At 50.6% G+C, this 105520-nt stretch overlaps 1 protein-coding gene and 5 long non-coding RNA genes across 14 annotated transcripts; all 6 read left to right on the top strand.

Annotated features, from left to right (window-relative positions):
- The first annotated feature begins 15530 nt into the window (after positions 1 to 15530).
- Positions 15531 to 25803, top strand: LOC308239118. Its single transcript, XR_013959690.1, has 4 exons — positions 15531 to 15609; positions 16202 to 16334; positions 25010 to 25138; positions 25730 to 25803. It is a non-coding gene; the product is annotated as an uncharacterized lncRNA (long non-coding RNA).
- LOC308239120 lies at positions 17129 to 20354 on the top strand. Its single transcript, XR_013959692.1, has 3 exons — positions 17129 to 17204; positions 17787 to 17920; positions 20247 to 20354. It is a non-coding gene; the product is annotated as an uncharacterized lncRNA (long non-coding RNA).
- Positions 22562 to 24251, top strand: LOC308239117. Its single transcript, XR_013959689.1, has 3 exons — positions 22562 to 22689; positions 23419 to 23547; positions 24138 to 24251. It is a non-coding gene; the product is annotated as an uncharacterized lncRNA (long non-coding RNA).
- A 6314-nt stretch (positions 25804 to 32117) lies between the features above and the next one.
- Positions 32118 to 33801, top strand: LOC308239119. Its single transcript, XR_013959691.1, has 3 exons — positions 32118 to 32220; positions 32958 to 33086; positions 33677 to 33801. It is a non-coding gene; the product is annotated as an uncharacterized lncRNA (long non-coding RNA).
- A 1423-nt stretch (positions 33802 to 35224) lies between these two features.
- LOC308238936 lies at positions 35225 to 36937 on the top strand. Its single transcript, XR_013959662.1, has 3 exons — positions 35225 to 35358; positions 36090 to 36218; positions 36810 to 36937. It is a non-coding gene; the product is annotated as an uncharacterized lncRNA (long non-coding RNA).
- A 3958-nt stretch (positions 36938 to 40895) lies between these two features.
- On the top strand, positions 40896 to 72220 carry LOC308238940 (uncharacterized protein). Of its 9 annotated transcripts, XR_013959666.1 has the most exons (10): positions 42729 to 42856; positions 45102 to 45233; positions 45825 to 45959; positions 46704 to 46831; positions 48812 to 48943; positions 49533 to 49665; positions 50364 to 50492; positions 51085 to 51217; positions 53547 to 53675; positions 54267 to 54497. XR_013959666.1 is itself a non-coding variant. In XM_080651440.1 (9 exons), the coding sequence occupies exons 1-4, from the start codon at positions 52056 to 52058 to the stop codon at positions 54299 to 54301; spliced, it is 327 nt and encodes a 108-aa protein (XP_080507566.1). In that variant the 5' UTR covers positions 51956 to 52055; the 3' UTR covers positions 54302 to 54400; positions 54802 to 54926; positions 57783 to 57895; positions 58508 to 58787; positions 71660 to 71805; positions 72175 to 72220. The 9 variants fall into 9 exon arrangements, 8 of the variants coding, with proteins under 8 accessions (XP_080507562.1, XP_080507561.1, XP_080507563.1 ...); XM_080651440.1 differs by lacking the exons at positions 42729 to 42856; positions 45102 to 45233; positions 45825 to 45959; ... (3 more) ...; positions 50364 to 50492; positions 51085 to 51217 and adding exons at positions 51956 to 52084; positions 52672 to 52805; positions 54802 to 54926; ... (2 more) ...; positions 71660 to 71805; positions 72175 to 72220 and having other exon boundaries at positions 54267 to 54400; XM_080651441.1 differs by lacking the exons at positions 42729 to 42856; positions 45102 to 45233; positions 45825 to 45959; ... (3 more) ...; positions 50364 to 50492; positions 51085 to 51217 and adding exons at positions 51956 to 52084; positions 52672 to 52805; positions 54802 to 54926; ... (2 more) ...; positions 58508 to 58787; positions 72175 to 72220 and having other exon boundaries at positions 54267 to 54400.
- Positions 72221 to 105520: the final 33300 nt, after the last annotated feature.

Raw genomic sequence — 105520 nt, 5'->3', positions numbered from 1 at the left:
ATAAACACTATTTCACGGATTACCTCATTGAATACTTATAATAACCATGCTGAATACTTAAAATAACCATTATCCCTTTTTTTAAAAAAAAATAGAGGTTAAGTTTGAGGTTGAGTTTGATGATATACTTACTATAATGTCACGTCACAACTTACTACAATGTCACGTCACAACCTCTGGAAGATGATCATGAAAAACATCACTATTTTGCTAAATGGATGGCGCGAAACCATGCTTTGGGGAAACACGCACATTTCCGAGGTCGTGTTCATTCTCCCTTGGCCTTTAGGGTCAGACCCATGAGAATTCTCAAGTGCAGTCCCTCGGGCGAAGAGGTGTAAGTAATGAGATGTGGCGGGAACGGGAGAAAGACAGGAACAGGGCATTGATTTGTGGCAAATTTCGTGGCGTCAAACTACAAAGAACGAATGACCTCTAGAGCTGGGGGCGGGGGCAGTGCTTAGGAGATGGTCCGCTGGGTTCCTCAGGAGAACAGGCCATAGAGCCCTGGGTACCATGGGGACACAGGTCAAAGCCCGAGAGAAATGGCCAGTAAGAGGAGTATCACTAAATGGAAGACCACCAACTTCGGAATAGACAGGGTGACAGGCAACGCCAAGGCCAATGCTGCAGAGAGCGGTGGAGGGCGGGGGGAGCCGACCAGGATCTCCGAGTGAAGACGCAACCCCCACCCCACGACACCAACTTCAGTGTCATCATCTGTTGGAATATTTTTCCAATTGTGCTTGATGACCACACGGTCTGGATTCCCTACCCGCTTCGTGTAGGTTTCCCATAATTATTCATCCCCGCCCCCTTCCCCAGTTCTCTGTATTCATTCCAGCACTTTTCTGAACATAACACATTGTGTCTTGCAAGGACAACGAATGGGGACATCTGATCCGGCAGCTGAATCGGCCCAAATGATAACCAGAGGAATTAAGACGTAAGTTTCACCCGACGATGTCTCAGCAGGGGCTAACGTATCTTTAGACATTTGACTGGTTTATGAAAGTCAGGAAGGTGCTGTCACTAACTTCTTTTTATCTCCTGTTATTCTGAGGGACGTGGACGATAGGAGAAACTCAGTGTCTCACCTAGAGAAAGCCGAAGGAGGAAGAGAAGAACCAGAGAGAGCCGTCGTGATGGGTTTGGTTACGTCAGTCCAAGAGGAATGATGGGTGCCAAGCCGTGTGCCAGCTCTGGCTTTGAATTCGAAGCAATGGAGGAACGTTTGGACGCGATGATGAACCCCTTCAAGGATGAGGCAACTGATTCATGATGGTGAGATATTGATACTGTTGGTAAATGAACATATGAATAATGAATGGATAAGTAGGGTCAAAAGTCAAGTTCTTGACAACAGAAAACTAGTCAACACCAGGGCAGGATACTAACAATCAACCTTTGACGATAATCACAATAATTGCTTCCTCCAGGAACCATCCAAAGATGGAACACCTCTTTGTTTTTATTGATGGGAATGGAGAGGGAGAGAGAAACATAGATTGGCTGCCTCCTGCACGCCCCCTACTGGGGGTGGAGCCCAAAACCTCTTGGTTCATGGGTGACCTCTTGGCTCAACCAACTGAGCCACACCAGCCTGGCGGGACCTTCATTCTTTTTTTTTTTTTAAATATATTTTATTGATATTTTACAGAGAGGAAGGGAGAGGGATAGAGAGCTAGAAACATCAATGGGAGAGAAACATCGATCAGCTGCCTCCTGCACACCTCCTACTGCGGAATGTGCCTGCAACCAAGGTACATGCCCTTGACCGGAATCGAACCCGGGACCCTTCAGTCTGCAGGCTGATGCTCTATCCATTAAGGCAAACCAGCTAGGGCAATTATCTTATTTTCAAATTGAATTTATTGGATTGACATTAGTTTTTTGGATGTGGAAAATTATATGTTAAATTTATGAGACCTTTCTAAGGTCCTGAAGATTTTTAATGAAAACCACAAAGCCTTTCATTTTTTCCTTGAAATATAAAAGAAGTTCAATATTCCATATTGTGGTGGCCTCATAAAGATGAGTCACGTGTATCCATCCAGTAGAGAGACCATGACATTTCATAGGTTTACTCATTAATCATTATTTGTTGCTGACATTGCAACATCCATCAGTAAGAACACAAGTCTGTCTATTCCTTGGCCCTTTTATGCAGAAGGTTTTGTCACTGAGGCTTGGTTTTGAATATTTTAGGAACAGACAAACTCCGTTTTTCTCACCCGCGGCTACTTGACAATCTGGGTACCTTTCTCAACTGTTCATGGGATTTCTGTGCACATGCCAGGTGCAGTGGCCTCCCAACGCTCCCCACCAGCCGTGAACAGACCACTTTCCTTTTTTTTGATGACAGGAGGCATGCAAGAGTCCTGGAAGCCTTGTGTGTCCTGGGTGTGTCCCCTGCTGGTGGATCGCTGAGGAAGGTAAGCATTCCTCTCTCCCACAATCTGTCATTTGCTTGGGGAACGCGTCGACGTGCTAGAGGCAGCCTGTCCATGTGTCCACAGTGGCGTGTGGGGTTGAGCTTCAAGAGTGGACAAAGTGTCCCTCTTGCTTTCAGACCCTGAGGTCATTGGCTCACGAGATGAGCTACCTAGGCTGCTTCACCTAGATGTCTGGCTTCACAGAACGTGCTGGGATCGATGATGATTCCCTAAAAAAAAAAACCAAACCAACATTCCTTGGAAAAGCTGAACAAAATGAGTGAGAACTACACCCGTCGTCGTTCTCATCGGAAACTGAGGTCCAGCACGTTCAGAGCCCCAGGGACAGGAGGAGTGAGGGACAGCTTCCCTTGTCACACTCATGCACGCACCTTCGGGGCATAAGCGCAGCTGCCTACCTGCCCACCTCGTGGTGTCACACACGCCCATAATCACCCCTAAGGGATGGAGGGACTTGATAGACAGGTGCAGGCTGTACCTGGGGAAAGGTTGGCGTGGATCTAGTAACCTGAGAGCATGAATGAGTTTCTCAAATGTGCATGTGGTTTCTCTTCACCCTCCAGGTGGAGTCGTCATGAGAGGCCTGTTGTCCGCGTAGAAGAGACCACCTTTGCTCTCTACCTGAGGGTCGGACGTGGGCGAATCCTGGAAGAAGTGTTACCCCAGGGTCTGCCTCATGCCCCCGGGGCACTCGAGAAGGTAAGCCTTTCTCTGCCCAAAGGTCAGCCAATTGGCCACCATGTGTCTGAACCAAGGCTCTGTGTCCACAATGTGTTGGGATCGATGATGACTCCCTAAAAAAAAAAACCAAACCAACATTCCTTGGAAAAGCTGAACAAAATGAGTGAGAACTACACCCGTCGTCGTTCTCATCGGAAACTGAGGTCCAGCACGTTCAGAGCCCAGGGACAGGAGTGAGGGACAGCTTCCCTTGTCGCACTCATGCAAACACCTCCGAGGGCCTCAGCATTTCAGCCTGTTCTGTCTGAGGGTCAGAGGCTTCTCATACATGGTTGGGTGTCCATGAAGGAAGATTCTGGTTGATAATGTGCAGTCCTTGTAGGCATGGTGGCCATTGAGCCTTTCACGTGTAAGAGTTGGAGAGTGTGGCCTTGGCCCAGGGAGCTCATGGCATGGATCTGTGTTGGCCGTGTCTCCGCTGGTGTGGTGGCCCCTGCAGCTTTGTGGATTCGGAGTCATGGTGGGTGAACACCATGAACACCTTTCTGGTGTCATTTTGTCCTGCTTAGGGCATTTGGCCTAGTTTTTTTTTTTTTTTAATTTTTTAAAAATATTTTTTATTGATTTCAGAGAGGAAAAGAGAGGGAGGGAGAGAGAGAAACATCAAAGATGAGAGAATCATGGATCGGCTGCCTCTTGCACACACCCTACGGGGGATGGAGCCCGCAACCTAGGCATGTGCCCTTGACCAGAATCGAACCCGGAACCTTTCAGTCCGCAGGCCGACACTCTATCCACTGAGCCAAACTAGATAGGGCTGGCCTAGTTTTCATGAGTCATTTTCCCCTCGATATTGTTTCTTTTATTCTTTTGCCCCTTACATGAACTCGGGCCCTGTGTGGCTAGGCTAGTGTGTAATGATACCATTGGTGTCATATATAAATATATATATTTTGGTGGTCGTTGTGTTTACATAAAGTGCCATTCTCCTTGTCACTTTGCTGGGACAGTGTTCAAGGTGGCCTCACATCCACAGTCATTAGGAGCACGTAGGAAGATAGGGCATGCTGCTTCTGTTTATAGAGTGAGGGGATATTGAAGAGGGAGTCCTTGCCTTTCCTCAGGAGCCCTGGCAGGTTAATAAGTCACCATTTTTTCATGTTTTTGTACGAGATGGATCCTCCTTGGAAGCCAGGAAGGAATGGTGGATGGTGATCGGTGCTAGGGCTCGGTGTTCCCATGAGGAGGCTGCTGCCCACAACACAGGCCATGTATTCACAAACCCACCTACACGCATGATATCACGTTCCTTGAGTCTACACGTCAGGGACAGAAATGCCTTAGAGGAGGACATGGATTTTACGAGAGCAACTGGGTACATAACTCAAACGCACCTGTGATTTCTGTCCACTTCCCAGGTGGAGTTGCCTCCTCTCAAGGTTCTGCATTTTCCCAAAAGAGAAGACCGTTCTCTGCCTGGATGTCCTGAGGTTCCCGGGAGCCCCCGAGAATGGGTGACCCTAAGTGCACACCGCACCCAGGGACAGCTTAGGAAGGTACTCATTATCCTGCTCCAAGTTGACAAATTACCTTCCTGATTTTTAGAGCTGCTGGAGGTGGCTTGTTTGGGTGTCTGAATGGCACACGGGGTTTCCCTTCAACAGTGGGCTGAGTATTCCTCTTGCTCAGTAATGGGATCTGCATCCTGCAGGCCCCTGGAGGACTCTGAGGTCATTGCCTCACCCAATGAGCCGTAATACAAGCCTGGCTCAAATTGTAGAACATACTGGGATCAGTGACCCCAAAAATGCATTCCTTAGAGAGTTGAGCATGAATGAGGACTCATACTCTCGTCGTTCTCATTGGAAACTGAGGTCCAGCATGTTCAGAGCCCCAGGGACAGGAGGAGTGAGGGACAGCTTCCCTTGTCACACTCATGCAGGCACCACCTACAGTGTCATCACAGCTGCCTACCTGGATAAGCTCATGGTAACACACGTCCTCAAGCAACTTAAGGGATAGAGATACAAGATAGACCGGTGCAAGGCTCACCTGGGGGATTTGGTCTTGTTACCTGAGAACCTGGGTATGTTTCTCAAGTGTGCATGTGATTTCTCTACACTTCCCAGGTGGAGTGGCTATGTAGACATGAAGAAATCGCCTTCCTTTCCTTTGATGATGAGTGGCGTGCGGAGTACTAGAAGCCACGTGTCCCTGGGTGTGCACCCAGCCTGTGGGTCACTGAGGAAGGTAAACATTTACCTGCTCGAAGTACAGAAATTAATTCTCTGATTTGGGGAGCTGCTAGAGTCACAGGTTGGGGTGTCTGAATGGTACATGGGGTTTCCCTCCAACGGTGGACTGAGTATTGCTCTTGCTCAGTGTTGGGGTCTGCATCCTGCAGGCCCCTGGAGGACTCTGAGGTCATTGTCTCACCCAATGAGCCATAACACCAGCCTGGCTCAAATTTTAGAACGTGCTCGGATCGATGATGACCCCAAAAATTGCATTCCTTGGAAAGCTGAACAAAATGAGTGAGAACTCATACCGTCGTCGTTCTCATCGGAAACTGAGGTCCAGCACATTCAGAGCCCCAGGGACAGGAGGAGTGAGGGACAGCTTCCCTTGACACACTCAAGCAGGCACCACCTAGAGTGTTGGCACAGCTGCCTTCCTGTCTACCCTCATGGTACACATATACCTGTAGTCATTGGTCAGGGAGAGAGGTACCTGATAGACAGATCTTACCTAGGGAGAATGTAGGCCTGGATATGGTTACCTGGGTAGGTTTCTCAACTGTGCATGTGATTTCTCTACACTTCCCAGGTGGAGTGGCCGTGTTGACTCATCATCAGCCATGAAGAAACCTCCTTTCTTTCCTTTGATGATAGGCAGCATGCAGAGTCCTAGAACCTTTGTGTCCCTGGGTGTGCACCCTGCCTGTGGATTGCTGAGGAAGGTAAGTATTTTTCTCCTCCAAGTACAGAAATTAATTTTCTGATTTGGGGAGCTGCTAGAGTCACAGGTTTGGGTGTCGGAATGGCACATGGGGTTTCCCTCCAACAATGGACTGAGTATTCCTCTTGCTCAGTGTTGGGATCTGCATCCTGCAGGCCCTGGAGGACGTTGAGGTCATTGGCTCACCGTATTACCAGTAACACCAGCCTGGCTCAAATTTTAGAAAGTGCTCAGATCGATGATGACCCCAAAAATTGAATTCTTTGGAAAGCTGAAAAAAATGAGTGAGAACTCATACTGTTTCGTTCTCATCAAAAACTGGGATCCAGCACATTCAGAGACCCAGGGACAGGAGAGGAGAGGGACAGATTCCCTTGTCACACTCATGCACGCACCTCCCAGGGCGTAAGTGCAGCTGCCTATCTGCCCAAACCATAGTGTCTCATACGAGTGCACTCACACTGGTCAGGGATAGAGGTAATTGATAGACAGGTTTTACCTGGGGAAACGTTGGCCTGGATATTGCCACCTGGCTCCATTTCTCAAATGTTTATGTGATTTCTCTACACTTCTCAGGTGGAGTCATCATGACAGGCCTGTTGATCCTGTAGAAGAGACCTCTTTGCTATCTATCTGGGAGGTCCGATGTGGGCAGATCCTGGAAGAAGTGTTGCCCCAGGTCTACCTCATGCCACCAGGGCACTCGTGAAGGTAAGCCTTTCTCGTCCCAAGGTCAACCAATTGGCTACCATGTGTCTGAACCAAGGTTCTGTGTCCAAAACGTGTTGGGATCGATGATGACTCCCTAAAAAAAACACAAACCAACATTCCTTGGAAAAGCTGAACAAAATGAGTGAGAACTACAACCGTCGTCGTTCTCATCGGAAACTGAGGTCCAGCACGTTCCGTATCCTAGGGACAGGAGTGAGGGACAGCTTCCCCTTCTCACAACCAAGCAGGCACCTCCTGGTGATTCATCATCCCAGATAATGTTCTTGGTGTTGTTTTCCAGTTGTTCAAAAATATTTTTATTGATTTTTATAGAGGATGGGAGAGGGAGAATCATTGATTGGTTGCCTGCTCCACGCCCCCTACTGGGGACTGAGGCCGCAGCCTGGGCATGTACCCTGACTAACAATGGAACCATGACCTCCTGGTTGATTGGTTGACGATCAACCTCTGAGCCACACCACAGGGCTTCATTTTTCATATGAGGAGGTCTGTATCTACCACAGGCAACCATATTTGCAACCGACCTGCACACACAATGTCACACCTGCTCTCACTCATGACTCAGGGACAAGAGGAGGGAAAATCAGATTCAAGGCCTACGAAAGGGAAGAAGAGGACAGGACGTTACCTGAGGACCTGGGCACGTCACTCAAACACACCTGTGCTTTGTGTCCCCTTTTCAGGTGGAGCTGCAGCGCCAGGTTCTGCATCGGCCAAGAAGAGAAGACTGTTGTCTGCCTGGATCGCCCGAGTTCCCAAGAGTCCCCAAGACGGGTGGCCTGAGTGGCTCCAAGCCGGGATCCCTCAGAAAGGTAAGCGATGCTCTGCTCCTCGCTCAGCCATTAGCTTGGGGTATTGGAACTGTTCGAGGCAGCTTGTTTGGGTGTCCCAATGGGACACGGGTGTCCCTCCAATACTGGACTGAGTGTTCCCTGTCCAGTGGTGGGACCTGGGTCCTGCAGGTCCTGTAGGACTCTGAGGGCATTGCCCCACCCAATGACCCACAAGTCTGCTTGCTCCATTTTTTAGAACGTGCTGGGATCGATGATGATTCCCCCAAAAAAAACCAAACCAACATTCCTTGGAGCTGAACAAAATGAGTGAGAACTCATACCGTCGTCGTTCTCATCGGAAACTGAGGTCCAGCACGTTCAGAGCCCCAGGGAGAGGAGGAGTGAGGGACAGCTTGCCTTTTCACACTCATGCTCGCACCTCCAGGGCATAAGCGCAGCTGCCTGCCTGCCCACCTAATAGTGTCACATACGGCCATGATCACCCCTAAGGGATAGAGGGACTTGATAGACAGGGTCAGGCTATACCGGGCGAAAGGTTGGCGTAGATCTTGTGACCTGAGAGCGTGAATGAGTTTCTCAAATGTGCATGTGGTTTTTCCTCACTCTCCAGGTGGCGTCGTCATGAGAAGTCTGTTGTCCATGAAGAATAGACCACCTAGCTCTCTACTTTGGTGGTGGACATGGGCGGATCCTGGAAGAAGTGTTACCCCGGGTCTGCCTTATGCCCTCGGGGTGCTATAGAAGGTAAGCCTTTCCCTGCCCCAAATTCAGCCATTTGGCCAGCATGTGTCTGAACCAAGGCTCTGTGTCCACAACGTGTTGGGATCGATGATGACTCCCTAAAAAAAAAAACCAAACCAACATTCCTTGGAAAAGCTGAACAAAATGAGTGAGAACTACACCCGTCGTCGTTCTCATCGGAAACTGAGGTCCAGCACGTTCCGTGTCCTAGGGACAGGAGTGAGGGACAGCTTCCCCTTCTCACACGCAAGCAGGCACCTCCCAGTTTTTTAACATCCAAGTGAATTTTCTTTCTGTTGGTTGACGGTTGTAAAAACATTTTTTCTTATTTATCTCTGAGAGAGATGGAGAGGGAGAGAATCATCAATGGTGAGAGAGGGTCACTATTTGGTTGACTGCTGCACGCCCCCAACTGGCAGCGGAGGCTATAGCCTGGTTATGTGCACTGAATAAGAAAGGAACCATGACCTGCTGGTTCATTGGTTGACGCTCAACCACTGAGCCACACCAGCCTGCCCACAGGGCTTCATTTTTCACATGAGGAGGCCTGTAGCCACCGCAGGCATCCATATTTGCAACACACCTGCACACAGGAAGTCACACCTTCCCTCACATATGCCTTAGGGACAGGAGAAGGGACAGTCAGATGCAAAGCCTACAAAAGGGAAGGGCACGACAGGTATGATACCTGAGGACTTGGGCACATTACTCAAACGCACCTGTGCTTTGTGTCCACTTCTCAGGCGGAGCTGCAGCGCCAGGTTTTGCATCGGCCATGAAGAAAGACTGTTGTCGCCTGCATGGCACCAGTTCCTGAGAGTCCCCAACAGGGGTGGCCTAAGTGGCGCCTAGACGGGATCCCTCAGGAAGGTAAGTGATGCTCGGCTCCTCGCTCAGCCATTAGCATTTGGGGTTTTGGAGCTGCTGGAGGCGGCTTGTTTTGGTGTCCCGATGGGACACGGGTGTCCCTCCAACACTGGACTGAGTGTTCTCTGCTCAGTGGTGGGACCTGGGTCCTGCAGGTACTGTAGGACTCTGAAGCCATTGCCCCACCCAATGAGTCACAAGTCCGCTTGCTCCATTTTTTAGAACGTACTGGGATCGATGATGATTCCCCCCCAAAAAACCAAACCAACATTCCTTGGAGCTGAACAAAATGAGTGAGAACTCATACCGTCGTCGTTCTCATCGGAAACTGAGGTCCAGCACGTTTAGAGCCCCAGGGACAGGAGGAGTGAGGGACAGCTTCCTTTGTCACACTCATGCACGCACCTCCAGGGCATAAGCGCAGCTGCCTGCCTGCCCACCTCATGGTGTCACACACGGACATGATCACCCATAAGGGATAGAGGGACTTGATAGACAGTTTCAGGCTCTACTGGGTGATATTTGGTGTGGATCTTGTGACCTGAGACCATGAATGAGATTCTCAAATGTGCATGTGGTTTCTCCTGACTCTCCAGTTGGCGTTGTCATGAGAGGTCTGTTGTCCGCATAGAAGAGACATCCTCACTCTACTTTGGGGTTGGACGTGGACGGAAATTGGAAGAAGTATTACCCTGGGTCTGCAACATGCCCCCAGGGTGCTCGAAAAGGTAAGCCTTTCCCTGCCCCAAGGTAAGCCAGTTGGCCAGCATGTGTCTCAACCAAGTCTCTGTTTCCACAACGTGTTGGGATCGATGATGACTCCCTAAAATAAACACCAAACCAACATTCCTTGGAAAAGCTGAACAAAATGAGTGAGAACTACACCCGTCGTCGTTCTCATCGGAAACTGAGGTCCAGCACGTTCCGTGTCCTAGGAACAGGAGTGAGGGACAGTTTCACCTTCTCACAAGCAAGCAGGCACCTCCCACTGTTTTAGCAGCTGAGAGAATGTCCTTGGTGTTGATTGCCAATTTTTGAAAAATATTTTTTTGATTTTAGATAGGAAGGGAGAGAGAGAGAGAGAGAAACTTCAATGGTGAGAGAGAATCACTGATTGGTTGCCTGCTGCATGTCCCTAACTTGCAGACGAGACTGCAGCATGGGCATGTTCCCTGACTAAGAATAGAACCTTGACCTCCTGGTTCATGTGTTGACGCTAAACCCCTTAGCGTCACCCGCCTGCCCACAGGGCTTCATTTTTCACATGAGGAGGCCTGTAGCCACCACAGGCATCCATATTTGCAACACTCCTGCACACAGGAAGTCACAGCTTCCCTCACATATGCCTCAGGGACAGGAGAAGGGACTGTGAGATTCAGGGCCTACGAAAGGGAAGAAGAGGCCAGGGATGTTACATGAGGACCTGGGCACATTACTCAAACGCACCTGTGCTTTGTGTCCACTTCTTAGGTGGAGCTGCAGCGCCACGTTCTGCATGAGCCAAGAGGAGAAGACTGTTGTCTGCCTGCATGACACAAGTTCCCGCGAGTCCCCAACACGGGTGGCCTAAGTGGCGCCTAGATGGGATCCCTCAGGAAGGTAAGCGATGCAATCTTCCTCGCTCAGCCATTAGCATTTGGGGTTTTGGAGCTGCTGCAGGTGGCTTTTTTTGGTGTCGCGATGGGACACGGGTGTCCCTCCAATACTGGACCGAGTGTTCCGTGTCCAGTTGTGGGACCTGGGTCCTGCAGGTCCTGTAGGACTCTGAGGGCATTGCCCCACCCAATGACCCACAAGTCTGCTTGCTCCATTTTTTAGAACGTGCTGGGATCGATGATGATTCCCCCCAAAAAAACCAAACCAACATTCCTTGGAGCTGAACAAAATGAGTGAGAACTCATACCGTCGTCGTTCTCATCGGAAACTGAGGTCCAGCACGTTCAGAGCCCCAGGGAGAGGAGGAGTGAGTGAGGGACAGCTTGCCTTTTTACACTCATGCTCGCACCTCCAGGGCATAAGCGCAGCTGCCTGCCTGCCCACCTCATAGTGTCACATACGGCCATGATCACCCCTAAGGGATAGAGGGACTTGACAGACAGGGTCAGGCTCTACAGGGCGAAAGGTTGGCATGGATCTTGTGACCTGAGACCGTGAATGAGTTTCTCAAATGTGCATGTGGTTTCTCCTCACTCTCCAGGTGTCATCGTCATGAGAAGTCTGTTGTCCATGAAGAATAGACCACCTAGCTCTCTACTTTGGGGTTGGATGTGGCGGATCCTGGAAGAAGTGTAACCCCGGATCTGCCTTATAGCCTCGGGGCGCTAAAGAAGGTAAGCATTTTCCTGCCCCAAATTCAGTCATTTGGCCAGCATGTGTCTGAACCAAGGCTCTGTGTCCACAACGTGTTGGGATCGATGATGACTCCCTAAAAAAAAAACCAAACCAACATTCCTTGGAAAAGCTGAACAAAATGAGTGAGAACCACACCCGTCGTCGTTCTCATCGGAAACTGAGGTCCAGCACGTTCCGTGTCCTAGGGACAGGAGTGAGGGACAATTTCCCCTTCTCTCATGCGAGCAGGCACCTCCCAGTTTTTTAACATCCAAGTGAATTTCTTTTCTGTTGGTTGCCAGTTGTAAAAACATTTTTTCTTATTTATCTCTGAGAGAGATGGAGAGGGAGAGAATCATCAATGGGGAGAGAGGGTCACTGTTTGGTTGACTGCTGCACGCACCCAACTGGCAGCGGAGGCTGTAGCCTGGTCATGTGCCCTGACTAAGAATGGAACCATGACCTGCTGGTTCTTTGGTTGACGCTCAACCACTGAGCAACACCAGCCTGCCCACAGGGCTTCATTTTTCACATGAGGAGGCCTGTAGCCACCACAGGCATTCATATTTGCAACACACCTGCACACAGGAAGTCACACCTGCCCTCACTTATGCCTCAGGGACAGAAGAAGGGACAGTCAGATGCAAAGCCTACAAAAGGGAAGAGGACCACAGGTATGATACCTGAGGACTTGGGCACATTACTCAAACGCACCTGTGCTTGTGTCCACTTCTCAGGTGGAGCTACAGCACCAGGTTCTGCATTGGCTTAGAAGAGAAGACTGTTGTCTGCATGGATGGCACCAGTTCCCGCGAGTCCCCAAGACGGGTGTCCTAGGTGGCACCTAGACGGGATCCCTCAGGAAGGTAAGTGATGCTCTGCTCCTCGCTCAGCCATTAGCATTTGGGGTTTTAGAGCTGCTGGAGGCGGCTTGTTCGGGTGTCGCAATGGAACATGGGTGTCCCTCCAACACTGCACTGAGTGTTCTCTGCTCAGTTGTGTTACCTCGGTCCTGCAGGTCCTGTAGGACTCTGAGGACATTGCCAAACCCAGTGAGCCACAAGTCCACTTGCTCCATTTTTTACAACGTGCTGGGATCGATGATGATTCCCCCCAAAAAAACCAAACCAACATTCCTTGGAGCTGAACAAAATGAGTGAGAACTACAACCGTCGTCGTTCTCATCGGAAACTGAGGTCCAGCACGTTTAGAGCCCCAGGGAAGGAGGAGTGAGGGACAGCTTCCTTTGTCACACTCATGCACGCACCTCCAGTGCATAAGCACAGCTGCCTGCCTGCCCACCTCATGGTGTCACACACAGTCATGATCACCCTAAGGGATATAGAGACTTGATAGACAGGTTCAGGCTCTACCTGGGGGATATTGGGCGTGGATCTTGTGACCTGAGACCGTGAATGAGATTCTCAAATGTGCATGTGGTTTCTCCTCACTCTCCAGTTGGCGTTGTCATGAGAGGCCTGTTGTCCGCATAGAAGAGGCCACCCCACTCTCTACTTTGGGACTGGAAGTGAACGGATCCTGGAAGAAGTGTTACCCCGCATCTGTCTCATGCCCCCGGGATGCCCGAGAAGGTAAGCATTTTTCTGCCCTAAGGTCAGCCAGTTGGCCAGCATGTGTCTCAACCAAGGCTCTGTGTCCACAACGTGTTGGGATCGATGATGACTCCCTAAAAAAAAACCAAACCAACATTCCTTGGAAAAGCTGAACAAAATGAGTGAGAACCACACCTGTCGTCGTTCTCATCGGAAACTGAGGTCCAGCACGTTCCGTGTCCTAGGGACAGGAGTGAGGGACAGCTTCCCCTTCTCACACACAAGCAGGCACCTCCCAGTTTTTTAACATCCAAGTGAATTTTCTTTCTGTTGGTTGACGGTTGTAAAAACATTTTTTCTTATTTATCTCTGAGAGATGGAGAGGGAGAGAATCATCAATGGGGAGAGAGGGTCACTGTTTGGTTGACTGCTGCACGCACCCAACTGGCAGCGGAGGCTGTAGCCTGGTCATGTGCCCTGACTAAGAATGGTAACATGACCTGCTGGTTCTTTGGTTGACGCTCAACCACTGAGCAACACCAGCCTGCCCACAGGGCTTCATTTTTCACATGAGGAGGCCTGTAGCCACCACAGGCATTCATATTTGCAACACACCTGCACACAGGAAGTCACACCTGCCCTCACTTATGCCTCAGGGACAGAAGAAGGGACAGTCAGATGCAAAGCCTACAAAAGGGAAGAGGACCACAGGTATGATACCTGAGGACTTGGGCACATTACTCAAACGCACCTGTGCTTGTGTCCACTTCTCAGGTGGAGCTACAGCACCAGGTTCTGCATTGGCTTAGAAGAGAAGACTGTTGTCTGCATGGATGGCACCAGTTCCCGCGAGTCCCCAAGACGGGTGTCCTAGGTGGCACCTAGACGGGATCCCTCAGGAAGGTAAGTGATGCTCTGCTCCTCGCTCAGCCATTAGCATTTGGGGTTTTAGAGCTGCTGGAGGCGGCTTGTTCGGGTGTCGCAATGGAACATGGGTGTCCCTCCAACACTGCACTGAGTGTTCTCTGCTCAGTTGTGTTACCTCGGTCCTGCAGGTCCTGTAGGACTCTGAGGACATTGCCAAACCCAGTGAGCCACAAGTCCACTTGCTCCATTTTTTACAACGTGCTGGGATCGATGATGATTCCCCCCAAAAAAACCAAACCAACATTCCTTGGAGCTGAACAAAATGAGTGAGAACTACAACCGTCGTCGTTCTCATCGGAAACTGAGGTCCAGCACGTTTAGAGCCCCAGGGAAGGAGGAGTGAGGGACAGCTTCCTTTGTCACACTCATGCACGCACCTCCAGTGCATAAGCACAGCTGCCTGCCTGCCCACCTCATGGTGTCACACACAGTCATGATCACCCTAAGGGATATAGAGACTTGATAGACAGGTTCAGGCTCTACCTGGGGGATATTGGGCGTGGATCTTGTGACCTGAGACCGTGAATGAGATTCTCAAATGTGCATGTGGTTTCTCCTCACTCTCCAGTTGGCGTCGTCATTGGAGGTCTGTTGTCCGCGTAGAAGAGACCACCTCACTCTCTACTTTGGGACTGGAAGTGAACGGATCCTTGAAGAAGTGTTACCCCGCATCTGTCTCATGCCCCCGGGGTGCCCGAGAAGGTAAGCATTTTTCTGCCCTAAGGTCAGCCATTTGGCCAGCATGTGCCTCAACCAAGGCTCTTTATCTACAACGTGTTGGGATCGATGATGACTCCCTAAAAAAAAAACCAAACCAACATTCCTTGGAAAAGCTGAACAAAATGAGTGAGAACTACAACCGTCGTCGTTCTCATCGGAAACTGAGGTCCAGCACGTTCCGTATCCTAGGGACAGGAGTGAGGGACAACTTCCCCTTCTCACACGCAAGCAGGCACCTCCCAGAGTTTTAGCAGCTGAGAGGATGTCCTTGGTGTTGATTGCCACTTTTTAAAAAATATTTTTATTGATTTTAGAGAGGAATGGAGACAGATAGAGAAACATCAAAGATGAGAGAGAATCACTGATTGGTTGCCTGCTTCACACCCCCAAATGGCAGCCAATGCTGCAGCCTGGTCATGTGCCCTGACTAAGAATGGAACCATGACCTCCTGGTTCACTGGTCGACGCTCAACTGCTGAGCCAAACCAGCCTCCCCACAGGGCTTCATTTTCACGTGAGGAGACCTGTAGCCACAACATGCATCCAAATTTGCAACCCACCTGCACACACAAAATCACACCTGCCCTCACTCATGCCTCAGGGACAGGAGAAGGGACAGTCAGATTCAAGGCCTACGAAAGGGAAGAAGAGGACAGGGATGTTACCTGAGGGCCTGGGCACATTACTCAAACGCACCTGTGCTTTGTGTCCACTTCTCAGGTGGAGCTGCAGCGCCAGGTTCTGCATCGGTCAAGGAGAGAAGACTGTATACTGCTTGGAACGCCCGAGTTCCTGGGAGTCCCAAAGACAGGTGGTCTGAGTGGCGCCTAGCCAGGATCCCTGAGGAAGGTAAGCAATGCTCTGCTCGTCGCTCAGCCATTAGCTAGGGGTATTGGAACTGCTCGAGGCAGCTTGTTTGGGTGTCCCAATGGGACACGGGTGTCCCTCCAATACTGGACCGAGTGTTCCGTGTCCAGTGGTGGGACCTGGGTCCTGCAGGTCCTGTAGGACTCTGAGGGCATTGCCCCACCCAATGAGCCACAAGTCTGCTTACTCCATTTTTTAGAACATGCTGGGATCAATGATGATTCCCCCCAAAAAAACCAAACCAACATTCCTTGGAGCTGAACAAAATGAGTGAGAACTCATACCGTCGTCGTTCTCATCGGAAACTGAGGTCCAGCACGTTCAGAGCCCCAGGGAGAGGAGGAGTGAGGGACAGCTTGCCTTTTCACACTCATGCTCGCACCTCCAGGGCATAAGCGCAGCTGCCTGCCTGCCCACCTCATAGTGTCGCATACGGCCATGAACACCCCTAAGGGATAGAGGGACTTGACAGACAGGGTCAGGCTCTACAGGGCGAAAGGTTGGCATGGATCTTGTGACCTGAGACCGTGAATGAGTTTCTCAAATGTGCATGTGGTTTCTCCTCACTCTCCAGGTGGCATCGTCATGAGAAGTCTGTTGTCCATGAAGAATAGACCACCTAGCTCTCTACTTTGGGGTTGGACGTGGCGGATCCTGGAAGAAGTGTAACCCCGGATCTGCCATATGGCCTCGGGGCGCTAAAGAAGGTAAGCATTTCCCTGCCCCAAATTCAGCCATTTGGCCCGCATGTGTCTGAACCAAGGCTCTGTGTCCACAACGTGTTGGGATCGATGATGACTCCCTAAAAAAAAAACCAAACCAACATTCCTTGGAAAAGCTGAACAAAATGAGTGAGAACCACACCCGTCGTCGTTCTCATCGGAAACTGAGGTCCAGCACGTTCCGTGTCCTAGGGACAGGAGTGAGGGACAGCTTCCCCTTCTCTCATGCGAGCAGGCACCTCCCAGTGTTTTAACATCCAATTGAATTTCTTTCCTGTTGGTTGCCAGTTGTAAAAATATTTTTTCTTATTTATCTCTGAGAGAGATGGAGAGGGACAGAATCATCAATGGGGAGAGAGGGTCACTGTTTGGTTGACTGCTGCATGCACCCAACTGGCAGCGGAGGCTGTAGCCTGGTCATGTGCCCTGACTAAGAATGGAACCATGACCTGCTGGTTCTTTGGTTTTCGCTCAACCACTGAGCAACACCAGCCTGCCCACAGGACTTCATTTTTCACATGAGGAGGCCTGTAGCCACCACAGGCATTCATATTTGCAACACACAACTGCACACAGGAAGTCACACCTGCCCTCACTTATGCCTCAGGGACAGGAGAAGGGACAGTCAGATGCAAAGCCTTCAAAAGGGAAGAGGACCACAGGTATGATACCTGAGGACATGGGCACATTACTCAAACGCACCTGTGCTTTGTGTCCACTTCTCAGGTGGAGCTACAGCACCAGGTTCTGCATTGGCCAAGAAGAGAAGACTGTTGTCTGCCTGGATGGCACCAGTTCCCGCGAGTCCCCAAGACGGGTGTCCTAAGTGGCACCTAGACGGGATCCCTCAGGAAGGTAAGTGATGCTCAGCCATTAGCATTTGGGGTTTTAGAGCTGCTGGAGGCGGCTTGTTCGGGTGTCGCAATGAGACATGGGTGTCCCTCCAACACTGCACTGAGTGTTCTCTGCTCAGTGGTGCTACCTCGGTCCTGCAGGTCCTATAGGACTCTGAGGACATTGCCCAACCCAGTGAGCCACAAGTCCACTTGCTCCATTTTTTACAACGTGCTGGGATCGATGATGATTCCCCCCAAAAAAACCAAACCAACATTCCTTGGAGCTGAACAAAATGAGTGAGAACTCATACCGTCGTCGTTCTCATCGGAAACTGAGGTCCAGCACGTTAAGAGCCTCAGGGACAGGAGGAGTGAGGGACCGCTTGCCTTTTCACACTCATGCACGCACCTCCAGGGCATAAGCGCAGCTGCCTGCCTGCCCACCTAATAGTGTCACATACGGCCATGATCACCCCTAAGGGATAGAGGGACTTGACAGACAGGGTCAGGCTCTACAGGGCGAAAGGTTGGCGTTGATCTTGTGACCTGAGAGCGTGAATGAGATTCTCAAATGTGCATGTGGTTTCTCCTCACTCTCCAGTTGGCGTTGTCATGAGAGGCCTGTTGTCCGCATAGAAGAGGCCACCTCACTCTCTACTTTGGGACTGGAAGTGAACGGATCCTGGAAGAAGTGTTACCCCGCATCTGTCTCATGCCCCCGGGATGCCCGAGAAGGTAAGCATTTTTCTGCCCTAAGGTCAGCCAGTTGGCCAGCATGTGTCTCAACCAAGGCTCTGTGTCCACAACGTGTTGGGATCGATGATGACTCCCTAAAAAAAAACCAAACCAACATTCCTTGGAAAAGCTGAACAAAATGAGTGAGAACCACACCTGTCGTCGTTCTCATCGGAAACTGAGGTCCAGCACGTTCCGTGTCCTAGGGACAGGAGTGAGGGACAGCTTCCCCTTCTCACACACAAGCAGGCACCTCCCAGTTTTTTAACATCCAAGTGAATTTTCTTTCTGTTGGTTGACGGTTGTAAAAACATTTTTTCTTATTTATCTCTGAGAGATGGAGAGGGAGAGAATCATCAATGGTGAGAGAGGATCACTGTTTGGTTGACTGCTGCACGCCCCAACTGTCAGCGGAGACTATAGCCTGGTCATGTGCCCTGACTAAGAATGGAACCATGACCTCCTGGTTCATTGTTTGACGCTCAACCACTGAGCAACACCAGCCTACCCACAGGGCTTCATTTTTCACATGAGGAGGCCTGTAGCCACCACAGGCATCCATATTTGCAACACACCTGCACACAGGAAGTCACACCTGCCCTCACTTATGCCTCAGGGACAGGAGAAGGGACAGTCAGATGCAAAGCCTACAAAAGGGAAGAGCACGACAGGGATGTTACCTGAGGGCCTGGGCACATTACTCAAACGCACCTGTGCTTTGTGTTCACTTCTCAGGTGGAGCTGCAGTGCCAGGTTCTGCATTGGCCAAGAAGAGAAGACTGTTGTCTGCCTGGATGGCACCAGTTCCCGCGAGTCCCCAAGACGGGTGTCCTAAGTGGCACCTAGACGGGATCCCTCAGGAAGGTAAGTGATGCTCTGCTCCTCGCTCAGCCATTAGCATTTGGGGTTTTGGAGCTGCTGGAGGCGGCTTGTTCGGGTGTCGCAATGGGACATGGGTGTCCCTCCAACACTGCACTGAGTGTTCTCTGCTCGTGGTGGTACCTCGGTCCTGCAGGTCCTGTAGCACTCTGAGGACATTGCCCGACCCAGTGAGCCACAAGTCCACTTGCTCCATTTTTTAGAACGTGCTGGGATTGATGATGATTCCCCCCCAAAAAAACAAACCAACATTCCTTGGAGCTGAACAAAATGAGTGAGAACTACAACCATTGTCGTTCTCATCGGAAACTGAGGTCCAGCACGTTTAGAGCCCCAGGGAAGGAGGAGTGAGGGACAGCTTCCTTTGTCACACTCATGCACGCACCTCCAGTGCATAAGCACAGCTGCCTGCCTGCCCACCTCATGGTGTCACACACAGTCATGATCACCCTAAGGGTTAGAGGGACTTGATAGACAGGTTCAGGCTCTACCTGGGGGATATTGGGCGTGGATCTTGTGACCTGAGACCGTGAATGAGATTCTCAAATGTGCATGTGGTTTCTCCTCACTCTCCAGTTGGCGTCGTCATGAGAGGTCTGTTGTCTGCGTAGAAGAGACCACCTCACTCTCTACTTTGGGACTGGAAGTGAACGGATCCTTGAAGAAGTGTTACCCCGCATCTGTCTCATGCCCCCCGGATGCCCGAGAAGGTAAGCATTTTTCTGCCCTAAGGTCAGCCAGTTGGCCAGCATGTGTCTCAACCAAGGCTCTTTATCTACAACGTGTTGGGATCGATGATGACTCCCTAAAAAAAAAACCAAACCAACATTCCTTGGAAAAGCTGAACAAAATGAGTGAGAACTACAACCGTCGTCGTTCTCATCGGAAACTGAGGTCCAGCACGTTCCGTATCCTAGGGACAGGAGTGAGGGACAACTTCCCCTTCTCACACGCAAGCAGGCACCTCCCAGTGCTTTAGCAGCTGAGAGGATGTCCTTGGTGTTGATTGCCAGTTTTTAAAAAATATTTTTATTGATTTTAGAGAGGAAGGGAGACAGATAGAGAAACATCAAAGATGAGAGAGAATCACTGATTAGTTGCCTGTTGCACACCCCCAAATGGCAGCAATGCTGCAGCCTGGTCATGTACCCTGACTAAGAATGGAACCATGACCTCCAGGTTCAGTGGTCGACGCTCAACTGCTGAGCCAAACCAGCCTGCCCACAGGGCTTCATTTTCACATGAGGAGACCTGTAGCCACAACATGCATCCAAATTTGCAACCCACCTGCACACACAAAATCACACCTGCCCTCACTCATGCCTCAGGGACAGGAGAAGGGACAGTCAGATTCAAGGCCTACGAAAGGGAAGAAGAGGACAGGGATGTTACCTAAGGGCCTGGGCACATTACTCAAACGCACCTGTGCTTTGTGTCCACTTCTCAGGTGGAGCTGCAGCGCCAGGTTCTGCATCGGCCAAGAAGAGAAGACTGTTGACTGCCTGGAACGCCCGAGTTCCCGGGAGTCCCCAAGACGGGTGGTCTGAGTGGCGCCTAGCCAGGATCCCTGAGGAAGGTAAACAATGCTGTGCTCGTCGCTCAGCCATTAGCTTGGGGTATTGGAGCTGCTCGAGGCGGCTTGTTTGGGTGTCCCAATGGGACACGGGTGTCCCTCCAATACTGGACCGAGTGTTCCCTGTCCAGTGGTGGGACCTGGGTCTTGCAGGTCCTGTGGTACTCTGAGGGCATTGCCCCACCCAATGAGCCACAAGTCTGCTTGCTCCATTTTTTACAACGTGCTGGGATCGATGATGATTCCCCCCAAAAAAACCAAACCAACATTCCTTGGAGCTGAACAAAATGAGTGAGAACTCATACCGTCGTCGTTCTCATCGGAAACTGAGGTCCAGCACGTTAAGAGCCTCAGGGACAGGAGGAGTGAGGGACCGCTTGCCTTTTCACACTCATGCACGCACCTCCAGGGCATAAGCGCAGCTGCCTGCCTGCCCACCTAATAGTGTCACATACGGCCATGATCACCCCTAAGGGATAGAGGGACTTGACAGACAGGGTCAGGCTCTACAGGGTGAAAGGTTGGCGTTGATCTTGTGACCTGAGAGCGTGAATGAGATTCTCAAATGTGCATGTGGTTTCTCCTCACTCTCCAGTTGGCGTTGTCATGAGAGGCCTGTTGTTCGCATAGAAGAGACCACCTCACTCTCTACTTTTGGACTGGAAGTGAACGGATCCTGGAAGAAGTGTTACCCCGCCTCTGTCTCATGCCCCCGGGATGCCCGAGAAGGTAAGCATTTTTCTGCCCTGAGGTCAGCCAGTTGGCCAGCATGTGTCTCAACCAAGGCTCTGTGTCCACAACGTGTTGGGATCGATGATGATTCCCTAAAAAAAAAAACCAAACCAACATTCCTTGGAAAAGCTGAACAAAATGAGTGAGAACCACACCCGTCGTTCTCATCGGAAACTGAGGTCCAGCACATTCCGTGTCCTAGGGGCAGGAGTGAGGGACAGCTTCCCCTTCTCACACGCAAGCAGGCACCTCCCAGTTTTTTAACATCCATGTGAATTTCATTTCTGTTGGTTGCCAGTTGTAAAAACATTTTTTCTTATTTATCTCTGAGAGAGATGGAGAGGGAGAGAATCATCAATGGTGAGAGAGGGTCACTGTTTGGTTGACTGCTGCACGCCCCCAACTGGCAGCCGAGGCTGTAGCCTGGTCATGTGCACTGACTAAGAAAGGAACCATGACCTCCTGGTCATTGGTTGACGCTCAACCACTGAGCAACACCAGCCTGCCACAGGGCTTCATTTTTCACATGAGGAGGCCTGTAGCCACCACAGGCATCCATATTTGCAACACACCTGCACACAGGAAGTCACACCTGCCCTCACTTATGCCTCAGGGACAGGAGAATGGACAGTCAGATACAAAGCCTACAAATGAGAAGGGGAGGACAGAGATCTTACCTGAGGGCCTGGGCACATTACTCAAACACACCTGTGCTTTGTGTCCACTTCTCAGGTGGAGCTGCAGTGTCAGGTTTTGCATTGGCCAAGAAGAGAAGACTGTTGTCTGCCTGGATCGCCCGAGTTCCCGCGAGTCCTCAAGACGGGTGGCCTGAGTGGCGCCTAGCCGGAATCCCTCAGGAAGGTAAGCGATGCTCTGCTCCTGGCACCCATTAGCTTGGGGTATTGATGCTGTTGGAGGCGGCTTGTTTGGGTGTCCCGATGGGACACTGGTGTCACTCCAACACTGGACTGAGTGTTCCCTGCTTAGTGGTGGCACCTGGGTTCTGCAGGTCCTGTAGGACTCTGAGGGCATTGCCCCACCCCATGAGCCACAAGTCTGCTTGCTCCATTTTTCAGAACGTGCTGGGATCGATGATGATTCCCCCCAAAAAAACCAAACCAACATTCCTTGGAGCTGAACAAAATGAGTGAGAACTCATACCGTCGTCGTTCTCATCGGAAACTGGGGTCCAGCACGTTCAGAGCCCCAGGGACAGGAGGAGTGAGGGACAGCTTGCCTTTTCACACTCATGCACACACCTCCAGGGCATAAGTGCAGCTTCTTGCCTGCCCAGCTCATGGTGTCACACACGGCCATGATCAGCCATAAGGGATAGAGGGACTTGATAGACAGGGTCAGGCTATACCGGGCGAAAGGTTGGCGTACATCTTGTGACCTGAGAGCGTGAATGAGCTTCTCAAATGTGCATGTGGTTTCTCCTCACTCTCCAGGTGGCGTGGTCATGAGAGGTCTGTTGTCCTTGAAGAATAGACCACCTAGCTCTCTACTTTGGTGTTGGACGTGGGCGGATCCTGGAAGAAGTGTTACCCTGGGTCTGCCTGATGCCCTCGGCGCGCTCGAGAAGGTAAGCCTTTCCCTGCCCCCAGGTTAACCAATTGGCCAGCATGTGTCTAAACCAAGGCTCTGTGTCCATAACGTGTTGGGATCGATGATGACTCCCTAAAAAAAAAACCAAACCAACATTCCTTGGAAAAGCTGAACAAAATGAGTGAGAACTACACCCGTCGTCGTTCTCATCGGAAAATGAGGTCCAGCACGTTCCGTGTCCTAGGGACAGGAGTGAGGGACAGCTTCCCCTTCTCACACGCAAGCTGGCACCTCCCAGTGTTATAGCAGCTGAGAGGATGTCCTTGGTGTTGATTGCCACTTTTTAAAAAATATTTTTATTGATTTTAGAGAGGAAGGGAGACAGATAGAGAAACATCAAAGGTGAGAGAGAATCACTGATTGGTTGCCTGCTCTACACCCCCAAATAGCAGCCAATGCTGCAGCCTGGGCATGAGTCCTGCTAAGAATGGAACCATGACCTCCTGGTTCCGTGGTCGACGCTCTACTGCTGAGCCAAACCAGCCTGCCCACAGGACTTCATTTTTCACATGAGGAGGCCTGTAGCCACCAGAGGCATCCATATTTGCAACCCACCTGCATACACAAAATCACACCTGCCCTCACTTATGCCTCATGGACAGGAGAAGGGTAGTCAGATTCAAGGCCTACAAAAGGGAAGAAGAGGACAGGGATGTTACCTGGGCACATTACTCAAACGCACCTGTGCTTTGTGTCCACTTCTCAGGTGGAGCTGCAGCACCAGGTTCTGCATCGGCCAAGAAGAGAAGAGTGTTGTCTGCCTGGATGACCCAAGTTCCCGGGAGTCCCCAAGACGGGTGGTCTGAATGGCGCCAAGCCAGTATCCCTCAGGAAGGTAAGCGATGCTCTGCTCCTCGCTCAGCCATTAACTTGGGGTATTGGAGCTGCTCGAGGCGGCTTGTTTGGGTGTCCCAATGGGACACGGGTGTCACTCCAACACTGGACTGAGTGTTCCCTGCTCAGTGGTGGGATCTTAGCCCTGCAAGTCCTGTAGGAGTTTGAGGGCATTGCTCACCCCATGAGCCACAAGTCCGATTGCTCCATTTTTTAGAACGTGCTGGGATCGATGATGATTCCCCCCAAAAAAAGCAAACCAACATTCCTTGGAGCTGAACAAAATGAGTGAGAACTACAACCGTCGTCGTTCTCATCAGAAACTGAGGTCCAGCACGTTCAGAGCCCCAGGGACAGAAGGAGTGAGGGACAGCTTCCTTTGTCACACTCATGCACGCACCTTCAGGCATAAGCGCAGCTACCTGCCTGCCCACCTCAGGGTGTCACACATGACCGTGATCACCCCAAAGGGATAGAGGGACTTGATAGACACGTTCAGGCTCTACCTGGGGGATATTTGGCATGGATCTTGTGACCTGAGAGCGTGAATGAGTTTCTCAAATGTGCATGTGGTTTCTCCTCACTCCCCAGGTGGCGTTGTCACGAGAGTTCTGTTGTCCTTGCAGAATAGACCACCTCGCTCTCTACCTGGTTTTGAACGTGGGCGGATTCTGGAAGAAGTGTTACCCTGGGTCTGCCTCATGCCCCCGTGGTGTTTGAGAAGGTAAGCCTTTTTTTGCCCTAAGTTCAGCCATTTGGCCAGCAGGTGTCTGAACCAAGGCTCTGTGTCCACAACGTGTTGGGATCGATGATGACTCCCTAAAAAAAAAACCAAACCAACATTCCTTGGAAAAGCTGAACAAAATGAGTGAGAACTACAACCGTCGTCGTTCTCATCGGAAACTGAGGTCCAGCACGTTCCGTATCCTAGGGACAGGAGTGAGGGACAGCTTCCCCTTCTCACACACAAGGAGGCACCTCCTACTGTTTTAACAGCTAAGAGGATGTCCTTGATGTTGATTGCCAGTTTTTTAAAAATATTTTTATTGATTTTAGAGAGGAAGGGAGAGAGATAGAGAAACATCAAAGATGAGAGAGAATCACTGATTGGTTGCCTGCTGCACACCCCCAAATGGCAGCCAATGCTGCAGCCTGGTCATGTGCCCTGACTAAGAATGGAACCATGACGTCCTGGTTCATTGGTCGACGCTCAACCACTGAGCCACACCAGCCTGCCCACGGGGCTTCATTTTTCACATGAGGAGGCCTGTAGCCACCACAGGCATCCGTTTTTGCAACCCACCTGCACACCGGAAGTCGCACCTGCCCTCACTTCTGCCTCAGGGACAGGAGAAGGGACAGTCAGATGCAAAGCCTACAAAAGGGAAGAGGAGAACAGGGATGTTAGCTGGGGGCCTGGGCACATTATTAAAACGCACCTCTGCTTTGTGTCCACTTCTCAGGTGGAGCTGCAGCACCAAGTTCTGCATCGGCCAAGAAGAGAAGACTGTTGTCTGCCTGGAAAGCCCAAGTTCCCACGAGTCCCCAAGACGGGTGGCCTGAGTGGCGCCTAGCCGGGATCCCTAACGAAGGTAAGCGATGTTCTGCACCTCGCTCAGCCATCAGCATTTGGGGTATTGGAGCTGTTGGAGGCGCTTGTTTGGGTGTCCTGATGGGACACGAGTGGCACTAGAACACTAGAATTACTGTTCCCTACTCAGTGGTGGCACTGTGTCCTGCAGGTCCTGTAGGACTCTGAGGGCATTGCCCCACCCAATGAGCCACAAGTCTGCTTGCTCCATTTTTCAGAACGTGCTGGGATCGATGATGATTCCCCCCAAAAAAACCAAACCAACATTCCTTGGAGCTGAACAAAATGAGTGAGAACTACAACCGTCGTCGTTCTCATCGGAAACTGAGGTCCAGCACGTTCAGAGCCCCAGGGACAGGAGGAGTGAGGGACAGCTTCCTTTGTCACATTCATGCACGCACCTCCAGGCATAAGCGCAGCTACCTGCCTGCCCACCTCAGGGTGTCACACATGACCGTGATCACCCCAAAGGGATAGAGGGACTTGATAGACACGTTCAGGCTCTACCTGGGGGATATTTGGCATGGATCTTGTGACCTGAGAGCGTGAATGAGTTTCTCAAATGTGCATGTGGTTTCTCCTCACTCCCCAGGTGGCGTCGTCACGAGAGTTCTGTTGTCCTTGCAGAATAGACCACCTCGCTCTCTACCTGGGTTTGAACGTGGGCGGATTCTGGAAGAAGTGTTACCCTGGGTCTGCCTCATGCCCCCGTGGTGTTTGAGAAGGTAAGCCTTTTTTTTGCCCTAAGTTCAGCCATTTGGCCAGCAGGTGTCTGAACTAAGGCTCTGTGTCCACAACGTGTTGGGATCGATGATGACTCCCTAAAAAAAAAACCAAACCAACATTCCTTGGAAAAGCTGAACAAAATGAGTGAGAACTACACCCGTCGTCGTTCTCATCGGAAACTGAGGTCCAGCACGTTCCGTATCCTAGGGACAGGATTGAGGGACAGCTTCCCCTTCTCACACGCAAGGAGGCACCTGCTACTGTTTTAACAGCTAAGCGGATGTCCTTGATGTTGATTGCCAGTTTTTTAAAAATATTTTTATTGATTTTAGAGAGGAAGGGAGAGAGATAGAGAAACATCAAAGATGAGAGAGAATCACTGATTGGTTGCCTGCTGCACACCCCCAAATGGCAGCCAATGCTGCAGCCTGGTCATGTGCCCTAAGAATGGAACCATGACGTCCTGGTTCATTGGTCGACGCTCAACCACTGAGCCACACCAGCCTGCCCACGGGGCTTCATTTTTCACATGAGGAGGCCTGTAGCCACCACAGGCATCCGTTTTTGCAACCCACCTGCACACCGGAAGTCGCACCTGCCCTCACTTCTGCCTCAGGGACAGGAGAAGGGACAGTCAGATGCAAAGCCTACAAAAGGGAAGAGGAGAACAGGGATGTTAGCTGGGGGCCTGGGCACATTATTAAAACGCACCTCTGCTTTGTGTCCACTTCTCAGGTGGAGCTGCAGCACCAAGTTCTGCATCGGCCAAGAAGAGAAGACTGTTGTCTGCCTGGAAAGCCCAAGTTCCCACGAGTCCCCAAGACGGGTGGCCTGAGTGGCGCCTAGCCGGGATCCCTAACGAAGGTAAGCGATGTTCTGCACCTCGCTCAGCCATCAGCATTTGGGGTATTGGAGCTGTTGGAGGCGCTTGTTTGGGTGTCCTGATGGGACACGAGTGGCACTAGAACACTAGAATTACTGTTCCCTACTCAGTGGTGGCACCTGTGTCCTGCAGGTCCTGTAGGACTCTGAGGGCATTGCCCCACCCAATGAGCCACAAGTCTGCTTGCTCCATTTTTCAGAACGTGCTGGGATCGATGATGATTCCCCCCAAAAAAACCAAACCAACATTCCTTGGAGCTGAACAAAATGAGTGAGAACTACAACCGTCGTCGTTCTCATCGGAAACTGAGGTCCAGCACGTTCAGAGCCCCAGGGACAGGAGGAGTGAGGGACAGCTTCCTTTGTTACATTCATGCACGCACCTCCAGGCATAAGCGCAGCTACCTGCCTGCCCACCTCAGGGTGTCACACATGACCGTGATCACCCCAAAGGGATAGAGGGACTTGATAGACACGTTCAGGCTCTACCTGGGGGATATTTGGCATGGATCTTGTGACCTGAGAGCGTGAATGAGTTTCTCAAATGTGCATGTGGTTTCTCCTCACTCCCCAGGTGGCGTCGTCACGAGAGTTCTGTTGTCCTTGCAGAATAGACCACCTCGCTCTCTACCTGGGTTTGAACGTGGGCGGATTCTGGAAGAAGTGTTACCCTGGGTCTGCCTCATGCCCCCGTGGTGTTTGAGAAGGTAAGCCTTTTTTTTGCCCTAAGTTCAGCCATTTGGCCAGCAGGTGTCTGAACTAAGGCTCTGTGTCCACAACGTGTTGGGATCGATGATGACTCCCTAAAAAAAAAACCAAACCAACATTCCTTGGAAAAGCTGAACAAAATGAGTGAGAACTACACCCGTCGTCGTTCTCATCGGAAACTGAGGTCCAGCACGTTCCGTATCCTAGGGACAGGATTGAGGGACAGCTTCCCCTTCTCACACGCAAGGAGGCACCTGCTACTGTTTTAACAGCTAAGCGGATGTCCTTGATGTTGATTGCCAGTTTTTTAAAAATATTTTTATTGATTTTAGAGAGGAAGGGAGAGAGATAGAGAAACATCAAAGATGAGAGAGAATCACTGATTGGTTGCCTGCTGCACACCCCCAAATGGCAGCCAATGCTGCAGCCTGGTCATGTGCCCTGACTAAGAATGGAACCATGACGTCCTGGTTCATTGGTCGACGCTCAACCACTGAGCCACACCAGCCTGCCCACGGGGCTTCATTTTTCACATGAGGAGGCCTGTAGCCACCACAGGCATCCGTTTTTGCAACCCACCTGCACACCGGAAGTCGCACCTGCCCTCACTTCTGCCTCAGGGACAGGAGAAGGGACAGTCAGATGCAAAGCCTACAAAAGGGAAGAGGATAACAGGGATGTTAGCTGGGGGCCTGGGCACATTATTAAACACACCTGTGCTTTGTGTCCACTTCTCAGGTGGAGCTGCAGCACCAAGTTCTGCATCGGCCAAGAAGAGAAGACTGTTGTCTGCCTGGAAACCCAAGTTCCCACTAGTCCCCAAGACGGGTGGCTTGAGTGGCGCCTAGCCGGGATCCCTAAGGAAGGTAAGCGATGTTCTGCTCCTCGCTCAGCCATTAGCATTTGGGGTATTGGAGCTGTTGGAGGCGCTTGTTTGGGTGTCCCGATGGGACACGAGTGTCACTAGAACACTGGAATTACTGTTCCCTACTCAGTGGTGGCACCTGTGTCCTGCAGGTCCTGTAGGACTCTGAGGGCATTGCCCCACCCAATGAGCCACAAGTCTGCTTGCTCCATTTTTCAGAACGTGCTGGGATCGATGATGATTCCCCCCAAAAAAACCAAACCAACATTCCTTGGAGCTGAACAAAATGAGTGAGAACTACAACCGTCATCGTTCTCATCGGAAACTGAGGTCCAGCACGTTCAGAGCCCCAGGGACAGGAGGAGTGAGGGACAGCTTGCCTTGTCACTCTCATGCACACACCTCCAGGGCATAAGCGCAGCTTCTTGCCTGCCCATCTCATGGTGTCACACACGGCCATGATCAGCCATTAGGGATAGAGGGACTTGATAGACAGGGTCAGGCTATACCGGGCGAAAGGTTGGCGTTGATCTTGTGACCTGAGAGCGTGAATGAGATTCTCAAATGTGCATGTGGTTTCTCCTCACTCTCCAGTGGGCGTCGTCATGAGAGGCCTGTTGTCCGCATAGAAGAGACCACCTCACTCTCTACTTTGGGACTGGAAGTGAACGGATCCTGGAAGAAGTGTTACCCCGCATCTGTCTCATGCCCCCGGGATGCCCGAGAAGGTAAGCATTTTTCTGCCCTGAGGTAAGCCAGTTGGCCAGCATGTGTCTCAACCAAGGCTCTTTATCTACAACGTGTTGGGATCGATGATGACTCCCTAAAAAAAAACCAAACCAACATTCCTTGGAAAAGCTGAACAAAATGAGTGAGAACTACAACCGTCGTCGTTCTCATCGGAAACTGAGGTCCAGCACGTTCCGTATCCTAGGGACAGGAGTGAGGGACAACTTCCCCTTCTCACACGCAAGCAGGCACCTCCCAGTGCTTTAGCAGCTGAGAGGATGTCCTTGGTGTTGATTGCCACTTTTTAAAAAATATTTTTATTGATTTTAGAGAGGAAGGGAGACAGATAGAGAAACATCAAAGATGAGAGAGAATCACTGAGTAGTTGCCTGCTGCACACCCCGAAATGGCAGCCAATGCTGCAGCCTGGTCATGTGCCCTGACTAAGAATGGAACCATGACCTCCAGTCGACGCTCAACTGCTGAGCCAAACCAGTCTGCCCACAGGGCTTCATTTTCACATGAGGAGACCTGTAGCAACAACATGCATCCAAATTTGCAACCCACCTGCACACACAAAATCACACCTGCCCTCACTCATGCCTCAGGGACAGGAGAAGGGACAGTCAGATTCAAGGCCTACGAAAGGGAAGAAGAGGACAGGGATGTTACCTGAGGGCCTGGGCACATTACTCAAACGCACCTGTGCTTTGTGTCCACTTCTCAGGTGGAGCTGCAGTGCCAGGTTCTGCATCGGCCAAGAAGAGAAGACTGTTGACTGCCTGGAACGCCCGAGTTCCCGGGAGTCCCCAAGACGGGTGGTCTGAGTGGCGCCTAGCCAGGATCCCTGAGGAAGGTAAACAATGCTCTGCTCGTCGCTCAGCCATTAGCTTAGGGTATTGGAGCTGCTCGAGGCGGCTTGTTTGGGTGTCCCAATGGGACACGGGTGTCCCTCCAATACTGGACCGAGTGTTTCCTGTCCAGTGGTGGGACCTGGGTCTTGCAGGTCCTGTGGTACTCTGAGGGCATTGCCCCACCCAATGAGCCACAAGTCTGCTTGCTCCATTTTTTAGAACGTGCTGGGATCGATGATGATTCCCCCCAAAAAAACCAAACCAACATTCCTTGGAGCTGAACAAAATGAGTGAGAACTCATACCGTCGTCGTTCTCATCGGAAACTGAGGTCCAGCACGTTAAGAGCCTCAGGGACAGGAGGAGTGAGGGACCGCTTGCCTTTTCACACTCATGCACGCACCTCCAGGGCATAAGCGCAGCTGCCTGCCTGCCCACCTAATAGTGTCACATACGGCCATGATCACCCCTAAGGGATAGAGGGACTTGACAGACAGGGTCAGGCTCTACAGGGTGAAAGGTTGGCGTTGATCTTGTGACCTGAGAGCGTGAATGAGATTCTCAAATGTGCATGTGGTTTCTCCTCACTCTCCAGTTGGCGTCATCATGAGAGGCCTGTTGTCCGCATAGAAGAGACCACCTCACTCTCTACTTTTGGACTGGAAGTGAACGGATCCTGGAAGAAGTGTTACCCCGCCTCTGTCTCATGCCCCCGGGATGCCCGAGAAGGTAAGCATTTTTCTGCCCTGAGGTCAGCCAGTTGGCCAGCATGTGTCTCAACCTAGGCTCTTTATCTACAACGTGTTGGGATCGATGATGACTCCCTAAAAAAAAAACCCAAACCAACATTCCTTGGAAAAGCTGAACAAAATGAGTGAGAACCACACCCGTCGTCGTTCTCATCGGAAACTGAGGTCCAGCACGTTCCGTGTCTTAGGGGCAGGAGTGAGGGACAGCTTCCCCTTCTCACACACAAGCAGGCACCTCCCAGTTTTTTAACATCCATGTGAATTTCCTTTCTGTTGGTTGCCAGTTGTAAAAATATTTTTTCTTACTTATCTCTGAGAAAGATGGAGAGGGAGAGAATCATCAATGGTGAGAGAGGGTCACTGTTTGGTTGACTGCTGCACGCCCCCAACTGGCAGCCGAGGCTGTAGCCTGGTCATGTGCACTGACTAAGAAAGGAACCATGACCTGCTTGTTCATTGGTTGACGTTCAACCACTGAGCAACACCAGCCTGCCACAGGGCTTCATTTTTCACATGAGGAGGCCTGTAGCCACCACAGGCATCCATATTTGCAACACACCTGCACACAGGAAGTCACACCTGCCCTCACTTATGCCTCAGGGACAGGAGAAGGGACAGTCAGATACAAAGCCTACAAATGAGAAGGGGAGGACAGAGATCTTACCTGAGGGCCTGGGCACATTACTCAAACACACCTGTGCTTTGTGTCCACTTCTCAGGTGGAGCTGCAGTGCCAGGTTTTGCATTGGCCAAGAAGAGAAGACTGTTGTCTGCCTGGATCGCCCGAGTTCCCGCGAGTCCTCAAGACGGGTGGCCTGAGTAGCGCCTAGACGGAATCCCTCAGGAAGGTAAGCGATGCTCGGCTCCTGGCACCCATTAGCTTGGGGTATTGGAGCTGTTGGAGGCGGCTTGTTTGGGTGTCCCGATGGGACACTGGTGTCACTCCAACACTGGACTGAGTGTTCCCTGCTTAGTGGTGGCACCTGGGTTCTGGAGGTCCTGTAGGACTCTGAGGGCATTGCCCCACCCAATGAGCCACAAGTCCGATTTCTCCTTTTTTTAGAACGTGCTGGGATCAATGATGATTCCCCCCAAAAAAACCAAACCAACATTCCTTGGAGCTGAACAAAATGAGTGAGAACTCATACCGTCGTCGTTCTCATCGGAAACTGAGGTCCAGCACGTTCAGAGCCCCAGGGACAGGAGGAGTGAGGGACAGCTTGCCTTGTCACACTCATGCACACACCTCCAGGGCATAAGCGCAGCTTCTTGCCTGCCCATCTCATGGTGTCACACACGGCCATGATCAGCCATTAGGGATAGAGGGACTTGATAGACAGGGTCAGGCTATACCGGGCGAAAGGTTGGCGTAGATCTTGTGACCTGAGAGCGTGAAAGAGCTTCTCAAATGTGCATGTGGTTTCTCCTCACTCTCCAGGTGGCGTGGTCATGAGAGGTCTGTTGTCCTTGAAGAATAGACCACCTAGCTCTCTACTTTGGTGTTGGACGTGGGCGGACCTGGAAGAAGTGTTACCCTGGGTCTGCCTGATGCCCTCGGCGCGCTCGAGAAGGTAAGCCTTTCCCTGCCCCCAGGTTAACCAATTGGCCAGCATGTGTCTAAACCAAGGCTCTGTGTCCACAACGTGTTGGGATCGATGATGACTCCCTAAAAAAAAAACCAAACCAACATTCCTTGGAAAAGCTGAACAAAATGAGTGAGAACCACACCCGTCGTCGTTCTCATCGGAAACTGAGGTCCAGCACGTTCCGTGTCCTAGGGACAGTAGTGAGGGACAGCTTCCCCTTCTCACACGCAAGCTGGCACCTCCCAGTGTTAGAGCAGCTGAGAGGATGTCCTTGGTGTTGATTGCCACTTTTTAAAAAATATTTTTATTGATTTTAGAGAGGAAGGGAGACAGATAGAGAAACATCAAAGGTGAGAGAGAATCACTGATTGGTTGCCTGCTCTACACCCCCAAATAGCAGCCAATGCTGCAGCCTGGGCATGAGTCCTGCTAAGAATGGAACCATGACCTCCTGGTTCCGTGGTCGACGCTCTACTGCTGAGCCAAACCAGCCTGCCCACATGACTTCATTTTTCACATGAGGAGGCCTGTAGCCACCAGAGGCATCCATATTTGCAACCCACCTGCACACACAAAATCACACCTGCCCTCACTTATGCCTCATGGACAGGAGAATGGTAGTCAGATTCAAGGCCTACAAAAGGGAAGAAGAGGACAGGGATGTTACCTGAGGGCCTGGGCACATTACTCAAACGCACCTGTGCTTTGTGTCCACTTCTCAGGTGGAGCTGCAGCACCAGGTTCTGCATCGGCCAAGAAGAGAAGAGTGTTGTCTGCCTGGATGACCCAAGTTCCCGGGAGTCCCCAAGACGGGTGGTCTGAATGGCGCCAAGCCAGTATCCCTCAGGAAGGTAAGCGATGCTCTGCTCCTCGCTCAGCCATTAACTTGGGGTATTGGAGCTGCTCGAGGCGGCTTGTTTGGGTGTCCCAATGGGACACGGGTGTCACTCCAACACTGGACTGAGTGTTCCCTGCTCAGTGGTGGGATCTTAGCCCTGCAAGTCCTGTAGGACTCTGAGGGCATTGCCCACCCCATGAGCCACAAGTCCGATTGCTCCATTTTTTAGAACGTGCTGGGATCGATGATTATTCCTCCCAAAAAAACCAAACCAACATTCCTTGGAGCTGAACAAAATGAGTGAGAACTACAACCGTCGTCGTTCTCATCAGAAACTGAGGTCCAGCACGTTCAGAGCCCCAGGGACAGGAGGAGTGAGGGACAGCTTCCTTTGTCACACTCATGCACGCACCTCCAGGCATAAGCGCAGCTACCTGCCTGCCTACCTCAGGGTGTCACACATGACCGTGATCACCCCAAAGGGATAGAGGGACTTGATAGACACGTTCAGGCTCTACCTGGGGGATATTTGGCATGGATCTTGTGACCTGAGAGCGTGAATGAGTTTCTCAAATGTGCATGTGGTTTCTCCTCACTCCCCAGGTGGCGTCGTCACGAGAGTTCTGTTGTCTTTGCAGAATAGACCACCTCGCTCTCTACCTGGGTTTGAACGTGGGCGGATTCTGGAAGAAGTGTTACCCTGGGTCTGCCTCATGCCCCCATGGTGTTTGAGAAGGTAAGCCTTTTTTTTGCCCTAAGTTCAGCCATTTGGCCAGCAGGTGTCTGAACCAAGGCTCTGTGTCCACAACGTGTTGGGATCGATGATGACTCCCTAAAAAAAAAACCAAACCAACATTCCTTGGAAAAGCTGAACAAAATGAGTGAGAACTACAACCGTCGTCGTTCTCATCGGAAACTGAGGTCCAGCACGTTCCGTATCCTAGGGACAGGAGTGAGGGACAGCTTCCCCTTCTCACACACAAGGAGGCACCTCCTACTGTTTTAACAGCTAAGAGGATGTCCTTGATGTTGATTGCCAGTTTTTTAAAAATATTTTTATTGATTTTAGAGAGGAAGGGAGAGAGATAGAGAAACATCAAAGATGAGAGAGAATCACTGATTGGTTGCCTGCTGCACACCCCCAAATGGCAGCCAATGCTGCAGCCTGGTCATGTGCCCTGACTAAGAATGGAACCATGACGTCCTGGTTCATTGGTCGACGCTCAACCACTGAGCCACACCAGCCTGCCCACAGGGCTTCATTTTTCACATGAGGAGGCCTGTAGCCACCACAGGCATCCGTTTTTGCAACCCACCTGCACACCGGAAGTCGCACCTGCCCTCACTTCTGCCTCAGGGACAGGAGAAGGGACAGTCAGATGCAAAGCCTACAAAAGGGAAGAGGAGAACATGTTAGCTGGGGGCCTGGGCACATTATTAAAACGCACCTGTGCTTTGTGTCCACTTCTCAGGTGGAGCTGCAGCACCAAGTTCTGCATCGGCCAAGAAGAGAAGACTGTTGTCTGCCTGGAAAGCCCAAGTTCCCACTAGTCCCCAAGACGGGTGGCCTGAGTGGCGCCTAGCCGGGATCCCTAAGGAAGGTAAGCGATGTTGTGCTCCTCGCTCAGCCATTAGCATTTGCGGTATTGGAGCTGTTGGAGGCGCTTGTTTGGGTGTCCCGATGGGACACGAGTGTCACTAGAACACTGGAATTACTGTTCCCTGCTCAGTGGTGGCACCTGTGTCCTGCAGGTCCTGTAGGACTCTGAGGGCATTGCCCCACCCCATGAGCCACAAGTCCGCTTGCTCCATTTTTTAGAACGTGCTGGGATCGATGATGATTTCCCCCAAAAAAACCAAACCAACATTCCTTGGAGCTGAACAAAATGAGTGAGAACTACAACCGTCGTCGTTCTCATCGGAAACTGAGGTCTAGCAGTTTCAAACTCATGCACACACCTCCAGGGCATAAGCGCAGCTGCCTGCCTGCCCACCTCACGGTGTCACACATTGACATGATCACCCCTAAGGGATAGAGGTACTTGATAGACAGCTTCAGGCTCTACCTGGGGGATATTTGGCGTGGATCTTGTGACCTGAGAGCGTGAATGAGATTCTCAAATGTGCATGTGGTTTCTCCTCACTCTCCAGTTGGCGTCGTCATGAGAGGTCTGTTGTCCGCATAGAAGAGACCACCTCACTTTTTACTTTGGAATTGGAAGTGAACGGATCCTGGAAGAAGTGTTACCCCACATCTGCCTCATGCCCCCGGGATGCCCAAGAAGGTAAGCATTTTTCTGCCCTAAGGTCAGCCATTTGGCCAGCATGTGCCTCAACCAAGGCTCTTTATCTACAACGTGTTGGGATCGATGATGACTCCCTAAAAAAAAACCAAACCAACATTCCTTGGAAAAGCTGAACAAAATGAGTGAGAACTACAACCGTCGTCGTTCTCATCGGAAACTGAGGTCCAGCACGTTCCGTATCCTAGGGACAGGAGTGAGGGACAGCTTCACCTTCTCACACGCAAGCAGGCACCTCTCAGTGCTTTAGCAGCTGAGAGGATGTCCTTGGTGTTGATTGCCAGTTTTTAAAAAATATTTTTACTGATTTTAGAGAGGAAGGGAGACAGATAGAGAAACATCAAAGATGAGAGAGAATCACTGATTAGTTGCCTGCTGCACACCCCCAAATGGCAGCCAATGCTGCAGCCTGGTCATGTGCCCTAAGAATGGAACCATGACCTCCTGGTTCAGTGGTCGACGCTCAACTGCTGAGCCAAACCAGCCTCCCTCAGGGCTTCATTTTCACATGAGGAAACCTGTTACCACAACATGCATCCAAATTTGCAACCCACCTGCACACACAAAATCACACCTGCCCTAACTCATGCTTCAGGGACAGGAGAAGGGACAGTCATATTCAAGGCCTACGAAAGGAAGAAGAGAACAGGGATGTTACCTGAGGGCCTGGGCACATTACTCAAACGCACCTGTGCTTTATATTCACTTCTCAGGTAGAGCTGCAGCGCCAGTTTCTTCATCAGTCAAGGAGAGAATACTGTTGACTGCCTGGAACGCCCGAATTCCCGGGAGTCCCCAAGACGGGTGGTCTGAGTGGCGCCTAGCCAGGATCCCTCAGGAAGGTAAGCAATGCTCTGCTCGTCGCTCAGCCATTAGCTTGGGGTATTGGAGCTGCTCGAGGCGGCTTGTTTGGGTGTCCCACTGGGACACGGGTGTCCCTCCAATACTGGACTGAGTGTTCCCTGTCCAGTGGTGGGACCTGGGTCCTGCAGGTCCTGTAGTAGCTTAGGGCATTGCCCCACCCAATGAGCCACAAGTCTGCTTGCTCCATTTTTTAGAACGTGCTGGGATCGATGATGATTCCCCCCAAAAAAACCAAACCAACATTCCTTGGAGCTGAACAAAATGAGTGAGAACTCATACCGTCGTCGTTCTCATCGGAAACTGAGGTCCAGCACGTTAAGAGCCCCAGGGACAGGAGGAGTGAGGGACCGCTTGCCTTTTCACACTCATGCTCGCACCTCCAGGGCATAAGCGCAGCTGCCTGCCTGCCCACCTCATAGTGTCACATACGGCCATGATCACCCCTAAGGGATAGAGGGACCTGATAGAAAGGTTCAGGCTGTACCTGGGGGATATTTGGCGTGAATCTTGTTACCTGAGACTGTGAATGAGTTTCTCAAATGTGCATGTGGTTTCTCCTCACTCTGCAGTTGGCATCGTCATCAGAGGTCTGTTGTCCGCATAGAAGAGACCACCTCACTCTCTACTTTGGGGTTGGACGTGGACGGATCCTGGAAGAAGTGTTACTCCGTGTCGGCCCCATGCCCCCGGGGTGCCCGAGAAGGTAACCCTTTCCCTGCACCAAGGTCATCCAGTTGGCCAGTATGTGTCTGAACCAAGGCTCTGTGTCCATAACGTGTTGGGATCGATGATGACTCCCTAAAAAAAAACACCAAACCAACATTCCTTGGAAAAGCTGAACAAAATGAGTGAGAACAACACCCGTCGTCGTTCTCATCGGAAACTGAGGTCCAGCACGTTTCGTATCCTAGGGACAGGAGTGAGGGACAGCTTCCCCTTCTCACAAGCAAGCAGGCACCTCCCAGTGTTTTAACATCCAAGTGAATTCTCTTCCTGTTGGTTGCCAGTTGTAAAAATATTTTTTCTTACTTATCTCTGAGAGAGGTGGAGAGGGAGAGAAACATCAATGGGGAGAGAGGGTCACTGCTTGGCTCACTGCTGCATGCACCCAACTGGCAGCGGAGGCTGTAGCCTGGTCATGTGCCCTGACTAAGAATGGAACCATGACCTCCTGGTTCATTGGTTGACGCTCAACCCCTGAGCCACACCAGCCTGCCCACAGGGCTTCATTTTTCACGTGAGGAGGCCTGTAGCCACCACAGGCATCCATATTTGCAACACACCTGCACACAGGAAGTCACACCTGCCCTCACTTATGCCTCAGGGACAGGAGAAGGGACAGTCAGATTCAAGGCCTACGAAAAGGAAGAGGATTACAGGGATGTTATCTGAGGGCCTGGGCACATTACTCAAATGCACCTGTGCTTTGTGTCCACTTCTCAGGTGGAGCTGCAGCGCCAGGTTCTGCATCGGCCAAGAATAGAAGACTGTTGTCTGCCTGGATGGCACCAGTTCCCGCGAGTCCCCAACAAGGGTAGCCCTGTGTGTGCCCTAGCCGGGATCCCTCAGGAAGGTAAGCGATGCTCTGCTCCTCGCTCAGCCATTAGCATTTGGAGTTTTGGAGCTGCTGGAGGCGGCTTGTTTGGGTGTCCCGATGGGACACAAGTGTCCCTCCAACACTGGACTGAATGTTCTCTGCTCAGTGGTGGGATCTGGTTCCTGCAGGTCCTGTAGGACTCTGAGGGCATTGCCCCAACCAATGACCCACAAGTCTGCCTGCTCCATTTTTTAGAACGTGCTGGGATCGATGATGATTCCCCCCCAAAAAACCAAACCAACATTCCTTGGAGCTGAACAAAATGAGTGAGAACTACAACCGTCGTCGTTCTCATCGGAAACTGAGGTCCAGCACGTTCAGAGCCCCAGGGACAGGAGGAGTGAGGGACAGCTTCCTTTGTCACACTCATGCACGCACCTCCAGGCATAAGCGCAGCTACCTGCCTGCCCACCTCAGGGTGTCACACATGACTGTGATCACCCCAAAGGGATAGAGGGACTTGATAGACACGTTCAGGCTCTACCTGGGGGATATTTGGCATGTATCTTGTGACCTGAGAGCGTGAATGAGTTTCTCAAATGTGCATGTGGTTTCTCCTCACTCTCCAGTTGGCGTCGTCATGAGAGGTCTGTTGTCCGCATAGAAGAGACCACCTCACTTTTTACTTTGGGATTGGAAGTGAACGGATCCTGGAAGAAGTGTTACCCCGCGTCTGTCTCATGCCCCCGGGGTGCCCAAGAAGGTAAGCATTTTTCTGCCCTAAGGTCAGCCATTTGGCCAGCATGTGTCTCAACCAAGGCTCTTTATCTACAACGTGTTGGGATCGATGATGACTCCCTAAAAAAAAACCAAACCAACATTCCTTGGAAAAGCTGAACAAAATGAGTGAGAACTACACCCGTCGTCGTTCTCATCGGAAACTGAGGTCCAGCACGTTCCGTATCCTAGGGACAGGAGTGAGGGACAGCTTCACCTTCTCACACGCAAGCAGGCACCTCTCAGTGCTTTAGCAGCTGAGAGGATGTCCTTGGTGTTGATTGCCAGTTTTTAAAAAATATTTTTATTGATTTTAGAGAGGAAGGGAGACAGACAGAGAAACATCAAAGATGAGAGAGAATCACTGATTAGTTGCCTGCTGCACACCCCCAAATGGCAGCCAATGCTGCAGCCTGGTCATGTGCCCTAAGAATGGAACCATGACCTCCTGGTTCAGTGGTCGACGCTCAACTGCTGAGCCAAACCAGCCTCCCTCAGGGCTTTATTTTCACATGAGGAGACCTGTTACCACAACATGCATCCAAATTTGCAACCCACCTGCACACACAAAATCACACCTGCCCTAACTCATGCTTCAGGGACAGGAGAAGGGACAGTCATATTCAAGGCCTACGAATGGGAAGAAGAGGACAGGGATGTTACCTGAAGGCCTGGGCACATTACTCAAACGCACCTGTGCTTTATATTCACTTCTCAGGTAGAGCTGCAGCGCCAGTTTCTTCATCAGTCAAGGAGAGAAGACTGTTGACTGCCTGGAACGCCCGAATTCCCGGGAGTCCCCAAGACGGGTGGTCTGAGTGGTGCCTAGCCAGGATCCCTCAGGAAGGTAAGCAATGCTCTGCTCGTCGCTCAGCCATTAGCTTGGGGTATTGGAGCTGCTCGAGGCGGCTTGTTTGGGTGTCCCACTGGGACACGGGTGTCCCTCCAATACTGGACTGAGTGTTCCCTGTCCAGTGGTGGGACCTGGGTCCTGCAGGTCCTGTAGTACCTGAGGGCATTGCCCCACCCAATGAGCCACAAGTCTGCTTGCTCCATTTTTTAGAACGTGCTGGGATCGATGATGATTCCCCCCAAAAAAAACCAAACCAACATTCCTTGGAGCTGAACAAAATGAGTGAGAACTCATACCGTCGTCGTTCTCATCGGAAACTGAGGTCCAGCACGTTAAGAACCTCAGGGACAGGAGGAGTGAGGGACCGCTTGCCTTTTCACACTCATGCTCGCACCTCCAGGGCATAAGCGCAGCTGCCTGCCTGCCCACCTCATAGTGTCACATACGGCCATGATCAACCCTAAGGCATAGAGGGACCTGATAGAAAGGTTCAGGCTGTACCTGGGGGATATTTGGCATGAATCTTGTTACCTGAGACTGTGAATGAGTTTCTCAAATGTGCATGTGGTTTCTCCTCACTCTGCAGTTGGCATCGTCATCAGAGGTCTGTTGTCTGCATAGAAGAGACCACCTCACTCTCTACTTTGGGGTTGGACGTGGACGGATCTTGGAAGAAGTGTTACTCCGTGTCAGCCTCATGCCCTCGGGGTGCCCGAGAAGGTAATTCTTTCCCTGCACCAAGGTCATCCAGTTGGCCAGTATGTGTCTGAACCAAGGCTCTGTGTCCACAACGTGTTGGGATCGATGATGACTCCCTAAAAAAAAACACCAAACCAACATTCCTTGGAAAAGCTGAACAAAATGAGTGAGAACCACACTCGTCGTCGTTCTCATCGGAAACTGAGGTCCAGCACGTTCTGTATTTTAGGGACAGGAGTGAGGGACAACTTCCCCTTCTCACAAGCAAGCAGGCACCTCCCAGTGTTTTAACATCCAAGTGAATTCTCTTCCTGTTGGTTGCCAGTTGTAAAAATATTTTTTCTTACTTATCTCTGAGAGAGGTGGAGAGGGAGAGAAACATCAATGGGGAGAGAGGGTCACTGCTTGGTTGACTGCTGCACACCCCCAACTGGCAGCCGAGGCTGTAGCCTGGTCCTGTGCCCTGACTAAGAATGGAATCATGACCTCCTGGTTCATTGGTTGACGCTCAACCCCTGAGCCACACCAGCCTGCCCACAGGGCTTCATTTTTCACATGAGGAGGCCTGTAGCCACCACAGGCATCCATATTTGCAACACACCTGCACACAGGAAGTCACACCTGCCCTCACTTATGCCTCAGGGACAGGAGAAGGGACAGTCAGATTCAAGGCCTACGAAAAGGAAGAGGATTACAGGGATGTTATCTGAGGGCCTGGGCACATTTCTCAAACGCACCTGTGCTTTGTGTCCACTTCTCAGGTGGAGCTGCAGCGCCAGGTTCTGCATCGGCCAAGAATAGAAGACTGTTGTCTGCCTGGATGGCACCAGTTCCCGCGAGTCCCCAACAAGGGTAGCCCTGTGTGTGCCCTAGCCGGGATCCCTCAGGAAGGTAAGCGATGCTCTGCTCCTCGCTCAGCCATTAGCATTTGGAGTTTTGGAGCTGCTGGAGGCGGCTTGTTTGGGTGTCCCGATGGGACACGAGTGTCCCTCCAACACTGGACTGAATGTTCTCTGCTCAGTGGTGGGATCTGGTTCCTGCAGGTCCTGTAGGACGCTGAGGGCATTGCCCCAACCAATGACCCACATGTCCGCCTGCTCCATTTTTTAGAACGTGCTGGGATCGATGATGATTCCCCCCCAAAAAACCAAACCAACATTCCTTGGAGCTGAACAAAATGAGTGAGAACTCTTACCGTCGTCGTTCTCATCGGAAACTGAGGTCCAGCACGTTAAGAGCCCCAGGGACAGGAGGAGTGAGGGACAGCTTCCTTTGTCACACTCATGCACGCACCTCCAGGGCATAAGCGCAGCTGCCTGCCTGCCCACCTCATGGTGTCACACACGGCCATGATCACCCCTAAGGGATAGAGGGACTTGATAGACACGTTCAGGCTCTACCTGGGGGATATTGGGCGTGGATCTTGTGACCTGAGACCATGAATGAGATTCTCAAATGTGCATGTGGTTTCTCCTCACTCTCCAGTTGGCGTTGTCATGAGAGGTCTGTTGTCCACATAGAAGAGGCCACCTCACTCTCTACTTTGGGATTGGAAGTGGACGAATCCTGGAAGAAGTGTTACCCCACGTCTGTCTCATGCCCCTGGGCTGCACGAGAAGGTAAGCATTTTTCTGCCCAAAGTTCAGCCATTTGGCCAGCATGTGTCTGAACCAAGGCTCTGTGTCCACAACGTGTTGGGATCGATGATGACTCCCTAAAAAAAAAAACCAAACCAACATTCCTTGGAAAAGCTGAACAAAATGAGTGAGAACTACACCCGTCGTCGTTCTCATCGGAAACTGAGGTCCAGCACGTTCCGTATCCTAGGGACAGGAGTGAGGGATAGCTTCCCCTTCTCACATGCAAGCAGGCACCTCCCAGTGTTTTAGCAGCTGAGAGGATGTCCTTGGTGTTGATTGCCAGTTTTTAAAAAATATTTTTATTGATTTTATTTTTTATTTTATTTTATTTTTTTAACTATTTTTTTTTAATATATTTTATTGATATTTTACAGAGAGGAAGGGAAAGGGATAGAGAGCTAGAAACATCGATGAGAGAGAAACATCGATCAGCTGCCTCCTGCACACCCCCCACTGGGGATGTGCCCGCAACCAAGGTACATGCCCTTGACCGGATTCGAACCCGGGACCCTTCAGTCCGCAGGCCGACGCTCTATCCACTGAGCCAAACCGGTTTCGGCTTTTTATTGATTTTAGAGAGGAAGGGAGAGAGAGAGAGAAACATCAAAGATGAGAGAGAATCACTGATTGGTTGCCTGCTCTACACCCCCCAATGGCAGCCAATGCTGCAGCCTGGTCATGTGCCCTGACTAAGAATGGAACCATGACCTCCTGGTTCAGTGGTCGATGCTCAACTGCTGAGCCACACCAGCCTGTCCACAGGACTTTATTTTTCACGTGAGGAGGCCTGTAGCCACCACAGGCATCCACTTTTGCAACACACACCTGCACACACAAAATCACACCTGCCCTCACTCATGCCTCAGGGACTGGAGAAGGGACAGTCAGATGCAAGCCTACAAAAGGGAAGAGGAGAACAGGGATGTTACCTGAGGACATGGGCACATTACTCAAACACACCTGTGCTTTGTTTCCACTTCTTAGGTGGAGCTGCAGCGCCAGGTTCTGCATTGGCCAAGAAGAGAAGACTTGTCTACCTGAATGGCCCTTGTTCCTGGCGTCTCGGTGACGGGTGGCCTGAGTAGAGCCGAGTCTGGATCCCTCAGGAAGGTAAGCGATGCTCTGTTCCTCGTTCAGCATTAGCATTTGGGGTATTTGAGCTGCTGAAGGTGGCTTGTTTGGGTGTCCCGATGGGACATGGGTGTCACTCCAACACTGGACTGAGTGTTCCCTGCTCAGTGGTGGGACTTGAGTCCTGTAGGTCCTGTAGGACTGAGGACATTGCCCCACCCAATGAGCCACAAGTCCACTTGCCCCATTTTTTATTTATTTATTTTTTAATATATTTTATTGATATTTTACAGAGAGGAAGGGAGAGGGATAGAGAGCTAGAAACATCGATGAGAGAGAAACATCGATCAGCTCCCTCCTGCACACCTCCCAATGGGGATGTGCCCGCAACCAAGGTACATGCCCTTGACCTTAATCGAACCCGGGACCCTTCAGTCCGCAGGCCGATGCTCCATCCACTGAGCCAAAGCGGTTTCAGCTGCCCCATTTTTTAGAATGTGCTGGGATAGATGATGATTTACCCAAAAAAAACCAAACCAGCATTACTAAGAGCTGAACAAAATGAGTGAGAACTCATACCATCATCGTACTCATCAGAATCTGAGATTCAGCAATTTCAGAGCCCCAGGGACAGGATGAATGATGACAGCTTCCCTTGTTACACTCATGCAGGCACGTCCCATGTCGTCTGCATTTTAGCCTGTCTTGTCTTATGGTCAGTGTCTTCTTCACCATGGTTGGGTGTCCTTGACGGAACAATTTTGATTGGTATGCGTGTGCTGTGTAGGCACGGTGTCCGTCAAGCACCTCATCTGTAGGAGTTGGAGAGTGTGGCCGTGGTCTTGAACCAGGGAGCTCATGGTGTTGGTCTGCGTTGGTCTTGTTTGCTCTGCCATGGTAGCCCCTGTAGCTCTGACCTGGGCAGCAAAGGAAAAATCGTGCATGGCTCCTCATTAGGTCCCATTTTTCTGCTGGCAGTGATAGCTATTCTTGCCTTTTGACTTGGTGAGAAATTGTGAGTTCCCTACGGCGTTTTGGGGGTACGTTGCCGATAGTAGGCCTTGGTGCTGCAGTTGTGACATCCTACTCCTAACCCTCGCTATTAGTCCACATGCATGTGGACTGTGCTGGGTTCCCAGCACTGAGGTGATGCTGCCGGTGGTGATGACCAGGGCACGTTGCAACAAGAGGGCAGGTCTGGGGAGGACTCCCATGTCCTTCCGTGTTATGTACTTGCTGTTTGCTTTGAGGGAGGTCTTTTGCTTCCCGTGGGTGTTACTTTTTTTTTAAATACACATTTATTGATTTCAAAGAGGATGGGAGAGAGAAGTATCAGTGAGATGGCAGAAACAGCTATCGATTGGCTCCCTCCCGCGCACCCCCTACTGGGGATGGAGCCATCAATCCCGGGCATGTGCCGTGAACGGGAATCAAACCGTGACGACCTGCTGGTTCATGGGTCAAGGCTCCAGCCCTGAGCCAAAGGAGCAGGCTGAGGATGCTACTTCTAAAAGAGCCGTGGGTGCGGGAAGGTCTCCTGGCCGGTCAGAGCCTGAGTTCTCTGCCTGGGAAATGTGTGGTTTCTGGTTGGGAATGTGGCCTCGTCCCACGCGGCGGTGTTGATGAGAGATGGCCAGTAAGGACCACCCACCCGTCTGCTTTCCCTGTGTCCCCTTGAGGGCATTCAGCTTGGTTTACACAGAAGTGTGCCTGGCTGAGGTGGCTTGTCCCCTTAAGGGAGGCTACATACATGTGGCCAGTGTGCTCACGATGCCTGTCTCTGTGTGGGTGGTTCGTTTCTATTTCCCCTGCGGCTCCTTAACGTGTATTTGCCCGGTGACAGTTTTCAGGGACAAAATGTCCAAGTAGAGAGCCATCCTGCTTCTTAAGGGCAGGATGTGTGTGCTTTTGGTCACAACTTCTCGCAGAACGTGTGTGCTTTTGGTCACAACTTCTCGCCTATTTAGCAGTCGCATGAGGTAAGAGATTGTGGGGTTCTGTTTGTTGAACAAACACTCTTTTTTTCGATGGGAGGCAGGGAGCGTGTCTAGGACGCTGGGCACAGGGCTTCATGTTTCCCTTGAGGAGGCCGCTGCCCACAACACATGAGATGTATCATTTGTCTGACCTGCGCGCATGGTGTAACACCCGCCATTCATATCTCAGGGAGAGAAAAATGTGAGGGATTCACAGGCCCAGTAAGAGGAGGAGAATGATGTGGGTTCAATCCACAGGACCGGGGCACATTACTCACACACACCTGTGCTTTGTGTCCACTTCTCAGGTGGCGCTGCAGTGCCAGGTTCTGCATCGGCCAAGAAGAGGAGACTGTTGTCTGCCCGGATGGCCTGAGTTCCTGGGAGTCCCCGAGGAAGGGTGGCCCTGTGTGGGCGGCGAGCTGGGATCCCTCAGGAAGGTAAGCGATGCTCTGCTCCTCGCTCAGCCATTAGCTTTGGGTATTGGAGCTGTTGGAGGTGGCTTGTTTGGGTGTCAGATGACACACTGGTTGTCCCGCCAACACTGAACTGAGTGTTCCCTGCTCAGTGGTGGGACCTGGGTCCTGCAGGCCCAGGAGGAATCTGAGGGCATTGCCCCACCCCATGTGCCACAAGTCCACTTGCTCCATTTTTTAGAACGTGCTGGGATCGATGATGATTCCCTAAAAAAAAACACCAAACCAACATTCCTTGGAGCTGAACAAAATGAGTGAGAACTCATACCGTCGTCGTTCTCATCGGAAACTGAGGTCCAGCACGTTCAGAGCCCCAGGGACAGGAGGAGTGAGGGACAGCTTCCTTTGTCACACTCATGCACGCACCTCCAGGGCATAAGCGCAGCTACCTGCCTGCCCACCTCATGGTGTCACACATGACCGTGATCCCTAAAGGATAGAGGGACTGGGTAGACAAGAGAAGGCTGTTCCTGGGGAAAGGTTGTCGTGGATCTTGTGACCTGAGATCGTGAATGAGTTTCACAAATGTGCATGTGGTTTCTCCTCACTCCCCAGGTGGCGTCGTCATGGAGAGGCCTGTTGTCCTCATAGAAGAGACCACCTCCCCCTCCACCTGGGGGTCGGATATGGGCGGATCCTGGAAGAAGTGTTAACCTGGATCTGTCTCATGCCCCCGGGGCACTCGAGTAGGTAAGCCTTTCTCTGCCCCAAGTTCAGCCATTTGGCCAGCATGTGTCTGAATCAAGGCTCTGTGTCCACAACGTGTTGGGATCGATGATGACTCCCTAAAAAAAAAACCAAACCAACATTCCTTGGAAAAGCTGAACAAAATGAGTGAGAACTACACCCGTCGTCGTTCTCATCGGAAACTGAGGTCCAGCACGTTCCGTATCCTAGGGACAGGAGTGAGGGACAGCTTCCCCTTCTCACACCCAAGCAGGCACCTCCCAGTGTTTTAGCAGTTGAGAGGATGTCCTTGATGTTGATTGCCATTTTTAAAAAAATATTTTTATTGATTTTAGAGAGGAAGGGAGAGAGAGAAGAGAGAAACATCAATGGTGAGAGAGAATCACTGATTGGTTGCCTGCTGCACGCCCCCAACTGCCAGCCGCGGCTGCAGCATGGGCATGTTACCTGACTAAGAATGGAACCATGACCTCCTGGTTCATAGGTTGACGCTCAACCCCTGAGCTACACCATTCTGTACACCGGACGTCATTTTTCACGTGAGGAGGCCTGTAGCCCCAACAGGCATCCACTTTTGCAACACACACCTGCACACAGGAAGTCACACCTGCCCTCTCTTATGCCTCAGGGACAGGAGAAGGGACAATCAGATGCAAGGCCTACAAAAGGGAAGAGGAGAACAGGGATGTTACCTGAGGACCTGGGCACATTACTCAAACACACCTGTGCTTTGTGTCTACTTCTCAGGTGGAACTGCCGCGCCTCGTTATTCATCGGCCAAGAAGAGAAGACTGTTGTCTCCCTGGATGGCCCTTGTTCCTGGAGTCCCGGAGACAGGTAGCCTGAGTGGCGCCTAGCCAGGATCCCTCAGGAAGGTAAGCGATGCTCTGCTCCTCGCTCAGCCATTAGCTTTGGGCCTTGGAGCTCCTGGAGGTAGCTTGTTTGGGTGTCTGATGGCACATGGGGTGTCCCTCCAACACTGGATTGAGTGTTCCCTGCTCAGTAGTGGGACCTGGGTCTTGCAGGCCCTAGAGGACTCTGAGGGCATTGCCTCACCCAATGAGCCACAAGTCCGCTGGCTGCATTTTTTAGAACGTGCTGGGATCCATGATGATTCCCTCAAGAAACCAAACCAACATTCCTTGGAGTTGAACAAAATGAGTGAGAACTCAAACCATCATCGTTCTCATCGGAAACTGAAGTCCAGCAATTTCAGAGCCCCAGGGACAGGATGAGTGACGGCAGCTTCCCTTGTCACACTCATGCAGGCTCGTCCCAGGTCATCCGCATTTTAGCCTGTCTTGTCTTATGGTCAGTGTCTTCTTCTCCATTATTGGATGTCCTTGACGGAACAGTTTTGATTGGTATGCGTGTGCTGGGTAGGCACGGTGTCCATCGAGCACCTCATCTGTAGGAGTTGGAGAGTGTGGCCGTGGTCTTGGACCAGCGAGCTCATGGTGTTGGTCTGCGTTGGTCTTGTTTGCTCTGCCGTGGTAGCCCCTGTAGCTCTGACCTGGGCAGCAAAGGACAAATCGTGCATGGCTCCTCATTAGGTCCCATTTTTCTGCGGGCAGTGATAGCTGTTCTTGCCTTTTGACTTGGTGAGAAATTGTGAGTTCCCTACGGCGTTTTGGGGGTACGTTGCCGATAGTAGGCCTTGGTGCTGCAGTTGTGACATCCTACTCCTAACCCTCGCTATTAGTCCACATGCATGTGGACTGTGCTGGGTTCCCAGCACTGAGGTGATGCTGCCGGTGGTGATATCCAGGGCACAGTTGCAACAAGAGGGCAGGTCTGGGGAGGACTCCCATGTCCTTCCGTGTTATGTACTTGCTGTTTGCTTTGAGGGAGGTCTTTTGCTTCCCATGGGTGTTACTTTTTTTTAAATACACATTTATTGATTTCAAAGAGGATGGGAGAGAGAAATATCAGTGAGATGGCAGAAACAGCTATCGATTGGCTCCCTCCCGCGCACCCCCTACTGGGGATGGAGCCATAAATCCCAGGCATGTGCCGTGAACGGGAATCAAACCGTGACAACCTGCTGGTTCATGGGTCAAGGCTCCAGCCCTGAGCCAAAGGAGCAGGCTGAGCATGCTACTTCTAAAATAGCCGTGGGTGCGGGAAGGTCTTCTGGCTGGTCAGAGCCTGAGTTCTCTGCCTGGGAAATGTGTGGTTTCTGGTTGGGAATGTGGCCTCGTCCCACGCGGCAGTATTGATGAGAGATGGCCAGTAAGGACCACCCACCCGTCTGCTTTCCCTGTGTCCCCTTGAGGGCATTCAGCTTGGTTTACACAGAAGTGTGCCTGGCTGAGGTGGCTTGTCTCCTTAAGGGAGGCTACATACATGTGGCCAGTGTGCTCACGGTGCCTGTCTCTGTGTGGGTGGTTTGTTTCTGTTTCCACTGCGGCTCCTTCACGTGTATTAGACTGGTGACAGTTTTCAGGGACAAAATGTCCAAGTAGAGAGCCATCCTGCTTCTTAAGGGCATGTTCGCAGAACGTTTGTGCTTTTGGTCATGACTTCCGGGCCCATTTAGCAGTCGCATGAGGTAAGAGATTGTGGGGTTCTGTTTGTTGAACAAACACTCTTTTTTTCGATGGGAGGCAGGATCGTGCCTAGGACGCTGGGCACAGGGCTTCATGTTTCCCTTGAGGAGGCCGCTGCCCACAACACATGTGATGTATCATTTGTCTGACCTGTACGCGTGGTGTAACACCCGCCATTCATATCTCAGGGAGAGAAAAATGTGAGGGATTCACAGGCCCAGTAAGAGGAGGAGAATGATGTGGGTTCAATCCTCAGGACCTGGGCACATTTTTCAAATGCACCTGTGCTTTGTGTCCACTTCTCAGGTGGAGCTGCAGTGCCAGGTTCTGCATCGGCCAAGAAGAGGAGACTGTTGTCTGCCTGGATGGCCCGAGTTCCTGGGAGTCCCTGAGGAAGGGTGGCCCTGTGTGGGCGCCGAGCCAGGATCCCTCAGGAAGGTAAGCGATGCTCTGATTCTCACTCAGCCATTAGCATTGGGGGTTTTGGAGCTGCTGGAGGCGGCTTGTTCGGGTGTCCGATGGCACATGGGGTGTCCTTCCAACACTGGACCGAGTGTTCCCGGCTCAGTGGTGGGACCTGGGTCCTGCAGGCCCAGGAGGACTCTTGAGGGCATTGCCCCACCCAATGAGGCACAAGTCCGCTTGCTCCATTTTTTAGAACGTGCTGGGATCGATGATGATTCCCCCCCAAAAAACCCAAACCAACATTCCTTGGAGCTGAACAAAATGAGTGAGAACTACAACCGTCGTCGTTCTCATCGGAAACTGAGGTCTAGCACGTTAAGAGCCCCAGGGACAGGAGAAGTGAGGACAGATTCCCTGTCACACTCATGCACGCACCTCCAGGGCATAAGTGCAGCTGCCTGCATGCCCACCTCATGGTGTCACACACAGCCTGATCACCCCTAAGGGATAGAGGGACTTGATAGACAGTTTCAGGCTCTACCTGGAGAATGGTTTGCGTGTTTCTTGTGACCTGAGAGTGTGAATGAGTTTCTCAAATGTGTATGCGGTTTCTCCTCTCCAGGTGGCATCGTCATGAGAGGCCTGTTGTCCGCATAGAAGAGACCACCATCCTCTCTACTTGGGGGTCGGACATGGGCAGATCCTGGAAGAAGTGTTACCCCGGGTCTGCCTCATGACCCGGGGCCCTCGAGAAGGTAAGCCTTTCTCTGCCCCAAGGTCAGCCATTTGGTCAGCATGTGTCTGAACCAAGGCTCTGTGTCCACAACGTGTTGGGATCGATGATGACTCCCTAAAAAAAAAAACCAAACCAACATTCCTTGGAAAGCTGAACAAAATGAGTGAGAACTACACCCGTCGTCGTTCTCATCGGAAACTGAGGTCCAGCACGTTCCGTATCCTAGGGACAGGAGTGAGGGACAGCTTCCCCTTCTCACAACCAAGCAGGCACCTCCTGGTGATTCATCATCCCAGATAATGTTCTTGGTGTTGTTTTCCAGTTGTTCAAAAATATTTTTATTGATTTTTATAGAGGATGGGAGAGGGAGAATCATTGATTGGTTGCCTGCTCCACGCCCCCTACTGGGGACTGAGGCCGCAGCCTGGGCATGAGCCCTGCCTAAGGATGGAACCATGACCTCCTAGTTTGTAGGTCAACGCTCAACCCCTGAGCCACACCAGCCTGCCCACAGGGCTTCATTTTTCACATGAGGAGGCCTGTAGCCACCAGAGGCATCCATATTTGCAACCCACCTGCACACAGAAAGTCACACCTGCCCTCACTTATGCCTCAGGGACAGGAGAAGGCCTACGAAAGGGAAGAAGAAGACAGGGATGTTACCTGAGGGCCTGGGCACGTTACTCAAACACACCTGTGCTTGTGTCCACTTCTCAGGTGGAGCTGCAGTGCCAGGTTTTGCATCGGCCAAGAAGAGAAGACTGTTGTCTGCCTGGATGGCCAGAGTTCTCGGGAGTCCCCAAGACGGGTGGCCTCAGTGGCCCCTATCCGGGATCCCTCAGGAAGGTAAGCGATGCTCTGCTCCTCGCTCAGCCACTAGCTTGGGGTTTTGGAGCTGCTCGAGGCGACTTGTTTGCGTGTCCCAATGGGACACCGGTGTCACTCCAACACTGGACTGAGTGTTCTCTGCTCAGTGGTGGTACCTGGGTCCCTCAAGTCCTGTAGGACTCTGAGGGCATTGCCCTAACCCATGAGCCGCAAGTCCGCTTGCTCCATTTTTTTAGAACGTGCTGGGATCGATGATGATTCCCCCCAAAAAAACCAAACCAACATTCCTTGGAGCTGAACAAAATGAGTGAGAACTACCACCGTCGTCGTTCTCATCGGAAACTGAGGTCCAGCACGTTTAGAGCCCCAGGGAAGGAGGAGTGAGGGACAGCTTCCTTTGTCACACTCATGCAAACACCTCCAGGGCATAAGCGCAGCTGCCTGCCTGCCCACCTCATGGTGTCACACACGGCCATGATCACCCCTAAGGGATAGAGGGACTTGATAGACAGGTTCAGGCTCTACCTGGGGGATATTTGGCGTGGATCTTGTGACCTGAGACCGTGAATGAGATTCTCAAATGTGCATGTGGTTTCTCCTCACTCCCCAGGTGGCGTCATCATGAGAGGTCTGTTGTCCGCATAGAAGAGACCACCTCACTCTCAACTGTGGGTTGTACATGAATGGATCCTGGAAGAAGTGTTGCCCCCCATCTGCCTCATGTCCCCAGGGTGCTCGAGAAGGTAAGCCTTTCCCTGCCCCAAGGTCAACCAGTTCGCCAGGTGTGTCTGAACCAAGGCTCTGCGTCCACAATGTGTTGGGATCGATGATGACTCCCTAAAAAAAAAACCAAACCAACATTCCTTGGAAAAGCTGAACAAAATGAGTGAGAACTACACCCGTCGTCGTTCTCATCGGAAACTGAGGTCCAGCACGTTCCGTATCCTAGGGACAGGAGTGAGGGACAGCTTCCCCTTCTCACACGAAAACAAGCACCTCCCAGTGTTTTAGCAGCTGAGAGCATGTCCTTGGTGTTGGTTGCCATTTTTTAAAAAATATTTTTATTGATTTTAGAGAGGAAAGAAGCGGGAGAGAGAAACATCATTGCTGAGAGAGAATCACTAATTGATTCCCTACTGCACGCCCCCAACTGGCAGCCGAGGCTACAGCATGGGCATGTGCCCTGACTAAGAATGGAACCATGACCTCCTGGTTCATTGGTCGACGCTCAACCACTGATCCACACCAACCTGCACACCGGGCTTCATTTTTCACATGACGAGGCCTGTAGCCACCATAGGCATCAATATTTGCAACCCACCTGCACACAGGAAGTCACACCTGCCCTCACTCATGCCTCAGGGAGAGGTGAAGGGACAATCAGATTCAAGGCCTACAAAAGGGAAGAGGAGAACAGGGAGGTTACCTGAGGGTCTGGGCACATTACTCAAACACACCTGTGTTTTGTGTCCACTTCTCAGGTGGAGCTGCAGCGCCAGGTTATTCATCGGCCAAGAAGAGAAGACTGTTGTCTGCCTGGATGGCACCAGTTCCCGAGAGTCCCCAAGATGGGTGGCCTGAATGGCGCCAAATCGGGATGCCTCAGGAAGGTAAGCGATGCCCTGCTCCTCGCTCAGCCGTTAGCTTTGGGTATTTGAGCTGCTGGAGGTGGCTTGTTTGGGTGTCCGATGGCACACTGGTTGTCCCGCCAACACTGGACTGAGTGTTCTCTGCTCAGTGGTGGGACCTGGTTCCTGCAGGCCCAGGAGGACTCTGAGGGCATTGCCCCACCCAATGAGCCACAAGTCCGCTTGCTCCATTTTTTAGAATGTGCTGGGATCGATGATGATTCCCCCCAAAAAAACCAAACCAACATTCCTTGGAGCTGAACAAAATGAGTGAGAACTCATACCGTCGTCGTTCTCATCGAAAACTGAGGTCCAGCACGTTCAGAGCCCCAGGGACAGGAGGAGTGAGGGACAGCTTCCTTTGTCACACTCATGCACGCACCTCCGGGCATAAGCGCAGCTGTCTGCCCACCTCATGGTGTCACACACGGCCATGATCACCCCTAAGGGATAGAGGAACTTGATAGACAGGTTCAGGCTCTACCTGGGGGATATTGGGCGTGGATCTTGTGACCTGAGACCGTGAATGAGATTCTCAAATGTGCATGTGGTTTCTCCTCACTCTCCAGGTGGCGTCGTCATGAGAGGCCTGTTGTCCTCATAGAAGAGACCAACTTTCTCTCTACCTGGGGGTCAGACCTGGGCGAGTCCTTGAAGAAGTGTTACCCCGCCTCTGTCTCATGCCCCCGGGGCCCTCGAGAAGGTAAGCCTTTCTCTGCCCCAAGGTCAGCCATTTGGCCAGCATGTGTCTGAACCAAGGCTCTGTGTCCACAACGTGTTGGGATCAATGATGACTCCCTAAAAAAAAAACCAAACCAACATTCCTTGGAAAAGCTGAACAAAATGAGTGAGAACTACACCCGTCGTCGTTCTCATCGGAAACTGAGGTCCAGCACGTTCCGTATCCTAGGGACAGGAGTGAGGGACAGCTTCCCCTTCTCACACGAAAACAAGCACCTCCCAGTGTTTTAGCAGCTGAGAGCATGCCCTTGGTGTTGATTGCCATTTTTTAAAAAATATTTTTATTGATTTTAGAGAGGAAAGAAGCGAGAGAGAGAAACATCATTGCTGAGAGAGAATCACTAATTGATTCCCTGCTGCACGCCCCCAACTGGCAGCCGAGGCTGCAGCATGGGCATGTGCCCTGACTAAGAATGGAACCATGACCTCCTGGTTCATTGGTCGACGCTCAACCAGTGAGCCACACCAACCTGCACACCGGGCTTCATTTTTCACATGACGAGGCCTGTAGCCACCACAGGCATCAATATTTGCAACACACACCTGCACACAGGAAGTCACACCTGCCCTCACTCATGCCTCAGGGAGAGGTGAAGGGACAATCAGATTCAAGGCCTACAAAAGGGAAGAGGAGAACAGGGAGGTTACCTGAGGGTCTGGGCACATTACTCAAACACACCTGTGTTTTGTGTCCACTTCTCAGGTGGAGCTGCAGTGCCAGGTTATTCATCGGCCAAGAAGAGAAGACTGTTGTCTGCCTGGATGGCACCAGTTCCCGAGAGTCCCCAAGATGGGTGGCCTGAATGGCGCCAAATCGGGATGCCTCAGGAAGGTAAGCGATGCCCTGCTCCTTGCTCAGCCGTTAGCTTTGGGTATTTGAGCTGCTGGAGGTGGCTTGTTTGGGTGTCCGATGGCACACTGGTTGTCCCGCCAACACTGGACTGAGTGTTCTCTGCTCAGTGGTGGGACCTGGTTCCTGCAGGCCCAGGAGGACTCTGAGGGCATTGCCCCACCCAATGAGCCACAAGTCCGCTTGCTCCATTTTTTAGAATGTGCTGGGATCGATGATGATTCCCCCCAAAAAAACCAAACCAACATTCCTTGGAGCTGAACAAAATGAGTGAGAACTCATACCGTCGTCGTTCTCATCGGAAACTGAGGTCCAGCACGTTCAGAGCCCCAGGGACAGGAGGAGTGAGGGACAGCTTCCTTTGTCACACTCATGTACGCACCTCCAGGCATAAGCGCAGCTGCCTGCCTGCCCACCTCAGGGTGTCACACACGGCCATGATCACCCCTAAGGGATAGAGGGACTTGATAGACAGGTGCAGGCTCTACCTGGGGAAAGGTTGGCGTGGATCTTGTGACCTGAGAGCGTGAATGAGTTTCTCAAATGTGCATGTGATTTCTCCTCACTCTCCAGGTGGCGTCGTCATGAGAGGCCTTTTGTCCTCATAGAAGAGACCAACTTTCTCTCTACCTGGGGGTCAGACCTGGGCGAGTCCTTGAAGAAGTGTTACCCCGTGTCTGCCTCATGCCCCCGGGGCCCTCGAGAAGGTAAGCCTTTCTCTGCCCCAAGGTCATCCAGTTGGCCAGCATGTGTCTGAACCAAGGCTCTGTGTCTACAACGTGTTGGGATCGATGATGACTCCCTAAAAAAAAAAACCAAACCAACATTCCTTGGAAAAGCTGAACAAAATGAGTGAGAACCACACCCGTCGTCGTTCTCATCGGAAACTGAGGTCCAGCACGTTGAGAGCCCAGGGACAGGAGGAGTGAGGGACAGGTTCCCCTTCTCGCACGGGTGGTATCACACAGGCCAGCAGTCACTCCTTAGGGAAAGTGAGACTTGATGGATAGTTGCAAGGCTTCCCTGGGGGAAAGTTTGACATGGATCTTGTTACCTGAGAACCTGGGCAGGATTTCAATTATGTGTGTGATTTCTCGTCACATCCCAGGTCATGCTGCCAGCGAACATGTGCCCGGGAGGATGTTCTGGGAGACCTGGGCGGCTCGCTGATGGGATGGAGCCCTCTGATCGAGGCAGTCCAGTCTCTGCGGGATGCTGCTGGATATCGTGATGGTAAACAGACTTCTTTGCCAAAACCGATGTTTGTTTTTCTTTTACATTTCATTTATTGGGGTAACGTCGATTCATAAGATTATGTAGGTTTCGTTTGTACAATTCTATAATACATCATCTGTGTATTTGAAGCATGTCAAACTCAAAGGCTAATCCCAACCAGATAAACAAGGTTTAAGTGTAGGTGGGCCGCAAAGAAACCAAAGCTTCCTTTTTTATCGAAACGTAGATTCATTTCGATAGAGACATGCTCAATACAAAGGGCTGAAATGTATGAGTCATCATCAGCATAAAATAATAGAACATTTTAATAGAAAGTAATAGTTTTCTTGAACATTAACTTTCCAGACGATGAATCACTGCACAAATGAATAAGCGTAACGCAAATAAACCTATTTTTCTTGTTCTCCGAAAGTGAAATATTTCCTGTTGCGCACACCAAACAAGTCAGCCCAAGACTAATGACGTGACCATCGGCTGCTAAAATATTCGCTGCTGGTATTAGTGGAGGGAAATGGTGCACGCGTGTGTAAGGCGCGTAAGGGAAATGAATGCAACACGGTGATAGTCATCAGGCATGAGCGAACGTTGTATTTCGTTGTTAATAACTGTGTATAACAGGATATTGTAAAAATTAAGTCACAACATTTATTTAAACCAGGGGTGGGCAAACTTTTTGACTTGAGGGCCACAATGGGTTCTTAAACTGGACCGGAGGGCCGGAACAAAAGCATGGATGGAGTGTTTGTGTGAACGAATATAAATTCAAAGTAAAGGAGCGGAGGGGAGAGCAAGAGAACCGGATAGAACAGCCGGATCCGGCCTGCGGACCGTAGTTTGCCCACGGCTGATTTAAACGTTTCTTCCATGCCGTTTCATTGGCTGGGCCATAGAGGTATTCATTGTGGGCCGCGTGCAGCCCGTGGTCCGTGAGTTTGACGTGCTTGGGCTCTTGTATGGTGTGTTCACCACTCAAAGTCAAGTCTCCTTTCATCACCGTTTATCTCCTCTTTACCTCCCTTTGCCATGGTAATCGCCATACCGTTGTCTGTGTCTATGAGGGGTTTTAGCTGTTCAATTCCTTTACCTTTTTATTTTTTTTTTAACCCAACCCCATCAGCCCCTCCCCTCTGACAGCTGTTGGTCTGTTCTCTGTATCGTTGAGTTTGTTTCTACTTTGTTTATTAGTTCATTGAGTTCATTAGATTCCACATACGCGTGAGGCCGTGCGTTATTTGCCTTTCTCTGATTGGCTTATTTTACTTAGCATAACGTTCTCCAGGTCCATCCTGCTGTCGCAAAAAGGTGAGATTTCTTCTTTTTTTATCGTTGTGTGGTGTTCCATGTCTCAAGGTCCCACCGCTCTTTCACCCACTCGTGTAGGGATGGGCACATGGGCTGCTTCCACCTCTTGGTGGTTGTACAGAACGCTGCAGTGAACTAGGGGTGCATACATTCCTTCTGATTGGGGTTTTGGGGTTCTTGGGACATACAACAATTACGAACAACATCATCACCCTACACCAGCGTCTGAAGTTACAGAAAACCATATCTGACAGGATCGAAGGGATAAAGAGGGAAAAATCAGTGATAAAAACTGGACTCTTCAATACCCTCTTCTCAATCGTTGAAGACCAGTTAAACAATGAATCGGTGGGGTTATAGAAAACTTGAGAATCTTACTAATCTACGTGAGCTGATATCTAGGTCACCCAGCAGCAGCAGAACCCAAATTATTTTCAAACACATCTAGAACATTCTTTAGGGTAGATCTATGCCAAGTAATAATACGCGTCTGAATGACGTTAAAAAAGATTGGAATTATGGTCCGGCCAGGATGGCTCAGTGGTTGAGCATCTACCTGTGAACCAGGAAGTCCAGTTTGGATTCCCCGTCAGGGCACACGCCCGAGTTATGGGCTCGATCCCCAGTAGGGGGCGAGCGGGAGGCAGCCAATTGATGATTCTCTCTCATTGTTAATGTTTCTCTCTGTCTCCCTCTCCCTTCCTCTCAGAAGTCAATAAAAATATATTTTAAAAAATAAATAACTGAGATCCTTTAAAAAAAAATCAATGTATACATATTTTAAATAATTGTCTTATGACATTTGGTCTGAATAAAATGGAAACATTTGATCTCGCTGACATAATTGTTAGCCTGCCTCTCTTGTGTGAGTCAGACCTCAGGGGGAAGGGACAGCGGGGCGTGTCAGCACAGGGTCCCCACACTTCAACATGCTTTGTGTGAAATGAGATTACACGCATGTGTGTTCACGTACGGTTTATGTGTACATCAAGCATGTCAAACTCAAAGGCTAACACAGGCCAAATAAATAATGTTTAAGTGTATGTGGGCCGCAGAAAACGAAGGCTTCAATATTCATAGAAATGTAGGTTTATTTCGATAGAGACATGCTGAATACAAAGGCCTGAAATAAATGAGTCATCGTTAACATAAAATAATAGGACATTTCAATAAAAATTAATATTTTTCTTGAACATTAACTTACCAGACACTGAAGAACTGCACAAATGAATAAGCGTAACGCAAATAAACCTATTTTTTTGTTCTCCAAAAGCAAAATATTTCCGTGGTGCACACCAAACAAGTCAGTCCAAGACTAAGGACGTGGCCATCGGCTGCTAAAATATTCGCTGCTGGTATTAGTGGAGGGAAATGAATGCAACACGATGACAGAGATCAGTCACTCGCGAACGCTGTAGTTCGTTATTAATAATTACGTATAACAGGAAGTTGTAAAAGTTAAGTCACGAAATTTTTATTAAAATCTTTCTTGCGTGCTGTTCTATTGGGTGACTTCCCGGCACCCACACTGGCTGGCCCTTTCCCCCTCAGAACCTGACATCTTGGGAACGCGTTGGGGCGTGGATGCCACCCATAAATCGCCGCGACAAGACCCCTCAGACGGAGCGTTGGGCCTGCCTGCGGTTCCAGGGCCACCTGCTCAGGTGAGGTTCGGTCAGAGAAGCTCCCGCTTCCGCTTCCGGGAGCGCCGGGTGTGGGCGGAGAGGTGGATGTGAACCTCCTGCAGATGGGTGCCTTTGGCTTCATCCCAATGGACCCGAGGGCCACATGGTGCACCGAGGCGTCTTCTCTTCCCGTCTTCGGAGCCTTTCTCCACGCCCGGAAACAGTTTCCTGGGACTCTGAAGGGTTTCCTTCACTTTTAAAAATACACATGTTTGTATTGATTTTTAGAGGGGAAGGGAGGCAGGGAGAGAGGGAGGGAGGGAAACATGGATCGGCTGCCTCCTGCACACCCCCTCCTGGGGATCAAGCCCACGACTCAGGCACGTGCCCTGACTGGGAATCGAGCCGGGGACCTCTTGGCTCCTGGGTCAACGCTCTACCACTGAGCCACACCAGCCAGGCTGACCTTAGGGGTTTCTAAAGGCGTTTTTCTGGCCGCAGCACGGACCCAGATACTGTGGCTTTCCCTGTGTGTGTGGGCAGGATCCCCCGGCACACGCGGAAGGCAGGTGTGTGAGGATGTCCTCAAGACTCCCGACCTTAGAGAGTGTGTCCCTCCCCATCGCCAAGGTCCGCTCTGTGTCCCTGCAGGTGGATTGGCTTCTCTGGGTGCTGCCGTCGCCTCACCGCCTCACCGCCAGCGTCGGCCACGCGACATCCTGCACGGAGCCTCCCCGCTGTCCCGTGTCGCCGCGGACCCCTCCTGCAGATAAGACATGCTTAGCTGAGCAAGGGTCATGTTGGGCTGTCATCGCTGAGACTTTACTTTGGGCGTGGTGACTTTGCTTGGCTGCCACTTCACTCAGTCCCAAGAGGGGATGGTATTTGCACAAGACACTCGCAGCGACGGAGTGCCTCACTGCTCTCATAGGTACCAAGTGACGGTTTTCATTGGCCAGTGGGGGAGGTACATTTTTCAAAAATTAGGATACAGGACAAAGAAATGCTGCATGACTTCCCCCTCAAAATTTCAAAGCAGATCTAAAGATACAAATTAAGTGCACCCCTCTCCCCTAATTCTCTCTTTTTTAAAAAAAAAAAATATTGATTTCAGAGAGGAAGGGAAAGAGAGAGAGATAGAAACATCCATGATGAGAGAGAATCATGGATCGGCTGCCTCCTGCACGCCCCCTCCTGGGGATTGAGTCCTCAATGTGCCCTGACCGGGAATCGAACCAGAACCTTTTGATTCATAGGTGGATGCTCAACCACTGAGCCACATGAGCCGGGCCCTGATTCTGTCTCTATTAAGGGAGTTTTACACATACACACACACGCACACGCACACGCACACGCACACGCAGGCTGTTTTGGGAGGGGGTTCTGTAAGTGGGACCATATTGTACAATTCTTCCACACGCTGTCTTTCCTTGAACAGTCCTCAACACCCTTTTTCTTCTTCAGTAATGGACATCGGTGTCATTTATGGACGGACTGCTTTGTAGATTGAGTATAATCCCACGTTCTCTTAGACACCGAGGTTAGCACCACATTTCTGTACAAGGGACCTCCCTCTAGAGCAGCCGTGGGCAAACTACGGCCCGCGGGCCGGATCCGGCCCGTTCGGCTGTTCTATCCGGCCCGCGGAGCCGAAAGAGCGGAGGGTTCTCTTGCTCTCCCCTCCGCTCCTTTCCTTTGAATTTATATTAGTTCACACAAACACTCCATCCATGCTTTTGTTCCGGCCCTCCGGTCCAGTTTAAGAACCCATGGTGGCCCTCGAGTCAAAAAGTTTGCCCACCCCTGGCCCAGACTATTGTCTTCGATCGTATCTCTTTCGTTTTTGAGTTCGGTCATCTTCTCATATGTTGATTCGCCATCTGTATCGTCTCATTTCCTCTTTCTGTCTAATTTTGGTGGCGGGGGGTGGGGGGGGTGGGGGAGGATTCCATCTGTTTCTTATTTCAAAGCTCTCCTTTATGATCGGGACAGTACGCTTTCGATTGTCAAGCATTATTACAGATATTCCTCACCCCCTCTCAAACCTCGTTTCTGCTGTAAGACTGTGTACAACTGTTCTGTGTGTCCAACTACAACCATGCTCGCTTGTATGGCTTCTGAGTCCGACGTCATTTCAGAAAGCTGTTTATACGGATTCCATAAAGCGTGTCACCTATGTTAACTTCGAATTCTTTTCTGTTTTCTTTAAAATTCCAATCCTTCAATCGTAAGAAAAAAAAAAATTTTTTTTTTAATTTGAAATCGGGACGTTGCCAAGCGACCTGCCCCGACTTGCGATTCGTCGCCAATCACCGCCCACTTGTCTGTAATGCCGTCCGCACTGCTGCTGCTGTATCGCCATCTGTGACGTGGCTCCATTTCTGTTCTGTGATCTGTGTGTCTCTTCTCCTGCCTCCTGTTGTCTCATGTGTCTTCTCATTGGACGAAATTACAGTTTAGACTGCAATTTCCTCAACTGTAATAAATTAATTTGTGGGAAAAAGTGGTTTTTAATCATGTCCGTCTTCCTATCCGAGGACAAGGTACTTCTTTCTCTTCTATCCTTTTAATTACGGATTCGGATGTTCACTTTGGGAGGGGGTGTTTCTTTCTGCTTATTTTCTTACTTGATCTATATATATATTTATATATATTTTGGTATCGGAAAGTTTTGTTTTGGGTGTGGGTACGTAATCTCCTTTCTCTTTCTTGTGGCTTTTCAGATTTTTTTTCAAAGTGCATACTAATTCCTTTGCAAATATTGGTGGTTTTGTTAGCCCCCTTTGATTTGAGTTATGCTAATTAATTTCCCTGACTGGCATTTCCAGGACACTCAAACCAGTTGTAGAAATACCACCCATCCTTGACTGAATCAGATCTTAATGGAATGTGCCTTGGGTTTACCCAGCACATTGTTGCTCATCTGTTTTCCAGAGAGACTCCAAACATTTTCTTTTTTAAAAACATATTTTTATTGATTTCAGAGGGGAAAGGAGAGGGAGAGAGCTAGGGCACATGCCCAGGTAGTGCGTGTGCAGGAGGCAGCCGATTGGTGATTCTCTCTCATCATGGATGTTTCTATCTCTCTTTCCCTTTCCCTGAAATCAATAAAAACATATTAAAGAAAATGGGGAAATAAAATTGTCTTTATCCAGAGAAGACAAGGTTGTCTATGTAGAAAATTCCAAAGAATCTACAAAACAAAATGAAACAAAAACATCTAAATGCATAGAACAAGGATAAAGGATGCAAATTCGAAGTAAATTTTTAAAAACTATGTACATCCAAGAAAATGTGCAAGTGCATATAAATATCACATAAATATATATTTATATAGTGTGTGTGTGTGTATATATATATATATATATACACACACACACACACACACACACACCATATATATTTGATTTAAACGCAGAAAATACAAAACTGATGAGAGAAGTCAAAGTAGATTTAAGTAATGGACAAGATGCAAATCACTTGGTGTTCAGATTGAATTAAATCTATAGATTCCATGCAATCTCACTGAGAATCCCACCAGGTCCTTTGACAGACATCAACCAATTAACCCTTCAGGTTTTATGGAAAGACAGGAGCGTCAGCACGATGCTGAAGAACCGATTTGGAGGGTTCAGCCCTACCTTATTGCAGAACTTTCACTGTGAACGTACAGACATCAAGAGAGCATGGCATTGCCACGTGAATAGACCCATAGACCGGTAGCTGGGAACAGAGACATCAGGAGCACCAAGGGAATCCAGCCCACACAGTCTTTTCAGGAGATCATTGCCGGAACAGGAGGATGTCCTCCGGCAAGAAGGGGGCCTAGCCCCAGACCTTCCCCGTCCGTGTTCGTGAGAGATCGGAAGCTAATTCCAAAAGTTAACCCGCCCGCAGTAGGACCTCAGAACCGCACGTGAAATGCAGAGTGATAAAGGAGGAGATCTGAGTGACCTCGGGCGTTGTGAACGAGTTTTAGCTACCACGCCAAAAGCACAAACACGAAGAGAAGAGCATACGGTAGACGTCATCCAAGTGGCGGGCGCTGTTCCGTTGATGGGAAGCTCAGCACAGATTGGGAGCAGACACCGTCAAGGCGTATCTGACAAAGGTCTCCTCCCCACATGTACAAAGAGCGCTTACAACTCAGCCATAAGCCAACAACCCATTGAACGTGGGCCTAAGATCCGAGTGTAGCCCTGAACATACAGGTGACAGATAACCAGACGGGGCGATGCTTCCTTTAGGGTGATTAAACACACAGGTGCCCTACACTCCCAGGAGGACGGCCACAAGCCAAGGACCTGGCAGTGCCCGTAGCTGGGGAAGATCCAGGCGACAAACGATCATTAATGCTGAGCAAGGAAAATGTACCCAGCTACTCTGCTCCTAGGCATGACCCACATTTGTTAAAAAAAAACGCATGTCCCTACCAACACCAGCACATGAATATTTAGAACAGCTTTATTCATCATTCCCAGAAACCGAGAGAAACCCAAGATATCTTTACAGAAATGAATGGATGGGGGAGGGGGGGTGGCGGGCCGGAAATCCACATACACTGTGGTAGATCCACGTAGAGAAAGAGACACAGTGAATTTTATTTATTTATTTTTTTAATATATATTTTATTGATTTTTCACAGAGAGGAAGGGAGAAGGATAGAGAGTTAGAAACATCGATGAGAGAGAAACATCGACCAGCTGCCTCCTGCACACCTCCCACTGGGGATGTGCCCGCAACCAAGGTACATGCCCTTGACCGGAATCGAACCTGGGACCTTTCAGTCCACAGGCCAACGCTCTATCCACTGAGCCAAACCAGTTAGGGCTGAATTTTATTTTTTTTTTTAAGTTTAATTTAGAATTATTTTTTATCTATTTTTTTATTGTTTGAAGTATTACAAATAGTAGTACATATGTCTCCTTTTATTTTCCCCCATTGACCTCTCCCCCGGCCTCCCCTACCCCCCAGTACATGCCTTTACCTGCCTCCCCACCCCCCAGTGAGACACAGGGAATTTTAAACGCATTTTGCTCAGCGAAAGGAGCCAGTCCGAAAAGGAGGCACAGAGTGTCCCCCCGTTTATATGACATTCTAGAAAGTACACAACTAAAGATCCAATCAAAACACCAGTGTCTGTAGCGGGAGGGTGAGGACAGCAGGGAAAGCCCGGTGCATCTATTCTGTGTGACACTGTAATGGTGTATCTACGACATTGAACTTGACGGCACGCAGAGGGGGCTTCACCATATACACGTGTTTTCGCAGTCTGTTTTCATTCGTTTCAGAGAGCGGGAGGGAGGAGGAGAGAGGAATAGAAACATCAGTGATGCGAGAGAATCACTGATGGATGGGCCGCCTCCTGTAACCATTGGCGGGGGCGGGGGGGGATAGTTTCCAGATTAATCTTATTTTTAGTAGTAATGCTCATTTCTACCTGTCTTTGATCCCTGTTGTTTCTGAAAATTCCTTTTTCAACTCGGCTCTGAAAATGCATGGGTCACTCCTGTGCTAAAGAGATTTTTTAACTTCATTCTTTAGCTTCTTATTCCACACAAGTTAGGTATTTCTTTTCATAGAGGAGAAAGGGATTTCAGAGAGGAAGGGAGAAGGAGAGGAAGATAGAAACATCCATGAGGAGAGAGAATCATGGACCGGCTGCCTCCTGCACGCCCCCTCCTGGGGATGGAGGCCGCAACCCGGGCCTGTGTCTGACGGGGAATCGAACCCTGACCTCCTGGTTCCTAGGTTGATGCTCACCCACCGAGCCACACCGGGCGGGCTCTCATGTTTAACATCCATGTGGGCATGTGTTTACACAGAAGTAGGTGTAGATACGTGTCTACCTGCAGCGATTGGACGTGTCCGTAGGTCCTGCCCTGCAGCTGACACCGCCTGGAAGCAGACATTCCAGCGGTAGCAGCTACTAGGAGCCGTGTCGTGCTTCCCATTACCGCTCTCCAGTGACAGTCAGGGTGGCTTCTAGGAATGGGAAGAACATGGAGAGGACGAGCTGGGGGTATTTGTAGCGCCGGAAAGTACGCAAGAACTATACGCACACGCACATGCACACGCACACGCACACGCACGTGTGCCAGAAGTTACACAGGAACCAACCCAAAGACCTTCCAATAGTTAAAGCTGGCACAGTGTGAACGAAATAGGTAGCTTTGCATTGGGTTCTAACCCAAAGTATATAATTAGTATTCACAAATCCACACAAATATTAAAAAAAACCGAACCTGAATAAATAGCCTAGCCAGTGTGGCTCAGTGAGTGAGCGTTGACCTATGAACCAGGAGGTCACGGTTCAATTCCTGGTCAGGGCACATGCCTGGGTTGCAGGCTCGATCCCCAGTGTGGGGTGTACAGGAGGCAGCCGATCAGGGATTCTCTCTCATCACTGATGATGTTTCTCTCTCTCTCTCCCTCCCTGTCCCTTCCTCTCTGAAATCAATAAACACGTATATATATAAAAAAATTTAAACATAAGAAAATATTTAGACAAATCCCACTTGACAGCCTACACAGTACAGGAGCAATTGTCCTCAAAACCGGAGGACCGTCACAAGACAAATCGGAAGAAGTGTCACAAGCAAGAACACCCTAGCTAGGCATGCCAGTGGGATCCTGGAATGGCAGCAGGACATTCAGTAAAAACCAGGGAGAGCTCAAAGTGTAGGCTTTAATTAATAACAGTGTATCCATATGCGTCAATTGTGTGGCCAATGATCCATACTAATAGAAGATGTTAAGTGAAATGGGGTGTAGATGTTTGGAAACCCTCTATTCCATCTTCACCTTTTTTATAAATCTAAATCTGTTATGAAATAACGTCTATTTTTATTTATCTTTTAAATACAATTTTTATTGATTCCAGAGAGGAAGGGAGAGGGGGAGAGGGAGAGAAACATCAATGATGAGAGAGAATCATCCATCGGCTGCCTCCTGCACGCCCCCTACTGGGGATCGAGCCAGCAACCCGGGCATGTGCCCTTGACCGGAGTCCAACCCGGGACCCTTTAGTCGGCTTTAAGCCAAGCCAGCTAGGGTGAAACAAGTCTCTTTTTAAAAGGAATTTTAAAACCAATCAATGTAACTCATTACAGTAACATAAGTGAGGCGAAACATATAGGTGATCATCTCAAAAATAAAAGCATTCAAGAAAATACAAAACCAATTTCTCCTAAATTTCATGGAAACTAGTAATTGGGCATTTAAAAAAAAGAGATACAAGTTAATTTACAGAAGCAATCAATTGCAAAGTCACTGATATTGCCGCTATTGAAAGTTTTCCTACTGGGATTGGGAGCAAAACAGAAAATTTCTGTCACCATTTCTGATCAGCACTATCCTGGGTTGTCCTAACGCAATAATTCCTAGAAAAGGAATAGACAGTGGGTAAGGATCAGCCATGAGAAGGCATACAGCTTATTGTTTACAAACACCAAAGTAACGCCTATGTGTGTGTGTGTGTGTGTGTGTGTGTTCGTATGTTTTATATGTAGAGCTGTCTACATAGACACCCCCCAAATAATCTGCACACAATTAAATTAAGGAAGCGAATTTAGCAAAGTTACCATATTCGTAAGCAAATAAGTACCATGAAACGTGACCACGTAGAAATACGACGTGTTAAGGAACATCAGAAATAGCAGTTAGGGAGGAAAAGATCACAGCGCACCGGAAAGCATGCTTGAAAGGAAGTCCATACGCCTTGCACCTGGGGGAATATAGCATACATACTCAGATTGGCAGATGCAATTACATAATAGGTGTTCGTTCTGCCCCCGACTCACTGTAGAGATGAAATGCAACCATCTCACTTTGGAAACTGTCAGGCTGATTGCAAGGAGTACGTAGGCCTGCTGGCCTATTTTTAATTTAGGGCCTATTTTTTTATTTATTTCAGAGAGGGAGGGAGGCTGCCTCCTGCACGCCCCCTACTGGGGATGGGAGCCTGCAACCCAGGCATGTGCCCTGACCTGGAATTCAACCCTGTCCTCTGGGTTCATGGGTGGTCGCTGAACCACTGAGCCATGCCAGTTGGGCTGATTTCAGGTTATTTCCATGTGTTATATTCATGAATCATGTTTGGACAAGGAATATGCAAGGATCCTGGCCATCCCTAGAATACTCTTAGTCCCCCGTGAACAGATGTACTCCCCGGTACACAGTTAACCAAAATCCATACAAATATGCCCTAGAATACGTAGACATGAATGCATAGACGTTGGTTTTTAGAGATAGAAGGGAGAGGGAGAGAGAGAGAAACATCCATGATGAGAGAGAATCATGGATCGGCTGCCTCCTGCACGCCCCCTACTAAGGATGGAGCCCACAATCTGGGCCTGTGCCCTGACCCGGAATCAAACCGTGACCTCCTGGTTCCTAGGTGGATGCTCAACCATGGAGCCTCCCCGGCTGGGCTGCCCAGACTGACTTGACTGAATCTGCTGCCAAAACTCCAATCCACATTCGAACAAGGGCTTAAGGCCCACATAGATGTTCTAAGGGGACTGTCATGGCCTGGGTCCTGAGGACATTTGATGACAAACATTTGGGCTGACCACCCAGGTCGGGTGCCATCCTTGGGAGGGGAGGTAGGAGTGTCGCAATATTCCGTTGCTGTAGGTGCCACATCTTCACCCACCCATGCTTCCTGCCCTGGCCCTGCCCTTGTCAATAACCGCCGCGATGCACACAGGGGTGCATGTATCTCCAACTCGTGTTAGTGGGTCTCCTGGGCGCTTGGCTAGTTCAGCTGCCAATAGCGTTCCTTGCACGCTCAGCCACGCCCCCCAGGGGGGGCATCCCTATTGGTGCAAATGTGCTCGGTGGGCGGGACCCCTGCGTGCCTGCATCTCCACCCCGATGAGCCCCGCCCTTTCCTGGGCTGCACCCACTTAAGGCGCACGGCCCTCTGGCTGTTGTGCGCTCTCTGCGGCCTTGGGTGGCAGCTCCGCGAAGGTTGGGGCATCGAAGCTCCGCATTTTCTCTACGGGAGGGCAGCCAGGCGCGTGGACACGGCCGGGTCCCTCCGGCGGCCCTGCAGGTGGGTAGCGCTGTGTCCCTCTGACCGTGCCTGCCTTAGGGAGCGCAGGCCCTCGTGCGCGCAGCCAGGTGGGAGCGATGCGCCTAGAATGGTTGCACCTGCGCCAAGTGGGAGGCGGTGCGGTTGGCGCTCCTGTTCCTACGGGGGACGACATATAGGGCCCTGCCCTGGTAGGAGGGGTGGGGGTGGGGGTGCACAGGGAGCAGGGAACCTGGAGGGAGCGCCGGCTCCCTGCTCTCCGGGTTCAGGGGGGAATTGAAACAATGACCTTCGCCTGGGCCTCCAGCCCGGTGCCCCGGGTTCCCGGCCTTCTCTGTGGCCTCACGCCCTTTGGTCTGTCCCCCTCGTTTATTTTTGCCTTTTTTTCCTTCTTTTCGTAAAGAAATTTTTGTGAGTTTATTGGAGTCAAACTGACGACAATTGCAGGGAAGCAAAATCTCAAGGGATTGGGACAATGCTCCGGGGAAGGGTGGGGTGTGTTATTTTTGCTTTTCTTAAAGCCTTCGCTTTGGGTGTCATATCCTCTCTCTCTCTCTCTCTCTCTCTCCCTCTCTCTCTCTCTCTCTCTCTCTCTCTCTCTCTCTCTCTCGTTCCCAAGACCAACGTTAAGGTGCTTTCCCCAGTGTGGACAGTTTCAGGTCTTACATTTAAATCTTTGGTTTATTTTGAGTTGATGTGTGAGAGAGAGAGAGAGTGTGTGTGTGTGTGTGGGGTGTGTGTGTGTGTGTGTGTGTGTGTGTGTGTAGGGTGTGTGTGTAGGGTGTAACATGGGTCCAGTTTCATTGGTGTGTGGGTTTTTTGGTGGTTTTTTTTGTTGTTTTTTTGCATATGGGTATCCAGTTTCCCCAGGACTATTTATTTTTAAATATATTTTTATTATTGAGTTAAGAGAGGAAGGAAGAGCCCTCACCGGTTTGGCTCAATGGATAGAGCGTCGGCCTGCGGACTGAAGGGTCCCGGGTTCGATTCCAGTCAAGGGCATGTACCTTGGTTGCGGGCACATCTCCAGTGGGGTCGTGCAGGAGGCAGCCAATCAATGACTCTCTCTTATCATGGATGTTTCTATCTCTCTCTCTCCCTCTTCCTTCCTCTCTGAAATCAATAAAAAATATATTTTTAAAAAAAAAAAAAAAGAAGAAAAAAGAGAGAGGAAGGAAGAGGGAGAGATAGAAACGTCCATGATGAGAGAGACCCTTGGATCGGCTGCCTCCTGCACACCCCAGATAGAGCTGGCGACATCCGTATATGCCCTGATGGCTGCACGGGAATCGACCCGTGACCTCCTGGTTCATAGGTTGATCCTCAACCACTGAGCCATGCCAGCCGGGCCCCGGCACTCATTTATCGAAGAGACTTTTCCCTGTTTTGTGCTGTGGACGGAAAGGAACCACATGCTGACCTGCCCAGCGTAAGGAAGGCCTGGGTGGCGGCCTTTCGAACTCAGACCTAAAGTAACCACAACAGATGGTCTGAAATAGGGGTGGGCAAACTTTTTGACTCGAGGGCCTCAATGGGTTCTTAAACTGGACCGGAGGGCCGGAACAAAAGCATGGATGGCGTGTTTGTGTGAACTAATATAAATTCAAAGTAAAGGAGCGGAGGGGAGAGCAAGAGAACCGCATAGAACAGCCGGATCCGGCCCGCAGGCCGTAGTTTGCCCACGGCTGGTCTGAAATGAAAAACTTTTCATTAAAAGGCAGTTTATGGTGGGTATCATGTCCTAGGCCAGTATGTGTTCGAGGGTTTAGTTCTAGGCTCTGCGTGTTTGATGATAGCAGGATACTGTTTTTGTTATTTTTTTTTTAATCCTCACAACAGGATATTTTTTTTCCATTGATTTTTAGAGAGACTGGAAGGGAGGGAGGAGGAGAGAGAGAGAGAGAGAGAGAGAGAAAAAAAAAATCGACCCCTCCTTCAACCGCTGAACCAAACTGGCCAGGGCAGAATGTACTGTTTTGATTACTATAACTTTATAATATAGTTTTGAGGTCAGGAAGTGTGAGGCCTCCAGCTTTACTATGGTTCCTCAATATTTTGACTTTTTTTTTGGCGGGGGGGGGTGGTGGTTTGGTTTATTTGTTTTCTACTTCTGTGCAAAATGTCATTGGAATTTTGATAGAGATTGCATGGAATCTGGAGATCTACTTGATAGGTCATCTGGACATTTTAGCAATATTAATTCTGTCAACTCATTAACATAAGACACATTTTCATATAATTGTGTCACCTTCCATTTCTGTCATCAGTGTGTGCTTTTTTGTTTTTGTTTTTGTTTTTTAATATATTTTGTTGATCTTTTTACAGAGAGGAAGGGAGAGGGAAAGAGAGTTAGAAACATTGATGAGAAACATCAATCAGCTGCCTCCTGCACACCCCCTACTGGGTATGGGCCTGCAACCAAGGTCCATGCCCCTGACCGGAATCGAACCTGGGACCCTTGAGTCCGCAGGCCGATGCTCTATCCACTGAGCCACACCAGTGAGGGTTCTCATCAGTGTTTTGACAATCCTCAGTGTATAGGTCTTTTACTTCCTTAGTTAGGTTTGTTCCTATGTATTTTGTTCCTTTTGGTGCTGTTGTAAATGAGATTAATTTTTTTTTTTATGGGGAGGCAAGGTGTTTTTTTATTTCAGTATTTTTCCCTTTTTCTTCTGGCCTGCAAGATTTCTGCTGAGAAATCCACCTGTCTTTTCCGAGTTCCCTTATATGTGATAAGTAGCAGTTGCTGTTCAAGGTCTTTTGAATTTTCATACAAAGTTTTGGATTATGTGTTTTACTTCGGTGAAAACATGTCTCTGGTATTTTGATAGGGTTGCATTTAATTTTTAGATTGGTTTGAGTAGTGTGGACATTTTAATGATGTAAACTCTTTCTATCCATGAGCATGGTATATACTTCCATTTATTAGCATCTTCTTCCATTTTTTTTTCCTTTCTTTGTTGTTTCATAATTTCCTGAGTACAGGTCTTTTTATCTCCTTAGTTGAATTTATTCCCAGGTATTTCGGGGCGTTTTGTTGATGCAGTCGTACATGGGATTATTGTATTAGTTTCACTTTCTGGTAGTTCATTATCGGTGTGCAAAAGTGCAACTGATTTCTGAATGCAGAGTTGGACAAAAGGATGTTTACAGTTGTTCATATGGAAAGTAATAAAATAGCCGAGACCGGTTTGGCTCAGTGGATAGAGCGTTGGCCTGAGGACTGAAGGGTCCCGGGTTCAATTCCGGTCAAGGGCATGTACCTTGGTTGCGGGCACATCCCCAGTGGGAGGTGTGCAGGAGGCGGCTGATCGATGTTTCTCTCTCATCGATGTTTCTAGCTCTCTATCCCTCTCCCTTCCTCTCTGTAAAATATCAATAAAATATATTTAAAATAAATAAATAAATAAATAATAACACAAGGCTAACCTCTGTGTCTTGCATCTGCATAACGGAAACGTAACTTTTGCCCAACCCAGTACTTATTTTGCATCCCGCTACACCAATGAGTTCATTAATCAGTTCTAGGATTATTTTGTGTGTGTGTGTGTGTAATCTTTGGTATTTTTTTAAAAAATATATTTTTATTGATTTCAGAGAGGAAGAGAAAGAGAGAGAGAAACATCCATGATGAGAGAGACATCATTGATCGGCTGCCTCCTACACGCCCCAGACTGGGGATCGAGCCCACAACCCGGGCATGTGCCCCTTGGCCAGAATAGAACCTTGGACCCTTCAGTCCGCAGGCCAACACTCTATCCACTGAGCCAAACTGTCTAGGGCGTTTGGTATTCTTAATAAATATGTATGTCAACTGCAAATAATGGCAGTCTTACCCTCTTCCTTTCGAATTTGGGTTTCATTTATTTCTTCTTCTTGTCTGATCGCTGTGGCTAGGGCTTCCGGTACTGTGTTGGAAAAGAGTGGGGAACGTGAACGTGGCTGTTTTGTTTCTGATCTTAAGGGAAGCACTTTCAAGTTTTTCCTCATGGAGTCTGATGTTGGCTGAGGGTTTGACATACATGGCTTTTATTATGGCCCACGTGTGTTCCCTCTGTTTTCACTTTGCTGAGAGATTTTAATCATAAACGAGGGCAAGATTTTTGTCCAATGCCCTCTTGAAAGGCATGATCACATAATTTTTATTTTTCGTTTTGTTTGCATGGTATGTCACATGAATTGATTCGCAGGGGTTGAACCATCCTTGCCTCCTGGCAATAAATCCAGCCAGATCGTGGGGTATGAGGATTTTAATATATTTATTGGGTTGGGCGCGCTAATACTTTGTTGAGGACTTTTGCGTCTACGTTCTTCAAGGAGGTCGGCCTCTAGTTTTCTTTCTTTGTAGTGTCTTTGCCTGGAACAGAAATGAGAGGTGCTCAGATATCCACGTGCCACAGAGTTCATTGTCTGTGATTCCATGGTGTCATTCTCTGTTTCCCGATGACCAGTAGGGCTCCCTCGGTGTTCTGCCTCAAGCCAGTTGTTTTAATGCCAGAAACCATGCGTACGGCTTCTCTCCACCTGTCCTGACAAATGCTGTGTGTGTCCAAAGTGAAAATAGTACGATGAATTACGTTTGTTGGTCTTGAGTCAATAGTGCTCAGCCTCACATTGTTCATTTCTTTCATCTATTACTTATTTATTCACTCTTCCATTCGTTTTTGGAATGACGTTACCACACAAAGCAGCGAAGAACATTCGCTTCAGTTCCCAGAGTGAAGAAACAGGTAGTGTAGACCACCGTCTTTCTCCTCTTTCCCCAGGTCATGTTCTGAAAGGGGAAAAAAATAAAAGGTCTTCATTTGGCCTAGAGCTTCCTGGGCTCTGCCTGTCAGGCTCCTTCCCGAGTCGGAACCATGCAGCTCTCAAGCCCACCTTGCTCTGTCCCCATTCCCAGGAAGCATCTCTGGTGAGCAAACGAGTGTGCTGTTACACCGATGCCTGTGACGTTCCTTCCTTGGGTCAATGATGAGAACACACATTGTCTCGAAGAGAGATGATGACTAAGAAATTATTCTCAGAATCAGTCTTGAGGCCCAGTACAGGTGACAAATTTGTGGCGCCACGTTTGGGAGTCTTGTTTCCCTCTCTAGAGCAGTGGGATTGGGTCCTCAAGGCAACTTAATGTCTTGAGAGAACCCTCTGTGCCTCTACCGGATCACTTGCCCATAAACATGGCTTGTTCAAGCTTATCGCGTCCTCAGGTTTCCCATAGTTTTCCAACGAAGGCCAGACTGGAGGCTAATCTTCAAAACTCCTCTCTCCTTGTGTCTTCCAGTCTGACAGTCTTACCAAGTGGTGGTGGTTGCCTTCAGGTTTAAGGTGAGTGGATGTCATCCGTCTAGGATGGAGACCAAATAGTATATGAGAACGAGGAGGAGGCTTGCTTTCAGGCAATCGCGTTTGTATGCTCTCCGGAACCTCGGTAGTCATGGCGGCTACAACATTCTTTGTGATTCTCAGTCCTTTGACCCATCAGAGCCACAGATTTCCCTCCTATCTGATATGAGTCGGACAGAAAGGGGGCTCCATTTTTTTCCAGTGGGGTCCTGAGCAACTGCCACGTGAGTTTGCGTAGAGCTTGAGGACCCTAACTCTCCTCCCCATCCTTAACGGATGCTCAGTGTCATGGTCAGTCTTGGGATTTCACACGATTCTTGTGTCCCAGAGTCCCATGCATGTGGTGTCCAGAGATAGAACTGCAACAACGACCCCTGCTCGTGAGCGTTTGTAGCCAAGCAGTGTTGGTCTTGGGATAACTGAATGTGATCTTTCGGAAAACAATGTTTACCATGTCCATGGACTGAGTGGTGGGTTTTTGAAAATCCTTGCTTGCCCCCTGTTGGTTTATTGACTTCTTTTCCGTCACCAGATTTAGGCCACTGGTGTACAGTGGAAAGTTCTTGTCTCCTGTTACAATGGCCCGAAACAGTGCTGCATAGAAATCAACTTGTGAAATCAGGTGATAGTCAGGTTTTTGAGACGATTTCTTTTCTTTTTTATGCTCCTGTAATCTTCACCTTGAAGACTGAGGATACTTCATTCATTGATTTTTAGAGAGTTGGAATAGAGGAGGTAGGGAAATGGAGAAAGAGAGAGAAACATTGATATGAAAGAGATACATCAATTGGTTGCCTCTTGCCCGAGCCCCCAAAGGTGCCGGTCATTGAACCTGCAACCCAGCCAAGTGCCCTCGTCTGGGAATCAACCCCGTGACCCTCCTGTGTACAGGCCAACGATTTAACCACCGAGCCTCTCAGGCCAGCTTGAGAATACTTCTACGTCATTGTTGTGTCTTCACTTTGATCTCTGTTTTCACAAAAGTGAGGTTTCCACTCGTAAATGCCAGTGAGGAACAACATGCGTTCCTTCTTGGCGGATGAGGGGGATATGATCAGGAACTCGGCACTGAAAGTTTACTTCTGGTGTGTAAGCTCCTGACGTCAGGGTTTCCATGGAACATAGCAAATGTGGACATTGGATGGTGTCCTGTTATCTGTGGGCTACATGGTATTTTCTGTGTTGCATCATGCGGTCTTTCTCTACTTCACTATACAGTAAGCAGAGGAGGAGCCCAGGGTCTCGTCCAAAACCTGTCTGTTTCAATGCTTGGGGGGACCAGTATGGTTTCCCTTCACGATTCATCACAAATGCTAAGAGTATGTGTGCGCACATAGTAAAAGGTATATGCTTATATCATTATTCGCTTTAATCATTACTTTCCAAGTCTATAATGTGTTAATCAATTCATTGATTGATTAATAAATGCTGGAACAACCTTTAGCATCTAAAGGATCAAGACCAATAGTGTCATTCCCAAGAGGGGTGAAATCAGTTGTTTAGCAGACTTCGCTATATTTTTATGCAGGTCATGTTATGGAAAAAAAAAAAAAGATTTTCATTTGGCCCAGAGCTTCCTGTGTCTGTGAGGCTCCTTCCAGAGTCAGAACAATGCAGCTCTCGAGGCCACCTTGCTCAGTCTTCAGGAAGCGTCTCTGGTGAGCATAAGAGTGTGCAATTGTACCTACGTGAGCAAAGTGCTATCTCTGGGTCAATGATGTCTAGGCAGTCTCCATCTTGAAAAGAGATGATGACATCAATATCGGGCACAACAAGATTACTCTGAGGCCCAATTAGATGACACTTTGGTGGCACCACGTTGGGGAGTCTTAGGTTTCTCCCCAGCGATGGGATTGGGTACTGGACGCAGGCAGCTTCCTGAGAGAATGGCCCCTGCCTCTCCAAAATCGCTTGACCTGATCGTAGCCTTTTCCGGGTTTAGCGGTGTTTTTGGTGCCCAGTAGGACCTCCAAGGTGGCCATACCAGAGGCCGAATCTTAAAACGTTTCTACTCTGGTTGTGTCTTGCAGTGCGACCATCTCTGCAGATGGTGGTCGTGGCCTTCCCATTTCAGGTGAGTGGATGACTTTTGCGTAGCACACAGAGCACATGTGCATGAGACTAAGCGGGAGGCTCTCTTAGGGCCAGAGAGGCCCTTGTACCATATTCTTGGTGATTCTAAGTCCGTGGGATTGAGCCGATCCAAAGCCAAAGATGTCCCTCCTGTGTGAGAGGAACCCGACTGAAAGGGGGCTAAGTGCTCTTTCAGTGGGGCCAGTGACAGTGTCATGAGATAATCAAGTGATAAGTGCACGGCTTGAGCAACACACCTCCCCTATTGTCTCCTGTCCTGAATGGATGCTGAATGTCCTGGTCAGTGTTGGAATCTCGCCAGATTCCTGTGTCCAAGGGGACCTCGGCCAGGCATGAGCAGTATGGCTCCTCTTCAGCTTTCTTGGAAACCCTGAGGGTGTGTGTGGTTCACATTTTATTGCTCGTTATGTTTTGTTTTTCGTGTGGTATCCATTGTGCCCCGATTTCTATAGGTGGATTTCTTATGTGATTCCTCATTATGTGTTTATTTGTTCATATTGTTTCAGTCATTCACTCTTTTTCTGGTTTTGGGAGAGTGGTCACTGGCGCTGAAATGAACAAGTCTCTGTAGAGTTCAGGACCCATAGGAACGAGCCAGGTCTTTAGAAGGCGTGTTACTCCTCTTTTTCCAGGTCACGTTCCGGAAAAAATGGCCTTCATTTGGCCTAGAGCTTCTCGAGCTCTGTCGGTCGGGCTCCTTCCCGAGTCGGAACCATACAGCTCTCACACCCACCTTAGTCTGCCCCCAGTCCCAGGAAGCATCTCTGGTGAGCAGACGAGTGTGCAGTTGTAGCGATGCCTGCAGAGTGCCTTCGTTGGGTCAATGATGACAACCCACAATCTTGAAGTGAGGTGACGACATAAAAATCATGCTCAATAGGATTACGCTGAGGCCCAGTAAGGTGCCAGTTTGGTGGCACCATGTTGGGGAGCCTTAGGTTGGTCCCCAGCGATTGGATTGGGTTCTCGAGGCGGGCAGATTCTTGAGAGAACGCCACATGCCTCTCCCCGATCACTGCTCTGTGCACATGGCCAGTCCGTGTTCACGGGTGTGTTAGGTGCCCCGTTGTTACGCACTGAGAGCATGACCAGAGGCCACCTGTTAAAGCAGGCCTCTCCTCTGGTTGTGTCTTGCAGTGCGGCCATCTCTGCTGATGGTGGTCGTGGCCTTCACGTTCAAGGTGAGTGGCTGTGTTTTGTGTTGGACAGAGAGCACGTGTGCCTGAGTCCAAGGAGGAGGCTCTCTTTGGGCAGTGGAGTCCCGTGTACTACATTCTTGGGGCCTGTAGGTTCTTGGGAATGGGCCGACCCAAAGCCAAACATGTCCCCCCTCTTTGAGAGGAATCGGACTGAAAGGGTGCTAAGTGGTCTTTCCTTGGGGTCCCGTGACAGTGTCCTGTGATATGTGCACGGCTTGAGCACCATAGCACCCCCTCCTCTCCTGAGTGGATGCGGAATGTCACGGTCATTGTTGGAATATCACAAGGTTGTTGAGTCCAAGAGGACCCTGCCCAAGAGTGAGCGGTAGGGCTTCTCCTCATCCTTCTTGGCAAACGCCGTGTGAGTGTGTGTGTGTAGTGAGAATCCTGTGGCTGGTTGGTTGTGTTCCTATGGAAGCCATGGCGCCCCGCTTTCCATTGGAGCATTTCCTGCTTTTGTTATGGATTTCTTTCCTCTTTTATTTCTTGGTGTTTTGCGTGATCATTTGCACATAAACTGTCATCATGCCTGAGCTTCAGTTCCCACAGGGAAGAGATGGGTACTTCAGCGGCCGTCCTTCTCCTCTTTGTCCAGGTCCTGTTGTGGGAAAAAAATGGAGTTTTCATGGGCCCAGAGCGTCCTGTGTCTGTTTGGATCCTTCCCGAGTCGCAGCCACGCAGCACTCAAGCCCACCTTCCTATGTCCTCAGTCCCCGGGAACGTCTCCGGTGAGCATATGCGTGTGTCCTGGTTCCTCTTTACCGGGAATGCTGTCTCTGGGTCAATGATGTCTAAGCGGTCTGGGCCTTGAAGAGAGGTGATGACAAACATCCTGCACAATAGGATTACCCTGAGGCCCTCTGTCGGTGACAGTTTGGTGGCACCATGTTGGGGAGTCTTAGGTTTCTCCCCAGCGATGGGATTGGGTACCGAAGGCAGGCAGCTTCCTGAGAGAATGGCCCCTGCCTCTCCCCAATCGCTTGTGCTTGATCGTAGCCTTCTCCGCGTTCAGCGGTTTTTTGGTGCCCAGTAGCACCTCCAATGTGGCCATACCGGAGGCCGACTCTTAAAACAAAACGTTTCTCCTCTGGTTGTGTCTTGCAGTGCGACCATCTCTCCACATGATGGTCGTGGCCTTCCCGTTTCAGGTGAGTGGATGACTTTTGCATTGGACACAGAGCACATGTGCATGAGACTAAGCGGGAGGCTCTCTTAGGGCCATAGAGGCCCTGGCACTATATTGTTGGTGACTCTGAGTTTGTGGGAATGAGCCGCTCCAAAGCCAAAGAAGTCCCTCCTGTGTCAAAGGAACCCTACTGAAAGGGGGCTAAGTGCTCTTTCCGTGGGGGCCCGCGTCAGTGTCATGACATAATCATGTGATAAGTGCACGGCTTGAGCAACACACCTCCCCTATTGACTCCTGTGCTGAATGCATGCTGAATGTCCTGGTCAGTGTTGGAATCTCGCCAGATTCCTGTGTCCAAGGGGACCTCGGCCAGGCATGAGCAGTATGGCTCCTCTTCAGCTTTCTTGGAAACCCTGAGGGTGTGTGTGGTTCGCATTTTATTGCTGGTTATGTTTTGTTTTTCGTGTGGTATCCATTGTGCCCCGATTTCTATAGGTGGATTTCTTATGTGATTCCTCATTATGTGTTTATTTGTTCATATTGTTTCAGTCATTCACTCTTTTTCTGGTTTTGGGAGAGTGGTCACTGGCACTGAAATAAACAAGTCTCTGTAGAGTTCAGGACCCATAGGAACGAGCTAGGCCTTTAGAAGGCGTGTTACTCCTCTTACTCCAGGTCACGTTCCGGAAAAAATGGCCTTCATTTGGCCTAGGGCTTCCTGGGCTCTGTCTGTCGGGCTCCTTCCCGAGACGGAACCATGCAGCTCTCCAGCCCACCTTGCTCTGCCCTCAGTCCCAGGAAGCATCTCTGGTGAGCAGACGAGTGTGCTGTTGTAGCGATGCCTGCAGAGTGCCTTCGTTGGGTCAATGATGACAACCCACAATCTTGAAGTGAGGTGATGACATAAAAATCATGCTCAATAGGATTACGCTGAGGCCCAGTAAGGTGCCAGTTTGGTGGCACCATGTTGGGGAGCCTTAGGTTGGTCCCCAGCGATTGGATTGGGTTCTCGTGACAGGCAGATTCTTGAGAGAACGCCACATGCCTCTCCCCGATCACTGCTCCGTACACATGGCCAGTCAGTGTTCACGGGTGTGTTAGGTGCCCCATATTATGCACTGAGAGCAAGACCAGAGGCCTCCTGTTAAAGCAGGCCTCTCCTCTGGTTGTGTCTTGCAGTGCGACCATCACTCCAGATGGTAGTCGTGGCCTTCACGTTCAAGGTGAGTGGCTGTCTTTTCTGTTGGACAGAGAGCACGCATGCATGAGTCCAAGGAGGAGGCTCTCTTTGGGCAGTGCAGTCCCTTGAGCTACATTCTTGGTGACTGTAGGTCTTTGGGCATGGGCCGACCCAAAGCCAAAGATGTCCCTCCACTTGGAAAGAAATCCGACTTAAAGGGCGCAAAGTGGTATTTCCTTGGGGGCCCGTGACAGTATCATGTGATATGTGCACGGCTTGAGTACCATCCCAGCCCTATCCTCTCCTGAGTGGATGCTGACTGTCACGGTCAGTGTTGGCATATCACAAGGTTGTTGAGTCCAAGAGGACCCTGCCCAGGAGTGAGCTGTAGGGCTACTCCTCAGCCATCTTGGCAAAAGCCTTGTGTGTGTAGTGAGAATCCTGTGGCTGGTTGTTTGTGTTCCTGTGGAATGCATGGTGCCCACTTTCCATTGGAGCATTTCCTGCGTTTGTTATGGATTTCTTTCCTCTTTCGTTTCTTGGTTTTTGGCATGATCATTGGCACATAAACTGACATCATGCCTAAGCTTCAGTTTCCAAGGGGGAAGAGAGAGGTCTTTTAGCAGCCGTCCTTCTCCTCTTTGTCCAGGTGCTGTTGTTTGGGAAAGAAATGGGGTTTCCATGGGCCCAGAGCTTCCTGTGTCTGTTTGGCTCGTTCCCGAGTCGGAACCATGCAGCTCTCCAGCCCACCTTGCTCTGCCCCCAGTCCCAGGAAGCATCTCTGGTGAGGAAACTAGTGTGCCGTTGTAGCGAACCTACAGAGTGCCTTCGTTGGGTCAATGATGACAACCCACAATCATGAAGTGAGGTGATGACATAAAAATCATGCTCAATAGGATTACGCTGAGGCCCAGTAAGGTGCCAGTTTGGGGCGCCATGTTGGGGAGCCTTAGGTTGGTCCTCAGCGATTGGATTGGGTTCTCAAGGCGGGCAGATTCTTGAGAGAACGCCACGTGCCTCTCCCCGATCACTGCTCCGTGCACATGGCCAGTCCGTGTTCACGGGTGTGTTAGGTGCCCCATTGTTACGCACTGATAGCTTGACCAGAGGCCACCTGTTAAAGCAGGCCTCTCCTCTGGTTGTGTCTTGCAGTGCGGCCATCTCTGCTGATGGTGGTCGTGGCCTTCACGTTCAAGGTGAGTGGCTGTGTTTTGTGTTGGACAGAGAGAACGTGTGCCTCAGTCCAAGGAGGAGGCTCTCTTTGGGCAGTGGAGTCCCGTGTACTACATTCTTGGGGCCTGTAGGTTCTTGGGAATGGGCCGACCCAAAGCCAAACATGTCCCCCCTCTTTGAGAGGAATCGGACTGAAAGGGTGCTAAGTGGTCTTTCCTTGGGGTCAGTGACAGTGTCCTGTGATATGTGCACGGCTTGAGCACCATAGCACCTCCTCCTCTCCTGAGTGGAAGCAGAATGTCACGGTCATTGTTGGAATATCACAAGGTTGTTGAGTCCAAGAGGACCCTGCCCAAGATTGAGCGGTAGAGCTTCTCCTCATCCTTCTTGGCAAACGCCGTGTGAGTGTGTGTGTGTAGTGAGAATCCTGTGGCTGGTTGTTTGTGTTCCTGTGGAATCCATGGTGCCCCGCTTTCCATTGGAGCATTTCCTGCTTTTGTGATGGATTTCTTTCCTCTTTCATTTCTTGGTTTTTGGCGTGATCATTTGCACATAAACTGACATCATGCCTAAGCTTCAGTTCCCAAGAGAGAAGAGAGAGGTCCTTTAGCAGCCGTCCTTCTCCTCTTTGTCCAGTTGCTGTTGTTTGGGACAAAAATGGGGTTTCCATGGGCCCAGAGCTTCCTGTATCTGTTTGGCTCGTTCCCGAGTCGCAACCACGCAGCTCTCAAGCCCACCTTCCTATGTCCTCAGTCCCCGGGAACGTCTCCGGTGAGCATATGCGTGTGTCCTGGTTCCTCTTTACCGGGAATTCCGTCTCTGGGTCAATGATGTCTAAGCGGTCTGGGCCTTGAAGAGAGGTGATGACAAACATCCTGCACAATAGGATTACCCTGAGGCCCTCTGTCGGTGACAGTTTGGTGGCACCATGTTGGGGAGTTTTAGGTTTCTCCCCAGCGATGGGATTGGGTACTGAAGGCAGGCAGCTTCCTGAGAGAATGGCCCCTGCCTCTCCCCAATCGCTTGTACTTGATCGTAGCCTTCTCCGCGTTCAGCGGTGTTTTTGGTGCCCAGTAGCACCTCCAATGTGGCCATACCGGAGGCCGACTCTTAAAACAAAACGTTTCTCCTCTGGTTGTGTCTTGCAGTGCGACCATCTCTCCAGATGATGGTCGTGGCCTTCCCGTTTCAGGTGAGTGGATGACTTTTGCGTTGGACACAGAGCACATGTGCATGAGACTAAGCGCGACGCTCTCTTAGGGCCATAGAGGCCCTGGTACTATATTGTTGGTGACTCTGAGTTTGTGGGAATGAGCCGCTCCAAAGCCAAAGATGTCCCTCCTGTGTCAAAGGACCCTACTGAAAGGGGGCTAAGTGCTCTTTCCGTGGGGGCCCGTGTCAGTGTCATGAGATAATCATGTGATAAGTGCACGGCTTGAGCAACACACCTCCCCTATTGTCTCCTGTCCTGAATGGATGCTGAATGTCCTGGTCAGTGTTGGAATCTCGCCAGATTCCTGTGTCCAAGGGGACCTCGGCCAGGCATGAGCAGTATGGCTCCTCTTCAGCTTTCTTGGAAACCCTGAGGGTGTGTGTGGTTCGCATTTTATTGCTGGTTATGTTTTGTTTTTCGTGTGGTATCCATTGTGCCCCGATTTCTATAGGTGGATTTCTTATGTGATTCCTCATTATGTGTTTATTTGTTCATATTGTTTCAGTCATTCACTCTTTTTCTGGTTTTGGGAGAGTGGTCACTGGCGCTTAAATGAACAAGTCTCTGTAGAGTTCAGGACCTATAGGAATGAGCTAGGTCTTTAGAAGGCGTGTTACTCCTCTTTCTCCAGATCACGTTCCGGAAAAAATGGCCTTCATTTGGCCTAGAGCTTCCTGGGCTCTGTCTGTCGGGTTCCTTCCCGAGTCGGAACCATACAGTTCTGACACCGACGTTGCTCTGCCCTCAGTCCCAGGAAGCATCTCTGGTGAGCAGACGAGTGTGCCGTTGTAGCGATGCCTGCAGAGCGCCTTCGTTGGGTCAATGATGACAACCCACAATCTTGAAGTGAGGTGATGACATAAAAATCATGCTCAATAGGATTACGCTGAGGCCCAGTAAGGTGCCAGTTTGGTGGCACCATGTTGGGGAGCCTTAGGTTGGTCCCCAGCGATTGGATTGGGTTCTCGAGGCGGGCAGATTCTTGAGAGAACGCCACATGCCTCTCCCCGATCACTGCTCTGTGCACATGGCCAGTCCGTGTTCACGGGTGTGTTAGGTGCCCCGTTGTTACGCACTGAGAGCATGACCAGAGGCCACCTGTTAAAGCAGGCCTCTCCTCTGGTTGTGTCTTGCAGTGCGGCCATCTCTGCTGATGGTGGTCGTGGCCTTCACGTTCAAGGTGAGTGGCTGTGTTTTGTGTTGGACAGAGAGAACGTGTGCCTCAGTCCAAGGAGGAGGCTCTCTTTGGGCAGTGGAGTCCCGTGTACTACATTCTTGGGGCCTGTAGGTTCTTGGGAATGGGCCGACCCAAAGCCAAACATGTCCCCCCTCTTTGAGAGGAATCGGACTGAAAGGGTGCTAAGTGGTCTTTCCTTGGGGTCAGTGACAGTGTCCTGTGATATGTGCACGGCTTGAGCACCATAGCACCTCCTCCTCTCCTGAGTGGATGCGGAATGTCACGGTCATTGTTGGAATATCACAAGGTTGTTGAGTCCAAGAGGACCCTGCCCAAGATTGAGCGGTAGAGCTTCTCCTCATCCTTCTTGGCAAACGCCGTGTGAGTGTGTGTGTGTAATGAGAATCCTGTGGCTGGTTGTTTGTGTTCCTGTGGAATCCATGGTGCCCCGCTTTCCATTGGAGCGTTTCCTGCTTTTGTGATGGATTTCTTTCCTCTTTCATTTCTTGGTTTTTGGCGTGATCATTTGCACATAAACTGACATCATGCCTAAGCTTCAGTTCCCAAGAGAGAAGAGAGAGGTCCTTTAGCAGCCGTCCTTCTCCTCTTTGTCCAGTTGCTGTTGTTTGGGACAAAAATGGGGTTTCCATGGGCCCAGAGCTTCCTGTATCTGTTTGGCTCGTTCCCGAGTCGCAACCATGCAGCTCTCAAGCCCACCTTCCTATGTCCTCAGTCCCCGGGAACGTCTCCGGTGAGCATATGCGTGTGTCCTGGTTCCTCTTTACCGGGAATTCCGTCTCTGGGTCAATGATGTCTAAGCGGTCTGGGCCTTGAAGAGAGGTGATGACAAACATCCTGCACAATAGGATTACCCTGAGGCCCTCTGTCGGTGACAGTTTGGTGGCACCATGTTGGGGAGTCTTAGGTTTCTCCCCAGCGATGGGATTGGGTACTGAAGGCAGGCAGCTTCCTGAGAGAATGGCCCCTGCCTCTCCCCAATCGCTTGTACTTGATCGTAGCCTTCTCCGCGTTCAGCGGTGTTTTTGGTGCCCAGTAGCACCTCCAATGTGGCCATACCGGAGGCCGACTCTTAAAACAAAACGTTTCTCCTCTGGTTGTGTCTTGCAGTGCGACCATCTCTCCAGATGATGGTCGTGGCCTTCCCGTTTCAGGTGAGTGGATGACTTTTGCGTTGGACACAGAGCACATGTGCATGAGACTAAGCGGGAGGCTCTCTTAGGGCCATAGAGGCCCTGGTACTATATTGTTGGTGACTCTGAGTTTGTGGGAATGAGCCGCTCCAAAGCCAAAGATGTCCCTCCTGTGTCAAAGGAACCCTACTGAAAGGGGGCTAAGTGCTCTTTCCGTGGGGCCCGTGTCAGTGTCATGAGATAATCATGTGATAAGTGCACGGCTTGAGCAACACACCTCCCCTATTGTCTCCTGTCCTGAATGGATGCTGAATGTCCTGGTCAGTGTTGGAATCTCGCCAGATTCCTGTGTCCAAGGGGACCTCGGCCAGGCATGAGCAGTATGGCTCCTCTTCAGCTTTCTTGGAAACCCTGAGGGTGTGTGTGGTTCGCATTTTATTGCTGGTTATGTTTTGTTTTTCGTGTGGTATCCATTGTGCCCCGATTTCTATAGGTGGATTTCTTATGTGATTCCTCATTATGTGTTTATTTGTTCATATTGTTTCAGTCATTCACTCTTTTTCTGGTTTTGGGAGAGTGGTCACTGGCGCTTAAATGAACAAGTCTCTGTAGAGTTCAGGACCTATAGGAATGAGCTAGGTCTTTAGAAGGCGTGTTACTCCTCTTTCTCTAGATCACGTTCCGGAAAAAATGGCCTTCATTTGGCCTAGAGCTTCCTGGGCTCTGTCTGTCGGGTTCCTTCCCGAGTCGGAACCATACAGTTCTGACACCGACCTTGCTCTGCCCTCAGTCCCAGGAAGCATCTCTGGTGAGCAGACGAGTGTGCCGTTGTAGCGATGCCTGCAGAGCGCCTTCGTTGGGTCAATGATGACAACCCACAATCTTGAAGTGAGGTGATGACATAAAAATCATGCTCAATAGGATTACGCTGAGGCCCAGTAAGGTGCCAGTTTGGTGGCACCATGTTGGGGAGCCTTAGGTTGGTCCCCAGCGATGAGATTGGATTCACGAGGCGGGCAGATTCTTGAGAGTACGCCACGTGCCTCTCCCCGATCACTGCTCCGTGAACATGGCCAGCTCCGTGTTCACGGGTGTGTTAGGTGCCCCATTGTTACGCATTGAGAGCATGACCAGAGGCCACCTGTTAAAGCAGGCCTCTCCTCTGGTTGTGTCTTGCAGTGCGGCCATCTCTGCTGATGGTGGTCGTGGCCTTCACGTTCAAGGTGAGTGGCTGTCTTTTGTGTTGGACAGAGAGCACGTGTGCCTGAGTCCAAGGAGGAGGCTCTCTTTGGGCAGTGGAGTCCCGTGTACTACATTCTTGGGGCCTGTAGGTTCTTGGGAATGGGCCGACCCAAAGCCAAACATGTCCCCCCTCTTTGTGTGGAATCGGACTGAGAGGGTGCTAAGTGGTCTTTCCTTGGGGGCCCGTGACAGTGTCATGTGACCTGTGCATGGCTTGAGGACCACACCTCCACTTTCCTCTCCTCTCCTGAGTGGATACTGAATATCCTAGTCAGTGTTCAAAACTCGCCAGATTCCTGTGTCCAAGGGGACCATGCCCAAGCATGAGAAGTATGGCTCCTGTTCCGCTTTCCTGGAAACCCTGCCCGTGTGTGTTGTGAGAATCAGATTGCTGGTTATATTTTGTTTTTCATGTGGAATCCATAGCGCCTCGATTTCCATTGCTGCATTATTTATGTGATTTTTATTATTTGTTTACTTGTCCATATTGTTTCATTCGTTCGCTATTTTACTAGTTTTGGGAGTGGTCATTCCCGCATAAATGAACAAGTTTTCCGAGAATTCCTAGGCTTCGTTAGAACAAGGTCGTCTTTAAAAGGCGTGTTACTCCTGTTTTTCCAGGTCATGTTCTGGAAAAAAAGGCCTTCGTTTGGCCTAGAGCTTCCTGGGCTCTGTCTATCAGGCTGTTTCCCGTGTCGGAACCATACAGCTGTCAAGCCCATCATGCTGTGGCCTCAGTCCTAAGGAAACATCTCTGGTGAGCAAACGGGTGTACCGTTGTACCAATGCTTGCAGAGTATCTTCGTGGGTCAATGATGACAACTCATACTCCTGAAGTGAGGTGATGACTTAAAAATCATTCTCAATGGTAGTACGCTGAGGCCCAGTAAGGATTCCCCCAGCGATGAGATTGGGTTATCGAGGCGGTCTGATTCTTCACAGAATGCCATGTGGCTCTCACCGATCACTGCTCCGAGTACATGGCCAGCTCCGTGTTCACGGGTGTGTTAGGTGTCCATAGTTATGCACTGAGAGGAAGACCAGAGGCCACCTGTTAAAGCAGGCCTCTCCTCTGTTTGTGTCTTGCAGTGCGACCATCTCTCCAGATGGTGGTCGTGGCCTTCACGTTCAAGGTGAGTGGCTGTCTTTTCTGTTGGACAGAGAGCACGTGTGCATGAGTCCAAGTGGGATGCACTATTTGGGCAGTGAAGTCCCTTGTACTACATTCTTGGTGACTGTAGGTCTTTGGGCATGGGCCGACCCAAAGCCAAACATGTCCCTCCACTTCGAAAGAAATCCGATTAAAGGGCGCAAAGTGGTCTTTCCTTGGGGGCCCGTGACAGTGTCATGTGATATGTGCACGGCTTGAGCACCATCCCACCCCTATCCTCTCCTGAGTGGATGCTGACTGTCACGGTCAGTGTTGGCATATCACAAGGTTGTTGAGTCCAAGAGGACCCTGCCCAGGAGTGAGCTGTAGAGCTTCTCCTCAGCCATCTTGGCAAAAGCCTTGTGTGTGTAGTGAGAATCCTGTGGCTGGTTGTTTGTGTTCCTGTGGAATCCATGGTGCCCTGCTTTCCATTGGAGCATTTCCTGCTTTTGTGATGGATTTCTTTCCTCTTTCATTTCTTGGTTTTTGGCGTGATCATTTGCACATAAACTGACATCATGCCTAAGCTTCAGTTCCCAAGAGGGAAGAGAGAGGTCTTTTAGCGGCCGACCTTCTCCTCTTTGTCCAGGTGCTGTTGTTTGGGAAAGAAATGGGGTTTCCATGGGCCCAGAGCTTCCTGTGTCTGTTTGGCTCGTTCCCGAGTCGGAACCATGCAGCTCTCACACCCACCTTGCTCTGCCCCCAGTCCCAGGAAGCATCTCTGGTGAGCAAACTAGTGGGCCGTTGTAGCGATGCCTGCAGATTGCCTTAGTTGGGTCAATGATGACAACCCACAATCTTGAAGTGAGGTGATGACATAAAAATCATGCTCAATAGGATTACGCTGAGGCCCAGTAAGGTGCCAGTTTGGTGGCACCATGTTGGGGAGTCTTAGGTTGGTCCCCAGCGATTGGATTGGGTTCTCGAGGCAGGCAGATTCTTGAGAGAACGCCACGTGCCTCTCCCCGATCACTGCTCCATGCACATGGCCAGTCCGTGTTCACGGGTGTGTTAGGTGCCCCATTGTTACGCACTGAGAGCCTGACCAGAGGCCACATGTTAAAGCAGGCCTCTCCTCTGGTTGTGTCTTGCAGTGCGGCCATCTCTGCTGATGGTGGTCGTGGCCTTCACGTTGAAGGTGAGTGGCTGTGTTTTGTGTTGGACAGAGAGAACCTGTGCCTGAGTCCAAGGAGGAGGCTCTCTTTGGGCAGTGGCGTCACGTGTACTACATTCTTGGGGCCTGTAGGTTCTTGGGAATGGGCCGACCCAAAGCCAAACATGTCCCCCCTCTTTGAGAGGAATCGGACTGAAAGGGTGCTAAGTGGTCTTTCCTTGGGGTCCCGTGACAGTGTCCTGTGATATGTGCACGGCTTGAGCACCATAGCACCCCCTCCTCTCCTGAGTGGATGCGGAATGTCACGGTCATTGTTGGAATATCACAAGGTTGTTGAGTCCAAGAGGACCCTGCCCAAGATTGAGCGGTAGGGCTTCTCCTCATCCTTCTTGGCAAAGGCCGTGTGAGTGTGTGTGTGTAGTGACAATCCTGTGGCTGGTTGTTTGTGTTCCTATGGAAGCCATGGCGCCCCGCTTTCCATTGGAGCATTTCCTGCTTTTGTTAATGGATTTCTTTCCTCTTTTATTTCTTGGTGTTTTGCGTGATCATTTGCACATAAACTGTCATCATGCCTAAGCTTCAGTTCCCAAGAGGGAAGAGAGAGGTCCTTTTGAGCCGTCCTTCTCCTCTTTGTCCAGGTCCTGTTGTGGGAAAAAAATGGGGTTTCCATGGGCCCAGAGCTTTCTGTGTCTGTTTGGCTCCTTCCCGAGTCGCAACCACGCAGCTCTCAAGCCCACCTTCCTATGTCCTCAGTCCCCGGGAACGTCTCCGGTGAGCATATGCGTGTGTCCTGGTTCCTCTTTACCGGGAATTCCGTCTCTGGGTCAATGATGTCTAAGCGGTCTGGGCCTTGAAGAGAGGTGATGACAAACATCCTGCACAATAGGATTACCCTGAGGCCCTCTGTCAGTGACAGTTTGGTGGCACCATGTTGGGGAGTCTTAGGTTTCTCCCCAGCGATGGGATTGGGTACTGAAGGCAGGCAGCTTCCTGAGAGAATGGCCCCTGCCTCTCCCCAATCGCTTGTACTTGATCGTAGCCTTCTCCGCGTTCAGCGGTGTTTTTGGTGCCCAGTAGCACCTCCAATGTGGCCATACCGGAGGCCGACTCTTAAAACAAAACGTTTCTCCTCTGGTTGTGTCTTGCAGTGCGACCATCTCTCCAGATGATGGTCGTGGCCTTCCCGTTTCAGGTGAGTGGATGACTTTTGCATTGGACACAGAGCACATGTGCATGAGACTAAGCGCGACGCTCTCTTAGGGCCATAGAGGCCCTGGTACTATATTGTTGGTGACTCTGAGTTTGTGGGAATGAGCCGCTCCAAAGCCAAAGATGTCCCTCCTGTGTCAAAGGAACCCTACTGAAAGGGGGCTAAGTGCTCTTTCCGTGGGGGCCCGCGTCAGTGTCATGAGATAATCATGTGATAAGTGCACGGCTTGAGCAACACACCTCCCCTATTGTCTCCTGTCCTGAATGGATGCTGAATGTCCTGGTCAGTGTTGGAATCTCGCCAGATTCCTGTGTCCAAGGGGACCTCGGCCAGGCATGAGCAGTATGGCTCCTCTTCAGCTTTCTTGGAAACCCTGACGGTGTGACTGTGTGGTTCGAATTTTATTGCTGGTTAGGTTTTGTTTTTCGTGTGGTATCCATTGTGCCCCGATTTCTATAGGTGGATTTCTTATGTGATTCCTCATTATGTGTTTATTTGTTCATATTGTTTCAGTCATTCACTCTTTTTCTGTTTTTGGGAGAGTGGTCACTGGCGCTGAAATGAACAAGTCTCTGTAGAGTTCAGGACCCATAGGAACGAGCCAGGTCTTTAGAAGGCGTGTTACTCCTCTTTCTCCAGGTCACGTTCCGGAAAAAATGGCCTTCATTTGGCCTAGAGCTTCCTGGGCTCTGTCTGTCGGGCTCCTTCCCGAGTCGGAACCATACAGCTCTCACACCCACCTTGCTCTGCCCTCAGTCCCAGGAAGCATCTCTGGTGAGCAAACTAGTGTGCCGTTGTAGCGATGCCTGCAGAGTGCCTTCGTTGGGTCAATGATGACAACCCACAATCTTGAAGTGAGGTGATGACATAAAAATCATGCTCAATAGGATTACGCTGAGGCCCAGTAAGGTGCCAGTTTGGTGGCACCATGTTGGGGAGCCTTAGGTTTCTCCCCAGCGATGAGATTGGGTTCTCGAGGCGGGCAGATCCTTGAGAGAACGCCACGTGCCTCTCCCCGATCACTGCTCCGTGCACATGGCCAGTCCGTGTTCACGGGTGTGTTAGGTGCCCCATTGTTACGCACTGAGAGCATGACCAGAGGCCACCTGTTAAAGCAGGCCTCTCCTCTGGTTGTGTCTTGCAGTGCGGCCATCTCTGCTGATGGTGGTCGTGGCCTTCACGTTCAAGGTGAGTGGCTGTGTTTTGTGTTGGACAGAGAGAACGTGTGCCTGAGTCCAAGGAGGAGGCTCTCTTTGGGCAGTGGAGTCCCGTGTACTACATTCTGGGGGCCTGTAGGTTCTTGGGAATGGGCCGACCCAAAGCCAAACATGTCCCCCCTCTTTGAGAGGAATCGGACTGAAAGGGTGCTAAGTGGTCTTTCCTTGGGGTCCCGTGACAGTGTCCTGTGATATGTGCACGGCTTGAGCACCATAGCACCCCCTCCTCTCCTGAGTGGATGCGGAATGTCACGGTCATTGTTGGAATATCACAAGGTTGTTGAGTCCAAGAGGACCCTGCCCAAGATTGAGCGGTAGGGCTTCTCCTCATCCTTTTTGGCAAAGGCCGTGTGAGTGTGTGCGTGTAGTGAGAATCCTGTGGCTGGTTGTTTGTGTTCCTATGGAAGCCATGGCGCCCCGCTTTCCATTGGAGCATTTCCTGCTTTTGTTATGGATTTCTTTCCTCTTTTATTTCTTGGTGTTTTGCGTGATCATTTGCACATAAACTGTTATCATGCCTAAGCTTCAGTTCCCAAGAGGGAAGAGAGAGGTCCTTTTGAGCCGTCCTTCTCCTCTTTTTCCAGGTCCTGTTGTGGGAAAAAATGGGGTTTCCATGGGCCCAGAGCTTCCTGTGTCTGTTTGGCTCCTTCCCGAGTCGCAACCACGCAGCTCTCAAGCCCACCTTCCTATGTCCTCAGTCCCCGGGAACGTCTCCGGTGAGCATATGCGTGTGTCCTGGTTCCTCTTTACCGGGAATTCCGTCTCTGGGTCAATGATGTCTAAGCGGTCTGGGCCTTGAAGAGAGGTGATGACAAACATCCTGCACAATAGGATTACCCTGAGGCCCTCTGTCGGTGACAGTTTGGTGGCACCATGTTGGGGAGTCTTAGGTTTCTCCCCAGCGATGGGATTGGGTACTGAAGGCAGGCAGCTTCCTGAGAGAATGGCCCCTGCCTCTCCCCAATCGCTTGTACTTGATCGTAGCCTTCTCCGCGTTCAGCGGTGTTTTTGGTGCCCAGTAGCACCTCCAATGTGGCCATACCGGAGGCCGACTCTTAAAACAAAACGTTTCTCCTCTGGTTGTGTCTTGCAGTGCGACCATCTCTCCAGATGATGGTCGTGGCCTTCCCGTTTCAGGTGAGTGGATGACTTTTGCGTTGGACACAGAGCACATGTGCATGAGACTAAGCGCGACGCTCTCTTAGGGCCATAGAGGCCCTGGTACTATATTGTTGGTGACTCTGAGTTTGTGGGAATGAGCCACTCCAAAGCCAAAGATGTCCCTCCTGTGTCAAAGGAACCCTACTGAAAGGGGGCTAAGTGCTCTTTCCGTGGGACCCGTGTCAGTGTCATGAGATAATCATGTGATAAGTGCACGGCTTGAGCAACACACCTCCCCTATTGTCTCCTGTCCTGAATGGATGCTGAATGTCCTGGTCAGTGTTGGAATCTCGCCAGATTCTTGTGTCCAAGGGGACCTCGGCCAGGCATGAGCAGTATGGCTCCTCTTCAGCTTTCTTGGAAACCCTGAGGGTGTGTGTGGTTCGCATTTTATTGCTGGTTAGGTTTTGTTTTTCGTGTGGTATCCATTGTGCCCCGATTTCTATAGGTGGATTTCTTATGTGATTCCTCATTATGTGTTTATTTGTTCATATTGTTTCAGTCATTCACTCTTTTTCTGGTTTTGGGAGAGTGGTCACTGGCGCTTAAATGAACAAGTCTCTGTAGAGTTCAGGACCTATAGGAATGAGCTAGGTCTTTAGAAGGCGTGTTACTCCTCTTTCTCCAGATCACGTTCCGGAAAAAATGGCCTTCATTTGGCCTAGAGCTTCCTGGGCTCTGTCTGTCGGGTTCCTTCCCGAGTCGGAACCATACAGTTCTGACACCGACCTTGCTCTGCCCGCAGTCCCAGGAAGCATCTCTGGTGAGCAGACGAGTGTGCCGTTGTAGCGATGCCTGCAGAGCGCCTTCGTTGGGTCAATGATGACAACCCACAATCTTGAAGTGAGGTGATGACATAAAAATCATGCTCAATAGGATTACGCTGAGGCCCAGTAAGGTGCCAGTTTGGTGGCACCATGTTGGGGAGCCTTAGGTTGGTCCCAAGCGATTGGATTGGGTTCTCGAGGCGGGCAGATTCTTGAGAGAACGCCACATGCCTCTCCCCGATCACTGCTCTGTGCACATGGCCAGTCCGTGTTCACGGGTGTGTTAGGTGCCCCGTTGTTACGCACTGAGAACATGACCAGAGGCCACCTGTTAAAGCAGGCCTCTCCTCTGGTTGTGTCTTGCAGTGCGGCCATCTCTGCTGATGGTGGTCGTGGCCTTCACGTTCAAGGTGAGTGGCGGTGTTTTGTGTTGGACAGAGAGCACGTGTGCCTGAGTCCAAGGAGGAGGCTCTCTTTGAGCAGTGGAGTCCCGTGTACTACATTCTTGGGGCCTGTAGGTTCTTGGGAATGGGCCGACCCAAAGCCAAACATGTCCCCCCTCTTTGAGAGGAATCGGACTGAAAGGGTGCTAAGTGGTCTTTCCTTGGGGTCCCGTGACAGTGTCCTGTGATATGTGCACGGCTTGAGCACCATAGCACCCCCTCCTCTCCTGAGTGGATGCGGAATGTCACGGTCATTGTTGGAATATCACAAGGTTGTTGAGTCCAAGAGGACCCTGCCCAAGAGTGAGCGGTAGGGCTTCTCCTCATCCTTCTTGGCAAAGGCCGTGTGAGTGTGTGTGTGTAGTGAGAATCCTGTGGCTGGTTGTTTGTGTTCCTATGGAAGCCATGGCGCCCCGCTTTCCATTGGAGCATTTCCTGCTTTTGTTATGGATTTCTTTCCTCTTTTATTTCTTGGTGTTTTGCGTGATCATTTGCACATAAACTGTCATCATGCCTGAGCTTCAGTTCCCACAGGGAAGAGATGGGTCCTTCAGCGGCCGTCCTTCTCCTCTTTGTCCAGGTCCTGTTGTGGGAAAAAAATGGAGTTTTCATGGGCCCAGAGCGTCCTGTGTCTGTTTGGCTCCTTCCCGAGTCGCAGCCACGCAGCACTCAAGCCCACCTTCCTATGTCCTCAGTCCCCGGGAACGTCTCCGGTGAGCATGTGCGTGTGTCCTGGTTCCTCTTTACCGGGAATGCTGTCCCTGGGTCAATGATGTCTAAGCGGTCTGGGCCTTGAAGTGAGGTGATGACAAACATCCTGCACAATAGGATTACCCTGAGGCCCTCTGTCGGTGACAGTTTGGTGGCACCATGTTGGGGAGTCTTAGGTTTCTCCCCAGCGATGGGATTGGGTACCGAAGGCAGGCAGCTTCCTGAGAGAATGGCCCCTGCCTCTCCCCAATCGCTTGTACTTGATCGTAGCCTTCTCCGCGTTCAGCGGTGTTTTTGGTGCCCAGTAGCACCTCCAATGTGGCCATACCGGAGGCCGACTCTTAAAACAAAACGTTTCTCCACTGGTTGTGTCTTGCAGTGCGACCATCTCTCCAGATGATGGTCGTGGCCTTCCCGTTTCAGGTGAGTGGATGACTTTTGCATTGGACACAGAGCACATGTGCATGAGACTAAGCGGGAGGCTCTCTTAGGGCCATAGAGGCCCTGGCACTATATTGTTGGTGACTCTGAGTTTGTGGGAATGAGCCGCTCCAAAGCCAAAGATGTCCCTCCTGTGTCAAAGGAACCCTACTGAAAGGGGGCTAAGTGCTCTTTCCGTGGGGGCCCGCGTCAGTGTCATGACATAATCATGTGATAAGTGCACGGCTTGAGCAACACACCTCCCCTATTGACTCCTGTGCTGAATGCATGCTGAATGTCCTGGTCAGTGTTGGAATCTCGCCAGATTCCTGTGTCCAAGGGGACCTCGGCCAGGCATGAGCAGTATGGCTCCTCTTCAGCTTTCTTGGAAACCCTGAGGGTGTGTGTGGTTCGCATTTTATTGCTGGTTATGTTTTGTTTTTCGTGTGGTATCCATTGTGCCCCGATTTCTATAGGTGGATTTCTTATGTGATTCCTCATTATGTGTTTATTTGTTCATATTGTTTCAGTCATTCACTCTTTTTCTGGTTTTGGGAGAGTGGTCACTGGCACTGAAATAAACAAGTCTCTGTAGAGTTCAGGACCCATAGGAACGAGCTAGGCCTTTAGAAGGCGTATTACTCCTCTTTCTCCAGGTCACGTTCCGGAAAAAATGGCCTTCATTTGGCCTAGAGCTTCCTGGGCTCTGTCTGTCGGGCTCCTTCCCGAGACGGAACCATGCAGCTCTCCAGCCCACCTTGCTCTGCCCTCAGTCCCAGGAAGCATCTCTGGTGAGCAGACGAGTGTGCCGTTGTAGCGATGCCTGCAGAGTGCCTTCGTTGGGTCAATGATGACAACCCACAATCTTGAAGTGAGGTGATGACATAAAAATCATGCTCAATAGGATTACGCTGAGGCCCAGTAAGGTGCCAGTTTGGTGGCACCATGTTGGGGAGCCTTAGATTGGTCCCCAGCGATTGGATTGGGTTCTCGTGACAGGCAGATTCTTGAGAGAACGCCACATGCCTCTCCCCGATCACTGCTCCGTACACATGGCCAGTCAGTGTTCACGGGTGTGTTAGGTGCCCCATATTATGCACTGAGAGCAAGACCAGAGGCCTCCTGTTAAAGCAGGCCTCTCCTCTGGTTGTGTCTTGCAGTGCGACCATCACTCCAGATGGTAGTCGTGGCCTTCACGTTCAAGGTGAGTGGCTGTCTTTTCTGTTGGACAGAGAGCACGCATGCATGAGTCCAAGGAGGAGGCTCTCTTTGGGCAGTGCAGTCCCTTGAGCTACATTCTTGGTGACTGTAGGTCTTTGGGCATGGGCCGACCCAAAGCCAAAGATGTCCCTCCACTTGGAAAGAAATCCGACTTAAAGGGCGCAAAGTGGTATTTCCTTGGGGGCCCGTGACAGTATCATGTGATATGTGCACGGCTTGAGTACCATCCCAGCCCTATCCTCTCCTGAGTGGATGCTGACTGTCACGGTCAGTGTTGGCATATCACAAGGTTGTTGAGTCCAAGAGGACCCTGCCCAGGAGTGAGCTGTAGGGCTACTCCTCAGCCATCTTGGCAAAAGCCTTGTGTGTGTAGTGAGAATCCTGTGGCTGGTTGTTTGTGTTCCTGTGGAATGCATGGTGCCCACTTTCCATTGGAGCATTTCCTGCGTTTGTTATGGATTTCTTTCCTCTTTCGTTTCTTGGTTTTTGGCATGATCATTGGCACATAAACTGACATCATGCCTAAGCTTCAGTTTCCAAGGGGGAAGAGAGAGGTCTTTTAGCAGCCGTCCTTCTCCTCTTTGTCCAGGTGCTGTTGTTTGGGAAAGAAATGGGGTTTCCATGGGCCCAGAGCTTCCTGTGTCTGTTTGGCTCGTTCCCGAGTCGGAACCATGCAGCTCTCCAGCCCACCTTGCTCTGCCCCCAGTCCCAGGAAGCATCTCTGGTGAGGAAACTAGTATGCCGTTGTAGCGAACCTGCAGAGTGCCTTCGTTGGGTCAATGATGACAACCCACAATCATGAAGTGAGGTGATGACATAAAAATCATGCTCAATAGGATTACGCTGAGGCCCAGTAAGGTGCCAGTTTGGGGCGCCATGTTGGGGAGCCTTAGGTTGGTCCTCAGCGATTGGATTGGGTTCTCGAGGCGGGCAGATTCTTGAGAGAACGCCACGTGCCTCTCCCCGATCACTGCTCCGTGCACATGGCCAGTCCGTGTTCACGGGTGTGTTAGGTGCCCCATTGTTACGCACTGATAGCTTGACCAGAGGCCACCTGTTAAAGCAGGCCTCTCCTCTGGTTGTGTCTTGCAGTGCGGCCATCTCTGCTGATCGTGGTCGTGGCCTTCACGTTCAAGGTGAGTGGCTGTGTTTTGTGTTGGACAGAGAGAACGTGTGCCTCAGTCCAAGGAGGAGGCTCTCTTTGGGCAGTGGAGTCACGTGTACTACATTCTTGGGGCCTGTAGGTTCTTGGGAATGGGCCGACCCAAAGCCAAACATGTCCCCCCTCTTTGAGAGGAATCGGACTGAAAGGGTGCTAAGTGGTCTTTCCTTGGGGTCCTGTGACAGTGTCCTGTGATATGTGCACGGCTTGAGCACCATAGCACCTCCTCCTCTCCTGAGTGGATGCGGAATGTCACGGTCATTGTTGGAATATCACAAGGTTGTTGAGTCCAAGAGGACCCTGCCCAAGATTGAGCGGTAGAGCTTCTCCTCATCCTTCTTGGCAAACGCCGTGTGAGTGTGTGTGTGTAGTGAGAATCCTGTGGCTGGTTGTTTGTGTTCCTGTGGAATCCATGGTGCCCCGCTTTCCATTGGAGCATTTCCTGCTTTTGTGATGGATTTCTTTCCTCTTTCATTTCTTGGTTTTTGGCGTGATCATTTGCACATAAACTGACATCATGCCTAAGCTTCAGTTCCCAAGAGAGAAGAGAGAGGTCCTTTAGCAGCCGTCCTTCTCCTCTTTGTCCAGTTGCTGTTGTTTGGGACAAAAATGGGGTTTCCATGGGCCCAGAGCTTCCTGTATCTGTTTGGCTCGTTCCCGAGTCGCAACCACGCAGCTCTCAAGCCCACCTTCCTATGTCCTCAGTCCCCGGGAACGTCTCCGGTGAGCATATGCGTGTGTCCTGGTTCCTCTTTACCGGGAATTCCGTCTCTGGGTCAATGATGTCTAAGCGGTCTGGGCCTTGAAGAGAGGTGATGACAAACATCCTGCACAATAGGATTACCCTGAGGCCCTCTGTCGGTGACAGTTTGGTGGCACCATGTTGGGGAGTCTTAGGTTTCTCCCCAGCGATGGGATTGGGTACTGAAGGCAGGCAGCTTCCTGAGAGAATGGCCCCTGCCTCTCCCCAATCGCTTGTACTTGATCGTAGCCTTCTCCGCGTTCAGCGGTGTTTTTGGTGCCCAGTAGCACCTCCAATGTGGCCATACCGGAGGCCGACTCTTAAAACAAAACGTTTCTCCTCTGGTTGTGTCTTGCAGTGCGACCATCTCTCCAGATGATGGTCGTGGCCTTCCCGTTTCAGGTGAGTGGATGACTTTTGCGTTGGACACAGAGCACATGTGCATGAGACTAAGCGCGACGCTCTCTTAGGGCCATAGAGGCCCTGGTACTATATTGTTGGTGACTCTGAGTTTGTGGGAATGAGCCGCTCCAAAGCCAAAGATGTCCCTCCTGTGTCAAAGGAACCCTACTGAAAGGGGGCTAAGTGCTCTTTCCGTGGGGGCCCGTGTCAGTGTCATGAGATAATCATGTGATAAGTGCACGGCTTGAGCAACACACCTCCCCTATTGTCTCCTGTCCTGAATGGATGCTGAATGTCCTGGTCAGTGTTGGAATCTCGCCAGATTCCTGTGTCCAAGGGGACCTCGGCCAGGCATGAGCAGTATGGCTCCTCTTCAGCTTTCTTGGAAACCCTGAGGGTGTGTGTGGTTCGCATTTTATTGCTGGTTATGTTTTGTTTTTCGTGTGGTATCCATTGTGCCCCGATTTCTATAGGTGGATTTCTTATGTGATTCCTCATTATGTGTTTATTTGTTCATATTGTTTCAGTCATTCACTCTTTTTCTGGTTTTGGGAGAGTGGTCACTGGCGCTTAAATGAACAAGTCTCTGTAGAGTTCAGGACCTATAGGAATGAGCTAGGTCTTTAGAAGGCGTGTTACTCCTCTTTCTCCAGATCACGTTCCGGAAAAAATGGCCTTCATTTGGCCTAGAGCTTCCTGGGCTCTGTCTGTCGGGTTCCTTCCCGAGTCGGAACCATACAGTTCTGACACCGACCTTGCTCTGCCCTCAGTCCCAGGAAGCATCTCTGGTGAGCAGACGAGTGTGCCGTTGTAGCGATGCCTGCAGAGCGCCTTCGTTGGGTCAGTGATGACAACCCACAATCTTGAAGTGAGGTGATGACATAAAAATCATGCTCAATAGGATTACGCTGAGGCCCAGTAAGGTGCCAGTTTGGTGGCACCATGTTGGGGAGCCTTAGGTTGGTCCCCAGCGATGAGATTGGATTCACGAGGCGGGCAGATTCTTGAGAGTACGCCACGTGCCTCTCCCCGATCACTGCTCCGTGAACATGGCCAGTCCGTGTTCACGGGTGTGTTAGGTGCCCCATTGTTACGCATTGAGAGCATGACCAGAGGCCACCTGTTAAAGCAGGCCTCTCCTCTGGTTGTGTCTTGCAGTGCGGCCATCTCTGCTGATGGTGGTCGTGGCCTTCACGTTCAAGGTGAGTGGCTGTCTTTTGTGTTGGACAGAGAGCACGTGTGCCTGAGTCCAAGGAGGAGGCTCTCTTTGGGCAGTGGAGTCCCGTGTACTACATTCTTGGGGCCTGTAGGTTCTTGGGAATGGGCCGACCCAAAGCCAAACATGTCCCCCCTCTTTGTGTGGAATCGGACTGAGAGGGTGCTAAGTGGTCTTTCCTTGGGGGCCCGTGACAGTGTCATGTGACCTGTGCATGGCTTGAGGACCACACCTCCACTTTCCTCTCCTCTCCTGAGTGGATACTGAATATCCTAGTCAGTGTTCAAAACTCGCCAGATTCCTGTGTCCAAGGGGACCATGCCCAAGCATGAGAAGTATGGCTCCTGTTCCGCTTTCCTGGAAACCCTGCCCGTGTGTGTTGTGAGAATCAGATTGCTGGTTATATTTTGTTTTTCATGTGGAATCCATAGCGCCTCGATTTCCATTGCTGCATTATTTATGTGATTTTTATTATTTGTTTACTTGTCCATATTGTTTCATTCGTTCGCTATTTTACTAGTTTTGGGAGTGGTCATTCCCGCATAAATGAACAAGTTTTCCGAGAATTCCTAGGCTTCGTTAGAACAAGGTCGTCTTTAAAAGGCGTGTTACTCCTGTTTTTCCAGGTCATGTTCTGGAAAAAAAGGCCTTCGTTTGGCCTAGAGCTTCCTGGGCTCTGTCTATCAGGCTGTTTCCCGTGTCGGAACCATACAGCTGTCAAGCCCATCATGCTGTGGCCTCAGTCCTAAGGAAACATCTCTGGTGAGCAAACGGGTGTACCGTTGTACCAATGCTTGCAGAGTATCTTCGTGGGTCAATGATGACAACTCATACTCCTGAAGTGAGGTGATGACTTAAAAATCATTCTCAATGGTAGTACGCTGAGGCCCAGTAAGGATTCCCCCAGCGATGAGATTGGGTTATCGAGGCGGTCTGATTCTTCACAGAATGCCATGTGGCTCTCACCGATCACTGCTCCGAGTACATGGCCAGCTCCGTGTTCACGGGTGTGTTAGGTGTCCATAGTTATGCACTGAGAGGAAGACCAGAGGCCACCTGTTAAAGCAGGCCTCTCCTCTGTTTGTGTCTTGCAGTGCGACCATCTCTCCAGATGGTGGTCGTGGCCTTCACGTTCAAGGTGAGTGGCTGTCTTTTCTGTTGGACAGAGAGCACGTGAGCATGAGTCCAAGTGGGATGCACTATTTGGGCAGTGAAGTCCCTTGTACTACATTCTTGGTGACTGTAGGTCTTTGGGCATGGGCCGACCCAAAGCCAAACATGTCCCTCCACTTCGAAAGAAATCCGATTAAAGGGCGCAAAGTGGTCTTTCCTTGGGGGCCCGTGACAGTGTCATGTGATATGTGCACGGCTTGAGCACCATCCCACCCCTATCCTCTCCTGAGTGGATGCTGACTGTCACGGTCAGTGTTGGCATATCACAAGGTTGTTGAGTCCAAGAGGACCCTGCCCAGGAGTGAGCTGTAGAGCTTCTCCTCAGCCATCTTGGCAAAAGCCTTGTGTGTGTAGTCAGAATGCTGTGGCTGGTTGTTTGTGTTCCTGTGGAATCCATGGTGCCCCGCTTTCCATTGGAGCATTTCCTGCTTTTGTGATGGATTTCTTTCCTCTTTCATTTCTTGGTTTTTGGCGTGATCATTTGCAAATAAACTGACATCATGCCTAAGCTTCAGTTCCCAAGAGGGAAGAGAGAGGTCTTTTAGCGGCCGTCCTTCTCCTCTTTGTCCAGGTGCTGTTGTTTGGGAAAGAAATGGGGTTTCCATGGGCCCAGAGCTTCCTGTGTCTGTTTGGCTCGTTCCCGAGTCGGAACCATGCAGCTCTCAAGCCCACCTTGCTCTGCCCCCAGTCCCAGGAAGCATCTCTGGTGAGCAAACTAGTGGGCCGTTGTAGCGATGCCTGCAGATTGCCTTAGTTGGGTCAATGATGACAACCCACAATCTTGAAGTGAGGTGATGACATAAAAATCATGCTCAATAGGATTACGCTGAGGCCCAGTAAGGTGCCAGTTTGGTGGCACCATGTTGGGGAGTCTTAGGTTGGTCCCCAGCGATTGGATTGGGTTCTCGAGGCAGGCAGATTCTTGAGAGAACGCCACGTGCCTCTCCCCGATCACTGCTCCATGCACATGGCCAGTCCGTGTTCACGGGTGTGTTAGGTGCCCCATTTTTACGCACTGAGAGCCTGACCAGAGGCCACATGTTAAAGCAGGCCTCTCCTCTGGTTGTGTCTTGCAGTGCGGCCATCTCTGCTGATGGTGGTCGTGGCCTTCGCGTTCAAGGTGAGTGGCTGTGTTTTGTGTTGGACAGAGAGAACCTGTGCCTGAGTCCAAGGAGGAGGCTCTCTTTGGGCAGTGGCGTTACGTGTACTACATTCTGGGGGCCTGTAGGTTCTTGGGAATGGGCCGACCCAAAGCCAAACATGTCCCCCCTCTTTGAGAGGAATCGGACTGAAAGGGTGCTAAGTGGTCTTTCCTTGGGGTCCCGTGACAGTGTCCTGTGATATGTGCACGGCTTGAGCACCATAGCACCCCCTCCTCTCCTGAGTGGATGCGGAATGTCACAGTCATTGTTGGAATATCACAAGGTTGTTGAGTCCAAGAGGACCCTGCCCAAGATTGAGCGGTAGGGCTTCTCCTCATCCTTCTTGGCAAAGGCCGTGTGAGTGTGTGTGTGTAGTGAGAATCCTGTGGCTGGTTGTTTGTGTTCCTGTGGAATCCATGGTGCCCCGCTTTCCATTGGAGCATTTCCTGCTTTTGTGATGGATTTCTTTCCTCTTTCATTTCTTGGTTTTTGGCATGATCATTTGCACATAAACTGACATCATGCCTAAGCTTCAGTTCCCAAGAGAGAAGAGAGAGGTCCTTTAGCAGCCGTCCTTCTCCTCTTTGTCCAGTTGCTGTTGTTTGGGAAAAAAATAGGGTTTCCATGGGCCCAGAGCTTCCTGTGTCTGTTTGGCTCGTTCCCGAGTCGCAACCATGCAGCTCTCAAGCCCACCTTCCTATGTCCTCAGTCCCCGGGAACGTCTCCGGTGAGCATATGCGTGTGTCCTGGTTCCTCTTTACCGGGAATTCCGTCTCTGGGTCAATGATGTCTAAGCGGTCTGGGCCTTGAAGAGAGGTGATGACAAACATCCTGCACAATAGGATTACCCTGAGGCCCTCTGTCGGTGACAGTTTGGTGGCACCATGTTGGGGAGTCTTAGGTTTCTCCCCAGCGATGGGATTGGGTACTGAAGGCAGGCAGCTTCCTGAGAGAATGGCCCCTGCCTCTCCCCAATCGCTTGTACTTGATCGTAGCCTTCTCCGCGTTCAGCGGTGTTTTTGGTGCCCAGTAGCACCTCCAATGTGGCCATACCGGAGGCCGACTCTTAAAACAAAACGTTTCTCCTCTGGTTGTGTCTTGCAGTGCGACCATCTCTCCAGATGATGGTCGTGGCCTTCCCGTTTCAGGTGAGTGGATGACTTTTGCGTTGGACACAGAGCACATGTGCATGAGACTAAGCGCGACGCTCTCTTAGGGCCATAGAGGCCCTGGTACTATATTGTTGGTGACTCTGAGTTTGTGGGAATGAGCCGCTCCAAAGCCAAAGATGTCCCTCCTGTGTCAAAGTAACCCTACTGAAAGGGGGCTAAGTGCTCTTTCCGTGGGGGCCCGCGTCAGTGTCATGAGATAATCATGTGATAAGTGCACGGCTTGAGCAACACACCTCCCCTATTGTCTCCTGTCCTGAATGGAAGCTGAATGTCCTGGTCAGTGTTGGAATCTCGCCAGATTCCTGTGTCCAAGGGGACCTCGGCCAGGCATGAGCAGTATGGCTCCTCTTCAGCTTTCTTGGAAACCCTGACGGTGTGACTGTGTGGTTCGCATTTTATTGCTGGTTAGGTTTTGTTTTTCGTGTGGTATCCATTGTGCCCCGATATCTATAGGTGGATTTCTTATGTGATTCCTCATTATGTGTTTATTTGTTCATATTGTTTCAGTCATTCACTCTTTTTCTGTTTTTGGGAGAGTGGTCACTGGCGCTGAAATGAACAAGTCTCTGTAGAGTTCAGGACCCATAGGAACGAGCCAGGTCTTTAGAAGGCGTGTTACTCCTCTTTCTCCAGGTCACGTTCCGGAAAAAATGGCCTTCATTTGGCCTAGAGCTTCCTGGGCTCTGTCTGTCGGGCTCCTTCCCGAGTCGGAACCATACAGCTCTCACACCCACCTTGCTCTGCCCTCAGTCCCAGGAAGCATCTCTGGTGAGCAAACTAGTGTGCCGTTGTAGCGATGCCTGCAGAGTGCCTTCGTTGGGTCAATGATGACAACCTACAATCTTGAAGTGAGGTGATGACATAAAAATCATGCTCAATAGGATTACGCTGAGGCCCAGTAAGGTGCCAGTTTGGTGGCACCATGTTGGGGAGCCTTAGGTTTCTCCCCAGCGATGAGATTGGGTTCTCGAGGCGGGCAGATTCTTGAGAGAACGCCACGTGCCTCTCCCCGATCACTGCTCCATGCACATGGCCAGTCCGTGTTCACGGGTGTGTTAGGTGCCCCATTGTTACGCACTGAGAGCATGACCAGAGGCCACCTGTTAAAGCAGGCCTCTCCTCTGGTTGTGTCTTGCAGTGCGGCCATCTCTGCTGATGGTGGTCGTGGCCTTCACGTTCAAGGTGAGTGGCTGTGTTTTGTGTTGGACAGAGAGAACGTGTGCCTGAGTCCAAGGAGGAGGCTCTCTTTGGGCAGTGGAGTCCCGTGTACTACATTCTGGGGGCCTGTAGGTTCTTGGGAATGGGCCGACCCAAAGCCAAACATGTCCCCCCTCTTTGAGAGGAATCGGACTGAAAGGGTGCTAAGTGGTCTTTCCTTGGGGTCCCGTGACAGTGTCCTGTGATATGTGCACGGCTTGAGCACCATAGCACCCCCTCCTCTCCTGAGTGGATGCGGAATGTCACGGTCATTGTTGGAATATCACAAGGTTGTTGAGTCCAAGAGGACCCTGCCCAAGATTGAGCGGTAGGGCTTCTCCTCATCCTTCTTGGCAAAGGCCGTGTGAGTGTGTGTGTGTAGGGAGAATCCTGTGGCTGGTTGTTTGTGTTCCTATGGAAGCCATGGCGCCCCGCTTTCCATTGGAGCATTTCCTGCTTTTGTTATGGATTTCTTTCCTCTTTTATTTCTTGGTGTTTTGCGTGATCATTTGCACATAAACTGTCATCATGCCTAAGCTTCAGTTCCCAAGAGGGAAGAGAGAGGTCCTTTTGAGCCGTCCTTCTCCTCTTTGTCCAGGTCCTGTTGTGGGAAAAAAATGGGGTTTCCATGGGCCCAGAGCTTCCTGTGTCTGTTTGGCTCCTTCCCGAGTCGCAACCACGCAGCTCTCAAGCCCACCTTCCTATGTCCTCAGTCCCCGGGAACGTCTCCGGTGAGCATATGCGTGTGTCCTGGTTCCTCTTTACCGGGAATTCCGTCTCTGGGTCAATGATGTCTAAGCGGTCTGGGCCTTGAAGAGAGGTGATGACAAACATCCTGCACAATAGGATTACCCTGAGGCCCTCTGTCGGTGACAGTTTGGTGGCACCATGTTGGGGAGTCTTAGGTTTCTCCCCAGCGATGGGATTGGGTACTGAAGGCAGGCAGCTTCCTGAGAGAATGGCCCCTGCCTCTCCCCAATCGCTTGTACTTGATCGTAGCCTTCTCCGCGTTCAGCGGTGTTTTTGGTGCCCAGTAGCACCTCCAATGTGGCCATACCGGAGGCCGACTCTTAAAACAAAACGTTTCTCCTCTGGTTGTGTCTTGCAGTGCGACCATCTCTCCAGATGATGGTCGTGGCCTTCCCGTTTCAGGTGAGTGGATGACTTTTGCATTGGACACAGAGCACATGTGCATGAGACTAAGCGCGACGCTCTCTTAGCGCCATAGAGGCCCTGGTACTATATTGTTGGTGACTCTGAGTTTGTGGGAATGAGCCGCTCCAAAGCCAAAGATGTCCCTCCTGTGTCAAAGGAACCCTACTGAAAGGGGGCTAAGTGCTCTTTCCGTGGGGGCCCGCGTCAGTGTCATGAGATAATCATGTGATAAGTGCACGGCTTGAGCAACACACCTCCCCTATTGTCTCCTGTCCTGAATGGAAGCTGAATGTCCTGGTCAGTGTTGGAATCTCGCCAGATTCCTGTGTCCAAGGGGACCTCGGCCAGGCATGAGCAGTATGGCTCCTCTTCAGCTTTCTTGGAAACCCTGACGGTGTGACTGTGTGGTTCGCATTTTATTGCTGGTTAGGTTTTGTTTTTCGTGTGGTATCCATTGTGCCCCGATTTCTATAGGTGGATTTCTTATGTGATTCCTCATTATGTGTTTATTTGTTCATATTGTTTCAGTCATTCACTCTTTTTCTGTTTTTGGGAGAGTGGTCACTGGCGCTGAAATGAACAAGTCTCTGTAGAGTTCAGGACCCATAGGAACGAGCCAGGTCTTTAGAAGGCGTGTTACTCCTCTTTCTCCAGGTCACGTTCCGGAAAAAATGGCCTTCATTTGGCCTAGAGCTTCCTGGGCTCTGTCTGTCGGGTTCCTTCCCGAGTCGGAACCATACAGCTCTCACACCCACCTTGCTCTGCCCTCAGTCCCAGGAAGCATCTCTGGTGAACAAACTAGTGTGCCGTTGTAGCGATGCCTGCAGAGTGCCTTCGTTGGGTCAATGATGACAACCCACAATCTTGAAGTGAGGTGATGACATAAAAATCATGCTCAATAGGATTACGCTGAGGCCCAGTAAGGTGCCAGTTTGGTGGCACCATGTTGGGGAGCCTTAGGTTTCTCCCCAGCGATGAGATTGGGTTCTCGAGGCGGGCAGATTCTTGAGAGAACGCCACGTGCCTCTCCCCGATCACTGCTCCGTGCACATGGCCAGTCCGTGTTCACGGGTGTGTTAGGTGCCCCATTGTTACGCACCGAGAGCATGACCAGAGGCCACCTGTTAAAGCAGGCCTCTCCTCTGGTTGTGTCTTGCAGTGCGGCCATCTCTGCTGATGGTGGTCGTGGCCTTCACGTTCAAGGTGAGTGGCTGTGTTTTGTGTTGGACAGAGAGAACGTGTGCCTGAGTCCAAGGAGGAGGCTCTCTTTGGGCAGTGGAGTCCCGTGTACTACATTCTGGGGGCCTGTAGGTTCTTGGGAATGGGCCGACCCAAAGCCAAACATGTCCCCCCTCTTTGAGAGGAATCGGACTGAAAGGGTGCTAAGTGGTCTTTCCTTGGGGTCCCGTGACAGTGTCCTGTGATATGTGCACGGCTTGAGCACCATAGCACCCCCTCCTCTCCTGAGTGGATGCGGAATGTCTCGGTCATTGTTGGAATATCACAAGGTTGTTGAGTCCAAGAGGACCCTGCCCAAGATTGAGCGGTAGGGCTTCCCCTCATCCTTCTTGGCAAAGGCCGTGTGAGTGTGTGTGTGTAGTGAGAATCCTGTGGCTGGTTGTTTGTGTTCCTATGGAAGCCATGGCGCCCCGCTTTCCATTGGAGCATTTCCTGCTTTTGTTATGGATTTCTTTCCTCTTTTATTTCTTGGTGTTTTGCGTGATCATTTGCACATAAACTGTCATCATGCCTAAGCTTCAGTTCCCAAGAGGGAAGAGAGAGGTCCTTTTGAGCCGTCCTTCTCCTCTTTGTCCAGGTCCTGTTGTGGGAAAAAAAATGGGGTTTCCATGGGCCCAGAGCTTCCTGTGTCTGTTTGGCTCCTTCCCGAGTCGCAACCACGCAGCTCACAAGCCCACCTTCCTATGTCCTCAGTCCCCCGGAACGTCTCCGGTGAGCATATGCGTGTGTCCTGGTTCCTCTTTACCGGGAATTCCGTCTCTGGGTCAATGATGTCTAAGCGGTCTGGGCCTTGAAGAGAGGTGATGACAAACATCCTGCACAATAGGATTACCCTGAGGCCCTCTGTCGGTGACAGTTTGGTGGCACCATGTTGGGGAGTCTTAGGTTTCTCCCCAGCGATGGGATTGGGTACTGAAGGCAGGCAGCTTCCTGAGAGAATGGCCCCTGCCTCTCCCCAATCGCTTGTACTTGATCGTAGCCTTCTCCGCGTTCAGCGGTGTTTTTGGTGCCCAGTAGCACCTCCAATGTGGCCATACCGGAGGCCGACTCTTAAAACAAAACGTTTCTCCTCTGGTTGTGTCTTGCAGTGCGACCATCTCTCCAGATGATGGTCGTGGCCTTCCCGTTTCAGGTGAGTGGATGACTTTTGCATTGGACACAGAGCACATGTGCATGAGACTAAGCGCGACGCTCTCTTAGGGCCATAGAGGCCCTGGTACTATATTGTTGGTGACTCTGAGTTTGTGGGAATGAGCCGCTCCAAAGCCAAAGATGTCCCTCCTGTGTCAAAGGAACCCTACTGAAAGGGTGCTAAGTGCTCTTTCCGTGGGGGCCCGCGTCAGTGTCATGAGATAATCATGTGATAAGTGCACGGCTTGAGCAACACACCTCCCCTATTGTCTCCTGTCCTGAATGGATGCTGAATGTCCTGGTCAGTGTTGGAATCTCGCCAGATTCCTGTGTCCAAGGGGACCTCGGCCAGGCATGAGCAGTATGGCTCCTCTTCAGCTTTCTTGGAAACCCTGAGGGTGTGTGTGTGGTTCGCATTTTATTGCTGGTTAGGTTTTGTTTTTCGTGTGGTATCCATTGTGCCCCGATTTCTATAGGTGGATTTCTTATGTGATTCCTCATTATGTGTTTATTTGTTCATATTGTTTGAATCATTCACTCTTTTTCTGGTTTTGGGAGAGTGGTCACTGGCGCTGAAATGAACA

Source organism: Plecotus auritus, assembly GCF_963455305.1.
Source record: "Plecotus auritus genome assembly, chromosome: 15".
Taxonomy (NCBI): Eukaryota; Metazoa; Chordata; class Mammalia; order Chiroptera; family Vespertilionidae; genus Plecotus; species Plecotus auritus.
The sequence above is the reverse complement of the archived record's forward strand: the minus strand, read 5'-3'. Positions and strand labels throughout refer to the sequence as shown.

What these genes read in the sequence shown, in the direction of transcription:
- LOC308238940 (XM_080651435.1), top strand. Translation starts at nt 41,703, where the DNA reads ATGCCCCTGGGCTGCACGAGAAG. An exon ending in CCCCTGGGCTGCACGAGAAG is followed by an intron (nt 41,726 to 50,363) that starts GTAAGCATTTTT and finishes TCCACTTCTCAG; the next exon opens with GTGGAGCTGCAGTGCCAGGT. An exon ending in CCCCCGGGGCCCTCGAGAAG is followed by an intron (nt 54,401 to 54,801) that starts GTAAGCCTTTCT and finishes GTCACATCCCAG; the next exon opens with GTCATGCTGCCAGCGAACAT.